Source organism: Oncorhynchus gorbuscha, linkage group LG06, assembly GCF_021184085.1.
Source record: "Oncorhynchus gorbuscha isolate QuinsamMale2020 ecotype Even-year linkage group LG06, OgorEven_v1.0, whole genome shotgun sequence".
NCBI lineage: Eukaryota > Metazoa > Chordata > Actinopteri > Salmoniformes > Salmonidae > Oncorhynchus > Oncorhynchus gorbuscha.
In genome coordinates, this window is record NC_060178.1 from 31,642,672 (window position 1) to 31,760,171 (window position 117,500).

General features: G+C 44.5%; 2 protein-coding genes across 4 annotated transcripts in view; both read right to left on the minus strand.

Annotated features, from left to right (window-relative positions):
- Positions 1 to 8,992: 8,992 nt before the first annotated feature.
- On the minus strand, positions 8,993 to 86,303 carry LOC124037832 (PR domain zinc finger protein 5-like). The gene is made up of 16 exons (XM_046352946.1): positions 86,067 to 86,303; positions 85,206 to 85,289; positions 81,833 to 81,955; positions 79,958 to 80,126; positions 79,655 to 79,832; positions 78,818 to 78,916; positions 78,554 to 78,675; positions 77,112 to 77,191; positions 74,692 to 74,776; positions 74,438 to 74,595; positions 66,215 to 66,308; positions 47,299 to 47,459; positions 42,836 to 42,929; positions 20,774 to 20,859; positions 13,801 to 13,905; positions 8,993 to 10,833 (listed from the first exon to the last, which is right to left on the minus strand). Exons 1-16 carry the CDS (start codon positions 86,163 to 86,165, stop codon positions 10,669 to 10,671), a joined length of 1,902 nt encoding a protein of 633 aa, XP_046208902.1. The 5' UTR covers positions 86,166 to 86,303; the 3' UTR covers positions 8,993 to 10,668.
- A 26,044-nt stretch (positions 86,304 to 112,347) lies between these two features.
- LOC124037096 (protein NDNF-like) overlaps positions 112,348 to 117,500 on the minus strand; it is a 12,001-nt gene continuing 6,848 nt past the window's right edge. For all 3 annotated transcript variants that reach the window (XM_046351739.1, XM_046351741.1, XM_046351738.1), the window contains 3 exons: positions 117,115 to 117,318; positions 116,553 to 116,677; positions 112,348 to 114,472 (listed from right to left, as the gene is read on the minus strand). In XM_046351739.1, the coding sequence (XP_046207695.1) occupies positions 113,079 to 114,472; positions 116,553 to 116,677; positions 117,115 to 117,314 (1,719 nt within the window). In that variant the 5' untranslated portion in view covers positions 117,315 to 117,318 and the 3' untranslated portion in view covers positions 112,348 to 113,078. The remainder of the gene's footprint in view (positions 114,473 to 116,552; positions 116,678 to 117,114; positions 117,319 to 117,500) is intronic.

Consider the following 117,500-nt stretch of genomic DNA (forward strand, 5'->3'; position numbering starts at 1 on the left):
GAGTGATTGTAGATGGGTTTAGGTTTAGATTGCAGATGGATTTAGGTTTAGATTGCAGATGGGTTTAGAGTGATTGCAGATGGGTTTAGGTTTAGATTGCAGATGGGTTTAGGTTTAGATTGCAGATGGGTTTAGGTTTAGATTGCAGATGGGTTTATGGGTTTAGGTTTAGATTGCAGATGGGTTTAGGTTTAGATTGCAGATGGGTTTAGGTTTTGCAGATGGGTTTAGGTTTAGATTGCAGATGGGTTTTAGGTTTAGATTGCAGATGGGTTTAGAGTGATTGCAGATGGGTTTGCAGATGGGTTTAGATTGCAGATGGGTTTAGTTTAGATTGCAGATAGGTTTAGATTGCAGATGGCTTTAGAGTGATTGCAGATGGGTTTAGGTTTAGATTGCAGATGGGTTTAGAGTAATTGCAGATGGGTTTAGAGTGATTGCAGATGGGTTTAGGTTTAGATTGCAGATGGGTTTAGAGTGATTGCAGATGGGTTTAGGTTTAGATTGCAGATGGGTTTAGGTTTAGATTGCAGATGGGTTTAGAGTGATTGCAGATGGATTTAGGTTTAGATTGCAGATGGGTTTAGAGTAATTGCAGATGGGTTTAGAGTAATTGCAGATGGGTTTAGGTTTAGATTGCAGATGGGTTTAGAGTAATTGCAGATGGGTTTAGAGTGATTGCAGATGGGTTTAGGTTTAGGTTGCAGATGGGTTTAGAGTGATTGTAGATGGGTTTAGAGTGATTGCAGATGGTTTTAGGTTTAGGTTGCAGATGGGTTTAGGTTTAGATTGCAGATGGGTTTAGGTTTAGATTGCAGATGGGTTTAGAGTGATTGCAAATGGTTTTAGGTTTAGATTGCAGATGGAGTTAGGTTTAGATTGCAGATGGGTTTAGGTTTAGATTGCCGATGGGTTTAGAGTGATTGCAGATGGGTTTAGAGTGATTGCAGATGGGTTTAGGTTTAGATTGCAGATGGGTTTAGGTTTAGATTGCAGATGGGTTTAGAGTGATTGCAGATGGGTTTAGAGTGATTGCAGATGGAGTTAGGTTTAGATTGCCGATGGGTTTAGAGTGATTGCAGATGGGTTTAGAGTGATTGCAGATGGGTTTAGGTTTAGATTGCAGATGGGTTTAGGTTTAGATTGCAGATGGGTTTAGAGTGATTGCAGATGGGTTTAGGTTTAGATTGCAGATGGGTTTAGAGTAATTGCAGATGGGTTTAGAGTGATTGCAGATGGGTTTAGGTTTAGATTGCAGATGGGTTTAGGTTTAGATTGCAGATGGGTTTAGAGTGATGTACGTCTGTTGATGGGAGTTACATGTGAGGTTACTAGAAAAGCGCCCCAAGCAAGTTAGATTGCGGGTGCTGATGTGCTTTGATATGCTTTTCTATTGCATCTTGTATCATCCATTTTACAGTAAACATCTTCAGCCCAACTGCTCCACATAGACTATAGGCCTTCAATCCTCGAGCCCTGAGGTCACAGTGAGGTCAGTGACCTGACCATTGGACCCTGCAGTGTTGTAGGCCTACTGTACAGCCCTGCCCCTAATACCTCTCCCCTCTGAGACCCCAGTGTTTGGTGGGTCGCCCGGCCGCCCCTGAAGCCCTGGTCTGTAGGTCAGACTGCACCTGTGGCCAGCGACGTTCAGAGCCGATAAATAACTCTGCCTCTGCTTAATGGAGCTTGGGAGGAGACGCTCACTGCTCATTGGCCGTGAAGAACACGGCGTTTGAAATGACTCGGAGCACAATGGTTCTTACAGAGTGGTAGAGCGCACTGCAGCGTGAGCGGTCCACAGTTGTGTTGTGCATGAGTAAACTGGTGATGGTATCAGTTTAAACTAACTGGCAGGATAAAGAGATGTGAGATCAGTGATTGTAAAGGTTTGCTGCAGAGGTTAAATATGCGGGTTGCCCACATTCACGGGGAGAAACAAGTGGAAAGTCCTACACACACCATTGTGTGTTATTGAAGCAGATCGAGAGAGGTTTGGAGTTTAGACACAGGGCCCTGGTCTACCCCACACATCAAAGACCATCTCAAGGACATAGAGGTAAACAGTCTCAGTCACACACAATGGAATCTGAGGATAGGATCAGGGTCTTTCATTCGTTTTCAGATTCAATGGTTGTTTAGATTCAATGTCCGGTTGTTGTCTATCTAGCCGATGAACACAAACAACAGTAGGGCATGTCATGTTTCTGTGCCTGTTTTTAATCCCATCGTTGTGGTCCGTTGTGTGCGATCACTTTCTTCCTTGCAAAGATGATGCACATGATGCTATCAGCTATTGACTGTGGCTTACAGTACACAGAAGCCTGGTTCCTCCAGTTGCAGAGTGTGGACAGCCAGGTTTTGTATTTATAACAAGGGAATAATGGATGGTTGGGTGAAGGGCCCGGCCACTCTGTCCCCAGGTCAGCCTCTCTCTGATTGTGTTTCATCCTTCAGGCTGACAGGGCTGTCCAGGGCTGGGCTACTTGAGTTATGGGATCAAGGCTGATGGCTCCCAGACCACCGCTCGCTCCGGGAGCAGGTATCTAATACACTTCCTTATTTTAGCAGCTTACCAACAAGTGAACATGCACGCATGCCTCCGTAAATCACCGGGCAGCACAGAGGCAGTGAGGGAGAGCACTATCTGACCTCATACAGATGCACTATCTTAATTTGATCACTGTTGTCGCAGATCATTTTCCTGTGCAGCAGGAAATGCAAATTATAGCGTATTTGAGGTTTAAAAAGGCTTCCAAAATTGTAATTTCCACTTTAAAATGTCAGACCTGATTTGTCGTGAATAAAAATGCATCAACAAAAATGTGAATGAATTATAATCCACATAATAATTCACATGTTCTGTTGCTGCAGGATTATTTTCCTGCTGTAAGAAACTGGGCAAATGAAGATAGGACATCTGTACTGTACATGTGTGCTGCTTTTTATTACCATGGCAACGTACTGTTGCAGTGCTGTCTTTTGTAGTGCTGTTTTAGTCATCTTTAGTTTGAGTGCCAGGAAGTTGGTAGCACCTTCATTGAGGACAAGGGGATTGTGGTAATGGCTGGAGCGGAATTGTGGAATGGTATCAAATACATCAAATTTGAGCTGTCCTCCGCTCAGCAGCCTCCAGTGGTTGGAGTGTAATAGACAGGTGCCAGCCATTTACTGTTGAAAGTTTCTCAGTGGCTTTGGCATCTTGAGCTCATATCATTTGAAATATGTCCAGGGGCCACCATGGATATCACCAAATTCAATATGGCGTCCAAAGTAGAATATTAGGTATGGGCAATTCACATCTAATGTGAAAATACTACCAATATTTTCTGCCATCATAGCGTCATAATGTCACCCTTGATGTCCCCAGAAGAAACACCACTAAGTAAATACACGTGAGAGTATGTATGTGTTCAGAAAAGCCGCTCTCGGTGCAACAGAGGCAGTCTGGGTTTGCAAAGCACTGAAACCACAATGCATATGGGAGTGAGCCATTTTTTATGAAGCAGGACCTCCGCCTTGCTCTTCTGTCTCCACTCTACAGTAGCTGGGTGTGTCTATTGGGAAAGGGGACACCTAGTCAGTTGCGCAACTGAATACATTCAACTGAAATGTGTCTTCTGATTTTCCCCTTAACCGCTAGGCTACCTGTGTGTGTGTGTGTGTGTGTGTGTGTGTGTGTGTGTGTGTGTGTGTGTGTGTGTGTGTGTGTGTGTGTGTGTGTGTGTGTGTGTGTGTGTGTGTGTGTGTGTGTGTGTGTGTGTGTGTGTGTGTGTGTGTGTGTGTGTGTGTGTGTGTGTGTGTGTGTGTGTGTGTGTGTTTGAATCATGTGAACTGTGTTTGAGTGTGTGGACAGTGTGTATAGGGGTGTGTAAGAGTGTGTTTGAAAGATGCAGTCACGGTCAAATGGCTCAAACAAAAAAGACAGAAACACTGGATTAATTGCATTTGTTTGACCAATAACTTCCTGTGAAAGATAGATGTGTTTTGGCCCAGGCAGCTGTTCATTCTGACAGCAGAGTCACTCCCCTTGCATAATGTCCCTGTATGCTGGGGGAATTACCATTCAGTGCACATATGTGTGTGTGTCTGCCTGTGTGTGTGGTCTGGGAGTAGCAGGTTCAGCGTGTCTAATGTAAAGAGCTCAGACAGAGGCCCTGTCTCACCTCACATAGCTGTGAAAAGGACAGAGACACTGCATGTCATTCTCAGTGTCTAAGTCACAGCTCTGGGGGTGTGTGTGTGTGTGTGTGTGTGTGTGTGTGTGTGTGTGTGTGTGTGTGTGTGTGTGTGTGTGTGTGTGTGTGTGTGTGTGTGTGTGTGTGTGTGCGTGCGTGCGTGCGTGCGTGCGTGCGTGCGTGCGTGCGTGCGTGCGTGCGTGCGTGCGTGCGTGCGTGCGTGCGTGTGTGTGTGTTTTCAATGCAGGCTAAGTCAGCACATAAAAGGTGTGTATCCTAGGGTTGCTCCTCTCCCTGCTCTGACGGGAAACAGACCTTCAGTCTGGTGTTTGGTTTCTCCATCTCTCCCACAAGTGGGACTCTGTACAACCAGCTCACTTTCAAACACAAACACAAATCTAAAACAGAGCTTCATCCTACAAAGGGACAACTACAGCCTTATGTCCGTGTTAACATTCAACTCCCTGCTGTTTACTGATATTACATATCATTACATGTATTTACTTGTGGTTCTGCGCGCCTGTGTTGATAATGTATCAAAGCACAAATGGTGTGAGGCAGTCAATGGCTACATTTACCAGTGCTATTGTGCATGTCTGTGTGGGTGAGCCCTTGGGCCTCAGTGTATGTCTCTCTGTGTATTCTGGCGTTGAAACATTTCTTTGCGTGTCATTACACTTGGCATCTTGTCTTAACTGGTTCATGAGCTCCAGTGTGCTCTTGGGAGATTTGTGCTGGGCGTTTCAATGTAGCCGAACCCTGAAAGACGTGTTTCGGAGGACAGAGAAAAAGAAAGAGAGAGGGAAGACGGAAGGAGAGGGAGGAGGCAGGTAAAGAGATGAGTAGAAAATGCGAAAGAGAAGAAATAGGGTGGAACTCTCATCACATTTGCACAAATGTTTAGACTAGACCAATTAAGACTTCTCTGTCATCGCCAATCACCTAATTCCCAGAACAGCTATCAGTGAACATTGTGGGAAGGAAATGGGATTTTGTAAAGATGGCTCTGGTTTGGGGAGAGGAGAGACAGCCATTACACAGCAACAGCCTTCCCAAACATTCCCAAACTAATAAGAAATGATGTGTTGAATAAGATTATGTGGTGGCTCTTGACATTTGTTTCTAGTTTCGTGAGCTACATTGAACCTTGGCAATCGCTCAGAATTTGATAGGGTTTTCTGTTAAAGTGAGTTTTTGTCAAGAACATTTTGGATGGAGAAAAGTTCAACCCTCTTAGGGGCGATTCCACGACAGCGGAAAATGTTTTTTTTTGGTATCTCAGATTGTTCTGCCAATTCTCACATAGAAACTTCATTGGGAGGAAGAATGTTTGACATGTTTTTACATTTGCATCACTTACCATTTTTTTGGAAAACCATGATGAAAGTTGCCATTTTAGGCCTTTCTAGACCTACTGGATACATTCCTACTGTAAGACCCTATGATGTGTGAACCGTACATGACACAGACAACAACACAGTGTCAAAGCATTTCAAACACAAATCTTTTCAATGAAGTTTCCATGTGAGAATTGGCAGAACATTCTGAGATACCGCAAACATTTTCTGCTCCTGCTGCCGTGGAATCGCCCTCAGTGTGGTCCTTCTGTAGCTCAGTTGGTAGAGCATGGCGCTTGTAACGCCAGGGTCGTGGGTTCGATCCCCGGGACCACCCATACGTAGAATGTATGCACACATGACTGTAAGTGGCTTTGGATAAAAGCGTCTGCTAAATGGCATATATTATTATTATTATTATTAGTTGTTATGTGAGGTGTGAAGTTGAACCCTGGTCATTTCATCTGTATACTCTACAAGCTCTCTACACAAGGTCTCATCGTGAAGAGCACACCTGATGTCTGTTTCAGTTTAAAATGAACAGGGCAGAGGAGATTCTCCTTTTCTTTAGGTATGATACTGTGCTCCACGACATTCCCCAAGTCTCTCCCGGTCGTGGCTTGTAAAGGTGCAGACGGGGCTGTGGTCACGAATGACACTGCAGAGTGAAGGCACACGCAATGCACCCGATGACAGGACTGAAGACCGCTGGGGCTATAGAGGTGGACTTACTGACTGATGCCTTTTGCTCTTCAGACATCCATTATCAACATCCATGTTTTCTGTGGTATTTTACTTTTCTCTCATCCTGCCTCTAGACCTCTGTCCAATTCTCCTCTTTCATCATCCCCCTCTCTCCGCCGAGAGAGAAAGAGGGGAAGAGTGTTTGTCGGATCAAGAGAAACCTCAACACATTCATCAGATATTGGTTAGAGCCTGTATTTCAGAGCCCAGGCCTGAAATGCAGTTACTGCTCAGGAGGAACAGCGTATTTGACAGAACTGGAAAAACAGTCATTATAAAAGAAGCTGACATTCTTGAACTGAACATTGTTTCCTGTCCAGCTTTGTTCTCTGTACATTGTTACATTCACGGCGTTTCTCACGAGCTTCAGCCTCAGCCTGGAGTCTGAGGCATCTTGTTCAAATCAAGTCCCACATCCTGGCATTTACAGTAAATCAATGAGAACACAATGTCTGAACTCCAAATCTGCATCTTCTCAAAACAATGTGAGAACACCACTGTTCCTTTCTCACTTTTCCCTGACTGTGAAAAGCCACCTGAGATTTGAGGTGTTGAACTGTTGCACCCTCTACAGCCACCATGGTTATAATCTGACCCTGCTGGTCATCTATGAATGGATGTCAAAAGGGCTTTATAAAATACATTTGATTGATAAATGCATCTTGCTTGTGATACTGGGCTGAATAATGTTAGAGGAGGATACCATTTTCTAAAATACATTTCTCATGTTTTGAATCTTCAGGAAGCGTTTATGTTGGTGCGTGTGTGAGGCTGGGAATTGGGGGATATGCCTTTCCCAATTTGCTACTAATTAAATAATCCCTGTCTACCTGACCTGATAGACCCCTCCTTTTCCATGCAGTCTGGGAGACTGGAGATGAGGTTAGACCGTCTCCTCATTTAAATACGCGCACACGCACACACACAGACAGAACAAGGACAGATACAATTGTGTTGAGTATTCCACTGCAGTGCTTTCTTTGACCAGCAGAGGCTTTGAGGTCAAACTAGAAATATTTCATCTTTCTCCACCTACAACACTCAATTATCTTTACTACACTTTTCTACGACTCTTTTTCCTGCTGGTGTTGTCTTACTGACTGTCAAGTTCTTGACATCTAAGTGGTTTTGGGCATCAGGGTTTTTTGGTACCCAGCTTTAAAGGAATGTCCAGGAATGTTGGTACAGAGGCCCAGAAGAGACCCACACACCCTCCCTACACAAAATGCACATGGATGGCACCCTGCACATGGGCACCCAACAACTCCGCATTCCCCTGGTCACGGAAGTGTTCCGGACTATCTGTTACCGCGGCAACGGCGACCAAACAGCGTGGCGAGACAACATTGTCCGTGTGATTCCCGACGTGATGGTGGTTTTGCTGTAAACCCCAGCTGGTGTGGTAATGACATTCCATGGCAGTGGGCGTAGCTGGCGTGGGGAGCTGTGGGTGGACGCTGGTCTGGTCTGGGCCCAGTCTGGTCACACTCACAGATGGGGAGGCAGAACAGGGAACTGGGGCTTCCAGTAAAAACATGTCATTAGAAACACATTGACTTGCTGGTGTGCCCCAGTGTGCATACTACAGCTCTGTATGTGGAGACAGGGGCTGTCCCATGAAAACACACACTGGTAAGGGAAAAGCCATCAACCCTCTAAACTTTGCGTTGAGGTGTGGAAAGGGTTATTCCACGGTTGAGAAAAGCCCCCATACTTTGTTTACAATATGAAAAAAAATGCCACTGTTTGAGAGCGTCAGCTCAGCCCTGAGGCCTGCCCACTAAGAGCAGACAGTGGGCACAGACAGCGAGCACAGCCGGCCCAGTGGGCAGAGTGTGTGCAGGGACCTGTGTGCTGGCTGAACCACGCCCGGCCCAGACAGCCATGTGGTGAACCCAGCTTCAGAGGGAGTGGAGGTTAACATGGCCACATCTGATCTGAGAATCGTGCAGAACAGCCAGCCGCCCAGTCCTCAGGAATACCGGGGCTTTGAATGGAGAGGCGCATGTACATGCCGCTTCCCATATCCACCATCTCCCATGTGTTTAGCACGCAAGAGTAGCATATGCCTAATCAGTCTCTGGGGGGGGATAGGTGTTACCAGTTTAATACATCTGATTTATTGATGGATTTTGCACAAAAACAACAACACAAACAAGCACCCAAACACAGAAAATAAATATGCCGAATGCATTGGTTTTATAAACCAGAGTATGTGTTTGCGGAGACTGACTGTCAAACATGACAGGATTTATATCCACTCTTAACAGACTATTTGATGACAAGCTTAGAGACTCCCAGCTCTGGGAGTCTGATCCAGCATCCAGCTGCCATTCAGGAAATTCTCACAGACTCGGTTAGCTCTTCAAAACAGACGCCTTTGAGCCTATCAGGAGCTTCAGCAGTGGGTGAGTGTGAGAAATGAGTCCCTTTATAGCGAGAGGAGAGAAGAGAGTAGAGCAACCATCGGATAGCCTCTTTAGTGGGTTGCTTTAGATCAGGCAAAGTGGGAACTGTAGAGATCAGGCAGCGGTGATCAGTGGTGACTGTGGCCACTGGGGGGGGGGGGAAACACTTCAATTAGGCTCCCGGCAGACCGCCAGCCAAACCAAGAATAAGGGTTCAATTAACAACAACAAAGCGAGCAAATTTAATCAACTCAAGTGTTTTCCGAAATACCCCAACGTCAACAGTTAATCGACACATACTTAGAATTAACAGAGTAAATGGCTGTTTGGTACATAATGAGGTTTTTATGAAGTACATTTCAAAACGGGAAAGTGTGATGTGAAATATTCACAGTTTGAGATGAATAGTAAAAGATAGTAAATGTGTAACAGTCTGTGGAACACAGGAAGGCTGTGGTCTGACCACATAAAAAGAACAGATAAACATACACAATTGCACCATCCATTAAATACATTATCCATTTAACATACAGGGTTGAAAAAACAGGAGTATAAACAGAGAGAAACGGCTTGGTCCCTCAATATATGAAATAACCATATAAAACAGTCTTAGCAGACAGGAAATACAGTATTATGAACAATTTGTTGCTCTTCTTTTGACAAACAGTAACAGTAACTTTGACAACAGTAATAAGGGATTTATTGCATTTCCAGACAATGCGTGGGCTGGAGGAAGGGAGTAGGCTGGCTGTGTTTGGTAAACATCTCTGTCTTTCAAACTCTTTGGGAAGTGTGTTACCTGGTCATATAGCTGTAACAGAGTAAGGCACGGTACGGTTGGCATAAGATGGGAACCTAGAAGCCGATAAGCAGGAAAGAGACTTTTGGACAGAGGCTAGTTATTGTATCGCGCTGAATTGTCTGGACATGCCACTCCCAAACTTTCCTATTAAAACTCAATTGAATGTAAAGTATAAACAGGAAGAGAAGAGCGGTTTGGAAGCAGATCAGAACAGTGTGGGTCTTGCGCCTCATCCAAACCCCCTGTGAATTGAATATGTACTCCATACTCCACAATTCCTATGTGCAGGATATGTTCCGATATTGAATTCTAATCTTTTCCATATTTTGCATTTGTATATATTTAATCGTAAAAAGAAAAGACTGCTTATTGCTACATCTGAAATGCATAGCAGGCCATCCTGTACGTTTAACACTGTAAATATACAGTGAACTCCAAAAGTGTTGGGACAGATAAATGTTTGGTTGCTTTGGCTCTGTACTCCAGCACGTTGGATTTGAAATAATATTATATGGGACAAATTAATGAATGGGACAATTAATGGGACAAATTCACTTGCATGTGTTTTAGAGTAGCCACAAGTTAAGTATTTGGTCCCATATTCATAGCACACAACAACTACATCAAGATTGTGAAGCTACAAACCTGTTGGATGCATTTGCTGTTTATTCTGGTTGTGTTTCAGATCATTTTGTGCCAAATAGAAATGAATGGTAAATAGTGTCATTTTGTAGTCACTTTTTATTGTAAATCAAAATAGAATATGTTTCTAATGCATTATTTACCATTCATTTCCATAGGGCACAAAATAATCTAAAACACAACCAAAACAAACAGAAAATGCATCTGACAAATTTGTAGTCACAAACTTCATGTAGTCATTATGCTCTATGAATATGGCACACAATACTTAACTGTTTACTACTTTAATACACATACTGTAAGTGGATTTGTGCCAATACGTTTGGTCCCCTAAAATGGGGGCACTATACAAAAAGTGCTGTAATTTTGACATGGATGAAAACACCTTCAAGGAAAAGCTGTCAGTCTTTGCACTTTAACCTCATGGTCATTGTATCATTTAATATCCAAAGAGCTGGAGTACAGAACCAAAACAACCACAACAGGTGTCACTGTGCCAATACCTTTGGAGTTCACTGTAGTTTATCTTCAGTAGTATCATATACAGTAGATGGGTCCTAGCCCTCTGTCTCCCCGTGAACATTCTCCATGTGCACTTTGAGGTAGTCGTTCCTGGTGAACTTCTTATGGCACAGCGAGCACTCTGCCATGGGCCTGTTGGGGTTGTGGGTCAGCTTGTGCCTGCTCAGCATCTTCTTCAGACTGAACGACAGATCACACACCTACAGAGAGCAGAGGAGAGAGAAGTGTGTTAGTTAGCTCTGTTAGAGATTAGAACGGATTAGACCTTAACTACAATACATACACATCTCTGTTATAGTAGCTCTCTGATGGATCTTACTGAATTAATTCAGCCCTAAACTAAACAAGTATGCTGCAGAGCAATATTAAGCTTTACAATCCCTATTATGGGTACAGCCAGCTGACTGAACCACATTTAATTGGTACTGGAAATCACACGAGAGAAGGCTTAGATAGAAATCCTATTTTCCCCGACATAAAGAGGGATTAAATTAAACATAAGATCCATCACAAATGATCACTTTCACACCCCCCAAAAAACGACTCCATTTCACACTACCAGTCATCTTAATCCTGCATTGGCATGGGTGCAGCAGTTCAACAACCGGACTCAGGCTTCCCAGCATGTCTTCTTCACACTTAAAAATCATCCATTCAAAATGCAAACAGTAGAGAAGTCCCCTAAAGTTCCTGTGACAGAGTGTGTGTTTCTGTGATCACATCACCAACCAGGTTTAATCACCATTTAGGATGCTCGTCACAACACACAAACGGCTGGAGATACAAAATACCAAAGGAATTGCACTCAAAGTCTTTAATAGTGAATCAACAACGCATTACATAAATTAAACTCAAACACATCCTTGAAATGATTAAAAATAAAGAGATGGCCTTAACTGATAACAGTACTGTCCTTCGTTTCCCGAACCCCCTAGTGCGAACCCAGCCAGTCTAGGCTTAAAAGACCCATCATGTCAGAGGGTTCTGAGGGTTAAGGAAACAGCCAATTTGATTGGCTTTGAGATGTAAAACTACAGTCATTTAAAAAAGACACCGTTGTGAGTCTTCCATAAAACAGAATAAAAACAGTGGAAGGAAAGATGTTTTCAATTTCCAGACATGTTAAGAGGAAAGTGATGGGGATCCAGAGACTTTAACAGGTCTTAAAAGATCCTTCCAGAGCATCAGCAGGACCCGTGGTCGTGTGTTTCTCTCTGAGAATCATTATTACTCCTGCGGTATTATAAACAGAGGGTAATTTCTCCCTCTGATCTTCTCAATGTGTTTACGTGAGATCAGTCGACTAGACCTCTCCAGAGGAGAGAGATCTTTATCTTCCTCATATTGAGTTTTAGCCCACATCTGGCCCCGTGCCACAGTCTGGCTGAGCTGAGTACATGCACACACAAGCACACATACATAAGCGTGGACACAAAAGCACGGACACACACATATGTACACATACAATCAGTGCCAGTCAAAAGTTTGGACACACCCACTCATTCCAGGGTTTTTCTTTATTTGTACCATTTTCGACATTGTAGAATTATAGTGAAGACATCAAAACTATGAAATAACACATATAGAATCATGTAGTAACCAAAAAAGTGTTAAACAAATCTAAATATATTTGAGATTTGAGATTGTGCAAAAATGCCACCCTTTGCCTTGACAGCTTTGCACACTCTTGGCATTCTCTCAACCAGCTTCACGAGATAGTCACCTGGAATGCATTTAAATTAACAGGTGTGCCTTGTTAAAAGTTAGTTTGTGGAATGTCTTTCCTTCTTAATGTATTTGAGCCAATCAGTTGCGTTGAGACAAGGTAGGGGTGGTATACAGAAGATAGCCCTATTTGGTAAAAGACCAAGTCCATATTATGGCAAGAACAGCTGAAATAAGCAAAGAGAAGCAACAATCCATTATTACTTGAGTACATGAAAGTCAGTCAATACAGAACATTTCAAGAACTTTGAAAGTTTCTTCAAGTGCATACGATAAGTTCATTAGAGTTAACAGCACCTCAGATTGCAGCCCAAATAAATGCTTCACATAGTTCAAGTAACCGATATCTCAACACCAACTGTACAAAGGAATCAGGCCTTCATGGTCGAATTGCCGCAAAGAAACCACTACTAAAGGACACCAATAAGAATAAGAGACTTGCTTGGGCCAAGAAAAAAAAGCTATGTACTTTAGACCGGTGGAAATCTGTCCTTTGGCCTGATGAGTCCAAATTTGAGATTTTTGTTTGCAACCGCCGTGTCTTTGTGAGACACAGAGTAGGTGAACAGATTTCCGCATGTGTGGTTCCCCCCGTAAAGCATGGAGGATGAGGTGTGATGGTGCTTTACTTGTGACACTGTATATGATTTATTTAGAAGGCACACAACCAGCATGGCTAACACAGCATTATACAGCGATACACCATCTCATCTGGTTTGCACTTAGTGGGACTATCATTTGTTTTTCAACAGGACAATGACCCAACACACCTTCAGGTTGTGGAAGGGCTATTTGACCAAGAAGGAGAGTGAAGGAGTGCTGCATCAGAAGACCTGGTCTCCACAATCACCCGATCTCAACCAAATTGAGATGGTTTGGGATGAGTTGGACCGCAGAGTGAAGGAAAAGCAGCCAACAAGTGCTCAGCATATGTGGGAACTCCTTCAAGACTGTTGGAAAAGCATTCCAGGTGAAGCTGGTTGAGAGAATGCCAAGAGTGTGCAAAGCTGTCATCAAGGCAAAGAGTGGCTACTTTGAAGAATCTCATTATATCTCTCAATATATTTTGATTTGTTTAACACTTTTTTGGCTAATACATGATTCCATATGTATTTCACAGTTTTGATGTCTCCACTATTATCCTACAATGTAGAAAATAGTAAAAAATAAAAAAAAAAATAAATTAAATTGACTGGTACTGTATCCCCACACCATTTGGAGTTATGGTTAAAGTGGAAATATGTCACTTTTGGTGCCACCTGACCAAATTCACATTGAAATGTGATTTATAGATCTATAATTCTACTTGAAAGCAAGTCTAAGAAGTGGTAGATCTGTTCTATGTGCGCTATTTCTATGCTTCCCTTTCTTAAGTTTTGGTTATGCGTCTTTCACTTAGCAATCAGGAAACGGCGGAGCAACTTCAAAGGCCCAGAACTTACATCACACTGGAAGGGTTTCTCTCCGGTGTGGGTCCTCATGTGTTCGTCCAGACCTCTCTTCTGACTGAAGGCCTTGTTACATTCACTGCATTTATATGGCTTCTCCTGCAGGGACACACAAACAAACACACACTTACAGACAGATCACCTCTCAACACACAGCCAACCCGTATACTATACACAAATACTGTACTCAAACAGAGACATGGACTCTTACACAATAATGGACACCCACAATCACACACACACCCTCATATCCTCTCACTTCAAACCCCACCGCCCCCCTAGTGAGTTTATGAAGATATGAAATGAGAGATTGTACAGCCCCTGCAGTAGGGAGGAAATGGCAAGCGTATGGGGCCATAAGGAACACATGGATCCCTCTAAAGCGTAAGAAAACACGGCACAGAAAAGCCCTTTGAACATGTACCAGTGCGCCGGCTCACTGGGGCTGTAGAATATCACCCTCTTCTCCACACCTCATCAGTTTACCAAAGAACATTTCCTCTGTGCCTTTCAGAGGCCTGTCTGGGTGTCACTCAAAAGCTCCTATCGCTCTGTGGGGGTGTGTGTTTTGTGTGTGTGTGTGTGTGTGCGTGATTTTCTGGGTGGACAGTCACTCTGTGGCTCTTTTTGACAAGACTCACTGATAGCAAAGTCTCTACCCATTTAGTGCACAGTTGTCATGGGAACCAGGTGAATACAGGAAGTAAGGGTCCTGGGAAAAGAGCTATCATGTGGGCGGGACAAGGAGTGGCCAATGACACAGGATACAACCGGAGATAAAGATCAGGTTCAATGCATATGTCTGTGAGTGTGTGTATATGAGTGAGTGTGTATGAGTGTGTGTGTGAGTGTGAGTGAGAAAGAAAACGAGAGACGCCTAACAGTGTGTGTGTGGGTGTGTGAGTAACTTGAGTGTGGAGACCAAACCAGAACAGAAGTGACGGTTTGTGTATTGTAAACCGCCAGATAAACCTGCTAGTTTAATTGGTATCACTTTTTTTAATAAAGCATCACTTTCACACTCAGGGGAAAACTTCCCCCTGAATGACGTACAGAAAACCAAACATTTTTCAAATTCAGAGGTCAAGAAAACACACAGATGTATAGGGGTGATGTAGAGGACCCAGAATGCATCACTGTGACCCCAGTAACATCTGCATCTGCTCTTCGGCAGATGTTCACCCTTGTGACATTCAACCTGACCCTCTGATTGGCTCATCTCTGAATCTGTCCAGCGGGGTTATAAATGGAGGGATAAAGCTCTGTTTATGTACTCTAAAAGATCCAGTAGGATCACATTTCATATCAAACATGGTCAATGGCCATCTCTAAACCAACATCCTCTGTAATCCAATACAAAATCAAACCCATATACCCCTAGGCACTTCTTATGGCTTTGAAAGAATTGGGAGGTAATTAGCAATATGGTGATGCTTCCGTCTAGCCTACTAGAGGGCAAGGTGGAGCAACTGCCGTATTGCTAATACCCATCTAAACTGGTCCGTTCACTTAATGCTGTGATGAACCAATCAGAGACTGCTATATTGGACCAATAGGGACCAGCTATAACTGACCAATGAAAAAGTGTTACAGTAAAACCCGTTCAGAGGTTTCCAAACTGAAAACAGAGGAGCTTGGAAGATTCTGATGGAACTTCAGAACTCTGGGCCAAAGTCAAACAAAATCAAACAGGCACCCCCACAGAGGGAACCAGTGGAATTTTAATCAGTGTGTTTACAGTCAGATCACTCTTGTCACCATCAGAGAAACTTAAAGAGATTAATAAAAAATCTCTGACCAGGCAACATGTCAGACGCTTTATACGAATCACATGTGTTCTATTGTAGTTGCCGATGGTTTGCTATGTGGGATAAACACACAACTCTAAACAGATCCATCTCTAAACTATACATTAACACTGAGCTGGAGCTCCTTCAGCCAAATGGCATTTGTTCTGCTGAGGGGTGACTTCATCGTCCAGCTCTCTGCTGTGTGTCAGCTCAGCCCATATTTCACTACTGCAGTCACGGTGCTCTGAGCAAAGACAGAGCCGGGGACACACAAAGCCATGTCTCAATTCAAACATGAATGTTTCATCAAGTCCTCGCTAGAGAATAGGAGCTGATAGGAGTGTCCCTGTGCTGCCAGCTGCCTGTTTCCACTGTACTATTTTAGGTCAGAAGGCTTTATACTGTACCTGCAGTCCAGGTTCATAGAGTGCAACGTACTGATGTGTGCTTGAGCAAACAGGAAATGTACTTGAAACGTGTCAACAAAACCGACAGGGCATACTCGTATGAATTAACGATCATGTAAAAAGTCAGAAATAAATACTTGTACATAAATATACAGTACCATGGCCACACACACACACACACACACACACACACACACACACACACACACACACACACACACACACACACACACACACACACACACACACACACACACACACACACACACACACACACACACACCTCATGGAAAGTGGTGATTAGGTGGAGAACTTCAGTGGGTAGAGAAGTCGTGCAGAGGCACGGGCAGGAAATTACCTCATGAGAGAGCAGGGTGACCATGCTCTTCCTCTCCCCACCCTGAGCAGCTTGGTCCAAGCTCTGAGTCAGTGTACATTTACATGCTCATCTTATCAACACTAACGACACCTGTCATGTCCTCACAATATACAGTCAGGAACCCAATCACAGTCTTTCAAACTTTCAAAACTTCTCAGAATGTGCTCAGTGTCTGCTGTGAGATTGCTATTACATGTGGATGTATTCTAGTCCACCATATACAGCTCTAAGTAGTAATCATTATCCTCCCCAGACTTTAAAAAGAAATAACTGTGGGAGAAGCCTACGTGAGTGTCCTGGAATCTCCTCATGGAAAAAAAAGTCCTTCAGCTTTCATGTTTGCAGAGCGAGACACTGACTGGCAAGACAGGACTCCTCTCTATTCCTGGCTGCCTGGCAGAGGTGTGTGAACCTCTATTCCTGGGTGTTAGGTTCTACAGCTTGGCTGAGCATGGAGCAGATCAACTAAAGCGTAGCGCTGGAGATGGGTAGATAAGCATTTATGGACACCTGGGACTGGTACACCATATATACACAAAAGTATATGGACATCCCTTCAAATGAGTGGAATTGGCTATTTCAGCCACACCCATTGCAGACAAGTGTATAAAATTGAGCGCACAGCCATGCAATCTCCATAGACAAACATTGGCAGTAGAGCTCAGTGACTTTCAACGTGGCATGCCACCTTTCCAACAAGTCAGTTCGTCAAATGTCAACCCTGCTAAAGCTGCCCCGGTCAACTGTAAGTGCTGTTATTGTGAAGTGGAACAGTCTAGGAGCAACAACGGCTCAAGGGGGAAAGTGGTAAGCCACACAAGCTTACAGAACACAAAACGCCCGAGTGCTGAAGCGCGTAGCGCATAAAAATAATCTGTCCTCGGTTGCAACACTCACTACCAAGTTTCAAACTGAGTCTGGAAGCAACGTCAGCACAAGGACTGTTCATCGGGAGCTTCAGGAAATGGGTTTCCATGGCCGAGCAGCCGCACACAAGCCTAAGATCAACACATCAATGTCCAGCGTCGGCTGGAGTGGTGTAAAACTTGCCGTCATTGGACTCTGGAGCAGTGAAAATGCGTTCTCTGGAGTGATGAATCACGCTTCACCATCTGGAAGCCTGACGGACTAATCTGTGTTTGGCCAATGCCAGGACAATGCAACCTGCCCGAATGCATAGTGCCAACAGTAAAGTTTGGTGGTGGAGGAATAACGGTCTGGGGCTGTTTTTCATGGTTCAGGCTAGGCCTCTTAGTTCTAGTGAAGGGAAATATTAACGCTACAGCATACAGTTGAAGACAGAAGTTTAAATACACCTTAGCCAAATAAATTTAAACTCAGTTTTTCACAATTCCTGACATTTAATCCTAGCAAATATTCCCTGTCATAGGTCAGTTAGGATCACCACTTTATTTTAAGAATGTGAAATGTTAGAATAATAGTAGAGAGAATGATTTATTTCAGCTTTTATTTATTTCATCACATTCCCAGTGGGTCAAAAGTTTACATACTGTACACTCAATTAGTATTTGGTAGTACTGCCTTTATATTGTTTAATTAGGGTCAAACGTTTCAGGTAGCCTTCCACAAGCTTTCCACAATAAGTTGGGTGAATTTTGTCACATTCCACCTGACAGAGCTGGTGTAACAGAGTCAGATTTGTAGGGCTCCTTGCTCGCACACGCTTTTTCAGTTCTGCACATACATTTTCTATAGGATTGAGGTCAGGGCTTTGTGATGGCCACTCCAGTACCTTGACTTTGTTGTCCTTAAGCCATTTTGCCACAACTTTGGAAGTATGCTTGGGGTCATTGTCCATTTGGACAAACCATTTGCAACCAAGCTTTAACTTCCTGACCGATGTCTTGAGATGTTGCTTCAATATATCCATATAATTTTCCTACCTCATGTTGCCATCTATTTTGTGAAGTGCACCAGTCCCTCCTGCAGCAAAGCACCCCCACAACATGATGCTGCCACCCCGTGCTTCACAGTTGGGATGGTGTTCTTTGGCTTGCAAGCCTCCCACTTTTCCTCCAAACATAACAATGGTCATTATGGTCAAACAGTTTTATTAGTTTTTCATCAGACCAGAGGACATTTCTCCAAAACGTACGATCTTTGTCCCCATGTGCAGTTGCAAACCGTAGTCTGGATTTTTATGGTGGTCTTGGAGCAGTGGCTTCTTCCTTGCTGAGTGGCCTTTCAGGTTATGTTTATATAGGACTTGTTTTAATGTGGATATAGATACTTTTGTACCGGTTTCCTCCAGCATCTTCACAAGATCCTTTGCTGTTGTTCTGGGATTCATTTGCACTTTTCACACCAAAGTACGTTAATCCCTAGGAGACAGAACGCATCTCCTTCCTGAGCGGTGTGGCAGCTGCCTGGTCCCATGGTGTTTATACTTGCGTACTATTGTTTGTACAGATGAATGTGGTACCTTCAGGCGTTTGGAAATTGCTCCCAAGGATGAACCAGACTTGTGGAGGTCTACAATTTTTATTCTGAGGTCTTTGCTAATTTCTTTAGATTTTCCCATGATGTCAAGCAGAGGCACTGAGTTTGAAGGTAGGTCTTGAAATACAGCCACAGGTACACCTCCAATTGACTCAAATGATGTCAATTAGCCTATCAGAAGCTTCTACAGGCATGACATAATTTTCTAGAATTTTCCAAGCTGTTTAAAAGGCACAGTCAACTCAGTGTATGTAAACTTCTGACCCAGTGGAATTGTGATACAGTGAATTATAATCTGTCTAAACAATTGTTGGAAAAATTACTTGTGTCATGCACAAAGTAGATGTTCTAACCGACTTGCCAAAACGTTATTTTGTTAAAAAGACATTTGTGGAGTGGTTGAAAAACTAGTTTTAATGACTTCCGACTTCAACTGTACATTCAAGACGATTCTGTGCTTCCAAATCAGTGGTCAATGCCTGATTTTGTGGCTGAATGGAAGAAAGTCCTCACAGCAATGTTCCAACATCTCATGGAAATCCTTTCCAGAAGAGTGGAGGCTGTTATAGCAGCAAATGGTTGACCAACTCCATATTAATGCCCATGATTTTGGAATGAGATGTTTGACAAGCAGGTGTCCGCACACTTTAGGTCATGTAGTGTATCTTAGACACACACAATTGCAAATATAAACACAGTAGCATGTGTAGATGTTCCTACATAAAAACAGAAAAGTAGGCTTAAGGATATTTCATGTGACTTATGGAATACACCAAAAGTCATGTCATAGTAAGAAGTTATTTCCGAGCTCATTTGGTGGTTAAAAACATCCAGCAGCAAAAACAGCTCTCAACGAAAACAGATCCAGAATGTTACTGTTATTCCTTGGTAGGGTTGGGAATTGCCAGGGACCTCACAATATGAAATTATCACGATACGATATGTATTGTGATTCGTTTAGGGCTGTCACATACCCCTCAAAAAAATATTAGTCAATCGAGTCATTTTTTCTTTCAACCAATCTATTGGTCAAAATGTTTAAATATCTATTTTTCCATATATAGACACACTCTGTGTTTTTATCAAATCAACTATACGTACTAAACTTGTCTGATGTTTTAAGCACGCTGTTTGATTAAATAACTAAGACACACAAATGACTCAAGAGGGAGCCAGAGATCAAGATAGCCTAACCAGAAAATATATATATTCCCGACCCCCCTCCTCCAGCTGCTGCTGGCCTTCGCAGATTTTGCCATTACACTCCTGAAGTTGCTGGTAATAGGCTACACCAGCTTTGTAGGTTACCCCAATATATCTTACCATTTCTACCGACCAGTCAACTAAATGGGATCAGCCCTAGATTCTATACTGCAATTTCTTTGCGATTTGATGTTCCAAACATATTGCTCACAATGTCTACTACAGAGAGACAAGAGAGAGCAATGAATAAATGAGTTTTGATCAGTCATTAAATAAAAGCGCTGAAAACATGTTGGCTCACTATTTAAAAAGATGATGGAGAACAAGCTATAGAATGAAAAATATCAGAGTTTTGGTTCAGGTACAACCGAATAGCGCTAGATAACTACCTGCAGTAGCAAAAAAGAAACTGGGGACTTGGGAGTCAAATATTGATATAATATTGTACAAACCTGATATTGTGATATGTAACTGTATACATTTCCATCACTATCACCATCACTATTCCTTGGCTTTCATGACTGGTTTTTACACTCAAATACATACAGAGACATACATGTGTGAATACACACATGCGTAGGGGTGTGAGGATGGAAAGAGGAGGAGAAGGAGGTAAAGGGAAATCTAACCAATTCCATGTGGCAGAGAAACACCAACACCTCAAACTGTTCCTGGAACAAAGAGAGGAGAGAGTGTGTGGTAGAAGTGGGTGTGGAAAAGAGACTTACCCGAGTGTGTGTGCGAATGTGCATCTTCAGTCCATCATTCTTGCTGAATGCTTTGTCACAGTAAGGACACTGGTATGGCCGCTCACCTAGAGAGAAGCATCAACAGAAGGATCGACACACATCAGCGAGAAGGACACATCAAAATCAATACAGAGCGGATTAAAAATAGTGTGCAGATGCTCTTAAGTAGTTTAGATAAGCACACATTTGTCTACACATAGGCAGTATGCAAAAAAACTCTTTGAAACACAAAATACTACACAATGATCAAACACTAGACATATATACACACACATCCACCCAAAACTACTATGAAAAATCTTCAAACAGAGCAGATCTAAGCTCAGAGGAATTGGAGGCATGAAATAAATGTAGGGGGAAAATCCAAATTTTTGCGCTGCGGCTGGCCACATGCAGACCCTGATCAAAGTTATCTGTTTCCTGCCGGCCGGGCCTCCAGCTCTGATGCAGTGCCGCAGAGAGACGGGAGGGGAGATCTTCATGTTTATGCCACCCCTGCCCCTAAACTAGAGCTGCTGGTGCTGCCATGCACCGATGCACTACACTGCACTCTGACACTGATGGGGGCCACAAAAAAATCGGAACTCATCATGAGGGCCGCAGTGGCTCATGGGTCTGCGTACCCACATCCATACCCACATGCAGTCAGAGCCGGTCCTAGCCTTTTGGGGGCCCTTGGGAGCAAAACATTTGAACAGCCCCCTTCTTGATAGCTAAGAAAAACACGTTTTATACACTTAATTTCCTGCAATTCTACACATTTTGCCATGGGGCGTAGACAGTGCTTAATTTGAGCCGGATCCTGCCGGAACAGTTTCCTTCCAGGAACCCATTTGCCAGGATCTGGTACCCCTCATGGCATAATTCTTTTTTTCACTGTTTGCAATGTAAAAAATGCAATAAAAGCAATCAGGGTTAATTCGAGTTGCCTCCTCTGTAATTCTCCTTCCCCCTAAAAAACATTGTGAAAACGTGCCTGATAAGAATTGATTTGAGTTAGTCCGGCCCAGGTTTTTGGATTGCACAACATTGTAGCCTATAGACAAATGCATGTCCATTGCTGTGGGGAGAGAGAGAAGCATGCCTGTATCTCTCACAGAACTAGAATGCCATTTACTTTCTATGATCGCTCTCCCTCTCTCTGCTCTGATAGACATTAGCCTGCAACTCATCTCTCCAACGTTGTACTTATGTACTCATAGCCACGGGAAGGGTTCTGGAGGTTCTGGCAGCAGCCCTGATGAATTGAAATACATTTGCCAAGAAGTTATAGAATTACTGCTGTCTGTTCAGAAAGAAATGCAATAATTCAGAAGACTACACCTGGAGTAAACCTATAATTTAGATCAATAGCTTATTTTTTATATTATTTTTTTAAAATGTGTCTAGCTGTGGATTGTGTGTAGCCCAATAACAGGCCATGCCTACAGTTGGGAACATGTGGCAAATCTGTCAGTGAATAGCATGCAGCCAAAACAGGGCTTTTGCAATATTACAAATACAATCGTGGGAAAACACAGATTGGAAAGCAAATGGCTCCTGCTGAAAAGAGAAGACTAATCTGCCTTTAGGCTACCAAATATGTTCCCAACTTCCAAATAGGCTTATTGAGCAAACAGCATTGTTTTGCAAAGGAAAACAAGAGAGAGGCTTTTGACACAAGGGCATCAGCCATCGCTGATGAGTGAGCTGCGCATCATTGGATGATTCAGTTAAACTGGAAAGCTGGTTTAGGACTATCATTTCCTCCTCGTATTGTACAATATGTGTGTCTCCACACATCCTCGGCCTAGGCTATTGATGGATTCAAGACGTTTTTAATGATCTCAGTTTCAGTGTCAAAGTGGCCTGTCATTTCAATACATTTTTCGGCATTGAAAAAGATTCTGCCAAAGTCTGCAGTCGTGTAGAATGATGTATAAACACATAAAAAAGGTCTTCCCGGACCCTAGGCTACAAACCTTTTGTTCCGGCACCTGACAATTTACAAATGAAGCACTGGGCATAGAAAATACGTTGCAGTATTAACTCATTTCATACAATACTACTCATTTTGCCATGGGGGAAGAGAGAAATGCAGTTTTTAATAGGATATCTGAGTGAGAATGACTAACAAAATCAAAGGGGTCCCGCAGTTGGTCATTTGACCATGATTACAAGTTTAGATAGGTGGCTAGACTAATTTACCAATCTAAACAATGTTAGGTGACATGAGTGAGTGAATGTCGGTAAGTGACATAAGAGAAAAACTGCTGGTGCACAGGCACATTTTTTAATTGCATCTTGTGTATTCATTCTACTATTCTAACTCTCAATAGTAAGTTGGTCCGTGGACCTGTTCTGTGCATAAATCTGGTTCTTCTCAAGGCCCTTTTCTCCCTCTAGCCATGCTGCCTCTGGTTGTGCTCTGATACTTTTCTATGCAGGGAAACCCTTCTCCAGGCTGTAGGTCCTCACAGGAACTACAATTATGAAGGGATTCTATGGCTGTTAGGTTCGGGTAGAGGTTATTATAATGTAGATGTGTTCTGAGAAGATCCGCACTGGGCACCCACAAACCTTCTCAGATCAGATAAAGTCAAATATCCTTTTATCCAGCGTTTCCCAAACTTGGACCTCAGGACCCCAAAGGGTGCACTGTTTGGTTTTTGCCCTAACACTACACAGCTGATTCAAATGATCAGCTGTGTAGTGCTAGGGTGAAAAACTAAATGTGCACCCCTTGGGGTCTCGAGGCCCGAGTTTAGAAAACCCTGCTTTTATCTTATTTGAATCAAATAAAATGGTACACACTCACAAATCTGCCTATAGTTTTATGTGAGGAAATAATGATTGATTAGTTGTCACACTAATCCATGTGTTCTTTCTAGTGAGAGAAAAGGCCTCACAATCAGTAGTACCGCTTGTCTCATGAAAATACATAGCTCCAAAGTAAGAACACACTACAACAACTCATCGTCAGGCTGGCCCGGCTGAGCTGAGCCCGGGCCCAGTGGATCAAAGACAGGCCAGCCTAACTCCCAGAGATCCTATCTGAGCACGCTCTGTACGATGGCAAAGAGGATGTGACAGGCTGTCAGTCAAACAGCCAGCAGACACGTGGATCTATTTACCCCAGAGCTGATCCGCAGCCCAGATAGCACAACCAGCACTGATTACCAACCTATATATGGAATATGAGGTAACTCATATAACCGCAGTGAAAATAGCCCTTCCAAAGGAAAATACAATGCAATACTTGTAAGGTAGTATTTTGGGGTTCCACCATGGTTGCGGTGCCTTCAGAAAGTATTAAGTAAAGCCTGAATTCAAAATCTACACACAATACATCAGAATGACAAAGTGAAAACATGTTTTAACAAATGTTCAAACATTTACTGAAAATTAAACACAGAAATATTTAATTCACGTAAGTGTTCACGATGCTGAGTCAATACTTTGTTAAAGCACCTTTGGCAGCGATTACAGCTGTGAGGCTTTCTGGGTAAGTCTCTAAGAGCTTTCCACACCTGGATTGAGTAACATTTGCCCATTATTCTTTTCAAAATTCCTGAAGCTCTGTCAAATTGGTTGTTGATCATTGCTAGACAAACATTTTCAGGTCTTGCCAAAGATTTTCAAGTAGATTTAAGTCAAAACTGTAACTCGGCTATTCAGGAACATTCACTGTCTTCTTGGTAAGCAACTCCAGCGTAGATTTGGTCTTGTTATTTTCCTGCTGAAATGTGAATTAATCTCCCGGTGTCTGGTGGAAAGCAGACTGAACCAGGTTTTCCTCTAGGATGTTGTCTGTGCTTAGCTCCATTCTGTTTCTTGTTTTATCTTATGAAAAACTCCCCAGTCCTTAATGATTACAAGTATACCCATAACATGATGCAGCCACCACTATGCTTAAAAATACAGAGAGGGTACAACTGTAGTAATGTGTTGTATTTGCCCCAAACCTAACATTTTGCATTCAGGACATTGCTCTGCCACATTTTCTGCAGTATTACTTTAGTGGCTCGTTGCAAACAGGATGCATGTTTTAGAATATTTTTTCTATTCTGTACAGGCTTCATCCTTTTCACTCTGTCAATTAGGTTAGTATTGTGGAGTAACCACAATGTCGTTGATCAGTTTTCTCCTATCACAGCCATTAAACTCTGTAACTGATTTAAAGTTACCATTGGCCTCATGGTGAAATCCCTGAGAGGTTTCCTTCCTCTCCGGCAACTGTGTTAGGAAGGACGCCTGTATCCTTGTAGTGGCTGGGTGTATTGATACACCATCCAAAGTGTAATTCATAACTTCACCATGCCCAAAGGGATATTCAATGTCTGCTTTTTAAAAATCCATTTAACAATAGATGTCCTTCTTTGCGAGGCATTGGAAAACCTTCCTGATCTTTGTGGTTGAATCTGTGTTTGATATGCACTGCTAGACTGAGGGACCTTACAGATAATTGTATGCGTGGGGTACAGAGATGAGGTAGTCATTCAAAAATCATGTTAATCACCATTATTCACACAGAGTAAGTCCATGCACCTTATTATGCGACTTGTTAAATAAATGTTTACTCCTGAACTTATTTAGGCTTGCCATAACAAAGGGGTTGAAAACGTATTGACATTTCAGCTTTTCATCTTTAATTAATTTGTAAAAATGTCAAAAAACATACTTCCACCTTGACATTATGGTGTATTGTGTGTAGGCCAGATACCAAAAAAACATCTACATTCAGGCTGTAAACACAACAAAATGAAGAGAAAGTCAAGGGGTGTGAACGCTTTCTGAAGGCACTGTATTTTACTGCTTCTGAACAACTGAAGTCAGGAGAATGAAATTCCTTTCACAGAGAATCACAGTAAATTATAGTTAACTAGACCACAACAGTCACGACCAGGTAACACCAATGTATGAAACTAAAGACAAGACTATTTTGGCTCATTTCTGGGTTAATAGAATCAGGGTATTTTGGACCAAATTAGTCCCCTTAGAATAAGAGCTGTTCCTGCCAGTGTAAATAGAACAGTACCAGGGGGAGAAGTGAGACAGCAAAATGGTAACTTAATAAAACACCGCCTTAAGAGATACTGATGACTGTGTGTGTGTGTGTGTGTATGTGTGTGTGTGTGTGTGTGTCCTTGTGGGTACCACAATCTAATTCCTCCTACACTTTGTTGTAGTCTAATACCTCTTCACTGACTCAAATTTGAAGAGGAAAAAGCGAGAGTGTTTTAATTAGATAGAGGAGGAATTGATGGAGGAGATGTTTTGCTCCTGTATGTAATAAGGTTAATAAGCTGAGTGTCCCGGGGAGACAGGGAGTTAACATGCAGAGATGCCTATTCAATCATAGGAACCACAACCACCCAGAGAGAGAGAGAACATCAGCAGAGAAATAATCACCCATAATAAACATTTAGCTCTGTTTGGGGCTAATTCCCCACTGACACCAACTCAACTCAAATCCATCATGTACTGTACGGGATTATGTGGTTTTAGGTTAAACACTACATTATTGTAGGGCATTGTCTATTACCAGACTTTTTTGAAGGTGAACAATCAGCGAGGGTGCATCCTTTACATATTCACTCATTTTCAGGGGAGAAAAAAAAGCCCAATCTGTTTAAGTCCTCTGTAACTCAAGGATGGGATTCTATTGATTTGTTTTCAATTGTGTCTGACCATTTCTTCCAACCCAGTACATTTTTGCCAGTCAAAGTTAGGCTAGCCATCACTTTGCTGTCCTCATAAACCAGCAGTGGCCACAAGGGAGCTAACCAGGACCAGTGAGGGACAGAGCAGTACTGTCCTGTTTCATCCATCCAACACATGGCTTGTAAAGGGATAACAACAGGCCCCGTACAGTACAGAATGATCACGCATTCAGAAACGTGCAGAGACGGCAGCTCAAAACCCCAAACCCCAAAAATCCTCCTGCTCAATTTCAGTCTCTAGAAGGCCTTTGTTGACAAACAGGAAAATCTGAATCCCAGATGTGCATAGAGGCAGAGGAGAGAGAATCTGTCTGTTATGTAGCATGCCAGGGTATCAGGTTAAGGCCTGGGAGAAGGCATTAGTGTGTTCTAATATGGTCGGCACAGTGTGCTCTGTGGCTTAGAGCGCATCCCTCTGGGTAAGAGCAGAGGACGAGGCTGATATACTGATACGCTGTACAGACACCCACACCCTGCAAATAGAGAGCTCGGGCAGTAGTCCTCACCATTGTAGCAGCAATACAATGTGTTCGCTACAATCAAACGTACATGTTCAGTAACATTATGCTTCATCCACAGCTGACTGACACACAACCCCAACTCTTTGGCACCGCTCACATCAAACCAGACCAGCTCTCTCTAACACACGCCTGACATCCAGAATAGTCTGAAAAGGTCAGCTCAATCCTTTACAGGATACAAACATGGACCAGAAATAGCAATCATTTCAGGAATCATTTCCTTGAGCTGGTATGGTTCATATGAGAGGCGCTATCAACTTTCAGTTGAACACTACCGTAATTGGAAACCATCCACTTATTATCTAGATTGAGTGAGATGGTTTGTGGATTGTGTGAGGAGGCTGGGCTTTGTGTGGTGGAGATGGTAACTGATTTAGCATGTGCTGAAATGGGACACCATCTCCCTGTGACCCTGAGTCTTCCTGCCACCCACCCCCCCACTGTGCTCCTCACACCCCTTGCCTGCTAATCGATCCGTTTGGCACCTCTGACAGTGTGCCTGTGTGTGTGCTTGTGTGTGCGTGAGTGTCTGGTAAACAGATGGTCTTGCTCGTCGCATGCCTGCCACACAGCATTCGTGTTACGGAGAACGCTTTGTAGCTCCAGGCCCTGGTCTGAAAGACATTAGCGCTGTCCATCAGAAATTAATTCCTGGCTTCCTCCAGTCCAGCCAGACATTGGCCCTCCTCGGCCCCTCTCGCTCTCTGCATGCCGACAGGGGCCACTGTGGTAATGTGATATTGATCCATTTGAGCCGATAAGCGATTTGACTTTGATCAGCCCCAGAAATGCCCAACAACTTTACACTTGACCTTTCTATTATGACCTGGGCCTCCAAAGATTGATTTACTTCCTCAAACGGTTCTCTTAAAACTGGCCGATGTGAGACAACCTGTATCAGAGAACTTCACACCCTGCCCTCTATCTACCACACACCCAATAATGACCCACACTTTTGAAACAACCCTCACCACACACCTTGTTCAGTGGAAACTACCACTCAGTGGGGGGGGGGAGAGGGTTGTACTAGGCATGGGCGGTATCCAGATTTTCAAACCGTCATACCGTTCTTCTGCCACCCCGGGATTTACATTATTACCGGCATAGCACACAAGGTAAAAGTAATAGAGAATTCTCATGGATGCTTTTAGCTAAATGCTAACGAGCGCAAACAAACAAATTGCAAAGACAGGAAAATCCAGCTCCTAACGTTAACTAGTAGCTAGTATAGCTACTCGCTAAGTGGTCCGTCAGTGTTCCCAGAGGTCTGCCAGATGTACATTTGGATTCCATCTGAATCCCGTTGTGCCCGGAGAGACTACTGCATACTTAACAACTGTGAAGACACTGGTCTCCAGCAGAGTACATGTCCCTTAGAATTACCGATCCTCTTCAGTCCATTAGACACACCACTACTCAGTCTTTTCTGGCCGTTTTCGAGGGAAACTAAAGACATCTGCTTCACTGTCTTTATAACGACATGCAGTACAATATCTTTACACATATCATGCAGAGTGATGGGTCAAAGGTGGAATGACTCAACCGTTTTACTCAACTCATGTCTTACATGGAGGACACAGGGTTTTTAAACCAAACTGCCAATTTATCTCGATGTCAATGACGCCTGTTTGAACAATAACTGCAAAGTTCACTGTTTTACTGTACGTAATATGAGCCAGTCATACATTAGGAACCCTAAATGTTACATTTCCATAAACTGAATCAAAATATCACACAAAGAACTTCTCTGTTTAGAGACACTAAATAGTTGAACTGGGTGATTCCATAATAGTGACAATTTGTGAGCGACAAACTATGACATGTGCTATGATGTCAGTGACACTCAGTGGGCACTGGGTTCTGTGAACACATCCTTGGGCGTAAGCACCTTGGTCAACCCCAGGACTGTCATACAACATCACTGCACGCTGTAGAAAACTGTCACACTGACCTATGATCTATTTATGGCCATTTGCATTTACACCAGTCTTATTGTCATGTTTTGTCATTAATTATCATGTCTTGTCCCTGTGCTTCCCCTTCTATTCGTTTCCCTCTGCTGGTCTTATTAGGTTCTTTCCCTCTTTCTATCCCTCTCTCTCCCCCTCCCTCTCTCACTCTCTCGCTCTCTCTTCTCTCTATCGTTCCGTTCCTGCTCCCAGCTGTTCCTATTCCCCTAATCAATCATTTAGTCTTCCCACACCTGTTCCCGATCCTTTTCCCTGATTAGAGTCCCTATTTCTCTCCTTGTTTTCCGTACCTGCCCTGTCGGATCCCTGTCTATATTCACCGTGCTGTGTCTATGTTTTGCCCTGTCGTGTCGTGTTTCCCTCAGATGCTGCGTGGTGAGCAGGTGTCTGAGTCTGCTAGGTTCAAGTGCCTTCCCGAGGCAACCTGCAGTTCTTGATCATGTCTCCAGTCTGTTCTCGTCTTTACGAGTAGTATTATGCCTTTTGTTTTGTTAAGTATCTTACTGGATTAAAAACTCTGTTTTCGCCAAGTCGCTTTTGGGTCCTCATTCACCTGCATGACAGAAGGATCCGACCAAGGAATGGACCCAGCGACTACAGACGCTCGTAACACTGCCGTCGAGATCCAAGGAGCCATGCTCGGCAGACACGAGCAGGAATTGTCTGCTGCTCGCCATGCCGTGGAGAACCTGGCCGCTCAGGTTTCCGACCTCTCTGGACAGTTCCAGAGTCTTCGTCTCGTGCCACCTGTTACTTCCTGGCCTGCCGAGCCTCCAGAACCTAGGGTTAATAACCCACCTTGCTACTCCGGGCAGCCCACTGAGTGCCGCTCCTTTCTCACCCAGTGTGAGATTGTGTTCTCTCTCCAACCCAACACATACTCTAGAGAGAGAGCTCGGGTTGCTTACGTCATTTCACTCCTTACTGGCCGGGCTCGAGAGTGGGGCACAGCTATCTGGGAGGCAAGGGCTGATTGCTCTAACAAATACCAGAACTTTAAAGAGGAGATGATTCGGGTTTTTGACCGTTCAGTTTTTGGTAGGGAGGCTTCTAGGGCCCTGGCTTCCCTATGCCAAGGTGATCGATCCATAACGGATTACTCTATTGAGTTTCGCACTCTTGCTGCCTCTAGTGAGTGGAACGAGCCGGCGCTGCTCGCTCGTTTTCTGGAGGGACTCCACGCAGTGGTTAAGGATGAGATTCTCTCCCGGGAGGTTCCTTCAGATGTGGACTCTTTGATTGCTCTCGCCATCCGCATAGAACGACGGGTAGATCTTCGTCACCAGGCTCGTGGAAGAGAGCTCGCATCAACGGTGTTTCCCTGCTCCGCATCGCAACCATCTCCCTCCTCTGGCGCAGAGACTGAGCCCATGCAGCTGGGAGGGATTCGCATCTCGACTAAGGAGAGGGAATGGAGGATCACCAACCGCCTGTGCCTCTATTGCGGATTTGATGGACATTTTGTCAATTCATGTCCAGTAAAAGGCCAGAGCTCATCAGTAAGCGGAGGGGTACTGGTGAGCGCTACTACTCAGGTCTCTTCATCTAGATCATGTACTACTATGTCGGTCCATCTACGCTGGACCGGTTCGGGTGCTACATGCAGTGCCTTGATTGACTCTGGGGCTGAGGGTTGTTTCATGGACGAAGCATGGGCTCGGAAACATGACATTCCTTTCAGACAGTTAGACAAGCCTACGCCCATGTTTGCCTTAGATGGTAGTCATCTTCCCAGTATCAGATTTGAGACACTACCTTTAACTCTCACAGTATCTGGTAACCACAGTGAGACTATTTCTTTTTTGATTTTTCGTTCACCTTTTACACCTGTTGTTTTGGGTCATCCCTGGCTAGTATGTCATAATCCTTCTATTAATTGGTCTAGTAATTCTATCCTATCCTGGAACGTTTCTTGTCATGTGAAGTGTTTAATGTCTGCCATCCCTCCCATTTCTTCTGTCCCCACTTCTCAGGAGGAACCTGGCGATTTGACAGGAGTGCCGGAGGAATATCATGATCTGCGCACGGTCTTCAGTCGGTCCCGAGCCAACTCCCTTCCTCCTCACCGGTCGTATGATTGTAGTATTGATCTCCTTCCGGGGACCACTCCTCCTCGGGGTAGACTATACTCTCTGTCGGCTCCCGAACGTAAGGCTCTCGAGGATTATTTATCTGTGTCTCTTGACGCCGGTACCATAGTGCCTTCTTCCTCTCCGGCCGGGGCGGGGTTCTTTTTGTTAAGAAGAAGGACGGTACTCTGCGCCCCTGCGTGGATTATCGAGGGCTGAATGACATAACGGTTAAGAATCGTTATCCGCTTCCCCTTATGTCATCAGCCTTCGAGATTCTGCAGGGAGCCAGGTGCTTTACTAAATTGGACCTTCGTAACGCTTACCATCTCGTGCGCATCAGAGAGGGGGACGAGTGGAAAACGGCGTTTAACACTCCGTTAGGGCATTTTGAGTACCGGGTTCTGCCGTTTGGTCTCGCCAATGCGCCAGCTGTTTTTCAGGCATTAGGTAATGATGTTCTGAGAGACATGCTGAACATCTTTGTTTTTGTCTATCTTGACGATATCCTGATTTTTTCACCGTCACTCGAGATTCATGTTCAGCACGTTCGACGTGTTCTACAGCGCCTTTTAGAGAATTGTCTCTACGTAAAGGCTGAGAAGTGCTCTTTTCATGTCTCCTCCGTTACTTTTCTCGGTTCCGTTATTTCCGCTGAAGGCATTCAGATGGATTCCGCTAAGGTCCAAGCTGTCAGTGATTGGCCCGTTCCAAGGTCACGTGTCGAGTTGCAGCGCTTTTTTAGGTTTCGCTAATTTCTATCGGCGTTTCATTCGTAATTTCGGTCAAGTTGCTGCCCCTCTCACAGCTCTTACTTCTGTCAAGACGTGTTTTAAGTGGTCCGGTTCCGCCCAGGGAGCTTTTGATCTTCTAAAAGAACGTTTTACGTCCGCTCCTATCCTCGTTACTCCTGACGTCACTAGACAATTCATTGTCGAGGTTGACGCTTCAGAGGTAGGCGTGGGAGCCATTCTATCCCAGCGCTTCCAGTCTGACGATAAGGTCCATCCTTGCGCTTATTTTTCTCATCGCCTGTCGCCATCTGAGCGCAACTATGATGTGGGTAACCGTGAATTGCTCGCCATCCGCTTAGCCCTAGGCGAATGGCGACAGTGGTTGGAGGGGGCGACCGTTCCTTTTGTCGTTTGGACAGACCATAAGAACCTTGAGTACATCCGTTCTGCCAAACGACTTAATGCCCGTCAAGCTCGTTGGGCGTTGTTTTTCGCTCGTTTCGAGTTTGTGATTTCTTACCGTCCGGGTAGCAAAAACACCAAGCCTGATGCCTTATCCCGTCTGTTTAGTTCTTCTGTGGCTTCTACTGATCCCGAGGGGATTCTTCCTTATGGGCGTGTTGTCGGGTTGACAGTCTGGGGAATTGAAAGACAGGTTAAGCAAGCACTCACGCACACTGCGTCGCCGCGCGCTTGTCCTAGTAACCTCCTTTTCGTTCCTGTTTCCACTCGTCTGGCTGTTCTTCAGTGGGCTCACTCTGCCAAGTTAGCTGGTCATCCCGGTGTTCGAGGCACTCTTGCGTCTATTCGCCAGCGCTTTTGGTGGCCGACTCAGGAGCGTGACACGCGCCGTTTCGTGGCTGCTTGTTCGGACTGCGCGCAGACTAAGTCGGGTAACTCTCCTCCTGCCGGTCGTCTCAGACCGCTCCCCATTCCTTCTCGACCATGGTCTCACATCGCCCTAGACTTCATTACCGGTCTGCCTTTGTCTGCGGGGAAGACTGTGATTCTTACGGTTGTCGATAGGTTCTCTAAGGCGGCACATTTCATTCCCTCGCTAAACTTCCTTCCGCTAAGGAGACGGCACAAATCATTATCGAGAATGTGTTCAGAATTCATGGCCTCCCGTTAGACGCCGTTTCAGACAGAGGTCCGCAATTCACGTCACAGTTTTGGAGGGAGTTCTGTCGTTTGATTGGTGCGTCCGTCAGTCTCTCTTCCGGGTTTCATCCCCAGTCTAACGGTCAAGCAGAGAGGGCCAATCAGACGATTGGTCGCATACTACGCAGCCTTTCTTTCAGAAACCCTGCGTCTTGGGCAGAACAGCTCCCCTGGGCAGAATACGCTCACAACTCGCTTCCTTCGTCTGCTACCGGGTTATCTCCGTTTCAGAGTAGTCTGGGTTACCAGCCTCCTCTGTTCTCATCCCAGCTTGCCGAGTCCAGCGTTCCCTCCGCTCAAGCGTTTGTCCAACGTTGTGAGCGCACCTGGAGGAGGGTGAGGTCTGCACTTTGCCGTTACAGGGCACAGACTGTGAGAGCCGCCAATAAACGCAGGATTAAGAGTCCAAGGTATTGTTGCGGCCAGAGAGTGTGGCTTTCCACTCGCAACCTTCCTCTTACGACAGCTTCTCGTAAGTTGACTCCGCGGTTCATTGGTCCGTTCCGTGTCTCCCAGGTCGTCAATCCTGTCGCTGTGCGACTGCTTCTTCCGCGACATCTTCGTCGCGTCCATCCTGTCTTCCATGTCTCCTGTGTCAAGCCCTTTCTTCGCACCCCGTTCGTCTTCCCTCCCCCCTCCCGTCCTTGTCGAGAGCGCACCTATTTACAAGGTACGTAAGATCATGGACATACGTTCTCGGGGACGGGGTCACCAATACTTAGTGGATTGGGAGGGTTACGGTCCTGAGGAGAGGAGTTGGGTTCCGTCTCGGGACGTGCTGGACCGTTCGCTTATTGATGATTTCCTCCGTTGCCGCCAGGGTTCCTCCTCGAGTGCGCCAGGAGGCGCTCGGTGAGTGGGGGGTACTGTCATGTTTTGTCATTAATTATCATGTCTTGTCCCTGTGCTTCCCCTTCTATTCGTTTCCCTCTGCTGGTCTTATTAGGTTCTTTCCCTCTTTCTATCCCTCTCTCTCCCCTCCCTCTCTCACTCTCTCGCTCTCTCTTCTCTCTATCGTTCCGTTCCTGCTCCCAGCTGTTCCTATTCCCCTAATCAATCATTTAGTCTTCCCACACCTGTTCCCGATCCTTTTCCCTGATTAGAGTCCCTATTTCTCTCCTTGTTTTCCGTACCTGCCCTGTCGGATCCCTGTCTATATTCACCGTGCTGTGTCTATGTTTTGCCCTGTCGTGTCGTGTTTCCCTCAGATGCTGCGTGGTGAGCAGGTGTCTGAGTCTGCTAGGTTCAAGTGCCTTCCCGAGGCAACCTGCAGTTCTTGATCATGTCTCCAGTCTGTTCTCGTCTTTACGAGTAGTATTATGCCTTTTGTTTTGTTAAGTATCTTACTGGATTAAAAACTCTGTTTTCGCCAAGTCGCTTTTGGGTCCTCATTCACCTGCATGACACTTATACCAACATTAATCATCAAATAAGGGACGGACTCTCTGGAAGAGTCATACTCTCTGGAATCACTTGCTAATGAGAATATGAGGGAGTCCCCCTCTTTGCTTTAGTTTAGAATTAAATAAGTTATAATTGGAGTTCCAGACATGGAGTTTGATTGTGAGTGGCAGGGAAGGTTCCCTCCTCTCTAAGGTGAATGATGTTGCCACTCGCCAGGATGCCTTGACATCGTCGGCAGTACACTCTCTCGGGAGAAGTCCCACCCTGTCCGTCTGGCTGGTAGAAGGTGTGGGAATCAATCTGCTAAATCCCATGAAACCACGTGTTCTCCAAACCACATCCAAAATGAATGTGATGGCCAAACACATAGACAATTTCACCATGACCAGTGAAACATTGATGACCAGAGTGTTGTGTTGAGTGACCGCTCACGGAAAATCGCTGTGAGGAAAAACCTTACAAAGCATCCTGTGTGATTAGTGTCTACCAGGTAAATAAGTGAAGCTGTGCTGTTCCTGTGTGGGGAAAATGTAAAAACAAACAATACCAGGCGTTTAACTTTGTACCATCCAGAGAGACTTTCGTCACACGGGCCTTTAACCTCAGCTGGAGGCTTCCTTTAAAAGAGATTATTGACAGGAAGAGGAGCCACGTTAAAGGTTTATTTACAGAACTAGCAGCCACATGGACAAAACCATACCTAGTGGAGTACTGAGACAACACTAGTCTTTCAGCACCTCACTTTTTAACTGTACTTAACAAAGCCAACCAGACATCTAGCAATTTATTAGTCACTCCTCCATCTTCCTCCCTGCAGGGAAGTCAAACAACTAGAAGAGAGACTCTACCAGTGGGGGCTCCTCATGGGAGGAAGAGGAGGACCATCCTCCTCAGGGAATTTGAGAAAAATGTAAGATAGTTTTAGATAAAACTATACTTCATATATTCACGTCACCAAATAATTGATTAAAACACACTGTTTTGCAAAGAAGGTCTACAGTAGCCTCAACAGCACTCTGTAGGACAGCACCACGGTGTAGCTGTTGAACAGCTAGTTTCTTTCCTGCTCAGGTTACATTGACTTCAATACAAAACCTAGGAGGCTTGTGGTTCTCACCTCCTTCCATAGACTTACACAGTAATTATGACAACTTCCGGAGGACGTCCTTCAACATGTCAGAGCTCTTACAGCATGAACTGACATGTTGTCCACCCAATCAAATGATCAGAAAATTAATCTAGTACTGAAAGCATAAGCTACAGCTAGGTAGCACTGCAGTGCATAAAATGTGATGAGAAGTTGACTCAAAGAGAGACCACTTTTGAACAGTTTTGAACAAATTAATTTCTTCAAAAATGAAGGAGAAGCGAGAGATGGAGAAAGCTAGCTCTATTTCATAGTTGTTTTTGTTTTTTTACTTTCACATACTTAGCAAGGGAATGCAGCTAGCTTGTTAAGCCTACTCAAACACTTGGCTCAAACAGAGAGGGATGCTATGTTGGCTCGCTGGTTATCCAACACTGGAACTCTTCCAAGTCACGGTAAGCGTTTGGTTTTATAGATGTATTGCCAACGGGGCCCGCCGGTGCAACTGCGAAAATGCCTTTGTGACTGTACTGCATGATTGTAGCGGGTTTATTAATGCATTAGTTCTAGTAGCTATGTTTGCTATGAAATTATATGGTGACAATGATGAAGGCTGTGTGTAGCGGTTAGCGGTTATGATATGAAGGTTTGGCTTGGAAAGGTTTTTTCGCCTGGTCTCAGACAACTGATGTATTGTGCACTGAATTCCACAAGTGAAGGGAAAAGATGAGGAGCGTGCATAGATGCAAGAAGAAATTATACAACGATCATTCTGTATTGTATGCATGTGTCTGCTATGAAAGTGAACTGTATTTGCGTGAGATCAGGGGTGTATTCATTCCGACGATTCTGCATATAATCTTTTCCTAAACAGAAGCACACGGAACAAAAACGGGGATAAAAATACCTACATTTGTCCAATAGACACTCTCGTTATCAACTGTTGTGACTTATAATTACACCCTAGATCAGCTAGATGCAGGCAAGAGTGTGCACGGTGGTATTGAATGTGTCAATGTTTGTCACCTAGATTACTCAAATTTCTCTCGACCTGTGCACCTACGTAGTAAACATTCATTCATAGGCTAGGTTGTAGCAACCTCGTGATGGGTACAGGGAACATTTGAGTATCATGTAGTAGCCTAAATCTATCGCTGTTACATTGAACTGGGTGAATGGAATATGAATGATAGTCATCCAATATGTTATAATAGAAATAAGGCCATGCTCATGAAAAAACATTTGCGTCCTCCCTCATCTTAAATGGCACCGACCGCCACTGGACTCTACCCCAATTAAAATACCCCCACCACCGATTCAGTTCATACAGAATCCTTTGTAAGCCCATACTAAGCATCCAATGTATATTCAATGTATTATGCTACAATAACTAACACTTCAAATTACTCTGGAAAGAACTGTATGCCCAACCAATTACTCATCAATGTGAGAGCACAAAATGAGCATTGTCAAGGTTTTTTATGGGAACTACTCACACTTTTCCTCAATCTTATTTTTCTTTACTCAAGAAACAACAAAAGCTTGGGCGAGTGAGTTCTGGGCTATAGAATGAGAGGACAGATTTACAGCCAGTCAGGGTCAAGGGTCATCCTGCTGGATGCTTTCTTTGGAGTGGTCTTTTCTCTCCTTCCTCCTTTCTTTCTTTGAGGTGTCCCCTCCGCTCCCACCCTTCCCCCTGCATTCCCCCATGGCCCGCTCTTTTGTTTAGATATAAATACAAACCAGACTCAGCCATGTCCCACACTGCCACACACACAAGCACATACAGTGCACTTGGAAAGTATTCATTTCCACATTTTGTTACGTTATAGCCTTATTCTAAAATTGATTCATTTGTTTTATAACCCTCATCAATCTACACACAATGACAAAGCCAAAACTGTTTTTTAGATGTTTTGCTAATAAAAAAAACGAACTGAAAAACCTTATTTACATAAGTATTCAGACCTTTTGCCATGAGACTCGAAATTGACCTCAGGTGCATCCTGTTTCAATTGATCATCCCTGAGATGTTTCCACAACTTGACTGGTGTTCACCTGTGGTAAATTCAATTGATTTGACATGATTTGGAAAGGCACACACCTGTCTATATAAAAACAAAACTGGCCGCTCAGCCAAACTGAGCAATCAGGGGAAAGGACCTTGGCCAGGGAGTTGACCAAGAACCCGATGATCACTGACAAAGTGCTAGAGTTCCTCTGTGGAGATGGGAGAACCTTCCAGAAGGACAACCATCTCTGCAGCACTCCACCAATCAGGCCTTTATGGTACAGTGGCCAGACGGAAGCCACTCCTCAATAAAAGGCACATGAAAGGCACCTAAAGTCTCTCAGAACATGAGAAACAAGATTCTCTGGAATGATGAAACCAAGATTGAACTCTTTGGCCTAAATGCCAAGCGTCACGTCTGTAGAAAACCTGGCACCATCCCTATGGTGAAGCATGGTGGTGGCAGCATCATGCTGTGGGGATTTATTTCAGCAGCAGCGACTGGGAGACTAGTCAGGATCGAGAGAAAGATGAATAGAGCAAAGTACAGAGAGGTCCTTGATGAAAACCTGCTCCAGAGCGCTCAGGACCTCAGACTGGGGTGAAGGTTCAACTTCTATCAGGACAATGACCTTAAGCACACAGCCAAGACACTGCAGGAGTGGCTTCGGGACAAGTCTCTGAATGTCCTTGAGTGGCCCAGCCAGAACCCGGATTTGAACCCGATCGAACATTTCTGGAGAGACCTGAAAATAGCTGTGCAGCAACTCTCCCCATCCAACCTGACAGAGCTTGAGAGGATGGGAAGAATGGGAGACACTCCTCTAATACAGGTGTGTCAAGCTTGTAGCATCATACCCAAGAAGACTCGAGGCTGTAATCGCTACCAAAGGTGCTTCAACAAAATACTGAGTCTGAATACTTATGTTAATGTGACATTTCCGTTTTTTATTTATAAAAAACGGTTTTTACTTTGTCATTATGAGGTATTGTGTGTAGATTGATGAGGAAAAGGTCAAGGAGTCTTAATACTTTCTTGAAGGCACTGTACATATGTATACACTTTTGCAGACACCCCCCCCCCAACACTCTTTATTTTATGCTTTTGGAAACTAGAGGTTGAGTTGATCTGAGCTGGCAATAAAATGGTGTTAGACTTAACAAAATAGGCATGAATAGGTATTAGAAATCTGCTCCTTTTATTCTTTGTCCCCAAAGCTCCCCAAAGCTCTAGGTGACCAGTTTTGATATCCTTTAGCCGTACCCTCATCCTACTCCTCCTCTGTTCCTCGGGTGATGTGGAGGTAAACCCAGGACCTGCGTGTCCCCAGGCGCCCTCATTTGTTGACTTCTGTGATCGAAAAAGCCTTGGTTTCATGCATGTCAACATCAGAAGCCTCCTCCCTAAGTTTGCTTAACTCACTGCTTAATCACACTCCGCCAACCCTGATGTCCTTGTTGTGTATGAATCGTGGCTTAGGAAGGCCACCAACAATTCTGAGATTTCCATCCCCAACTACAACATTTTCCGTCAAGATAGAACTACCAAAGGGGGAGGAGTTGCAATCTACTGCAGAGATAGCCTGCAAAGTTCTGTCATACTTTCCAGGTCTATACCCAAACAGTTTGAACTTCTAATTTTAAAAATGAACCTCTCCAGAAATAAGTCTCTCACTGTTGCCGCCTGCTATCGACCCCCCTCCACTCCCAGCTGTGCCCTGGGCACCATTTGTGAATTGATCGCCCCCCATCTAGCTTCAGAGTTCGTTCTGTTAGGTGTCCTAAACTGGGATATGCTTAACACCCCGGCAGTCCTACAATCTAAGCTAGATGCCCTCAATCTCACACAAATCATAAAGCAACCCACCAGGTACAACCCTAAATCCGTAAACATGGGCACCCTCATAGACATTATCCTGACCAACTTGCCCTCCAAATACACCTCCACTGTTTTCAATCAGGATCTCAGCGATCACTGCCTCATTGCCTGTATCCGCTATGGGTCCACGGTCAAACGACCACCCCTCATCACTGTCAAACGCTCCCTAAAACACTTCTGCGAGTAGGCCTTTCTAATTCACCTGGCCCGGGTATCGTGGAAGGATATTGACCTCATCCCGTCAGTCGAGGATTCCTGGTCATTCTTTAAAAGTAATTTCCTCACCACCTTAGATAAGCATGCACCTTTCAAAAAATGCAGAACTAAGAACAGATATAGCCCTTGGTTCACTCCAGACCTGACTGCCCTTGACCAGCACAAAAACATCCTATGGCAGACTGCAATAGCATCGAATAGTCCCCACGATATGCAACTGTTCAGGGAAGTCAGGAACCAATACACGCAGTCAGTCAGGAAAGCAAAGGCTAGCTTTTTCAAGCAGAAACTTTCATCCTGTAGTTCTAACTCCAAAATGTTTTGGGACACAGTAAAGTCCATGGAAAACAAGAGCACTCCTCCCAGCTGCCCACTGCACTGAGGCTAGGTAACACGGTCACCACTGATAAATCCATGATAATCAAACATTTCAATAAGCATTTCTCAACAGCTGGCCATGCCTTCCTCCTGGCTACTCCACACCCACCCCGCCGCAGCTACTCAACCAAGCCTCCCCAGCTTCTCCTTCACCCAAATCCAGACAGCAGATGTTCTAAAAGAGCTGCAAAACCTGGACCCGTATAAATCAGCTGGGCTTGAGAATCTGGACCCTCTCTTTCTAAAACTATCGGCTGCCATTGTTGAAACCCCTATTACCAGCCTGTTCAACCTCTCTTTCGTCTCGTCCGAGATCCCTAAAGTTTGGAAAGCTGCCGCGGTCATCCCCCGCTTCAAAGGGGGTGACACCCTAGACCCAAACTGTTACAGAACTATATCCATCCTGCCCTGCATATCTAAAGTATTTGAAAGGCAAGTTAATAAACAGATCACTGACCATTTCGAATCCCACCGTACCTTCTCTGTGCAATCTGGTTTCCGAGCCGGTCACGGGTGCACCTCAGCCACGCTCAAGATACTAAATGATATCATAACCGCCATCGATAAAAGACAGTACTGTGCAGCCGTCTTCATCAACCTGGCCAAGGCTGTCAATCACCGTATTCTTATCGGCAGACTCAATAGCTTTGGTTTTTCTAATGACTGCCGCGCCTGGTTCACCAACCACTTTGCAGACAGAGTTCAGTGTGTCTAATCGGAGGGCATGATTGTCCGGACCTCTGGCAGTCTCTATAGGGCAACCACAGGGTTCAATTCTCAGGCAGACTATTTTCTCTGTATATATCAATGATGTTGCTGCGGGCAATTCCCTGATCCACCTCTACGCAGGCGACACCATTCTGTATACTTCTGGCCCTTCCTTGGACACTGTGCTAACTAACCTCCAAACGAGCTTCAATGCCATACAACACTCCTTCCGTGGCCTCCAACTGCTCTTAAACACTAGTAAAACTAAATGCATGCTTTTCAACCGTTCGCTGCCTGCACCTGCCCGCCCGACTAGCATCACCACCCTGGATGGTTCCGACCTAGAATATGTGGACAACTATAAATACCTAGGTGTCTGGCTAGACTGTACTCTCCTTCCAGAATCATATTAAACATCTCCAATTCAAAATCAAATCTAGAAATCTGCTTTCTATTTCGCAAAACAAAGCCTTCTTCACTCACGCCGCCAAACTTACCCTAGTAAAAGTGACTATCCTACCGATCCTCGACTTCGGAGATGTCATCTACAAAATAGCTTCCAATACTCTACTCAGCAAACTGGATGCAGTCTATCACAGTGCCATCCGTTTTTTTTACCAAATCACCTTATACCACTCACCACTGCGACCTGTATGCTCTTGTTGGCTGGCACTCACTACATATTCATCGCCAGACCCACCTGCCCCAGGTCATCTATAAGTCTATGCTAGGTAAAGCTCCACCTTATCTCAGTTCACTGGTCACGATAACAACACCCACCCGTAGCACACGTTCCAGCAGGTATATCTCACTGATCATCCCCAAAGCCAACACCTCATTTGGCTGCCTTTCCTTCCAGTTCTCTGCTGCCAGTGACTGGAATGAATTGCAAAAATCGCTGAAGTTGGAGACTTATTTCCCTCACCAACTTTAAACATCAACTATCTGAGCAGCTAACCAATCGCTGCAGCTGTACATAGTCCATCTGTAAATAGCCCACCCAATCTACCTACCTCATCCCCATGCTGTTTTTATTTTATTTACTTTTCTGCTCTTTTGCACACCAGTATCTCTACTTGCACATCATCATCTGCTCATTTATCACTCCAGTGTTAATCTGCTAAATTGCAATTATTCGCTCCTATGGCCTATTTATTGCCTAACTCCTCATGCCTTTTGCACACAATGTATATAGACTTTCTTTTTTCTATTGTGTCATTGACTTGTTTATTGTATTATTGTCTTGTTTATTGTTTACTCCATGTGTAACTCCGTGTTGTTGTCTGTGTCACACTGCTTTGCTTTATCTTGGCCAGGTCGCAGTTGCAACTGAGAACTTGTTCTCAACTAGCCTACCTGGTTAAATAAAGGTGAAATAAAAAATAAAAAGATTAGGCTAATAAATATATGAGCAAGCTCATTAAAACTGTCAAAAGGCAGTTTGATTGCTTAATCATAGTCTAGAGCCCTGATTGGGTAGCTATGATTGGAAGATGAGACATAGTTAATTAAATGGGATGGTGGTCAGTGATAGCAGTGATGGTTGTGATAGTGATAGATGCCCTAGTGAGGATGTGATAGCACTGATTGTGTCCTTTGGATCTCAATGGCAGAAAAGCCTGGGGAAAATCGTTAGTACTAAAGCTGCAAACACATTCCCGAGATGAAGGGAATTGGGAAAGAAAACAACCATTGTTTGTTGGGAGCAACTTAGTTTGAGATGATTTCAGCTGATGTATCTGTGGCATGAAAACAAGATGAGTGGACTGGAGTGAGGATTCAATCTCAAATACAGGGAGGGCAAGAGGAGGATAGGGAGAGAGCGGGAAAGATAGGTAGGGGAGAGTCTCTAAGTGGGAGAAAGACAAGAGCCAAACAGACAAGTAGATGTAGAGAAACAGAAAGAAAAGGAGGGAGGGAGAAGGGGGTAGATGGAGTGTGTGTAACTGTGCCAGGTTTCTGCGCTAGTCTGTTGGTAAGGAAACAGACGGGAATGTGTGGCTCTCCAGTTAAAGGCAATTTAATGAACATCCACTCTGGGATACTGTTACCACTGGGATCTGGGGGAGCAGACTGGCCTTGTGTGGATCTGGTAGACTGGTGTTTATCTTACACCGTTTTATGTGACGTTCAATGACAGTTGATGAATTTAACTAAACAATAATGATAATATATTGTCTTATTATGGCAGGGCCACTGACCTGTATGGCTGCGGATGTGGACCCTCAACGTGCCGTTGCTGGCGAACTTCTGTCCGCAGTATGGGCAGATCTTCTCCTTTTCCCCTGTGTGCGTCTGGTACAGCAAAGATCAGAAAACATATTGTCGGTATTTAGGAAAGACAATTGTAACATTCAGTGGTACATCTTTCCCTTGTTACAAAGCACATGATGATCACTGCTGGAGCATACCAACCACTTGGATACTATTAGCTCTGCTAAAACTCTTGGATACTAAACAGAGAAACTTTGAACGGTTCCATTCCAGTTAAATGCCCTATGGTTATATGCCATTTACAACGTCTTTTTAAATAAAGTGTTGGATAAGCTGTCAAAGTTGTTTAATATATATTGTCACTCAAAAGCGACAAAGCCTCAAAGCCGACCCCCTTTCAGGGTGTATTCAAGGGTGGTCTTCTGACAAATATTTGATGTCAGTCATTTAACCAGAGATCTGTTCAGCACTGGGAGTGCCCATTGAGACACCAGACCTCCCTGGTGCTAGACAGGAATCTGCATGGCGCAGATAGAGCTAGACACTGTTACTAACACTGGTGTTGATATGAACTGTACAGCTCTCCAATTGGAACTCTACGGGCTCTGAATTCTACAGCTCGCCAATGGAAACTCTACAGGCTCTGAACTCCACTGCTCTCTAGTGAGAACTCTGTGAGCTCTGAACTCTACAGCTCTCCAGTGGGAACTCTCCAGCTCTCCAATTGGAACTCTACAGGCTGACATTAGGGTGGTTTCAGTCTCTCTGCGGAAAGCTGGATTAAAGAATCGAAACGATTCAGCAGGCCTATCATTAGAGTCAAAGAGCCAGGAGGTTGAGGGTGAGGAGCAGGGTGGAGACCAGAAGGGATCTGCTCTGCCTGCATTCCTCTTCCCCTCCTCGACCTGCCCTCTCCCTCCTCCTGTCCTCGCTTCGAAAAACACACTCAGGTCAGTCTTTTCTCCGAGGTCCAGATTGACGGGCACTGTATGTATACACAGCAGAAAATGTGTGCAAAAAGAGGAGCGTGCTGCACCCCTCAGCAAGGCCAAATGTCTCTCACCCTCCCTCATTCTCCTTGACTTCCTCTCTCTCATTAGTTCTTTCTTTCTCTTTCTTCCTGCTGAAAGGTAAGTAATGATGTGAATTCTGCTGCTGGCCTGATGTAAATTCCCCAGAATAAACACAACTATTAGAAGCTCAAATTCTGTGTGACAGTTTAAACAGCAATACAACAATACAGACAGGAATACCACCTTTCCTTTCCACCATCCTTTTCTCTCCACCCCCCCCCCATCACCCCCACGCTATCGGCATTAGGTTACATAAACCCTTTCCTTTACTCTCCCTCTCTGAGACACACAAACACGGACAGATGTCTCCCAGATGCCTCAATGTACAGTTGTTTGGTTTGTTGTTTGCATTGTTACTTCATAAAAGGCTTCATTTTTTTCACTGGGGAACATTATGTTCCAAAACAGACCTTGGGAAAGTATTGGGGTTATACATAAACATTACACCATCCTTTTAATACGAATAGTGCGGAGGTGACATTAATAACTTGGCTAACACCTCCATCATTTTTTCACACACAAAACATAAACACAAACAAATGCAGTGCAGAATAATCAATGTACAGGTACTGTACAGGTAGTGCACACACACCGCACAAATGCTCCATGTACACAAATCTCTGCCTTTAAGAATGATTACGGCAATTTAAGGGTGTTCTGAGAGGAAGACTAAACTGGGTCTGCCAGGGAAACACATCATTACTGTTCATTTTCAGATCAACCTGGCAGCTGAGAGGACACCCAGACAGCACACTGACAAATACACCTGGAGGAAAACAAACACAGATGACAGGAACAAGACGATCCATAGTCTCTTGCCACGAGTGGAATAGGAAATGGAGGATAAAGACTGTCCTCTGTATAGTATACTACGGCACATAGAGCACTATGTACTCCATGTTTTCCTCAGATCCCCAGTCAGAGTTCTGCGTTGTGTCCCAGATGGCACCATTTTCCATATTTAGTGCACTACTTTTAACCAGAGGTTTGGGCTCTTTTGACCAGGGCCCTGGGTTAAAAGTAGTGCACTACAAAGGAAATAGGGTGCCATTTGGGACCCGGACCTGGTGTTCAGTCCCAGCCAGGTTTCTGAGGTCAGCTACCTGTCTTTAATTTAACCGAGCACTCTCTCAGCAGTCTCCAGTCTCTGAACACCGACCGACCGAGAGACAACTCATGTGCCTGTCTGTTTTCAGTCCTACTGTGCTAAGGCCATGTTATGTTTGATTTGTTTCTTTTGCCATGAGCCAAGAAACTGTTTGGTCTCAATCTGATCCATAAACCAAGCGGGCAATGTCAGATTGAGGCTGGTAATCTGCTCTGGGATCTGTCCTGTGCTTTGAAACCCTGTGGAGCTAATGTACTAAATGCCATGTGTAATTTACAAACAGAGACCGGATGATTCCTGGGCTGCATTGGGAACAATGGTGGAGGATGACTATACACTGTAGCCTAGTTCCGGTCCAGCATACAAGAGAGATCACAAGAAAACATCAAATGTAAATATTCTCTACTTTTCTTTAAAGGAAAAATCCACCCAAAACCACTCATTCCTTTCATTTACAGTGTTAACACTAATATGTGAGAACAACATTTGTTGTGAACAAATGTTTCCTTTTGGCGTTATAAATAAGGTTGGTAGCAACATGGAAATTCATCGTGGAAATCTGTTGCAGCTCAAGTCGACTACAAAATCCACAATGCAACTATGAAAATCAGGACCACTTTTAAAGAAAAGTGGCAATGCATCTCTCTAGTGGGTTGATCCCGGGCTGGCTTGCACGCATGACTAGTTAGTTAAATGGCATATATTATATTATTATTATATTATTATATTATTATTATTATTATTATATTATTATTATTATTATTACTAGTTAGTTAGCAAACGTAGCTACACACAATAAAACCAAAGACAATATCAGCATGTGACGTAGTTAGCTGTACAATCGCCTAAACAAACTGCACTATCAGTTTAGGAGTCTACAACCTCACCATGTTCAATCTGCAGATCGATGTGCCTCAGAGTGGAGTCTAACATTTGCAGCGGCAGATAGAATTTTGAGGAGATGGGAATGTTGCCCGTGCTAAAGTCATTGGGGGCACCGGTGCATTCTGGACAATCCTGGGACAAGGAGCGCTCTCCTTCAAAGAGTGAATGAGAGTCTATTGGGCGCTAGCTCAAAAACTCAACATTAGCATGAATTTCATAAACAAGAAGTATAACATGACAAATCTTTTCCGAGATTGGAGATAATTAACTCGCCATTTGTAGTATCGTATAGCTTTGGAATCGTGACAACAGGCACCTTCCTCAACATATACACTGACTTTGAGAATGCATTGTGTGACGGTAAGTTTAGCAACCGCGTCACGCAGCATGACAACGTGAACGCGATTGGCCGACAGTCTGCTGGTTTGGGAGTTATACGTTCCTTGATTTATGGAATTGTTCAATTCAATTTCAGGTGTTTTATTGGCATGGGAAACATGTTTACAATGCCAAACCAAGTAAAATAGATAATAAACTAAAGTGAAATAAACCATTAAAAAATGTATAGTAAACACAAATGTTCCAAAAGAATAAAGACATTTCAAATGTCATATGTCCATATACAGTTTTGTATATAATATTTAGAATGGTGTTTGTTCTTCACTGGTTGTCCTTTTCTTGTGGTAACAGGTCATAAATCTTGTGATTCAACACTGGTATTTCACCCAATAGATATGGGAGTTTATCAAAATTTGATTTGTTTCTCCTTTCTATCTCCAGGGCGGCAGGTAGCCTAGTGGTTAGAGCGTTGGACTTGTAACCGAGCTGACAAGGTAAAAATCTGTGCATCTGAACAAGCCGTTAACCCACTTTTCCTTGGGCATCATTGAAAATAAGAATTTGTTCTTTACTGACTTGCCTAGTTAAATAAAAGGTAAAAATATCATATCTAAAAAAGTACGTTCAATGGCTCATTTGAGAGAAGACATCGACCAGTATTGAAATCTGACATGTATGATAGATGTTTTTCGCTATCTAAAAGTCCTATTCTTATTAACTTCCAGTGTAGTGATAAGAGACTTTACTATGGTGGTATGTAATACTGGCCATATTTCTACCTGCTTGAACCCCTATAACTCAGATACACATGAAAACATTAAATGACCCACGGAATCGACAGAACATCACTCAGAGATACACAAAAACAATATAACGTTCAAAATGGATGAACCTATCCTTTAACATTTGAAGGACATTCTTACATAGGAAATGTAGGAAGAAACACAAACATACAGGATCATTATTTTGAAAGAGGATTTGCTTCTAGGAGAGACTGACAATGTCTGGACTGGGCTCTACAGTACGTCAGACTGGCTGAACTCACCTTCTTGTGGCTCTTGAGAACAGAGGGGGTGACGAAAGCCTTCTCACACAGGTCACATTTGTACTTCTTGTGTCCGTCGTGCACCACCTGGATGTGCACGTTGAGCGTGTCTTTCCTCTTGAAGGTGGCGTCACACTGGTCACACTTGAATGTCCTCTCACCTTCAGAAATGACAAAAGACCACCACAACACAGTAAAGAAAGAGCAACTTTCTGTCACTTATTTCTGCACCCTCTTATTTTCTGGGGAGAATGACAAGAAAGACAGGGATCCATTGTTGTATCTGTGAAAGCATAACCATCACTCACAGTAGGCCTGAAAACAATTTCTCCAGGCCAATTGTATGGGCTAAAGAACATTGTGTCTTACATTACTGTTCCCTGCAATTTTCTTTACAAATTATCTGGACTGTACTTATTTTTATACCTTTACCTTGTACCCTTTCTCAAAAATGATGCTCATCTTGCATCCATAGCAACCCAGACTGAAGGAGAGGACAGAAACAGACCGACGCTGATCATACAGAGCTGCTTGCTCTTTGAATACGTCTCTTATTTCACAGCAATAAAAACACCAACCAACACTTACATTTTTCATTCACTTAAAAACATTAAAAACACCAGACATCACTCTGACATTAAACAAAAGCACATTGTCAGCTGTTCCCAAACCAGAGCCATATAGACTATAGCATGGTGTTATTCTTTACGCCTTAACTCAGTGACTCCATACAACAGAGGCTTTTGTTGAAAAGTGCCTTTTTCCATTATAGAGGGATCAGTGGGTTGGTTTCCATCAAGTGGTTTGGAGAGCGTGTATGCTTGGCAGAGTGAGCCTTGGCCCCAAACGTGTGTTCATTCTCCCATTACGAAGAATGAACATGATGGTCAGCACAATAAAGTAGGACACAAGTAGAGGCCTGTGTCCTTTAATGCTCTAGTAGTCAAATAAAACCATTCCCTCCATTAATATTAAAGTCAGGTACTCAACCAGACACAGACTTCATTAATGCTGAGGTTTTAAGACATTCACAAACATGACTGATTATGAGATGAAGGGTTATTCTGTGGAGGGCTTAACACAGAGAGTGACATTTGACCCTACTTTAAAGGTCAAATCAAAGCGTATTGGTCATATGCACACCGTCAGTGGCGTGTGTTCATGGATGCCAAGGGAAGCCAGGTTTCCTCAAAAAATGTTTACCAAGAAATGTTGTCTCTGTGTTGTCATAATTGTCCTTCAATTCGCAAGAGGCTGAATGTATCTCACTGGAGAAAGCATCCGAGCGAGCGAAACAGAGCCCCTCTGTCTCTGTATGTGTAGGCCATCTATCTGATGCGGTCTGGTCATAAAGAGTATGACATTGTTGCCGCCCGCAGCATTGAATGCAAGGGAAGCCAGTGAGTATTTGGCCTCCCATGATAAAAAAGTATTAAATAATAGCCAATTACTGTTGAGCTAAACTGAGTGAGTTCAACTGTTAATGGTCCTGCCGCACCAACAAAAAGTGTCAAGACATGCCAGCTGGGATTTGGCTTCACTCCTATCACAGAGAAATATTTAATCGACAGAAACAACTTGAATTGTTGCGTCTCGTTGTGTTGTCCTCCGGTGGCTGGCCCAGCTAGCTAAAATTGGCCCTTTCTTAAATTTGCCATGGATGGGGATCGGGATTTGAACTTGTGTTTTTACTTTATTCTCCATACTGGCCAATGATTATAACAGCAATTCTGATCCTACCATAAAATACATTGTGCCCCTGGACTGAGAGGATGAAAGCTAGATGTAGAAGGCTAATGTTAACTAGCTAACGTTGCTCATGAAATGAAGTTAGGCTAGCGAGCAAGCATTTTAGCAAGGTAGGCTAGAACAACAACAAAAATAAAAGACTGTACTGTAATAACAGTCATAGACTGTTTCGTCAACATGAAAGGATGGAGGATGGCATTGGCGTTTCTCTACAAGTAGGGTGAGTCAACATGTTTTGTCTACTTGTACAAACGCGCACACAAACACACACACACACACACACACACACACACACACACACACACACACACACACACACACACACACACACACACACACACACACACACACACACACACACACACACACACACACACACACGACAAATCAGAACCATGGACAGCCACATCATATTTAGCTTACGTTGATTGGACTAAATTGTTTTTGGTATCTTTTAGTTGTCACTGTATTAAACTAAGCAGAGGTGTTTTGATGATGTTGAAATGGTGCTGAAATAGTGGAGGCAGCTCCTGTTTCCTTTGTGACTTTCAGTAACTCGACGTGGTTCTAAATCAATAGAAGTGTAGTAATCTGAAAATGTAGGAAACATGAACTTTCTTGACCATGCTGTAGGTTATGTAACTGTTTGTTACATGCTATATGCTTTGTGGACTTCACCGAATAAATGTTGCTCTCCGGTTTTGTGATGAAACAAAGGTGTGGTTGAATTCATTCTGCCACTGTGTCTTCTTATTTCGAGCTTCGGAGTGGTGCAGCGGTCTAAGACACTGCATCTAAGTGCAAGAGGCTTCACTGAAGTTTCTGGTTTGAATACAGGCTACATCACATCTGGCCGTGACTGTGAGTCCCATAGGGCGGCGCACAATTGGCCAGCGTCGTCTGGGTTTGGCCATCATTGTAAATAAGAATTTGTTCTTAACTGACTTGCCTAGTTAAATAAAGGTAAAATATATAGTGGGGCAAAAAGTATTTAGTCAGCCACCAATTGTGTAAGTTCTCCCACTTAAAAAGATGAGATGCCTGTAATTTTCATCATAGGTACACTTCAACTATAAAAACAGCCCCAAAGCATGATGTTTCCACCCCCATGCTTCACAGAAGGTATGGTGTTCTTTGGATGCAACTCAGCATTCTTTGTCCTCCAAACACGACAAGTTGAGTTTTTACCAAAAAGTTATATTTTGTTTTCATCTGACCATATGACATTCTCCCAATCTTCTTCTGGATCATCCAAATGCTCTCTAGCAAACTTCAGACGGGCCTGGACATGTACTGGCTTAAGCAGGGGGACACATCTGGCACTGCAGGATTTGAGTCCATGGCGGCGTAGTGTGTTACTGATGGTAGGCTTTGTTACTTTGGTCCCAGCTCTCTGCAGGTCATTCACTAGGTCATTCACTAGGTCCCCCCGTGTGGTTCTGGGATTTTTGCTCACCGTACTTGTGATCAATTTGACCCCACGTTGTGAGATCTTGCGTGCAGCCCCAGATCGAGGGAGATTATCAGTGGTCTTGTATGTCTTCCATTTACTAATAATTGCTCCCACAGTTGATTTCTTCAAACCAAGCTGCTTACCGATTGCAGATTCAGTCTTCCCAGCCTGGTGCAGGTCTACAATTTTGTTTCTGGTGTCCTTTGACAGCTCTTTGGTCTTGGCCATAGTGGAGTTTGGAGTGTGACTGTTTGAGGTTGTGGACAGGTGTCTTTTATACTGATAACAAGTTCAAACAGGTGCCATTAATACAGGTAACGAGTGGAGGACAGAGGAGCCTCTTAAAGAAGAAGTTACAGGTCTGTGAGAGCCAGAAATCTTGCTTATTTGTAGGTGACCAAATACTTATTTTCCACTATAATTTGCAAATAAATTCATTAAAAATCCTACAATGTGATTTTCTGGATTTTTTTTCTCATTTTGTCTGTCATAGTTGAAGTGTACCTATGATGAAAATTACAGGCCTCTCTCATCTCTTTAAGTGGGAGAACTTGCACAATTGGTGGCTGGCTAAATACGTTTTTTGCCCCACTGTATATTATTGTCTCTGCCTTTAGGCCTATTTACAGTATCACGGTCGCAAGGCATATGAAATAACAGGTTATAGAGAAAAAACACAATTATCACAACACATAGGTTGTAATATCACTTTTTTTCTGGCCTGGCTTCACCAGTGATTTTACCCATGCACCGCTACTGCACACACGCGTTGCAAAAAATAAAGATTTCCCTAATAATGCTGTTTATTTACATGGACACATCTGAAAATCAGGCCACCTGATTGGACTTTGATAAATGCAGAAAATCAAAATAAAAGTTCCACCACCGTGACCATGTTATGTTTGGGAAGCCTATTTGATTCTTTTGAGTTCGAAACTATACAATTTGTTCAGTTCTTCCCAAATTCACTTCACTCATGCAAAATAGGGAAGGTAGCGCTGCTGGTGCTAGCACATGTGCAGATCAAATACACCTCTGCAACTCTGATTAAGGTGTCTACATGCCCTAACAACTCGAAAGAATGTTTAGAAACCCAGGTGTTTTAATCAGCATATGCTTACTTCGATTATGACCTTACAGCGTTTAAGATAAGCAGAGTAAGGTGTTTAAGTGAGTAATGCCATACTCGGCCTACTGCCATAATCAGTTTACTATCAAATTATGAGTGTGCATGTAAATGTACTCCATGTCTGTGTCATTTAATCTCAGTATTCACTTATTTCAGCAATTTTGCGGGTTTATTTTTGTGAAGAATGATTTATTTGTTTTACTTGCATGTCCTAGATAATTACAGTATCAAGATACAATACAAATATGTAAAGTTCAATAGGAAGAAAACAAACTGTAAATGTAGAAAAATAAAAATAAAACATACAAATAAAAAATATTCTAAACAGATTAAAAGACAAATATGTTTCAGTATTTCCAAATACAAATCGATCTATTCAAATTTAATTCTCAAAGGCTACCAACCCAGAGCCACATAGGAAAATAGATTAAAGACTGAGCATGGCAATGCTATCTCCCATCCGCACGACCAAACATTGTTGTTAAGGACATGAATATCTTGAGGATAATGGGAAACATCCGAGAATTAGTCTCTCCACCTTACAATGCCCCAAAAGGTTTGGAGGGTTCTCTCCCCCTTTTAAACTCTACTATGGGGCATTTCAGCTGAGGTCACTGAGTATTTGGCTTGACTCTCCATCTGATGTGCCTTGGTGGAAAATAGAGGAGTCCAAGTCTCATGTAATTAGAATTCAGCACCTTCCTTGTTCTGGGTTAAAGCATATAAATGCCCATAAATGTATTCATTATCAATTTACTGACAGGTTTTATTTTACCCCAGAGCAAAAGTTCAAGATGAAGCCTATGGATAGTGATTTATGTAATAAATGTACCCAATCTGAGCTGGGCAATAATATGTTTATGTTTTGGAGCTGTGTACCAGTGAAGTATCTTTGGGTTCATTTAGTTAATATTTGAATTGTTATTCTTGGCAGGAGCCTACCTGTTTGCCCATCCCTGCTCCTGCTGGGTTGCAGCCCTAGCATTTAGTTATCTTATGAAGAGAGGCGGATTGTTATGGCTGCCATAACAGCAGGAAGAAAAACGATTCTAAGGAGTAGGTTTGAACCGGGTATTGCCCTTTGCAGATGTTGGTTGCTTATGAACTTGGACATTGCACAGCTGGAAAGATTCACTGCCAGACTGTGGGGCCAAGCCCGAAACTCTGGTCAATTGGTCACATGGTATCTCCCACTTGCAAGAGCTAATTTAAAGAATGAAGATGGGGGAGGAAGGGGAAGCATTGGAAACAGGACATTTATACATGGGAGGACATTCATTTTTATAACCAAAACCTTTTTTTCCCAATATCATTACTTTTTCTTCTCATTCATCATGAGTTGCAAATTGGATCGAATTTGAATGCCCAGGTATGTAAATCCCTTATATTCTAAAGTGATAGGTAAAGAGGGTACCGTAATTTCCGGACTATAAGCCGCTACTTTATTCCCACACTTTGAACCTCGCGGTTTATACAATGACGCGGCTAATTTATGGATTTTTCCCGCTTTCACAAGATTCATGCCGCCAAAAAACTGAGCACCGTCACATAATGTGACGTAAATCGAGCGCACTCAAACTTCCCATCATTCTGATTACGGTAGTAATTTTGTCACCCTCATCATGGCAAAGACACGGAGAAATGCATATGATGCAGCTTTCAAGTTAAAGGCGATCGATCTGGCTGTTGGAAAAGGAAATAGAGCTGCTGCATGGGAGCTTGGCCTTAATGAGCCGATGATAAGACGTTGGAAACAGCAGCGTGAGGAAGTGACTCAGTGCAGAAAGACAACAAAAGCTTTCAGAGAGAAGAAAAGCAGATGGCCCAAAGTATTTACAGCCACTCAACATCAGTGTAAATCGTGCATTTAAGGTGGCGCTCCTTGTTCAGTGGGAGGCTTGGATGACAAGTGGGGAGAAATCCTTCACTAAAACAGGCCGCAGGCGAAGAGCATCTTATGGTCAAGTCTGCCAGTGGGTCCTGACAGCGTGGAGCATTGTCAAAAAATCCACTATCATCAACGGGTTTCGAAAGGCTGGACTGCTGCGTGTTGAAGGGGCAACATGAGCTCAGCGGAGTATTTGCCTCCGGATGAAAGTGACGAGAGCGACAATGAAAACGATCCAACATCGGACGAAGCAATTCTGAGGCTATTCAACTCCGACACCGAAGGAGATGACTTCAGTGGTTTCAGTGCACAGGAGGAGGAAGAGATAGTGACCAATGACTTTCTTGGTAGGCTACTGTTTTAATTTTTGTTACAAGCCGTGTTTCGTTAAAGCCTATTTATTTGTGTTACAAGCCGTGTTTCGTTAAAGCCTATTTATTTGTGTTACAACGCCGTGTTTCGTTTAAAGGCTATTTATTTGTGTTACAACGCCGTGTTTCGTTTAAAGGCTGTGTAAAGTTAATTTGTTTCAATGTACCGGTAGGCACCTGCGGCTTATAGACATGTGCGGCTTATTTAAGTACAAAATACATATTTTTTAATAATTCAGTGGGTGCGGTTTATATTCAGGTGCGCTTAGTAGTCCAGCAATTACGGTAATGTCACTTGTTTGGCTGTGGGGTTTAGAGGCATTAAGATACACTTGGACCAGTTCATCTTATAGCCGTAGAAAAAGCCGAATCCTTAAAGTGGTCAAGTACGTGTGGTATGGAATTAAAGACATCGGACAAATATAGTAAGATGTCATCAGCGTACAGGGAGATATGGTGGACTGTTTCTTTGATCTTAATAGGCAAGATGTTAATATTTTACCTAATGGCCTGGGCTAGCGGTTCTAATGAAAGGGAAAATAGGCCAGGACTCAGAGGACAACCCTGTTGTGTGGATATTTTTAGGACAAACTCTGGGGCGGCGGAATGGCCAGTTTGGATACGGCCAGTGGGGTCGATGTATAGGGTGCGGATCACACTAATAAATGATCAACCAAACCCAAAACGTTCCAAAACAGTTCATGAATACCCCTATTCCACACCATCAAATGCCTTCTCTATATCTAATCAGGACAGCAGAGTTTACAATATGGAATAGGCGGAGTATGTTGTCCGAGGCCAACCAACCCTTTATGAATCCTGATTGGTCAGGATTAACCAATGATGATGATATGCAAGTCTCTAATCTTTTTGACAAGACCTTCACAAAGAGTTTAAATCACAGTTCAAAATTGATAAGGGCCTGTAGCTTGAACAATCAAGCAGGTCCTTTCCACCTTTCAATAGCAAGGAAATAAGAGATGTCTTTGGTCCAATCCCAATCTCCAGTGAGTGGCAGATTGAGTCCAGTAATACAGACCAGACTAAATCCCACACAGGGATACCATCCAACCCTGGCGACTTGGATTTTGACATTGAATCTAAGGCGGTCTTCAGTTCTGCCAAGGAGATGGGGGCATCTAATAGACTGATTTGATTAACAGAAAGGGAAGGAAGATCCAAGGAACTTAAAAGAGATAACATCTTCCTAGAGTCTTCAGGAAACTCCAAGGTATACAGATTGGAATACAAAGTAGTTAAAGTATGATTACTATGGGAGGGAAGGTACAAAATTCACCGTTATTGTTCCTAATCACATCAATACATTAAAAACATTTCAGTTTGCTTCAGTTTCACTGTGCCTACTTAGTCTATCCACATTCTCATAGTCACATTATCACGATCTCATAGACTTGTTTAAAAAAAAATACATTCAGCCCTAGAACTAGTCACCATCTTCGGCTCAATTTTAAATGTGGTTCTATCTTTCCATTTTTGTACCTTTGTTTAATTAGGCAAGTCAGTTAAGAACAAATTCTTATTTTCAATGACAATCTAGGAACAGTGGGTTAACTGCCTTGTTCAGGTACAGAACGTCAGAATTTTACCTTGTCAGCGCATGGATTTGATCTTGGAACCTCTCGGTTACTAGTCCAATGCTCTAACCACTAGGCTACCTGCCTTCCCATCTTCAGTATAGTTAGACTTTTGCATCAACTCTAGACGGGCTATTTCACTCTAATGGAGAAATATGAAGGTTGTGTGTTTTAATCTGATGTGATGAGAAGGAATTACAAATATTTCTCTAATGCAACACTTAGCAACTTCCCATAATGTAGGTGGGTCTACCCCTGGTTGTGCATTAACCTGTAAGAAATCCTTATTGCCAGTCAAAAGTCTAAAAAGCTTCACGTCTTAAAAAAGGATTCATCAAAAGAATATGGTGCATAAATGGAGGACAAAAAAAACCATGATTTAGTGCCATTAATAGCAACAGAGGCATTATAATACCATATTTCAGTGTATCCCCCAGAGACCCCCACCTTCATAGGAAGTTTCCTGTTAATTACAATCATAACACCCTTTGTCTTTTGGGGGGGGGGCACAAGAGTACGCTATTATCTTATTTTTTTAAAATCTGAAATCTATTGATATCATTGGCTGTCAAATGGGTCTCTTGTAGGGAGGCGAAATCAATATTCTACATCACAACTACTCTAAACACCAAATTATCTTGACAGGGCTGTTCAAGTCTCAAACACTTCAAGTTAAAAGGCTAAACAAACATCTGTCTCTGAATGGGTCCGATAATAGCTAGTGCAGTCGAAGTGTGGAGACAGGCCAATAGACATCTCATGATGTCATGATCTCATTCCCTTTTCACAGCCATTCTCCATGATGGAACAATAACCTAATCTTATCAGGCTCAAACCCTTTGTTTTTCCTCATTGGTCTAATAGAAATATTTTCACCCTCAGTGACATCTTTGATCATTTCGGTATTGGAACGATTCAAGACCTCAAAGAATCATATAATCTCCCAGTGACTTCATTTTTTGTTGTTGCTCAGTCTCCGCTCGGATCTAAAAGCATACGCAGTACCCTGGGATTCCCTTGATGCCACCCATCCCATGGTTGAATACTCCCAAATCTGTTGGACTGGTCTCCACTCTCTACTCCAAACTGAGCTCGTCCGACACCTGTGGTCACTTCCATCTGTAACAGAACTCCTAGGTTTTGGAGAACAGTTGAACTGGAAGGTGACATAGAACAATGTTTTCTCATCATAAAAAAAATTCTCACCAGTTAATTAACTTATTAATTAATTCCAAAATTGTATTATACACCATATCGCCGCTTCCATAATCTCGATAATCAGTTCAGTCTTGGTTCAGTTGGGACCATTAGCCAGTTTATTACGTACACCACCCCATTCATTGAAATGGTTCACTGCTATGGCCGGTTTCCTGAGCTTTTCACGCACTACAGTGTCCAGGGTTTACAGAGGATGGTGCGACAAACAAAAAACATCCAGACAGCAGCAGTCCTGTTGGCGAAAACAGCTTGTTGATGAGAAGTTGAAGGAGAATGGCAACAATTGTGCAAGCTAACAGGTGGGCAACAAGCAGGCAAAAAAACATAGCAAAACAACTGACGTGCAGAACGGCATCTCGGAACGCACAACTCGTTGGTCCTTGTCACGTCAGGATTTGGCATAAGCAGCATGAGTCCATGGTCCCGTGCTGCCTGGAGAAACTGGGGAATTTAGGAGGAACCAGGTTGGACAAGCCCCCACCCTCATCAACGGGCCCACTGTGGAAACAGTCAACAACTTCAAATTCCTCTGCACACACATCTCAGAGAAGCTGAAATAGTCCAACCATATCACACCGCGGTGAAGAAAGCACGACAGCAACTCTTCAACCTCAGGATGCTGAAGAAATTCGGCCTGTGTCAGAGGACCCTCACAGTGTTCTACAGGAGCACCATCGAGAGCATACTGTCGGGCTGCATCACAGCCTGGTAAGGAAACCAAACGCACTGTTGGGTGTACACTACCTCCCCTACAGGACACCTAAAACACCAGGTGTTGCAGGAGGGCCAAGAAGATCATCAGGGACCCCAGCCACCCAATCCATGCCCTGTTCTCCCTGCTTTAATCACTCAGACACATCATGCCAAAAACTGAATGACTGGCCAATATTTTCTACCCTCAGACCATCAGGCTGCTGAATAGCCACCACCAGTCAGCTACCTTCTCCCTTCAGAAGGACAACCACTCTGCAACACTCCACCAATCAGGCCTTTATGGTAGAGTGGCCAGACGGAAACCACTCTTCAGTAAAAGGCACATAACATCCCGCTTGGAGTTTGACAAAAGGCACCCGAAGGACTCTCAGACCATGAAAAACAAGATTCTCTGTATTTCCCTAGAACTGTTAACAGGGTAGCTCGTCTAGGTGAGAGGCACCGGGGTTCGCCATGCAGCTGGTTTTCCCTTTATAAACCATAATCGTTAGTAGTCCTTGCCACATGCGTCTGGCGTCAGTCATTGAATCGTGATTCGAATTTGTCCCTGTACTGCCTTTTCTGTTTGGGATTTGTACCATTGTCACTATTGGGCCAACATCTTCTATGAATTTCCTAATTAACCACGTGACTGAGTCTGTGTACTCGTTGACGTTATTGTCGGAGGCGACCCGGAACATTTCCCATTTTTCTAAACAGTTCTGTAGCATTAATTCTGATTGGCCAGAACAGCTTTGTACAGTCATTACCACGGATATTTCCTGCTTTAATTTCTGCCTACAGGCGGAGAAGTAGAATGGCAGCATGATCTGATTTGCTGAAGGGGTGGGGAGGGAGGGCCTTGTAACCGCCCCAGCTAGGCAAATAACATCAGGTCTCTTTTCTACCATCGGGCCATCGGACTGTTGAACAGCTAGAACCTAGCTGTCTACTCGCCTGCATTGACTCTCCAAACGCGCACATTCACCACTGCTGTTACTATCTATTATTATGTGAGCCACTGATTTTAAATCAACAACTTTATTTCATGTCAAAATGCTATGACAGCTGTGGTTCATTTTCTCACTGTGAGGGGCACACATAAATCTCATAAACACACAGAACACATACACTGATATTTACTCTCTCTCTGTATACAGTATCAGTCAAAAGTTTGGACACACCTACTCATTCAAGGGTTTTTCTTTCTTTTTACTATTTTCTACATTGTAGAATAATTGTGAAGACATCAAAACTATGAAATAACACATATGGAATCATGTAGTAACCAAAAAAAGTGTTAAACCAATTAAAATATAATTTATTTAAGATTCTTCAAAGCAGCCACCCTTGCCATGATGACAGCTTTGCACACTCTTGGCATTCTTTCAACCAGCTTCATGAGGTAGTCACCTGGAATGCATTTCAATTAACAGGTGTGCCTTGTTACAAGTTCATTTGTGGAATTTCTTTCCTTCTTAATGCATTTGAGCCGATCAGTTGTGTTGTGACAAGGTGGGGGTGGTATAAAAAAGATAGCCCTATTTGGTAAAATACCAAGTCCATATTATGGCAAGAACAGCTCAAATAAGCAAAGAGAAACGACAGTCCATCATTACGTTAAGACCTGAAGGTCAGTCAATTTTCAAGAACTTTGAACTTTGAAACTGGCTCTCATGAGGACCACCACAGGAAAGGAAGAGCCAGAGTGTAACGCTCGTCGGTGGAAGAAGGTGAGGACCAATGCGCAGCGTGGTAATTTTTAATAACGTAATAGAACACTGAACAAAAACAACAAAGTGAACGAACAAAACCGAAACAGTTCTGTCTGGTGCAGATACAAACACTCAACAGAAAATAATCACCCACGAAACAGGCTACCTAAGGCTACCGAAGTATGATTCTCAATCAGAGACAACTAACAACACCTGCCTCTGATTGAGAACCATACCAGGCCAAACTCAAAACACAACATAGAAAAACGAACATAGACAACACACCCAACTCACGCCCTGACCATACTAAAACAAAGACATAACAAAAGAACTAAGGTCAGAACGTGACAAAGAGTTACCTCTGCTGCAGAGGATACATTCATTAGAGTTACCAGCCTCAGAAATTGCAGCCCAAATAAATGCTAACAGATACATCAATATCAACTATTCAGAGGTCGAATAGCTGCAAAGAAACCACCACTAATGGATACCAAATATAAGAAGAGACTTGCTTTGGCCAAGAAACACGAGCAACGGACATTAAACCGTTGGAAATCGATTTGGTTCCAACCGCCGTGTCTTCATGAGACAGAGTAGGTGAACAGATGATCTCTGCATGTGTGGTTCCAACCGTGAAGCATGGAGGAGAAGGTGTGATGGTGTGGGGGTGCTTTGCTGGTGACACTGTCTGTTATTTATTTGAATTCAAGGCACGCTTAACCAGCATGGCTACCACAGCATTCTGCAGCAATTCACCATCCCATCTGGTTTGCGCTGAGTGGGACTATCATGTATGTGTCATGTTTTGTCTTATATTGTCTTGTCATTTTGCTTTTCCCTCTGTTCGTTTTCCCCCTGCTGGTCTTTTTAGGTTCGTTCCCCTTTTTCTCTCTCCCTTCCTCTCTCTCTTCTCTCTATCGTTCCGTTCCTGCTCCCAGCTGTTCCTATTCCCCTAATCAATCATTTAGTCTTCCCACACCTGTTCCCTATCTTTTTCCCTGATTAGAGTCCCTATTTCTCCCCTTGTTTTCCGTTTCTGCCCTGTCGGATCCTTGTCTATTGTTCACCGTGCTGTGTCTGTGTATCGCCCTGTCGTGTCGTGTTTCCCTCAGATGCTGCGTGGTGAGCAGGTGTCTGAGTCTGCTACGTTCAAGTGCCTTCCCGAGGCAACCTGCAGTTCATGATCGAGTCTCCAGTCTGTTCTCGTCATTACGAGTGGAATTGTGCTTTATGATTGTATTTTTACTTTACTGGATTAAAGACTCTGTTTTCGCCAAGTCGCTTTTGGGTCCTCATTCACCTGCATAACAGAAGGATCCGACCAAAGAATGGACCCAGCGACTACAGACGCTCGTAACACTGCCGTCGAGATCCAAGGAGCCATGCTCAGCAGACACGAGCAGGAATTGTCTGCTGCTCGCCATGCCGTGGAGAACCTGGCCGCTCAGGTTTCCGACCTCTCTGGACAGTTCCAGAGTCTTCGTCTCGTGCCACCTGTTACTTCCTGGCCTGCCGAGCCTCCGGAACCTAGGGTTAATAACCCACCTTGCTACTCCGGGCAGCCCACGGAGTGCCGCTCCTTTCTCACCCAGTGTGATATTGTGTTCTCTCTCCAACCCAACACATACTCTAGAGAGAGAGCTCGGGTTGGTTACGTCATTTCACTCCTTACTGGCCGGGCTCGAGAGTGGGGCACAGCTATCTGGGAGGCAAGGGCTGATTGCTCTAACAATTACCAGAACTTTAAAGAGGAGATGATTCGGGTTTTTGACCGTTCAGTTTTTGGTAGGGAGGCTTCTAGGGCCCTGGCTTCCCTATGCCAAGGTGATCGATCCATAACGGATTACTCTATTGAGTTTCGCACTCTTGCTGCCTCTAGTGAGTGGAACGAGCCGGCGCTGCTCGCTCGTTTTCTGGAGGGACTCCACGCAGTGGTTAAAGATGAGATTCTCTCCCGGGAGGTTCCTTCAAGTGTGGACTCTTTGATTGCTCTCGCCATCCGCATAGAACGACGGGTAGATCTTCGTCACCAGGCTCGTGGTAGAGAGCTCGCGTCAACGGTGTTTCCCTGCTCCGCATCGCAACCATCTCCCTCCTCTGGCTCAGAGACTGAGCCCATGCAGCTGGGAGGTATTCGCATCTCGACTAAGGAGAGGGAACGGAGGATCACCAACCGCCTGTGCCTCTATTGCGGACTTGCTGGACATTTTGTTAATTCATGTCCAGTAAAAGCCAGAGCTCATCAGTAAGCGGAGGGCTACTGGTGAGCGCTACTACTCAGGTCTCTCCATCTAGATCCTGTACTACTTTGTCGGTCCATCTACGCTGGACCGGTTCGGGTGCTACATGCAGTGCCTTGATAGACTCTGGGGCTGAGGGTTGTTTCATGGACGAAGCATGGGCTCGGAAACATGACATTCCTTTCAGAGAGTTAGACAAGCCTACGCCCATGTTCGCCTTAGATGGTAGTCATCTTCCCAGTATCAGATTTGAGACACTACCTTTAACCCTCACAGTATCTGGTAACCACAGTGAGACTATTTCTTTTTTGATTTTTCGTTCACCTTTTACACCTGTTGTTTTGGGTCATCCCTGGCTAGTATGTCATAATCCTTCTATTAATTGGTCTAGTAATTCTATCCTATCCTGGAACGTTTCTTGTCATGTGAAGTGTTTAATGTCTGCCATCCCTCCCGTTTCTTCTGTCCCCACTTCTCAGGAGGAACCTGGCGATTTGACAGGAGTGCCGGAGGAATATCATGATCTGCGCACGGTCTTCAGTCGGTCCCGAGCCAACTCCCTTCCTCCTCACCGGTCGTATGATTGTAGTATTGATCTCCTTCCGGGGACCACTCCTCCTCGGGGTAGACTATACTCTCTGTCGGCTCCCGAACGTAAGGCTCTCGAGGATTATTTGTCTGTGTCTCTTGACGCCGGTACCATAGTGCCTTCTTCCTCTCCGGCCGGGCGGGGTTTTTTTGTTAAGAAGAAGGACGGTACTCTGCGCCCCTGCGTGGATTATCGAGGGCTGAATGACATAACGGTTAAGAATCGTTATCCGCTTCCCCTTATGTCATCAGCCTTCGAGATTCTGCAGGGAGCCAGGTGCTTTACTAAGTTGGACCTTCGTAACGCTTACCATCTCGTGCGCATCAGAGAGGGGACGAGTGGAAAACGGCGTTTAACACTCCGTTAGGGCATTTTGAGTACCGGGTTCTGCCGTTTGGTCTCGCCAATGCGCCAGCTGTTTTTCAGGCATTAGTTAATGATGTTCTGAGAGACATGCTGAACATCTTTGTTTTTGTCTATCTTGACGATATCCTGATTTTTTCACCGTCACTCGAGATTCATGTTCAGCACGTTCGACGTGTTCTACAGCGCCTTTTAGAGAATTGTCTCTACGTGAAGGCTGAGAAGTGCTCTTTTCATGTCTCCTCCGTTACTTTTCTCGGTTCCGTTATTTCCGCTGAAGGCATTCAGATGGATTCCGCTAAGGTCCAAGCTGTCAGTGATTGGCCCGTTCCAAGGTCACGTGTCGAGTTGCAGCGCTTTCTAGGTTTCGCTAATTTCTATCGGCGTTTCATTCGTAATTTCGGTCAAGTTGCTGCCCCTCTCACAGCTCTTACTTCTGTCAAGACGTGTTTTAAGTGGTCCGGTTCCGCCCAGGGAGCTTTTGATCTTCTAAAAGAACGTTTTACGTCCGCTCCTATCCTCGTTACTCCTGACGTCACTAGACAATTCATTGTCGAGGTTGACGCTTCAGAGGTGGGCGTGGGAGCCATTCTATCCCAGCGCTTCCAGTCTGACGATAAGGTTCATCCTTGCGCTTATTTTTCTCATCGCCTGTCGCCATCTGAACGCAACTATGATGTGGGTAACCGCGAACTGCTCGCCATCCGCTTAGCCCTAGGCAAATGGCGACAGTGGTTGGAGGGGGCGACCGTTCTTTTGTCGTTTGGACAGACCATAAGAACCTTGAGTACATCCGTTCTGCCAAACGACTTAATGCTCGTCAAGCTCGTTGGGCATTGTTTTTCGCTCGTTTCGAGTTTGTGATTTCTTACCGTCCGGGTAGCAAGAACACCAAGCCTGATGCCTTATCCCGTCTTTTTAGTTCTTCTGTGGCTTCTACTGATCCCGAGGGGATTCTTCCTTATGGGCGTGTTGTCGGGTTGACAGTCTGGGGAATTGAAAGACAGGTTAAGCAAGCACTCACGCACACTGCGTCGCCGCGCGCTTGTCCTAGTAACCTTCTTTTCGTTCCTGTTTCCACTCGTTTGGCTGTTCTTCAGTGGGCTCACTCTGCCAAGTTAGCTGGTCATCCCGGTGTTCGAGGCACTCTTGCGTCTATTCGCCAGCGCTTTTGGTGGCCCACTCAGGAGCGTGATACGCGCCGTTTCGTGGCTGCTTGTTCGGACTGCGCGCAGACTAAGTCAGGTAACTCTCCCCCTGCCGGTCGTCTCAGACCGCTCCCCATTCCTTCTCGACCATGGTCTCACATCGCCCTAGACTTCATTACCGGTCTGCCTTTGTCTGCGGGGAAGACTGTGATTCTTACGGTTGTCGATAGGTTCTCTAAGGCGGCACATTTCATTCCCCTCGCTAAACTTCCTTCCGCTAAGGAGACGGCACAAATCATCATCGAGAATGTGTTCAGAATTCATGGCCTCCCGTTAGACGCCGTTTCAGACAGAGGCCCGCAATTCACGTCACAGTTTTGGAGGGAGTTCTGTCGTTTGATTGGTGCGTCTCTCTTCTGGGTTTCATCCCCAGTCTAACGGTCAAGCAGAAAGGGCCAATCAGACGATTGGTCGCATATTACGCAGCCTTTCTTTCAGAAACCCTGCGTCTTGGGCAGAACAGCTCCCCTGGGCAGAATACGCTCACAACTCGCTTCCTTCGTCTGCTACCGGGTTATCTCCGTTTCAGAGTAGTCTGGGTTACCAGCCTCCTCTGTTCTCATCCCAGCTTGCCGAGTCCAGCGTTCCCTCCGCTCAAGCGTTTGTCCAACGTTGTGAGCGCACCTGGAGGAGGGTGAGGTCTGCACTTTGCCGTTACAGGGCACAGACTGTGAGAGCCGCCAATAAACGTAGGATTAAGAGTCCAAGGTATTGTTGCGGCCAGAGAGTGTGGCTTTCCACTCGCAACCTTCCTCTTACGACAGCTTCTCGTAAGTTGACTCCGCGGTTCATTGGTCCGTTCCGTGTTTCCCAGGTCGTCAATCCTGTCGCTGTGCGACTGCTTCTTCCGCGACATCTTCGTCGCGTCCATCCTGTCTTCCATGTCTCCTGTGTCAAGCCCTTTCTTCGCACCCCGTTCGTCTTCCCTCCCCCCTCCCGTCCTTGTCGAGAGCGCACCTATTTACAAGGTACGTAGGATCATGGACATGCGTTCTCGGGGACGGGGTCACCAATACTTAGTGGATTGGGAGGGTTACGGTCCTGAGGAGAGGAGTTGGGTTCCGTCTCGGGACGTGCTGGACCGTTCACTTATTGATGATTTCCTCCGTTGCCGCCAGGATTCCTCCTCGAGTGCGCCAGGAGGCGCTCGGTGAGTGGGGGGTACTGTCATGTTTTGTCTTATATTGTCTTGTCGTTTTGCTTTTCCCTCTGTTCGTTTTCCCCCTGCTGGTCTTTTTAGGTTCGTTCCCCTTTTTCTCTCTCCCTTCCTCTCTCTCTTCTCTCTATCGTTCCGTTCCTGCTCCCAGCTGTTCCTATTCCCCTAATCAATCATTTAGTCTTCCCACACCTGTTCCCTATCTTTTTCCCTGATTAGAGTCCCTATTTCTCCCCTTGTTTTCCGTTTCTGCCCTGTCGGATCCTTGTCTATTGTTCACCGTGCTGTGTCTGTGTATCGCCCTGTCGTGTCGTGTTTCCCTCAGATGCTGCGTGGTGAGCAGGTGTCTGAGTCTGCTACGTTCAAGTGCCTTCCCGAGGCAACCTGCAGTTCATGATCGAGTCTCCAGTCTGTTCTCGTCATTACGAGTGGAATTGTGCTTTATGATTGTATTTTTACTTTACTGGATTAAAGACTCTGTTTTCGCCAAGTCGCTTTTGGGTCCTCATTCACCTGCATAACAGTATGTTTCATCAGGACAATGACCCAACACCTCCAGGCTGTGGAAGGGCTATTTTACCAAGAAGGAGAGTGATGGAGTGCTGTATCAGATGACCTGGCCTCCATAATCACCCAACCTCAACCCAATTGAGATGGTTTGGGATGAGTTGGACCGCAGAGTGTGGGAAAAGCAGCCAACAAGTGCTCAGCATATGTAGGAACTCCTTCAAACTGTTGGAAAAGCATTCCAGGTGAAGCTGGTTGAGAGAATACCAGGAGTGTGCAAAGCTGTCATCGAGGAAAAGGGATAGCTACTTTGAAGAATATAAAATAAAATAAATATTTAGATTTGTTTAACATTTTTGTTGGTTACTACATGTTTCCATATGTGTTATTTTATAGTTTTGATGTCTTCACTATTATTCTGCAATGTAGAAAATAGTAAAAATAAAGGAAAATCCTTGAATGAGTAGGTGTGTCCAAACTTTTGACTGGTACTGTACAGTATATATACGGACTTTCACGCACTTTCTTCCCACATGCTATTTCTCTCATTCTCCTTTTTCCCCATACACACGTACACACACACTTAAGCACCTGATTCATAATACCAGCCCCCATGGTCCAGTATCCCACTGATTTGTGTGAATAGTGATCTGTATCCAGAGACACAGGAAGGAAATGCCTTGAGCTTCACAATCTCTGTGTCATCTGTCTCGACTCGGAGACCATTCAGGACTCCATCCTGCTAAGACCAACTGTCTGCAGGGCTCCTCAGTCCTCAAGGACCACTGTCTCTGTCTGCAGGACTATGACACTCGGAGCTAGGAGGACCACAAAAGACCAGAAGGAGGCTGTGGAAGCCCTCAGTATCTGCTGGTAAAGAGAGGTTTGAACTAAGGGCTATAGCATCTATAGGGATTTGGGAACCGTAAGCGTATGTGTTGGTAGGGGCCTTGAATGTAGGTACTAGTGGCCACAGTCAGTTAAGGTAGTATGAACCCACTCTTACACTCAGAGATACACACACAAACACACTTATACTTACTGTTGTGGATGAGTAGGTGGCGCTGTAAAGAGAAGGGGGTGCGGAACAGGGCTTTGCACTCCTCACACTGGAAGGGCCTTTCCTCTGAGTGAGTCTGGAGAAAGAACAGGAAAGCATTCATGGTTAAAGGGATACTTCAGGATTTTAGCAAATGAGACCCTTTATCAACTTCCCCAGAGTCAGATGAACTCGTGGATAAAATTTTTAGGTTTCTGTGTCTAGTGTATGAAAGAAGTTTGAGGTAGTTTCATGAGCCAATTCTAACTAGTGTTAGCGCAATGACTGCATGCTAGCTAACTCTAGTTAGCATATTGGGCTATGGAGGCTGATGTGTGTGTACGGAGGGAGGGGGAGAATAGTCATTGCTAAAATCCAGAGGTATGCCTTTAAAAACTTCTTATGGCTTAGATCCCGCTACCGGGATCGATGTGACAACAGCCAGTGAAAGTGCAGGGAGCCATATTCAAACAACAGAAATCTCAAAATTAAAATTCCTCAAACATACAAGTATTTTACACCATTTTAAAGACAAACTTGTTGTTAATCCCACCACAGTGACCGATTTCAAAAAGGCTTTACGACGAAAACACACCAAACGATTATGTTAGGTCAGTACCTAGTCACAGAAAAACACAGCCATTTTTCCAGCCAAAGAGAGGAGTCACAAAAAGCAGAAATAGAGATAAAATGAATCACTAACCTTTGATGATCTTCATCAGATGACACTCATAGGAGCTCATGTTACACAATACATGTATGTTTTGTTCGATAAAGTTCATATTTATATCCAAAAATCTCAGTTTACATTGGCGCATTACGTTCAGTAATGTTTTGTTTCCAAAACATCCAGGGATTTTGCAGAGAGCCACATCAATTTACAGAAATACTCATCATAAATGTTGATGAAAATACAAGTGTTATGCATGGAACTTTAGATAAACTTCTCCTTAATGAAACCACTGTGTCAGATTTCAAAAAAGCCGGAAAAGCACACCATGCAATAATCTGAGTACGGCGCTCAGACACAAAAACAAGCCATACAGATATCCGCCATGTTGTGGAGTCAGTAAAAGTCAGAAATAGCATTATAATTATTCACTTACCTTTGATGATCTTCATCAGAATGCACTCCCAGGAATCCCAGTTCCACAATAAATTATTGTTTTGTTCGATAAAGTCCATCATTTATGTTCCAAATACCTCCATTTTGTTCGCGCCTTGAGTTCACAAATCCAAATTCACGACGCGCAGGTCAGACGAAAAGTCAAAAGATTCCATTACAGTTCGTAGAAACATGTCAAACGATGTATAGAATCAATCTTTAGGATGTTCTTAACATAAATCTTCAATAATGTTTCAACCGGAGAATTCCTTTGTCTTTAGAAATGCAATGGAACGCATGTCGCTCTCACGGGAGCGCGCATGATCAGCTCATGCCAGACACCTGATTGAAAGAACTCTCATTCACACCTCCTTCATAGTAGAAGTCTGAAACAAGGTTCTACAGACTGTTGGCATCTAGTGGAAGCCTTAGGAAAGGCTATGACCCCATAGACAATGTATATTCGATAGGCAATGACTTGAAAAACTACAAACCTCAGATTTCCCACTTCCTGGATAGATTTTGTCCCAGGTTGGATTTTGCCTGCCATATGAGTTCTGCTATACTCACAGACATCATTAAAACATTTTTACTAACTTCAGAGTGTTTTCTATCCAAATCTACTAATAATATGCATATCTTAGTTTCTGGGCCTGAGTATCAGGCAGTTTACTCTGGGCACCTTATTCATCCAAGCTACTCAATACTGCCCCCAGCCATAAGAAGTTTTAAGGTACACGGCATTACTGAACACTACTCCTCTTTACCAGTGGAGGCTGCTGAGAGCTCTTAATAATAGCTGGAACAGAGCTAATGTAATGGCATCAAACCATGTGTTTGATGTATTTGATACCATTTCACATATTCAGCTCAGCCATTACTACGAACCAGTCCTCCCAAATTAAGGTGCCACCTACCTCCTGTTGTCTCTACATCTTGGTATATACAGTGGGGAGATCAGGTATTTGATACAGTGTGTCATGTTTTGTCATTGATTATCATGCCTTGTCCCTGTTCTTCTCCTTCTATTCGTTTCCCTCTGCTGGTCTTATTAGGTTCTTTCCCTCTTTCTATCCCTCTCTCTCCCCCTCCCTCTCTCACTCTCCCGCTCTCTCTTCTCTCTATCGTTCCGTTCCTGCTCCCAGCTGTTCCTATTCCCCTAATCAATCATTTAGTCTTCCCACACCTGTTCCCGATCCTTTTCCCTGATTAGAGTCCCTATTTCTCTCCTTGTTATTCGTTTCTGCCCTGTCGGTTCCTTGTCAAGAATTCACCGTGCTGTGTTTGTGTATCGCCCTGTCGTGTCGTGTTTTCCTCAGATGCTGCGTGGTGAGCAGGTGTCTGAGTCTGTTTGGTTCAAGTGCCTTCCCGAGGCAACCTGCTGTTCACCTGCTGTTCAAGATCGAGTCTCCAGTTTGTCCTCGTCTTTTCGAGTGAAAGTTGTGTTTTTTTGATTGTATTTACTTTACTGGATTAAAGACTCTGTTTTCGCCAAGTCGCTTTTGGGTCCTCTTTCACCTGCATGACACAGTGCCGATTTTGCAGGTTTTCCTACTTACAAAGCATGTAGAGGTCTGTAATTTTTATCATAAGTACACTTCAACTGTGAGACGGAATCTAAAACAAAAATCCAGAAAACCACATTGTATGATTTTTAAGTAATTAATTTGCATTTTATTGCATGACATAAGTATTTGATACATCAGAAAAGCAGAACGTAATATTTGGTACAGAAACCTGTTTTCAATTACAGATTACAATTACATTGTCATGCTGGAAGACCCAGCCACGACCCATCTTCAATGCTCTTACTGAGGGAAGCAGGTTGTTGGACAAGATCTCGCGATACATGGCCCCATCCATCCTCCCCTCAATACGGTATAGTCATCCTGTCCCCTTTGCAGAAAAGCATCCCCAAAGAATGATGTTTCCACCTCCATGCTTCACAGTTGGGATGGTATTTATGGGGTTGACTCATCCTTCTTCTTCCTCCAAACACGGCAAGTGGAGTTTAGACCAAAAAGCTCTATTTTTGTCAGAACATATGACCTTCTCCCATTCCTCCTCTGGATCATCCAGATGGTCATTGGCAAACTTCAGACTTGGCCTGGACATGGGCTGGCTTGAGCAGGGGGACCTTGCATGCGCTGCAGGATTTTAATCCATGACGGCGTAGTGCGTTACTAATGGTTTTCTTTGGGACTGTGCTCCCAGCTCTCTTCAGGTCATTGACCAGGTCCTGCCATGTAGTTCTGGGCTGATCCCTCACCTTCCTCATGATCATTGATGCCCCACGAGGTGAGATCTTGCATGGAGCCCCAGACCGAGGGTGATTGACCGTCATCTTGAAATTCTTCCATTTTCGAATAATTGCGCCAACAGTTGTTGCCTTCTCACCAAGCTGCTTGCCTGTTGTCCTGTAGCCCATCCCAGCCTTGTGCAGGTCTACAATTTTATCCCTGATGTCCTTACACAGCTCCTTGGTCTTGGCCATTGTGGAGAGGTTGGAGTCTGTTTGATTGAGTGTGTGGACAGGTGTCTTTTATACGGGTAATGAGTTCATACAGGTGCAGTTAATACAGGTAATGAGTGGAGAACAGGAGGGATTCTTAAAGAAAAACTAACAGATCTGTGAGAGTCGGAATTCTTACTGGGTTGGTAGGTGATCAAATACTTATGTCATGCAATAAAATTCAAATGAAATTACTTAAAAATCATACAATGTGATTTTCTGGATTTTTGTTTTAGATTCCGTCTCTCACAGTTCAAGTGTACCTATGATTTAAAAAATTACAGACCTCTACATGCTTTGTAAGTAGGAAAACCTGCAAAATCGGCAGTGTATCAAATACTTGTTCTCCCCACTGTACATAATGTACCAGTTTCCTTCTTTTCTATTTACATGTATTGATATAGAGTGAATAATTATCTAATGTTTGCGGTCGGTTCATGAGAACAGCTAGCAGAGCTAACAGTCCTGACACCCGCTAAATATATCTAAACAGTTCTCTAAACTTCTCATCTTAGTTCAATCTGAGCGCTGTCTCCAGTCTGTGTTGATGTGGGATCAGATGTGTGACCATTGGTGTTGTCGATAGAGCTTGGGTTAGGCTCCATGGCTGATTTGGTTTGTTGACTTGATGAAGACAAGTAGCTTGAGGGGCTTAGGTTCAAAGTGCTTGTGTTTATCTGTTCCCCCGCTCTGACCTGTGTTTGAGTGACACCCCATTCCCTTAGGTAAACATGGGAGTCTTCAGGTGGGGGAGACAGGCCACTGACCCTACAGAACCCCAAAGACAACTGAAGAGACCTCTGGTTTTAGGCTACCAATAATAATATTAGCTCTGAACCAGTCAGAGTATGCTTGTGTGTTTGCTTATGTGTATGTACAGAGCATTCGGAAAGTATTCAGACCCCATTACATTTTCCACAGTCTGTTACGTTACAGCCTAATTCTAAAATGTATTAAATTGTGTTTTTCCTCATCAATCTACACACAATACCCCATAATGACAAACCAAAAACAGGGTTTTGGAAATGTATAAACTGAAAAAAACTCAGTACTTTGTTGAAGCACCTTTGGCAATGATTACAGCCTCGAGTTTTCTTGGGTATGACGCTATACGCCTGGCAAACCTGTATTTGGGGAGTGTCTCCCATTCTTCTTTGCAGATCCTCTCAAGCTCTGTCAGGTTGGATGGGGAGCGTCGCCGCACAGCTATTTAATGGTCACTCAAGAAATGTTCAATTGGATTCAAGTCCAGGCTCTGGCTGGGCCACTCAAGGACATTCAGAGACTTGTTCTGAAGCCACTCCTGCGTAGTATTGGCCTTGTGCTTAAGATCGTTGTCCTGTTGGAAGGTGAACCTTCACACCAGTCTCTGGTCCTGAGCGTAATGGAGCATAAGGTTTTCATCAAGGATCTCGCTGTACTTTGCTCCGTTCATCTTTCCCTCGATCCTAACGAGTCTCCCAGTCCCTGCCACTGAAAAACATCTCCACAGCATGATGCTGCTACCACCATGCTTCACAGTAGGGATGGTGCCAGGTTTCCTCCAAACGTGACGCTTGGCTTTCATAAGTTCAATATTGGTTTCTTCAAATCAGAGAATCTTGTTTCTCATGGTCTGAGAGTCTTTAGGTGCCTTTTGGTAAACTCCAAGCAGGCTGTCGTGTGCCTTTTACTGTGGTGTGGCTTAAATCTGGCCACTCTACCATAAAGGCCTGATTGCTGGAGTGCTGCATAGATGGTTGTCCTTCTGGAAGGTTCTCCCATCTCCACATAGGAACTCTGGAGCTCTGTCAGAGTGACCATTGGGTTCTTGGTCACCTCCCTGACCAAGGCCCTTCTCTCCTGATTGCACAGTTTGGCCTGGGCGGCAAGCTCTAGGAAAAGTCTTGGTGGTTCCAAACATTTAAGAATGGAGACCACTGTGTTCTTGGGCACGCTGCATATATTTTTTTTTACACTTCCCCAGATCTGTGCCTCGACACAATCCTGTCTCTAAGGACAATTCTTTCGACCTCCTGACTTGGTTTCTGCTCTGACGTGCACTGTCAACTGTGGGGCCTTATATAGACAGGTGTGTGCCTTTCCAAATCATGTCCAATCAATTGAATTTACCACAGGTGGCCTCCAATCAAGTTGTAGAAACATCTCATGGATGATCAATGGAAACAGGATGCACCTGAGCTCAATTTCGAGTCTCACAGCAAAGGGTCTGAATACTTATGTAAATAAGGTATTTCTGCTTTTTATTTGTAATAACTTTGCAAAAAAAATGTCAAACCTGTTTTCGCTTTGTCATTATGGGGTATTATGTTTAGATTGTAAGAACGATCATACATTTTAGAATGATTATGTAAGATAACAAAATGTGGAAAAAGGGATATTTATTTAACCTTTATTTAACTCGGCAAGTTAGTTAATAACAAATTCGTTCCCAATGTCAGCCTACCAAAAGGCCTCCTGAGGGGACAGGGGCGAGGATGAAACAAAAAGGACAAAACACACATCACGACAAGAGGGACACCACAACACTACATAAAGAGAGACCTAAGATAACATAGCATGGTATCAACACCACCTGACAACAACATTAAGCAAAAACATGGCAGCAGCACAAAACATGGTACAAACATTATTTTGCACAGACAACAGCAAAAAAGGCAAGGAGGTAGTGACAGCAATGCATTACACTGTGTTAACAACCCTCCAGGCAAGCTTCAATGCCATACAACCCTCCTTCCGTGGCCTCCAATTGCTCTTAAATACAAGTAAAACTAAATGCATGCTCTTCAACCGATCGCTGCCTGCACCTGCCCGCCTGTCCAACATCACTACTCTGGACGGCTCTGACTTAGAATACGTGGACAACTACAAATACTTAGGTGTCTGGTTAGACTGTAAACTCTCCTTCCAGACCCACATCAAACATCTCCAATCCAAAGTTAAATCTAGAATTGGCTTCCTATTTCGCAACAAAGCATCCTTCACTCATGCTGCCAAACATACCCTTGTAAAACTGACCATCCTACCAATCCTCGACTTCGGCAATGTCATTTACAAAATAGCCTCCAATACCCTACTCAACAAATTGGATGCAGTCTATCATAGTGCCATCCGTTTTGTCAAAAAAGTCCCATATACTACCCACCATTGCGACCTGTACGCTCTCATTGGCTGGCCCTCGCTTCATACTCGTCACCAAACCCACTGGCTCCATGTCATCTACAAGACCCTGCTAGGTAAAGTCCCTCCTTATCTCAGCTCGCTGGTCACCATAGCATCACCCACCTGTAGCACGCGCTCCAGCAGGTATATCTCTCTGGTCACCCCCAAAACCAATTCTTTCTTTGGCTGCCTCTCCTTCCAGTTCTCTGCTGCCAATGACTGGAACGAACTACAAAAATCTCTGAAACTGGAAACCCTTACATGTATCTCCCTCACTAGCTTTAAGCACCAACTGTCAGAGCAGCTCACAGATTACTGCACCTGTACATAGCCCACCTATAATTTAGCCCAAACAACTACCTCTTTCCCTACCAAATTTATTTTATTTATTTATTTTGCTCCTTTGCACCCCATTATTTTTATTTCTACTTTGCACATTCTTCCACTGCAAATCTACCATTCCAGGGTTTTACTTGCTATATTGAATTTACTTTGCCACTATGGCCTTTTTTTGCCTTTACCTCCCTTATCTCATCTCATTTGCTCACATCGTATATTGACTTTCTACTGTATTATTGACTGTATGTTTGACTGTATGTTTGTTTTACTCCATGTGTAACTCTGTGTTGTTGTATGTGTCGAACTGCTTTGCTTTATTTTGGCCAGGTCGCAATTGTAAATGGGAACTTGTTCTCAACTTGCCTACCTGGTTAAGTAAAGGTGAAATAAAAATAAATAAATAAATAATTACGCAAAGCTGCCACAACAGTCAGTAAGAGTGTCCATGATTGAGTCTTTGAATGAAGAGATGGAGATAAAACCGTCCAGTTTGAGTGTTTGTTGCAGCTCGTTCCAGTCACTAGCTGCAGCGAACTGAAAAGACGAATAACCCAGTGTGCGCTTTGGGGACCTTTAACAGAATGTGACTGGCAGAACGGGTGTTTGTGGAGGATGAGGGCTGCAGTTGGTATCTCAGATAGGGGGGAGTGAGGCCTAAGAGGGTTTTTATAAATTAGCATCAACCAGTGGGTCTTGCGACGGGTATACAGAGATGCACAGTTTACAGAGGAGTATAGAGTGCATTGATGTGTCCTGTAAGGAGCATTGGTGGGAAATCTGATGGCCAAATGGTAAAGACCATCTAGCCGCTCGAGAGAACCCTTACCTGCCCATCTATAAATTATGTCTCCGTAATCTAGCATGGATAGGATGGTCATCTGAATCAGGGTTACTTTGGCAGCTGGGTTTAAAAAGGAGCGATTACGATAGAGGAAACCAAGTAAAGGGGTCTGAGTACTTTCCGAATGCACTGTATGTGCTTGTTGATACTAGGCTAAACATGTCATCACTTAAAAATCTTGCCTCAGTTTCAGCATTATAGAACTTGCATATTAATAACCACCCATTTAAATCTGGAGCTTTCAGACCCCTCCTGTTCACTGCTCACCTTCTTGTGGTTCTTGTAGACATTCCGGTGGGCAAACTCCTTCCCACACAGCTTACACTTGTAGGGCTTGTCTTCGCTGTGGATGATCTTATGGGCCGTCACCTGGTCCAGACGCTTGAACGAACGACTGCAGATCTCACAGGTGTACGGACGTTTCTCTAACCAGAGACAGACAGACAATCAGAGAGAGCGAGGGAGAGATAGTGAGATAGTATACAATGTCTGAGTGTATCTCTGAGTGTACAGAGTCTTACCTGAGTGAGTGATCATGTGGCGCTTGAGCTGATTGGTAGAGATGAATTTCTTATCGCAGGCAGTACAGTCAAATATCTCGTGTACCTAGAGATACATACAGTACCCAAAAGACCAGACACACGGGGTGGTTAAGTAAGAGTTAGAGATCGTGGTGTGAAGTGATCAGTGTTGAGGTCAATTCTGAATTGCTCTTTAATTCCAAGGAAGCAGAATTGTAATTCAACTTCAATGAAAGGAGGTAGAATTTAATTCAATGAAATTCAAATGGCTTATTTATTCTACACATCGCCATAAGACATTTTTATTTTGACATTATGTATGGTTACCAAAACCATGCAGCATAAGGTTGAACCATTTGCTTTTTAAAACTCATTCTTCTAGAAAAAATATATAGAATAATTAAATTGGTAAGGAAATATTCTAACATCATGTTGTGGGTTGTCTATAATAATAATAATTCCCTTAATGTTTTTAAATATCAGAAAAAATAAATTTATCAGAATGCATTAGATCAAACACTGCAGTATGGAAGTGAACAATCTTAACATCTCATTACAACAACAACAAAAATGTGTTTGGCATCTTTGAGTTATAATCAAACGCATATTTGAAATGGTATGTTTTGGACCCCAACCCTGGAGGTGACACAGAAAGAGAGCATTTCTGGGCTCGCTGTGTTCTGTACATGACACTGTGTGACCTTTTCCACACTTGCAGGTAGGAGAGTACATTCAGAGACACACAGTCACACTTTTACTCCTTACACAACTACGTCTGCACACAGAAATATAATTAAACTGCTGAAAAGTTTGAATCCCTCGTCTGCTCTGAGCATGGTTGTAACAATAGCACATTTGATAGCTCTTCTGCCTAATGCTACAAAATGCTAAGACTGAATAGCTCCTCTGCTCAGAGCTTCTATAATAAAACTAAGATTGAGCAGTTCAGGCAAATTATCACAATAGCTGGTTTAAGAAGCTTTTGTGCAAACTTGTCTTTATGTAAAGTTTGATCACTCTTGTGCTACGTTCTAAAGTGTCTTTGTCTGAAGTTCAGCAGTAATATGTCTTCTGTTCCATAGAACTTCGCTCCAACAATTCTTTCCTCTTTCTTTGCGTAATGCTTTTTAAACCTCCGAAAATGATTCTTCCAATGACTTTTAAAACCTTTCTGAATAACCTGTCGTACAAGAGAAGAATGAAGCACTCATTGAATTCAAGTTTGTGACTGACCCACATCTCCCTATAAAATCACATTTTTCTGTGACTACTGTCAATGAGGAAAGAGCCTCTCACAAAGACAAAGACATTAACACAGCAAATACCGCTAAAAACGTCTTCAAGTTCACATGTACCACATATAGAATTTATAGAACTGACTTTTGACAGCATGAAAAAGGTCCGAATATGGCAACGCACTCAAATACATACGGTGAAAGTTTAGAAACACAATATGAAAACTGATTGACTGACTGGCAGGTTGATTGGTTGGTTGGTTGATAGTTCTACAACAGATCAATCCACCTATCTAAACATTTCTTAATGATTAACAGCTGCTGATAAAGTGTGTTCGTGATGAATCCCTTCTGACCCTGTTCAGTTCATTAGAGTGGAGTAATAGTAATGTCTTCTGACTAATCTATTGGATGGATGTTGACAGGGAAAATGAAGCCTTACCCAAACACCAGCTGAGTTCACTGGTCATAAATATCAAACCCTCATTTGGATGGGAAGCCAAACCAATCACAAACCAATCAAATAACTCACTGCAAACATATTTCATTTCATGCCGATGAAAATGCCTCACTGTGAGATAGTTTGTGATGGGAATACCTTACCTCCATTAATCTCTAAAAGTAATGTAATATAATGGTTTTGTGGTCCTGTCATTTTTCCGTTTGATTTTTTTTCCTAAAGAGGTCAATCTCTGAGAGGAAGAATCCTGACGCCAGGGTTAGCCTTGTTGTCTACTCGCCATGCCTCTTAAGTTTCATGAGAGTCTGTGGGGATGAGCTTGTGAAATAAAAACCAACCTTTCTCTACTGTCTCACGGTCAGAAAATGTAACAAATTTAGCATAAAGCCAAACTCCTACTGAGAGAGAAGAAGAGTGAGACAGGAGCAGATGGTGAGCATGGGATTAGGAAAGGGATAGGGACACAAAGGAATTGAACAAAAAAAGATGGATGGATATGAAGGAAATAGACCTTAAATGAAGAGACATGGCCAGTGTGAAATCAGCACTAGCCCCGGACCCTAATACCAGAGGGATAGGTGGGGCCAATAAAACATATCCAGTCCTTCCAGATCTCTGAAGGACCAAACTGTGTCTAGGAATACAGGCTAAGGGTTGGCCAGAGACAGTGTAACAGTGAGACAGTTAGGAAGGTGAGACAGTGATGTTGTAGGTAGGAGCCAGACCTTACGATGTTCCTGGAGATTCAGTAAGGAGGAGCATTTCCTGTTGCAGATGGTGCACATAAGCTTCCGCCTGGAACTTCCTGAAACACAATGATTGGACAAGCAGAGTGACCAATCCTGCTCTACATGTCTCAATTTACAGTGTGATAATGTGGTGGCTAGCAATGACAACAATGGTCAGGGCATTCCACATGTTAGTGAACAGCATCATCGCTCACCTGATAGAAAAGCCACTTCCATCTGAAGCACAGCCAGACAAAAACACATATTGAATCAGATAATCACTTGAGGTCAAAGTTGAACTACCAGATGTACAGTCAGGTCCAACATTATTGGCACCCTTGACTGTATGTTAAAAATTATATTATTTTATACTAATACAATATCTCAGAGAAAGAGATTTTGTTTTGACAACCTTTAAAAAGATAGAGGTCAAAATGATTGCCAATCTTAAGACCATTCCTCCATACAGAAACATACAGATCCTTGATATCCTTCCGCCTGCTAATATGGACTGCCCTCTTCAATTCAGACCACAGGTTTTCAATGGGGTTCAAGTCCGGAGACTGAGCTGGCCATTGAAAAATGCTGATAGTGTGATTAATTAACTATTTATTTGCGGATATTGATGGGTGCTTAGGGTTATTGTGTTGCTTGAAGGCCAAGTGTCAGCCTCCTGGCAAGGCAACAAGGTTTTTAGCTCAAATGTCCTGGTACATGGTAAAGTTCAAAATGCCATTGACCTTAATAAGGGACACAAAATAGCCTGATAACATTGAAGATATATTTGACAGAAGATCCCCCCCAATGTGTTCTCCAATCTCATGAAACATTTGAGAAAAAGGCTCAGTGTCATCCTCACAAGGGGAGGGTGCTGGAGTATTATTGGAAACAGTGGTGCCAATCACTATGAACACCATCTGTATTTTATTTGGTATTACTTGTTAAACAAAATCGGTTTCTCTGAGCAATTGTATTAGTATAAAATAACATTATTTAGCCATTTGTTTTAGCACACAACGTAGCTCAGTATTTGTATTATTTATTTCATGCAGTCTTTTTTGCTCATCTTTATCAAGGGTGCCATTCATTTTGGACCTGACTGTGTTCTCTTCCGACTGTCGGGGCAACCAAGACGTAGCATAAACAAGACACTAATAAAAGCCGTCTGCCACCACTGGGCTCATCCACAAAATGTACTGGACAATTAAAGCTCAATTCAGTATAGTGACGAAACCTGAACTCCCCCATTCTCAACATTTATTTATGAGTCACGTGTGCCACATCTGTAGAGTTAAACCACATCCCCCCTCGCCTACACACTCCTGATACTGACCAGACCGGTTAAAAGATCAAGGCAGATACGTATTTCTACTCATCATCATTGTTGGCTGCGTCTGTATATACTGACTACCTGCGTATGTGTGAGAACTGAAACCGACCTGTGTGGACGTTCCCTTTGTGTTTCTTCAGAGCGTCTTTGCTCTTGAACCTCTTCCCACAGCTCTCAGCCTTACAGATGAACCTGGCGTCTCCTCTACACGCCTCCTTGTGCTGGTCATAACTACACGCACAGGGAATACAGACAAGTCACACACACACACACACACACACACAGGAACTCATACAACAACTCAGACAGATAGCAGCCCCTGTGTGCATGTTATGCTACTATGTGGGTTTGTGTTCTAGTTATGTAGGCCTACCTGGACTCTGAGCTGAAGGTGATGTGGCAGAGGGAACACTGGTGGTGGCCTCTGGAGGAGTCTCCTGAATGACCCAGGGTCTCAGCACAGTGCAGAACACTGAGGGGAAGATAAAGGAGGTGTAGAGTCAGACAGGGGTAATAAAGATATTAACAGAAATGCTGTAGAAGAAAATACTATACAAAAAAAATATCCAAGTGGCCTACATTCAAAGATTCAATCATGGACACTCTTACTGACAGATGTGGCTGCTTCGCGTGGTGTATTGTTGTCTCTACCTTCTTGCCCATTGTGCTGTTGTCTGTGCCCAATAATGTTTGTACCATGTTTTGTTCTGCTACCATGTTGTGCTGCTACCATGTTGTGGTGCTACCATGCTGTGTTGTCATGTGTTGCTACCATGCTGTGTCGTCATGTGTTGCTACCATGCTGTGTCGTCATGTGTTGCTACCATGCTGTGTCGTCATGTGTTGCTACCATGCTATGTTGTTGTCGTCTTAGGTCTCTCTTTATGTAGTGTTCTGGTGTCTCGCTTGTCGTGATGTGTGTTTTGTCCTATATTTCAAAAATGTATTTTTAATCCCAGCCCTCTTCCCCGCAGGAGGCGTGTTTTGCCTAAAGAAGCATTTGTTCTTAACTGACTTGCCTAGTTAAATCAAAAGTTAGATCTTTTTTATAACAGGAAACTAATAGAGTTGATGAATCGGGTGGATACATTTTTTACTGGAGTGTGTGCAAATCTGTCAGTTCCACTATATGATCCATTTGGTAGCATACTTCTGTGTAACTCAAAGAATGTCAGGTAAGTATTGTACTGAGATGATGTAGGCTACACACTGGCGCTGCAAGGCTTGTTTGATGGGGAACTTCTTGCCACAGTTCCTGCACTTGTACTCTTTTTCCTCTGTGATTGGTCTCTGGTGCAGGCTCTGGAGGTGGGCTGCTAGGATCTCCTCGCTAGGGAAGCTGCTCTCACACAGCAGGCACGGGTGGTCCTCCTTCTTGATCACCAGTTCTATACACACAAACATTACACACACACGGATACGCGCGCACATATTACACACTTCAAGCAAACTGTTGGACTGACAAAACAGGGTTTATAAACATGGTTGCTGTAAAACTTTGATAGGCATGTACCCATTTCAATGAGATGTTTGGCCTCTTTGCTGTCTTCATCTTCCTCTTTGATGATTTCCTCTTCCTCATCCTCTTCCTCTTCCTCCATATCACTGTCCAGGTAGCCTATCAGCATTTCTGTGTCTGTCTCAATGTCGTCCACTGCCAAGTAGAAGATATTCTCTCCATCCTGAGAGATCAGAACACACACACACACACACAGAGGAAGAAAGGGGTTAGCTGAAGGTTGAACTCATTGAACCTAGACACTCGTCTGCTAAGGCTTGATTAAGGTCAGAGGTCAAGCACTCAAAATCCTAAACATGTCGTCATTAACATCCATATACCTAAAGGTCATGCTCTAACGAAATCAAAGCGTAATTTTATTTTGGCTAAGGGATTTATAAATAGACATAGATATTAATTTAACAGGGTAAAACACAATAAATGTCACTTTTGATGTAACACAGAGCTCTAACACACATGAATGACCTTTGAATAAGTAATCACTTTTAGCACTCTGGAATTAATGACAGAACCTCAGCCAGACGACCACAGGTCCTGTTCTTCTTCCCTTCCTTCTACAGTTGTTTTCCCTTCTTCCTCTAGTGAACCATTACGTTCTTAGAGAGCTGACATTTCCCAGGCCAAACCGTGTGTGTGTGTGTGTGTGTGTGTGTGTGTGTGTGTGTGTGTGTGTGTGTGTGTGTGTGTGTGTGTGTGTGTGTGTGTGTGTGTGTGTGTGTGTGTGTGTGTGTGTGTGTGTGTGTGTGTGTGTGTGTGTGTGTGTGTGTGTGTGTGTGTGTGTGTGTGTGTGTGTGTGTGTGTGCGTGCGTGCGTGCGTGCGTGTGTGTGTGAGAGGGAGTGTGTTAGGCTGAACTATCCTTGAAGTTCTCACAAGGATAGTAAAACAAAGGAGAATTCGACAAGTGGGGACATTTTGCTGGTCCCCACAAGGAAAACTTATATTTTAGGCTTAGGGTTTAGGTTTAAGGTTACAATTAGGCTCAGGGTTAGGAGTTAGGGTTAGGGGTTTAAATTAGGGGAAATAGGATTTTGAATGGGAAAATCCTATATTTGTGGGATTATGGATGTAATAAATCTGATCTTAATCACAGTGACTGACATGGTTTGTTCTATTTAGAAGGGATATTTGGTCCCCACAAGGACAGTAAAAGAAAGGTGTTAGTGAGTTTAAGCTAAGGCCAGGGACACATTTTCTTACCTTAATTAATGATGGCCTAGGAACAGTGGGTTAATTGCCTTGTTCAGGGGAAGAATGACAGATGTTTACCTTGTCAGCTGCTCAGGGATTCGATCTTGCAACCTCTCGGTTACAAGTCCAACGATCTAACCACTAGGCTACCTGCCTCCCACACACACGATGTGTGTGTTCATGACTTTGGCTAATAGATCTGATTGCGTATGGGTTGTCTATGTTTGTGGGATTATGGATGTAATGAATCTGATCTTAATCACAGTGACGGACATGGTTTGTTCTATTTAGAAGAGATGTTCATCTGTTGGAATGTAAGCGATGCACAAGGTACTAGAGAAGATTTTCATCGGAATTTCAGACAGTTACTTACAGCTAGGAAAGACACCTCATGTTATTGTCATCAAGCAAAACCACCTTCATATCTCCTTCTGATATGGCAGGCTTGATCAGCAGCACATGGTGCGATCTGCACAGGCAGACGAAACGAGAAAATCCATATTCTCCATCTTCACTCCCACTATCTATCTCAACTCACTAACATTCCCTCTTCTCTTCTATCGTTTCTCTCCGATGTCCATCTTCTCTCTCTGAGATGTGTGCTCACACAGAGCTCTTCCTGTGCCTGTCCCTGTGGAGATAGGTCTGAAGGTGTTACTATCTTCAGAGTGGGGCTGTACCTGGATGGCTGCCAGGTTCTTCTCTTCTTGCGATGGCGCCTGGTGGACAAACCGCAGCCAATTGGCATGGCGAGGGTTACTGGCATCCAACACATAGAGCACATCGCCTTTACTACCTCGGACCTGCAACAGAGAACAAACATGCCTGTCAAGGACATGAAATACTGTTGACATGTCTTATTTCCATACAGGTTTAGCATCTTGATCTAGCTTTCTGTTCATCTGGACATGCAGTTTTAACAAACTAAATCACAGTTGCTATGGGAAAAAACCTGTGATATAAAACTATGTGGTCCTATCCAATATAACATGACAGTTAAAGGCTGCTAGATGATTATACTGTAATTTCAGATGTAACCACACCTGAATTCTTTATTGCTTACAGATACACATAATCTCACTGATCAGAAATGTTATTAAGCATGTCACTTATATCAATTCAATTCAAAAACTCATGATGGGGATAAAACAGAATTGTACTTTGATTAACAGAGGCACAACATATGGGTGGAGTTTGCCAAGCCAAGACTCTACAGTCAAGAAGAGTATGTGCATCAAACTAGCTGCTCCGATTAGGCATCACCTGTGCTGTATCTGAACTGCCACAGAATTCAAGAGAGTGCATTTATTCAACTATTTATCCTTTCATTTTAACGGTAGGCCTACACTGAAAATAAATATAATGCATTGTATTATACACTGAGTGTATAATTGAGTAGCCCTCAGAACAGCCTCAATTTGTCAGGGCATGGACTCTACAAGGTGTTGAAAGCCTTCCACAGGGATGCTGGCCCATGTTGACTCCAATGCTTCCCACAGTTGTGTCAAGTTGGCTGGATGTTGGATGGTGGACCATTCTTGATACACATGGAAAACTGTTGTGCTTGAAAAACCCAGCAGCGTTGCAATTCTTGACACACTCAAACCGGTGCGCCTGGCACCTACTACCATGCCCCGTTCAAAGGCACTTAAATCTTGTTTCTTGCCCGTTCACCCTCTGAATGGCACACATACACAATCCATAGCTCAATCTTCTCAAGGCTTAAAAATCTTTGAGAAGATCTTACCAAGAAAAACATCAAAAAGGACTAATTCAAGGCAAAAAGGAGTTGGAGCACCCAACCAAAAAAAGGCAGAGATTGATTTATTTTTGCTCACTTTAATCCATTGTACAGGACGCGATCAGGTGACTGACGTTTGGACATCTTCCTCAGTGACCTGACCCCTGCACGTAGCTCCTATTTATATCCCATTAATCCATTGAGACACAACCATGTAAAACAAGTATAATGATAATATGTTTCAAGGTAAATGGCAAAAATAATAACACAAAATAATAAGAGAAAGGGTGTGTCTCGTTAATTAAAATGCCATGTCAAAATAAACATAGGTGATTCTGGCACTTCTCCTTAGACACTGTTGATTGACCCTTAAGGTGCTAAACACTGCCTTTTTTTTGGTTGAGTGCTCCAACTCCTTTTTTACCTCAAATTAGTCCTTTTGGGAGTTGTTCTTGGTAAGCTCTTCTCATGGTAGCTGTCATTATTGTTGAACCTCCCACCTTTCCTTTGTTTGCTGAAGCGCGAAGGCCCATCTGAATGCTTAAAAATCCTTCTTTAACTTGTCTCCTCCTCTTCATCTACACGGTTTGACATGGATTTAACAGGAGACATCAATAACTTCTAGGTTAGACTACTGCAATGCTCTACTTTCCGGCTACCTGGATAAAGCACTAAATAAACTTCAGTTAGTGCTAAATACGGCTGCTAGAATCCTGACTAGAACCAAATAATTTGATCATGTTACTCCAGTGCTAGCCTCCCTACACTGGCTTTCTGTTAAGGCAAGGGCTGATTTCAAGGTTTTACTGCTAACCTACAAAGCATTATGTGGGCTTGCTCCTACCTATCTCTCTGATTTGGTCCTGCCGTACATACCTACACGTACACTACAGTCACAAGACGCAGGCCTCCTAATTGTCCCTAGAATTTCTAAGCAAACAGCTGGAGGCAGGGCTTTCTCCTATAGAGCTCAATTATTATGGAATGGTCTGCCCACCCATGTGAGAGACGCAGACTCGGTCTCAACCTTTAAGTCTTTACTGAAGACTCATCTCTTCAGTGGGTCATATGATTGAGTGTAGTCTGGCCCAGGAGTGTGAAGGTGAACGGAAAGGCTCTGGAGCAACGAACCGCCCTTGCTGTCTCTGCCTGGCCGGTTCCCCTCTTTCCACTGGGATTCTCTGCCTCTAACCCTATTACAGGGCTGAGTCACTAGCTTACTGGTGCTCTTTCATGCCGTCCCTAGGAGGGGTGCGTCACTTGAGTAGGTTGAGTCACTGATGTGATCTTCCTGTCTGGGTTGGCACCCCCCCCTTGGGTTGTGCCGTGGCGGAGATCTTTGAGGGCTATACTCGGCCTTGTCTCAGGATGGTAAGTTGGTGGTTGAAGATATCCCTCTAGTGGTGTGGGGGCTGTGCTTTGCCACAGTGTCTCCAGACCCCTCCTGTCTCAGCCTCCGGTATTTATGCTGCAGTAGTTTAGGTGTCGGGGGGTTAGGGTCAGTTTGTTATATCTGGAGTACTTCTCCTGTCTTATCCGGTGTCCTGTGTGAATTTAAGTATGCTCTCTCTAATTCTCCATTTCTTTCTCTCTCTCGGAGGAACTGAGCCCTAGGACCATGCATCAGGACTACCTGGCATGATGACTCCTTGCTGTCCCCAGTCCACCTGGCCGTGCTGCTGCTCCAGTTTCAACTGTTCTGCATGCGGCTATGGAATCCTGACCTGTTCAACGGATGTGCTACCTGTCCCAGACCTGCTGTTTTCAACTCTTTAGAGACAGCAGGAGTGGTAGAGATACTCTTAATGATCGGCTATGAAAAGCCAACTGACATTTACTCCTGAGGTGCTCACTTGCTGCACCCTCGACAACTACTGTGATTATTATTTGACCATGATGGTCATTTATGAACATTTGAACATCTTGGCCATGTTCTGTTAGAATCTCCACCAGTCACAGCCAGAAGAGGACTGGCCACCCCTCATAGCCTGGTTCCTCTCTAGGTTTCTTCCTAGGTTTTGGCCTTTCTAGGGAGTTTTTCCTAGCCACCGTGCTTCTACACCTGCATTGCTGTTTGGGGTTTTAGGCTGGGTTTCTGTACAGCACTTTGAGATATCAGCTGATGTACGAAGGGCTATATAAATACATTTGATTTGAATAAGGGATCGTACAGTAGCTTTCACCTAGTCAGTGTTTGTCATGGAAAGAGCAAGAGTTCCTAATGTGTTGTACACTCAGTGTATATAGTATATTTATCATCTCTCTATTGTGCCTATGAAGAGAAATATGTGCTGTGACTGCAGTGCTATCACCTCCCACATCAGTCTGGTGTCCGTGCTCTCATCCAGCTCACTCTGCAGTTTCTTTTCTCCAGCGAAAGGGCCAAACTTTTCCCCCTTGGAAAAAACACACATTGTCAGGAATAGGGTTCAGGATATTCACTTTCTTTTTTTACTAGAGGTCTTGTCCAGAACTGTCAGGGGCTATGTGAAGGTAACCATATATAAATTGTGCGATGTAATAAAGGCCCCCAAAGAAATGCGCAGTTGTACAACAGTATAGGATTATATTGTATTATAATAAATACTATTGTCCTTGAATCCATCCTATGCATTTCACGTTGGACCCACTAGTAGTAGTAGACTAGTTAAAACACGCGACAGGGGGAGGGGGGGGGGTCAATGTGTTCCAAATGAATGAAGCTTTCACGTTTAAGTTTTGAACAATGTGAGATTACATAATGAATTAACTTCAAGTTAAAAAAAAATTAAATGGTTTGCACCATTGTCAACTTTGCTACAATATTGTGGAATAGCCTATAAAACACGATTAATGTTGAGTATGAAAGTTAAATGACGGCAATATGCAATGAAGCAATGTTATAATGTATCAACAAATGTGTTAAAGTGTAACATACGAGAGTCCTGACTGGACATGGTGGAATGAGCTACAGTAGTGCTGAAATCACAGTTACAGTATCTAGCTACGTGGCACTTTACGTCAGAGCAGCTTTCGTGTAGGCTACGGCTTTAGGTTTTGGAAGCGACTCGCAAAAGAACACAAAATGCGAACAGAAAACTGCCTATTTCTCTATTTCACCGAATTAGTTTTGCACGTTGGTAAATGTATTCATACCCAAAACATACAAAGTTGTCCTGGCCAAAAGAACAAACCTTTTTCACTCGTCTCGCCGTGTAAAGCCCGATTCCATCCTGGACCTTAGATGACTTCAAAGAAAATCTATCTGGCACATACATACCCAACATTGTCATTACTCTAAACGAATCCCTAAAGTGATCATTCGAAACAATGCCGACGGAAAAAGTAATGAATATTGTCTGTTTTCGCACAGAGCAGAGAGTTTTCAGCGGGTTGTTTTTCCGTAATTTGGTCCAGGTTCAACTTCCACTCTTGCTGTAAGACTGTAGCGGAGCGTCCTGATTGGTTGAAAGTTTGTTACCAGGAGCTACATATTTAGTGAAGGATGCTCGTGCACTTTGAAGTCCCTCTGTCCCCTACCTTTAGATGACAAACGGTAACCACAAATACGTGCCAAAACTAACGTTAAGCAGGTCATCACGGTTACTCTGTATATAAAGTTGAAGTCGGAAGTTCACACACACCTGAGCCAAATACATTTAAAATCAGTTTTTCACAATTCCTGACATTTAATCCTAGTAAATTAGGATCACCACTTTATTTTAAGAATGTGAAATGTCAGAATAATAGTGGAGAGAATGATTTATTTCAGTTTTTATTTCTTTCATCACATTCCCAGTGGGTCAGAAGTTTACATACACTCAATTAGTATTTGATAGCATTTCCTTTAAATTATTTAACTTGGGTCTAACGTTTTGGGTAGCCTTCCACAAGCTTCCCATAAAAAGTTGGGTGAATTTTGGCCCATTTCTCCTGACAAAACTGGTGTAACTGGTTCAGGTTTGTAGGCCTCGTTGTTCGCACACGCTTTTTCAGTTCTGCCCCAAAATTTTCTACAGGATGGAGGTCAGGGCTTTGTGATGGCTACTCCAATACCTTGACTTTGTTGTCCTTAAGTCACTTTGACACAACTCAGGTAGTATTCTTGGGGTCATTGACCATTTGGAAGACCCATTTGCGACCAAGCTTTAACTTCCTGATGTCTTGAGATGTTGCTTCAATATATCCACATAATTTTCCTACCTCATGATGCCATCTATTTTGTGAAGTGCACCAGTCCCTCCTGCAGCAAAGCACCCCCACAACATGAATCTGCCACCCCCATGCTTCACGGTTGGGATGGTGTTCTTCGGCTTGCAAGCCTCCACCTTTTACCTCCAAACATAATGATGGTCATTATGGCCAAAACAGTTCTATTTTTGTATCATCAGACCAGAAGACATTTCCCCAAAATGTACGATCTTTGTCCCCATGTGCAGTTGCAAACCATAGTCTGGCTTTTTTTATGGTGGTTTTGAAGCCGTGGCTTCTTCCTCGCTGAGCGGCCTTTCAGGTTATTTCGATATAGGACTCGTTTTACTGTAGATATAGATAATTTTGTACATGTTTCCTCCAGCATCTTCACAAGGTCCTTTGCTGTTGTTCTGGGATGGATTTGCACTTTTCACACCAAAGTACGTTCATCTCTAGGAGACAGAACACGTCTCCTTCCTGAGTGGTATGATGGCTGCGTGGTCCCATGGTGATTATATTTGCGTTCTATTGTTTGTACAGATGAACTTGGTACCTTCGGGCATTTGGAAATTTATCCCAAGGATGAACCAGACTTGTGGAGGTCTACAATTTGTTTTCTGTGGTCTTGGCTGTTTTCTTTAGATTTTTCCATGATGTCAAGCAAGGAGGCACTGAGTTTGAAGGTAGGCCTTTAAATACATCCACAGGTACCTCCAATTGACTTAAATTATGACAATTAGCCTATCAGAAGCTTCTAAAGCCATGACTTCATTTTCTGGACTTTTCCAAGCTGTTAAAAGGCACAGTCAACTTAGTGTATGTAAACTTCTGACCCACTGGAATTGTGATACACTGAATGATAAGTGAAATAATCTGTAAACAATTGTTGGAAAAATGACTTGTGTCATGTACAAAGTAAATGTCTTAACCGAGACCGTCAGTGAGTGGATGGAGATATTGGAGGAGAAAGAATGGAGAGAGTTGTTGAGTTGGTGGAGGATGCACGACATTTGCCCCTAAGGAGCGTGTTATCAGTTTAATGCCACCTGAGTCAGCTCTCCGTACTTGTCCTGAGGAGCGTGCTATCAGTCTGGTCAATCTGTGCCGGCTCCACGCACCAAATCAAATCAAATGTTATTTGTCACATACACATGGTTAGCAGTTGTTAATGCGAGTGTAGCGAAATGCTTGTGCTTCTAGTTCCGACAATGCAGTAATAACCAACAAGTAATTTAGCTAACAATTCCAAAACGATTACCTTATAGACACAAGTGTAAGGGGATAAAGAATATGTACATAAGATATATGAATGAGTGATGGTACAGAGCGGCATAGGCAAGATACAGTAGATGGTATTGAGTGCAGTATATACATATGAGATGAGTATGTAAACAAAGTGGCATAGTTAAAGTGGCTAGTGATACATGTATTACATAAGGATGCAGTAGATGATATAGAGTACAGTATATACGTATACATATGAGATGAATAATGTAGGGTATGTAAACATTATATTAGGTAGCATTGTTTAAAGTGGCTAGTGACATATTTTACATCATTTCCCATCAATTCCCAAAATTAAAGTGGCTGGAGTTGAGTCAGTGTGTTGGCAGCAGCCACTCAATTGTGATAGAAGCTGTTTTTCAGTCTCTCGGTCCCAGCTTTGATGCACCTGTACTGACCTCGCCTTCTGGATGATAGCGGGGTGAACAGGCAGTGGCTCGGGTGGTTGTTGTCCTGGATGATCTTTATGGCCTTCCTGTGACATCGGGTGGTGTAGGTGTCCTCGAGGGCAGGTAGTTTGCCCCCGGTGATGCGTTGTACAGACCTCTCACTACCCTCTGGAGAGCCTTACAGTTGTGGGCAGAGCAGTTGCCGTACCAGGCGGTGATACAGCCCGACAGGATGCTCTCGATTGTGCATCTGTAGAAGTTTGTGAGTGCTTTTGGTGACAAGCCAAATTTCTTCAGCCTCCTGAGGTTGAAGAGGCGCTGCTGCGCCTTCTTCACGATGCTGTCTGTGTGGGTGGACCAATTCAGTTTGTCTGTATGAGGTTATTTTCCTGATGTGTACGCAAACTTGATGATTGAGTTGGAGTCGAGGAACTTAAAACTTACTACCCTCTCCACTACTGTTCCATCGATGTGGATAGGGGGGTGTTCCCTCTGCTGTTTCCTGAAGTCCACAATGATCTCCTTATTTTTGTTGACGTATGAGGTTATTTTCCTGACACCACACTCCGAGGGCCCTCACCTCCTCCCTGTAGGCCGTCTCGTCGTTGTTGGTAATCAAGCCTACCACTGTTGTGTCGTCCTCAAACTTGATGATTGAGTTGGAGTCGTGCGTGGCCACGCAGTCGTGGGTGAACAGGGAGTACAGGAGAGGGCTATCATCCAGAAGGCGAGGTCGCACCGAGAGACTGTGGGGCCCCCAGTGTTGAGGATCAGTGGGGTGGAGATGTCCAGCCATTTTAATTGCCTACCCTCACCACCTAAACAATGCTACCTTATATAATGTTACTTACCCTACATTATTCATCCCGTCAGGAAGTCCAGTACCCAGTTGCACAGGGCGGGGTTGAGACCCAGGGTCTCGAGCTTGATGACGAGCTTGGAGGGGACTATGGTGTTAAATGCCGATGACGAGCTTGGAGGGGACTATGGTGTTAAATGCCGAGCTGTAGTCGATGAACAGCATTCTCGCATAGGTATTCCTCTTGTCCAGATGGGTTAGGGCAGTGTGCAGTGTGGTTGAGATTGCATCGTCTGTGGACCTATTTGGGCGGTAAGCAAATTGGAGTGGGTCTAGGGTGTCAGGTAGGGTGGAGGTGATATGGTCCTTGACTAGTCTCTCAAAGCACTTCATGATGACGGAAGTGAGTGCTACGGGGCGGTAGCCATTTAGCTCAGTTACCTTAGCTTTCTTGGGAACAGGAACAATGGTGGCCCTCTTGAAGCATGTGGGAACAACAGACTGGGATAGGGATTGATTGAATATGTCCGTAAACACACCAGCCAGCTGGTCTGCGCATGCTCTGAGGGCGCAGCTGGGGATGCCGTCTGGGCCTGCAGCCTTGCGAGGTTTGACACGTTTAAATGTTTTCCTCACGTCGTCTGCAGTGAAGGAGAGTCCGCATGTTTTAGTTGCGGGCCGTGTCAGTGGCACTGTATTGTCCTCAAAGCGGGCAAAAAAGTTATTTAGTCTGCCTGGGAGCAAGACATCCTGGTCCGTGACGGGGCTGGTTTTCTTTTTGTAATCCATGATTGACTGTAGACCCTGCCACATACCTCTTGTGTCTGAGACGTTGAATTGAGATTCTACTTTGTCTCTATACTGACGCTTAGCTTGTTTGATTGCCTTGCGGAGGGAATAGTTACACTGTTTGTATTCGGTCATGTTTCCATGTTTCCACCAGGTCTCCAGTACGCCTTCCCAGCCCTGTACGTCCTGTGCCAGCTCTCCAAACTTTCCTTGAGGAGCGTGTAAATTGTCCGGTACAATTGATGCCGGCTATACGCACCAGGTCTCCAGTGTGCCTTCAAAGCCCAGTATGTCCTGTGCCTTCTCCTCGCACTCGCCCTGAAGAGCGTGTCACCAGTCGGGTGCCACCTGTGCCAAATCCACAAATCAGGACTCCAGTGCGCTTCCCCAGTCTGGTACGTCCTGTCCTCCTCGCACTTGCCCTGAAGTGTGTGTTACCAGTCCGGTACCACCTGTGCCGGCTCCACGCACTAGGCCTCCAGTGCGCCTACCCAGTCCGGTACGTCCTGTGTCTCCTCATCGCACTCGCCCTGAAGTGCGTGTCCTCAGTCAGGTACATCCTGTGCCTGCTCCACGCAAACGCCCTGAAGAGCGTGTCACCAGTCCGGTGCAACCTATGCCGGCTCCACACATCAGGCCTCCAGTGCACCTCCCCAGTCCGGTACGTCCTGTATCAACTCCCCGCACTCTCCCTGAAGTGCGTGTCACCAATCCGGTGCCACCTGTGCCGGCTCCACGCATCAGGCCTCCAGTGCGCCTCCCCAGTCCGGTACGTCTTGTGCCAGTTCCACGCACTCACCCTGAAGTGTGTGTCACCAGTCCGGCTCCACGCACTAGGCCTCCAGTGTGTATTCACAGTCCAGAGCCACCAACGAGGGTTCGGAGTCCAGAGCCTCCAGCGACGTTTAACAGTCCAGAGCCGCCAGCGAGGATTCACAGTCCAGAGCCGCCAGCGAGGTTTCACAGTCCAGAGCCGCCACCAAGGGTTCGCAGTCCAGAGCCGCCAGCGAGGGTTCGCAGTCCAGAGCCTCCAGCGAGGGTTCGCAGTCCAGAGCCTCCAGCGAGGGTTCGCAGTCCAGAGCCGCCAGCGAGGGTTCGCAGTCCAGAGCCGCCAGCGAGGGTTCGCAGTCCAGAGCCTCCAGTGACGGTTCCAAGTCCAGAGCTTCCGGAGACGGTTCCCAGTCCAGAGCTTCCGGCGACGGTTCCAAGTCCAGAGCTTCCAGCGACGGTTCCCAGGCCAGAGCTTCCGGCGACGGTTCCCAGTCCAGAGCTTCCGGCGACAGTTCCCTGTCCAGAGCTTCCGGCGATGGTCCACGGTCCAGAACTTCCTACGACGGTCCACGGTCCAGAACCTCCTACGACAGTCCACGGTCCAGAACCTCCTGCGACGGTCCACAGTCAGGAACCTCCAGCTGCGGTCGACGGCCCAAAGCTTCCAGGCAAGGTGTCCAGTCCGACTCCAGGGCAGGAGTCTTCCTCTGCACCGATGTCCAGTCAAGGCACGGTGCTCAGTCCTGCTCCGAGGTCGGAGTCTTCCTCTGCGACGGTGTCCAGTCCAAGCACGGCATCCAGTCCAGCTCCATGGCAGGAGCCCTCCTCTGCGCCGGTGTCCAGTCCAGACACGCCATGTAGTCTCGCTCTTAGGCCTGAGCCTTCCTCAGCGCCGGTGACCAGTCCAGGCACGGCTACCAGCCCAGCTCCAAGGCACAATCCTTCCTCTGCGCCGATGCCCATTCCTGGCACGTCGTTCAGCCCGGCGCCATGGTCGGTTCTGGGGTCTGGGGGGGGTTATGACCCGCACCGGAGCCGCCACCAACACTAATCACCCACCCTAAACTCCCCATTTGGTTTCAGGTTTTGTGGCCGGAGTCCGCACCTTTGGGGGGGGTACTGTCATGCCCTGGCCATAGAGAGCCCTTGTTTCTCTATGGTGTAGTAGGTCAGAGCATGACTGGGGGTATTCCAGGTTATTATTTCTAGGTGGTGTTGTAGTTTATTTTTCTATGTTGGTGGTTTGTATGATTCCCAATTAGAGGCAGCTGGTAATCGTTGTCTCTAATTTGGGATCATATTTAGGTAGCATTTTTCCCACTTGTGTTTGTGGGATATTATTTTGTGTTTTGGCATGTGCACCACATAGTCACGTTTCGTTGTTAGTTTATTGATTTATTTGTTTTGTTCTTGCTAAGTTTGACTTTATAATAAATATGTGGAGCTCAACATCCGCTGTGCCTTGGTCCGTCTCTCCTCACGTACGTGACAGCCTATTAAACCAGACTAATTGAAAGCTTGATGACAATAATTGCATTTCCACCATGACATTGCTTTTATCTGTGATTAATACAGATGTAACATAATGGCATAAACAGTCATGGCAGCTGTTTCATGCTAATTGACTTGGCCTTCCTCTACCAAACTAGCTTACCTGGAGTTTTATGAACCCCTTATGATAGAAGGTAAAAGTGTTGGTCTAACAGTAGGAACCCAATCACAGTGGGTGTACAGGATAATATCAGTTACTGCTCTAGGGCCAACACTGAGACAAAATCAGCATTTTGTTTCCAGTGCTTTAAAATAACCTTTTCAAAGAACTATGGTACTCTGATCCAATTGCTGTCCCAATATTGTCTGTATATTCTCTTTATGGCTTCTGGTGTGTGTGTGTGTGTGTGTGTGTGTGTGTGTGTGTGTGTGTGTGTGTGTGTGTGTGTGTGTGTGTGTGTGTGTGTGTGTGTGTGTGTGTGTGTGTGTGTGTGTGTGTGTGTGTGTGTGTGTGTGTGTGTGTGTGTGTGTGTGTGTGTGTGTGTGTGTGTGTGTGTGTGTGTGTGTGTGTGTGTGTGTGTGTGCATGTTAATATGGTGGATTTGCTATCCTTAGATAAACATCTTGCACTTTTTCTATGTTGTAGACCTCATGTACCTCCTAATCTGCCTATCTAGGTCAGAGTATGATACTACGGCCAACTTACTAGAAAATATACCTTTCTGTATTTAGAAACCATCTGTGCAAGCGGACATCACACTGTCTAAGTGACTTCACATGTGGAAGGTGGATGAGAGACTATACACAAATACATTAGGTCTCAGTTCAAACTCAATCTCAGACCATTAGTCAGGGAGAAATACATCACCCACCTTGATTTGTTGACTTTTACCCCGCAGGACAGAGATTAGTGTCATCAAGTACACATATACTCTGGTTCTGTTGGTGTGTTTGTCTGTCTGAAGAACTGTATATGTTGTTGGATGCACATCTTCAACAAATCTCCTTTCTCTCTAATCAGTGTTGTGTCAGCATTGTGATAGTGTTGTTTACAGTGTTTGTAGCTCTTGTTTATCTTAATGACTTCCTGTTGCACTATGGGTCTGTGTTCCGCACTGCCATGATTGATTCACATGATCAGTGTGAGTTGACTAGGTTACCACAGTGCCTTTGCGTCATGATGTTCTTGTTTACTGGAGAGTCAATGAACTGGCATACATCTTTGCTCTGTTTCTTTGAAAGAGGATGAGTTTTCCATGGGTAGGAACATTTGTTTAAGACTCAGTACTCTGGACTCCGTCGTCCAAATCCTAGTTAAGCTGGTGATTGTTTGTTTCCCTTTCAGTGTTAAATTTAAACTGTGTCTATTTTGTGTATATTTCTCCTTTCAAAGACACAAAAACAAAACATTTCTTTACTACCAATTTTTTTTCTCACATAGTATATGGGCAATTCATTGGTAACGGAATGACACTGAAGTGACCATTTCTTTCACTTTAAAAACAAAACCATTGATTGCAAAGCTAAACAAGCCATTCAACTACTATTACGGCTTCTAGGAGTAGTGGGTGGAGGAGTCAGATGCAGAGAGCAGGTAGTTCAGAACGTGGATCTTTATTCCAAAGACAGTGAAAACGGACACAAGGGCGCATAAAATACCCAGTCCAAACAAACAGACTAAACTGTCCGGAAAAATAGAATCCACAAATAATCCAACACCATGAACAGAAAACAAGCCCGGCGGGTCTAGTGCCCTTAAACAGCCCACAAACAAAACTAAACTCAAAACAGGTGTAACCAATCAGACTTAACTAACAGAAACAAAAATGGGAATCGATGGCAGCTAGTAGGCCGGCGACAAGACCGCCGAGCGCCGCCCGAACAGGAAGAGGCACCATCTTCGGCGGGATTCGTGACAACTACGCACACTACTTTTAAAGAATTCCACTGAAAAGTTTACAAAAACACAAATACTTGAAGAACAGTGCAGATGTCAATTTTCTACTCTGAATTAAGATTCCAAGATGTCTTCAGAAAAAAATACGGAAGGGAGCTATGATAGGACACCTGGAGATTGAAAAACCTTTTAATTGAACAACAGTAAATGAAGTGGATTAACATCTGATAACGTAGTGACAGTAACAGAATGACTTCGTGGGTCCCTGATCTGTACTATACTGTACATACAGAGCCTTCAGAATGTATTCTAAACACTTGATTAATTCAACATTTTGTTAGGTTACAGTCTTATTCTAAAATTAATTCAATATTTTGTTAGGTTACAGTCTTATTCTAAAATTAATTAAACATTTTGTTGGGTTACAGTCTTATTCTAAAATTAATTCAATATTTTGTTAGGTTACAGTCTTATTCTAAAATTAATTCAACATTTTGTTGGGTTACAGTCTTATTCTAAAATTAATTCAATATTTTGTTAGGTTACAGTCTTATTCTAAAATTAATTCAACATTTTGTTAGGTTACAGTCTTATTCTAAAATTAATTCAATATTTTTTTCTTCATCAATCTACACACATTACCCCATAATGACAAAGCAATAACAGGTTTTTAGATATGTTTTGCTCATATTATTATTTTTTTTAAACGGAAATATAACATTTATATAAATATATTCAGACCCTTTACTCAGTACTTTTTTGAAGCCCCTTTGGCAGCGATTACAGCCTCAAGTCTTCTTGGGTATAACGCTACAAGCTTGGCACACCTGGATTTGCGGAGTTTCTCCAATTCTTCTCTGCAGATCCTCTCAAACTCTGACTGGTTGGATGGGGAGCATTGCTGCACAGCTATTTTTGGTTTCGGTTTTAAGTCCGGGCTCTGGTTGGGACACTCAAGGACATTCAGAGACTTGTCCCGAAGCCACTCCTGCATTGTTTTGACTGTGTGCTTAGGGTCATTGTCCTGTTGGGAGGTGGAGCTTCACCCCGGTCTGAGGTCCTGAGTGCTCTGGAGAAGGTTTTCATCAAGGATCTCTCTGTACTTTTCTCTGTTTATCTTTGTCTCGATCCTACCTAGTCTCCCAGTCCCTGCCACTGAGAAATATCCCCACAGCATGATGCTGCCACCACCATGCTTCACAGTAGGAATGGTGCCAAGTTTCCTCCAGACGTGACACTTGGCATTCAGGCCAAAGAGTTCGATCTTGGTTTCATCAGGCCAGAGAATCTTGTTTTTCATAGTCTGAGAGTCCTTTAGGTGCCTTTTGGTAAACTCCAAGCGGGCTGTCATGTGCCTTTTACTGAGGAGTGGCTTCTGTCTGGACACTCTACCATACAGGCCTGATTGATTGTGTGCTGCAGAGATGGGTGTCCTTCTGGAAGGTTCTCCCATCTCCACAGAGGAACTCTAAAGCTCCGTCAGAGTGACCATCGGGTTCTTGGTCACCTCCATGACCAAGGCCCTTCTCCCCGATTGCTTAGTTCGACCGGGCGGTCAGCTCTAGGAAGAGTTTTCGTGGTTCCAAACTTCTTCCATTTAAAAACGATGGAGGCCACTGTGTTCTTGGGGACCTTCAACGCTGCAGATATTTTTTGGTACACTTCCCCAGATCTTTGCCTCGACACAATCCTGTCTCGGAGCTCTATGGACAATTCCTTCGACCTCATGGCTTGTTTTTTTGCTCTGACATGAAATGTCAACTGTGGGACCTTATACAGACAGGCCTTTCCTGTCTATATAGACAGGCCTTTCCAAATCATGTCCAATCAATAGAATTTACCACAGGTGGACTCCAATCAAGTTGTCGAAACATCTCAAGGATGATCAATGGAATCAGGACAATTTCGAGTCTCATAGCAAAGGGTCTGAATACTTATGTAAATAAGGTATTTCTTTTTTTTGTATATAAATTTGCAAACATTTCTAAAAACAGCTTTCCCTTTCTCATTGTGGGTTATTGTGTGTAGATTGCTGAGGATTTTTGTTTTTTAATCCGTTTTAGAATAAGGCTGTAACGTAATAAAATGTGGAGTCAAGGGGTCTGAATACTTTCCGAAGGCACTGTAAATGCGTAAGTATAGATATGTGATGTATTCATTGAGATGTATCCCGACTAGTCATACAAATGTAGAAAAATGCAATTATCCTCCATTGCATTTTGGTGTATTATTCTGTTGTTATTCTTCACTCATGAGGGAGGGAAATTTGAAAATATCTTAACGATTTGCATTTTTTTTGTCACAAAATGACATGATACGTACAATGAAATATTTCTTAAACTTACAGAAGGAAAATCATTTCTGAAAAATTAAATATAAATGTTGAAATTAGCTGGCAGGGGTCTTAACTTCAACATGAATGTATTTTGATGTATTTCTAATACATGGTAGATGTGGTCTAAGACTCATTTTTCATCTGTTTGACCAGAAATCAAACATTTTGCTTATTCCGATTTTTAGGATGGAAAATGAACTTCACATGTTGGTGCTCATTTGTGTTTAATGCAACATTCATGTGCTAGTTGGAACTAGGAACCTCTGGAATTTCCAACTTGCTAATTGGTTGTAGATATACATGTGCCACATTCAACCAGTTAGCGAGTCAGAAATTTTAGAGGTTCCTAGTTCCGATTATTACGTGAACGTGGCATGCTGGCGGGAACCGGGTTACCACGATTTACCAAGATTACCTGCCAAAGCCCACTCCTCTTTCCAGAAATGAATAATTGTGAGAAACATTCTTTCTATCAACAGTGTGATGTGAAATGGAACTGTTCAATTATATGCAAAGTCTAAATCTGTCTTAATACAGCCATTTCTGCTCTGCTCTCTGCATGATCAATAATCAATGCTCTGCGTGTGTGTCTGTTTGTGTGCGGTAGCCTACCATATTTACTAACACAAAATCGCCATGAATTCAAAGCGGACACACTGTTCATGCTGAAACTGTACATGCCACCTTGAAATGCAGTTGATACGGTAACAAAATTGGCTCCAACTTGTCCCTTACTTTATATCAGGCGAGACCTGAAGGAACTAATCGTATTCTTTAAAATTCTTGTCTGTTTCTCCTCATCTGTTTGTGTATTGTCTCAGTTCACCTTTGTATTTGAGGTTGTCTAACCGCTAGCCGGTGTTCCAGGTGTGCTATAAGACCCCACTGACATTATAGAAGAGCAGTAGGGGGGGAAGTCTAGGTGGATCTATTGGATGACAGGAGTGACCAGTGGACTGAGAGGCTCTTTCTGTGCCCCCAGCCCCCCTTCCCCTCCTGTCCCCTTCTGACATCCCTGTCAGTGCCACGGTCGGGAGGGTCAGGACCAAGACGATTGAAGGCCATGAACTCTTTCTCCTTCTTTAGACCCCTGTAGAACCCCCCTACCCATAAACTTTCACTCAGCTTTCATGACTACCCCTAGGTGATCCAGACCAACCCTGGTCATCTACTGTTGACCAGTAACCATACACACACACACACACACATTCAGATACACAGTCAGACACACAGTCAGACAGACACACTATCATAACATGGCCACCGGTTTCCCTGGGCTTTTCATCAGGTCTTGTGTTAAAAAAGCTGGATGTACCCGGACTGCTAAATTCAGGTTAGATCAGCAACAGGGTCCTATCATAACATCTATCAGACCATTATACTGAATCAAAAAAGGCCAGAAGATCACTAACACAACAGGACTAGGACTTAGAACACAAAGAGCAATGAGCCATGGAACCTAGGATCCAGTCATCCTCTCTCTGTACTGTCAATGACGAGAGGGCCACAGAGCACAGAAATCACATTTAGGGCATGGCAGAAGATTGACCTGAAATAAACACTTTCAGTTTCTTTTTTTCTAAATATTTTCACTGCAGGGAAACCTCAGTTTGGCAAACACACAAATGGTTCCATATAGGATTTTCCAAATGTATGAGTGCATTTTTGTTGAAATACTCAAACCTGATACTGTAGGTTTAGAGGCCAGACCACCTTTTCAGGTTTCACAAACCCCCTCAGTCCCCTACCACCCCAACCTCCTATTTCAAGGCTATTGTAAAACAGCCAGCAAACCATTTCCTGCAGCTCCGAGGTCACTGGATAAATTATGTTTTCGTTTGTCAACCCCTGGTCCCCGGCGGACCCTGTTAAAGAAGGTTCTTCAGAGGGCGTCTACAGAGATTACAGTACTGATGAAGGGTGAGAAATTACAGGCACTTAGGAGTGAGCAGAGAACCGAGGGACCACCCCAACGAGGGTCCTCCTAGGCATTCATACTGTAATAAGTGTACACAAACACGTTTCCTTTCATGTTCATGTATAACACTCATGAACACACACACACACACACACACACACACACACACACACACACACACACACACACACACACACACACACACACACACACACACACACACACACACACACACACACACACACACACACACACACACACACACACACACACACACACACACACACACACACACACACACTCACACGCGCTCCATACATATACATAAAACGTAAATAGACTTAGTACACATTGCACACATGCATAGACACACTGAAACACACACACACTCCTAGATGGTAAACGACCGGCAGTTTAAACAGTGAATTCAGTGTTAGTGTATTATCACTGCAGCCATACATTGGTTGAGTCCTTCAGCTGGGGTTTGCAGATGGAGGTTGTTTGAAGACAGGGGTTCACAGGTCTCTCTCTCCCTGCCCTGGGACAGGACACTGAGGGCTAGGGATGGCTCTGGGCATCAGCCCCAGACTTCAACGCCTGCCTGACCTTATGCTGGTTTGTAGCAGAACCCCAACGATGATCTATACCCTGAGACGCAAAAGTAGAATCATGTTCATCATAGTCTACCCCTCTGTCCTGCCAGGACTCAGTATGCGTGTGTGTGTTCGTGCGCATGTGCATGTGCATGTGTATATGATTTGTATTACACTCATTTGGAAAATCGCAATGCCCACGTTTTGGTGTTGAGATCCTAGACAAAGATTAAGTTGGCCCCAGTGTGGAGCTGAAATGTCTGACTAAACCCATACTCAGTCCACATCTTATTTTCCCATAGTAGCCTAGGTGCCTTGGATAGTAGCCTAGGTGCCTTGGATAGTAGCCTAGATGCCTTGGATAGTAGCCTAGGTGCCTTGGATAGTAGCCTCGGTGCCTTGGATAGTAGCCTAGGTGCCTTGGATAGTAGCCTCGGTGCCTTGGATAGTAGCCTAGGTGCCTTGGATAGTAGCCTAGATGCCTTGGATAGTAGCCTCGGTGCCTTGGATAGTAGCCTAGGTGCCTTGGATAGTAGCCTAGGTGCCTTGGATAGTAGCCTAGGTGCCTTGGATAGTAGCCTAGGTGCCTTGGATAGTAGCCTAGGTGCCTTGGATAGTAGCCTAGGTGCCTTGGATAGTAGCCTCGGTGCCTTGCATAGTAGCCTAGATGCCTTGGATAGTAGCCTAGATGCCTTGGATAGTAGCCTCGGTGCCTTGGATAGTAGCCTAGGTGCCTTGGATAGTAGCCTAGGTGCCTTGGATAGTAGCCTCGGTGCCTTGCATAGTAGCCTAGATGCCTTGGATAGTAGCCTAGATGCCTTGGATAGTAGCCTCGGTGCCTTGGATAGTAGCCTAGGTGCCTTGGATAGTAGCCTAGGTGCCTTGGATAGTAGCCTAGGTGCCTTGGATAGTAGCCTCGGTGCCTTGCATAGTAGCCTAGATGCCTTGGATAGTAGCCTAGATGCCTTGGATAGTAGCCTCGGTGCCTTGGATAGTAGCCTAGGTGCCTTGGATAGTAGCCTAGGTGCCTTGGATAGTAGCCTCGGTGCCTTGCATAGTAGCCTAGATGCCTTGGATAGTAGCCTAGATGCCTTGGATAGTAGCCTAGATGCCTTGGATAGTAGCTTAGGTGCCTTGGGTAGTAGCCTCGGTGCCTTGGATAGTAGCCTAGGTGCCTTGCATAGTAGCCTAGGTGCCTTGGATAGTAGCCTAGGTGCCTTGGATAGTAGCCTAGGTGCCTTGGATAGTAGCCTAGGTGCCTTGGCCTCATTCTGCTCCACAAAGCTTATAACAGTCATCAAAGAGTCTACAGTTTCACTGCTTTCTCTGCCAAAGGGATAATCATCTCTGAGAAGCGTTCCATGCTATTCTTTAGTTTCAAATCACATGAGAGTGTCATGAACAGAGGGTGTGTGTTAGTGTGTGTGTGTGTGTGGGTGTGGGTGTGGGTGTGGGTGCGGGTGCGTGCGCGTGCGCGTGCGCGTGCGCGTGCGCGTGCGTGTGCGTGTGTGTGTGTGTGTGTGTGTGTGTGTGTGTGTGTGTGTGTGTGTGTGTGTGTGTGTGTGTGTGTGTGTGTGTGTGTGTGTGTGTGTGTGTGTGTGTGTGTGTGTGTGTGTATGGCTGTCTGTCTCTGTGGGTCTGTATGCATACCTGCCACTCTCCTTCACAAACTCGACAAAATTGTACATTAACGATTACCGGGATCCCTGGAGTGTCCAATCTTTACATTTCCAGAAAAAACAAAATCACAAGACAAAATGTGTCCCCCAATGTCGAATTTATGCAATTCCACAAAATACACAACATGCCTGCTGCAGATTTTCAAAAAAGAAAAAAGCACATTTTCCAAACAGGTTGTTGTTGCTTGGAAGCCTTTAGCCTAGCTGATTTACTGGCCCAGGCCTGGTTCTACATCACATCAATGAAATGCTCCCAAACCCGATAAAAATACAGATTTTTAGAAAACACTACAGTAGGCTACATTGATTTAAACTGGGTTTGCGAACAAAGCTCCCGAGGTGGGCTGTAGAGGAGTGAGGAAATGAGAAAACAGCCATTAGACATAGAAAAAGCGCAGAAAGCAGAAAACTCACCTTGGTGATGATCAACTGAATGGAAATACTGGAATAAAGTAGGCTAATACAATTGAAGGCATTTATCAAATTCGTACTTATGCTAAAACTCCCCAAATCGTATCCAATCGTTATACTAATATAAAGCAATAGTTGTAGGTGGGCACCTAGATTGTTTCAGCAACGTTTAGACACAAGCATGGGCCGACTAGAAAAATCAGAAATGATCAGATCAATTAGTGTCAGATTTTTGTTTTCACTGAATCTCCCTTTGGATATTTGGTAACAATTAGCACGGGGAAATGTTAGCTAAATTGAGATGAGTGCGAATGATTTTCTTTACTCTAGTTTGCTCATATATTAGCTGATCAGAAATGTTTTCTAGCATGTTATACAATTGGATGTTGATCTTCAACTCCCGAACAAAAGCCCGTGACTTGTCTGAAAATAAATCAATGTGATTTTGTTGAACTGAATCTCTGTCTGTATATTTGGAAGATCTCTGGCTGGACAAGTGGAAGATCTCTGGCTGGACAAGTGGAAGATCTCTGGCTGGACAAGTGGAAGATCTCTGGCTGGACAAGTGGAAGATTTCTGGCTGGACAAGTGGAAGATCTCTGGCTGGACAAGTGGAAGATCTCTGGCTGGACAAGTGGAAGATCTCTGGCTGGACAAGTGGAAGATCTCTGGCTGGACAAGTGGAAGATCTCTGGCTGGACAAGTGGAAGATCTCTGGCTGGACAAGTGGAAGATCTCTGGCTGGACAAGTGGAAGATCTCTGGCTGGACAAGTGGAAGATCTCTGGCTGGACAAGTGGAAGATCTCTGGCTGGACAAGTGGAAGATCTCTGGCTGGACAAGTGGAAGATCTCTGGCTGGACAAGTGGAAGATCTCTGGCTGGACAAGTGGAAGATCTCTGGCTGGACAAGTGGAAGTGGTAGCTCATGTATTCGTTTGCTCATCTATCAATGATCAAAATAATTTTGCATGAAATAATGTAGCCTAAATCAAGTGAATTATCAATGTAGTGACTCATGTAGTAGCCTTATATTGTCATGTTTTGTCATTTATTATCTTGTCTTGTCCCTGTGCTTCCCATTCTATTCGTTTCCCTCTGCTGGTCTTATTAGGTTCTCTCCCTCTTTCTATCCCTCTCTCTCCCCCTCCCTCTCTCACTCTCTCGCTCTCTCTTCTCTCTATCGTTCCGTTCCTGCTCCCAGCTGTTCCTATTCCCCTAATCAATCATTTAGTCTTCCCACACCTGTTCCCGATCCTTTCCCCTGATTAGAGTCCCTATTTCTTCCTTTGTGTTCCGTTCCTGTCCTGTCGGTTCCTTGTTTAGAATTCACCGTGCTGTGATTGTGTATCGCCCTGTCGTGTCGTGTTTTCCTCAGATGCTGCGTGGTGAGCAGGTGTCTGAGTCTGTCTGGTTCGAGTGCCTTCCCGAGGCAACCTGCTGTTCACCTGCTGTTCAAGATCGAGTCTCCAGTTTGTCCTCGTCATTTCGAGTGAAAGTTGTGTTTTTTTGTTTGTATTCACTTTACTGGATTAAAGACTCTGTTTTCGCCAAGTCGCTTTTGGGTCCTCTTTCACCTGCATGACAGAAGGAACCGACCAAGGAATGGACCCAGCGACTTCAGACGCTCGTTACACTGCCGTCGAGATCCAAGGAGCCATGCTCGGCAGACACGAGCAGGAATTGTCTGCTGCTCGCCATGCCGTGGAGAACCTGGCCGCTCAGGTTTCCGACCTCTCTGGACAGTTCCAGAGTCTACGTCTCGTGCCACCTGTTACTTCCTGGCCTGCCGAGCCTCCAGAACCTAGGGTTAATAACCCACCTTGCTACTCCGGGCAGCCCACTGAGTGCCGCTCCTTTCTCACGCAGTGTGAGATTGTGTTCTCTCTCCAACCCAACACATACTCTAGAGAGAGAGCTCGGGTTGCTTACGTCATTTCACTCCTTACTGGCCGGGCTCGAGAATGGGGCACAGCTATCTGGGAGGCAAGGGCTGATTGCTCTAACAAGTTCCAGAACTTTAAAGAGGAGATGATTCGGGTTTTTGACCGTTCAGTTTTTGGTAGGGAGGCTTCTAGGGCCCTGGCTTCCTTATGCCAAGGTGAACGGTCCATAACGGATTATTCTATTGAGTTTCGCACTCTTGCTGCCTCTAGTGAGTGGAACGAGCCGGCGCTGCTCGCTCGTTTTCTGGAGGGACTCCACGCAGTGGTTAAGGATGAGATTCTCTCCCGGGAGGTTCCTTCAGATGTGGACTCTTTGATTGCTCTCGCCATCCGCATAGAACGACGGGTAGATCTTCGTCACCGGGCTCGTGGAAGAGAGCTCGCATCAACGGTGTTTCCCTGCTCCGCATCGCAACCATCTCCCTCCTCTGGCTCAGAGACTGAGCCCATGCAGCTGGGAGGGATTCGCATCTCGACTAAGGAGAGGGAACGGAGGATCACCAACCGCCTGTGCCTCTATTGCGGAGTTGCTGGACATTTTGTTAATTCATGTCCAGTAAAAGCCAGAGCTCATCTGTAAGCGGAGGGCTACAGGTGAGCGCAACTACTCAAGTCTCTCCATCAAAATCCTGTACTACTTTGTCGGTCCATCTACGCTGGACCGGTTCGGGTGCTACATGTAGTGCCTTGATAGACTCTGGGGCTGAGGGTTGTTTCATGGACGAAGCATGGGTTCGGAAACATGACATTCCTTTCAGAGAGTTAGAGAAGCCTACGCCCATGTTCGCCTTAGATGGTAGTCATCTTCCCAGTATCAGATTTGAGACACTACCTTTAACCCTCACAGTATCTGGTAACCACAGTGAGACTATTTCTTTTTTGATTTTCCGTTCACCGTTTACACCTGTTGTTTTGGGTCATCCCTGGCTAGTATGTCATAATCCTTCTATTAATTGGTCTAGTAATTCTATCCTATCCTGGAACGTTTCTTGTCATGTGAAGTGTTTAATGTCTGCCATCCCTCCCGTTTCTTCTGTCCCTACTTCTCAGGAGGAACCTGGCGATTTGACAGGAGTGCCGGAGGAATATCATGATCTGCGCACGGTCTTCAGTCGGTCCCGAGCCAACTCCCTTCCTCCTCACCGGTCGTATGATTGTAGTATTGATCTCCTTCCGGGGACCACTCCTCCTCGGGGTAGACTATACTCTCTGTCGGCTCCCGAACGTAAGGCTCTCGAGGATTATTTGTCTGTGTCTCTTGACGCCGGTACCATAGTGCCTTCTTCCTCTCCGGCCGGGGCGGGGTTCTTTTGTTAAGAAGAAGGACGGTACTCTGCGCCCCTGCGTGGATTATCGAGGGCTGAATGACATAACGGTTAAGAATCGTTATCCGCTTCCCCTTATGTCATCAGCCTTCGAGATTCTGCAGGGAGCCAGGTGCTTTACTAAGTTGGACCTTCGTAACGCTTACCATCTCGTGCGCATCAGAGAGGGGGACGAGTGGAAAACGGCGTTTAACACTCCGTTAGGGCATTTTGAGTACCGGGTTCTGCCGTTCGGTCTCGCCAATGCGCCAGCTGTTTTTCAGGCATTAGTTAATGATGTTCTGAGAGACATGCTGAACATCTTTGTTTTTGTCTATCTTGACGATATCCTGATTTTTTCTCCGTCACTCGAGATTCATGTTCAGCACGTTCGACGTGTTCTACAGCGCCTTTTAGAGAATTGTCTCTACGTAAAGGCTGAGAAGTGCTCTTTTCATGTCTCCTCCGTTACTTTTCTCGGTTCCGTTATTTCCGCTGAAGGCATTCAGATGGATTCCGCTAAGGTCCAAGCTGTCAGTGATTGGCCCGTTCCAAGGTCACGTGTCGAGTTGCAGCGCTTTTAGGTTTCGCTAATTTCTATCGGCGTTTCATTCGTAATTTCGGTCAAGTTGCTGCCCCTCTCACAGCTCTTACTTCTGTCAAGACGTGTTTTAAGTGGTCCGGTTCCGCCCAGGGAGCTTTTGATCTTCTAAAAGAACGTTTTACGTCCGCTCCTATCCTCGTTACTCCTGACGTCACTAGACAATTCATTGTCGAGGTTGACGCTTCAGAGGTAGGCGTGGGAGCCATTCTATCCCAGCTTCCAGTCTGACGATAAGGTTCATCCTTGCGCTTATTTTTCTCATCGCCTGTCGCCATCTGAGCGCAACTATGATGTGGGTAACCGTGAACTGCTCGCCATCCGCTTAGCCCTAGGCGAATGGCGACAGTGGTTGGAGGGGGCGACCGTTCCTTTTGTCGTTTGGACAGACCATAAGAACCTTGAGTACATCCGTTCTGCCAAACGACTTAATGCCCGTCAAGCTCGTTGGGCGTTGTTTTTCGCTCGTTTCGAGTTTGTGATTTCTTACCGTCCGGGTAGCAAGAACACCAAGCCTGATGCCTTATCCCGTCTGTTTAGTTCTTCTGTGGCTTCTACTGATCCCGAGGGGATTCTTCCTTATGGGCGTGTTGTCGGGTTAACAGTCTGGGGAATTGAGAGACAGGTTAAGCAAGCACTCACGCACACTGCGTCGCCGCGCGCTTGTCCTAGTAACCTCCTTTTCGTTCCTGTTTCCACTCGTCTGGCTGTTCTTCAGTGGGCTCACTCTGCCAAGTTAGCTGGTCATCCCGGTGTTCGAGGCACTCTTGCGTCTATTCGCCAGCGCTTTTGGTGGCCGACTCAGGAGCGTGACACGCGCCGTTTCGTGGCTGCTTGTTCGGACTGCGCGCAGACTAAGTCGGGTAACTCTCCTCCTGCCGGTCGTCTCAGACCGCTCCCCATTCCTTCTCGACCATGGTCTCACATCGCCCTAGACTTCATTACCGGTCTGCCTTTGTCTGCGGGGAAGACTGTGATTCTTACGGTTGTTGATAGGTTCTCTAAGGCGGCACATTTCATTCCCCTCGCTAAACTTCCTTCCGCTAAGGAGACGGCACAAATCATTATCGAGAATGTATTCAGAATTCATGGCCTCCCGTTAGACGCCGTTTCAGACAGAGGCCCGCAATTCACGTCACAGTTTTGGAGGGAGTTCTGTCGTTTGATTGGTGCGTCCGTCAGTCTCTCTTCCGGGTTTCATCCCCAGTCTAACGGTCAAGCAGAGAGGGCCAATCAGACGATTGGTCGCATACTACGCAGCCTTTCTTTCAGAAACCCTGCGTCTTGGGCAGAACAGCTCCCCTGGGCAGAATACGCTCACAATTCGCTTCCTTCGTCTGCTACCGGGTTATCTCCGTTTCAGAGTAGTCTGGGTTACCAGCCTCCTCTGTTCTCATCCCAGCTTGCCGAGTCCAGCGTTCCCTCCGCTCAAGCGTTTGTCCAACGTTGTGAGCGCACCTGGAGGAGGGTGAGGTCTGCACTTTGCCGTTACAGGGCACAGACTGTGAGAGCCGCCAATAAACGCAGGATTAAGAGTCCAAGGTATTGTTGCGGCCAGAGAGTGTGGCTTTCCACTCGCAACCTTCCTCTTACGACAGCTTCTCGTAAGTTGACTCCGCGGTTCATTGGTCCGTTCCGTGTTTCCCAGGTCGTCAATCCTGTCGCTGTGCGACTGCTTCTTCCGCGACATCTTCGTCGCGTCCATCCTGTCTTCCATGTCTCCTGTGTTAAGCCCTTTCTTCGCACCCCGTTCGTCTTCCCTCCCCCTCCCGTCCTTGTCGAGAGCGCACCTATTTACAAGGTACATAAGATCATGGACATGCGTTCTCGGGGACGGGGTCACCAATACTTAGTGGATTGGGAGGGTTACGGTCCTGAGGAGAGGAGTTGGGTTCCGTCTCGGGACGTGCTGGACCGTTCACTCATTGATGATTTCCTCCGTTGCCGCCAGGATTCCTCCTCGAGTGCGCCAGGAGGCGCTCGGTGAGTGGGGGGGTACTGTCATGTTTTGTCATTTATTATCTTGTCTTGTCCCTGTGCTTCCCATTCTATTCGTTTCCCTCTGCTGGTCTTATTAGGTTCTCTCCCTCTTTCTATCCCTCTCTCTCCCCCTCCCTCTCTCACTCTCTCGCTCTCTCTTCTCTCTATCGTTCCGTTCCTGCTCCCAGCTGTTCCTATTCCCCTAATCAATCATTTAGTCTTCCCACACCTGTTCCCGATCCTTTCCCCTGATTAGAGTCCCTATTTCTTCCTTTGTGTTCCGTTCCTGTCCTGTCGGTTCCTTGTTTAGAATTCACCGTGCTGTGATTGTGTATCGCCCTGTCGTGTCGTGTTTTCCTCAGATGCTGCGTGGTGAGCAGGTGTCTGAGTCTGTCTGGTTCGAGTGCCTTCCCGAGGCAACCTGCTGTTCACCTGCTGTTCAAGATCGAGTCTCCAGTTTGTCCTCGTCATTTCGAGTGAAAGTTGTGTTTTTTTGTTTGTATTCACTTTACTGGATTAAAGACTCTGTTTTCGCCAAGTCGCTTTTGGGTCCTCTTTCACCTGCATGACATATATAGAGCCTAGGCTATTTTCCCAATCCCACTGAAACCCAAAATCCTGACTCATGAAAATTCCTAACTTTATTCTGTAATCCATAGGTTGCATTATCAAAGCACGTCTCGCCTATGCATGTCAAAATACCGCTATAACATTTCCCCTGCTATCTCGTTTTGCTGCCCTTATGAGAGTTCCGTAGACAATGTGTGATCAACTAACGATACGAGAGTAGGTAGATATGGGCTTAAAAAAAGAAGAGTTGGTCCCGTTAAAATACCTTGACATTAAACAAGTTCCTCTATTCATCTCCCAGTTATTCATGAGCTGATCTTCTATCCGTATAATCATCAACTCCATTTAGCCAAATAGAAGATATTCTGTAGTTCGTTGGAGGTTATGTAGCAAGTTTAGCGACTTTAGTCAATTGACTTGTGTTTGACTGCAATTAGAAAGTTTGTATGATTCGAAAACGCTATAGCCTACTCCGGGTGCACGCTCCGAGTCCTGAGCACGCTCTGTCTCTAGGGCCTACTGCTGAAATGCGCTGAAATTATTGAGGAACAAGATAACGCTCGGAATTTATGAAAGGCCTGTTTCGCAATTCACAACGATGTCATTAGCGATCAGTTACTCTATGATTACTTAATAGCTGTGAAATCTTGACATAGTGGAGCAGCCAAGCCTGTAATGTTGCGCAGGGACAATCTAATTTTGGGAGAACCCTGGCATAGTGACCATATCTTGATTGTAAACGCTTTAAAATAGGCACTTCCGATTTATGAGGTACATTCCGAGACTCTTGGGATAAATATAAATACAATTATAAATTATTCCCGGTATTTTTTAGGCAAAAAATGACTGTATATGCTCACACACTGCCATGTATCTTTTGTAATTATACTTCTAACATAATAATATATTGTTTCTCTGACAATATATTCATGTCTATCTGCTGCGTTCGTGCTCAACTAGCAGTCCTGTGATTGTTAAACTGGACCTTACCTCAGAGCGGTCTGCCATGCCTCACACTGGCCTAGGTAACTTCCCGACACCAGCATAGTGAATTTGAGGGGCAGGCAAGTCATGCTAACTCTGGCCAAGGGTCAAAGTTGGGTCTCCGGAGCACAAGTCTCGCCATTTTACCATACCTGTAGTGTTATGGATGTCTCCACTCTTCATTCAGCTGCATATACAGTATACATAACTCACAGATCAAAGCATTACCATGTTCAAAAACAAATATACACAGCCCACCAGACTGAATTACACTTGGACTCTGATGTTCTAATAAAATGTGTATGCCAAACAAACAAAAAAGTTTTATATTTAAAAGTTTAACAAACCAAACAACTCTATGCAGAAGGAGTACTTTGAACAATTTACACAGAAAATGTCACAAAAAACACATTTACTGGAATAGTTTACATTTACTGGAATAATAACTGCAAAGTTGGGTGATTTTTTGTTTAACGAGTCAATGACGGCAGACACCAGAAAAACCTTAACCCAGACAACGCTGGACCAGTTGTTCTCCGCCCTATGGGAATCCCAATCACAGCCAGTCGTGATGCAACCTGGAATTGAACCAGGGTCTGTAGTAGTGACACCTCCAGCACTGAGATGTAGTGCCTTAGACTGCTGCACCACTCAGGAGCCCAGTGATAGAGTTAGGGTACAATCTCCATCTGTCTTTTAGGCAACCACGTTTTCCAAAAACGAATATAATATCAAACTAAACTAATATATTAAATATCGGCTCTGTATTGAGATTCAAAGATGTCTGCAGAAAGAATGGTGTGTCAGCTATGACATGACACCTTGAGTTTGAAACATTTATTTTGGTTACTGAACTACAGTGTGGTAGGTGAATTGGATGTACATCTGGTAAAGTAATTAAGCAACAGAATTACATCGTGGGTCCCTGATCTGAACTATACAAAAGTGCATAATTATGGAAATTAATATCATTCTCTTCCTGGGTATTATTGGGTGGTATTCTACACACTGGCTATAATTGTAATAAGCTCTGCCCCCAAACAAGACCATATTTGTGTGGTTCAGACCTAATTTCAACTACTTTTCAAGGTCCATGGATGTCCGGTGTTGGTCTGTGCTCAGTGGGAGCGGATGCTTATTACAGGTGGCAGGTAGCCTGGTGGTTAGCGTGTTGGACTAGTAAGCGAAAGGTTGCAAGATCAAGTCCCTGAGCTGACAAGGTACACATCTGTTGTTCTGCCCCTGAACAGCCAGTTAACCCACTGCTCCTAGGCTGTTGATTGAAAATAAGAATTTGTTCTTAAGTGACTTGCCTAGTTAAATTAATGTAAAACACAGTAAATGGAAGAGGGTGGGTGTCAGTATGATTGGGGAGAGGTGACAATAACTAGAGAGAGAGAAAGCCACATCTCCTGTCTGTGAGCTCCAGAAAACAGGCTTTTCTGTGTGGCTTACTCTGTTGTCTGTGTGGATATCAAGAAGTGTGAGTTTTTTATTTATTAAGTGTATACCTCCTAAGTGACTAGTATAGAGAGAACGAAGGGGGGCCTTGGCTTCATTAAAACTCACTCTACCTCCATTCAGACCTTATTCATGAGTATATTGACCCCCAGAGCATATCACTAGCATTCCCTACTTACTGGCTTTATCAGTAGGAGTTTACAGGCCTGTCCATGACATTCCCGACTTACTGGCTTTATCAGTAGGAGTTTACAGACCTGTCCATGACATTCCCGACTTACTGGCTTTATCAGTAGGTGTTTACAGACCTGTCCATGACATTCCCGACTTACTGGCTTTATCAGTAGGAGTTTACAGGCCTGTCCATGACATTCCCTACTTACTGGCTTTATCAGTAGGAGTTTACAGGCCTGTCCATGACATTCCCTACTTACTGGCTTTATCAGTAGGAGTTTACAGACCTGTCCATGACATTCCCTACTTACTGGCTTTATCAGTAGGAGTTTACAGACCTGTCCATGACATTCCCTACTTACTGGCTTTATCAGTAGGAGTTTACAGGCCTGTCCATGACATTCCCTACTTACTGGCTTTATCAGTAGGAGTTTACAGTCCATGACATTCTCTACTTACTGGCGTTATCAGTAGGAGTTTACAGGCCTGTCCATGACATTCCCTACTTACTGGCTTTATCAGTAGGAGTTTACAGACCTGTCCATGACATTCCCTACTTACTGGCTTTATCAGTAGGAGTTTACAGGCCTGTCCATGACATTCCTTACTTACTGGCTTTATCAGTAGGAGTTTACAGGCCTGTCCATGACATTCCCTACTTACTGGCTTTATCAGTAGGAGTTTACAGTCCATGACATTCCCTACTTACTGGCTTTATCAGTAGGAGTTTACAGACCTGTCCATGACATTCCCTACTTACTGGCTTTATCAGTAGGAGTTTACAGTCCATGACATTCCCTACTTACTGGCTTTATCAGTAGGAGTTTACAGACCTGTCCATGACATTCCCTACTTACTGGCTTCATCAGTAGGAGTTTACAGACCTGTCCATGACATTCCCTACTTACTGGCTTTATCAGTAGGAGTTTACAGGCCTGTCCATGACATTCCCACAGCTCTCTGGGAGCTCCACATTATTCCAGGGCAACAGCAGGTTAATGTAAGCCAGATGGAGCCTTCTCTACGCTTCCTCTGAACGGGCTTGTTTGATTGACAGGGAGCTGTGGTGGAGAATAAGAGCGTTACTGCTCAGAATCGAGTTGTGATGGAAACATGGAGAGTCACAAGGAACAGCTGTTTGCCTTAGCCACAACAGTCAGGACTTCTCCACTCAACTGTGACCACTCTTAATTACAACGTGTGGATGTGTGTGTGGTCGTGTCTATGTCGGTGTGTGTCAGTGCATGCTGAACTCCTCTTCTCTTATATGTGGTAAGTGTACTGTATGTGTGGTTAAAACTGTTACCCTACATCCTAAAACACATGTAAACACAAAACGATCGCAGACACTGATGTGACATTAGTTCTACATTGTTCTGGTGTAGAGAGTACTTTTGGCAACTTTTGACACTTGGCATATGACAACATTTACCAACATTCAAATACGTTCATCCAAATAATTCACTCTGGCAGTCCCATTCACTCTGGCAGTCCCATTCACTCTGGCAGTCCCATTCACTCTGGCAGTCCCATTCACTCTGGCAGTCCCATTCACTCTGGCAGTCCCATTCACTCTGGCAGTCTCATTCACTCTGGTAGTCCCATTCACTCTGGCAGTCCCATTCACTCTGGCAGTCCCATTCACTCTGGTAGTCCCATTCACTCTGGCAGTCCCATTCACTCTGGTACTGTATGTCCATGGGAAATTGTTCTTATGTCAGTAATCATTTATGTCAAGGATCATGTTATGCGTCCGTGGACTTAATGTAAAATCTATTAACACTCCTATTCTCCTTTCTGCTGATACACTGGTGCAGTGCTGCCTGACACCCTCCATATATCGACAGTATGTGATGTTAACTAGCCCACAGAAGAACATGACACCCAGGGTGACACGGGGATTACTTGTTCTATATTTACTGTTTATGTACATGAATATTGGCAGGACAACTCTGTACATGTGACACACACAGCGATACAGTGGTAACACACAGACCTCCAGCACAGAACACATTTACAGACAGGCTTAGAGCGCACACTGGCTGAGTTACACAACGGAATGTCTCCACAATGACAATTTCCTCATAGAACTTGAATGATTTCTTCATAACAGTAATAGTCATCATGATCAATAAAAACAAACAATCCAATCAAAAGAGGCAAAGTATAAAATAATTTAAATCTCTCCTAAATGTAAATGATGCACTGAGAGAACTATACACGGCTGTTATCTATTTTATCTCTGCAGGTCAACTTAAATTCAAACTGAAGTAACAAACCATTTTGACAGAGGAACGCAAGAGTCATGCAGCGACAGAGAGATGCACAAGATGAAACAGTCTCTTCTCTGAAGCTGTGAAGTCTCCCTGTTGGCAACGAGATTCTGGGACCCCAAGCACAAGGCGATCCATAGGTGAGCACCTCTCACTTATGGATCGCCCAAAAACATGCCAACAATGAAATGTAAACATAAATATACAGGTTGATATCTCCCTCTGCAAACAGTTAAGTCTCTGCCACAGGCTCATCAGCTGTGTGAGTGGTCAGTCTGTATACACTCCTTAGTAGAATATCACTTAGAGTTAAATAAAACTTTTTTAATATATATATATATAATAGATTTATTCTGTGCAGTCTTTTAGCAGTACTTCCTCGTTTTCACCAGTTTGCTCTGATATTTGACTGAGTGACCACTGTGGCCCACAACATAAACGTCCAGCAGATAGGTCTTGCCCGGCTCCAGCCCTGTGATGGTTTCCGTGGTAACGGCCTTCTGCAGGTTTGGGCTGTGGAAGTACTTGCAGAGGACCTTCTCTGACTTCCTGCGCGTCTCGGGCCCGGCACACTGGTTCTGCTCACGTCGCCGCTGCTCCTCGCCGTAGCTCTCGGACACCTCTTTTTTGTAGACACAGAACTTGTTGCGGTCCTGCGTTCCCAGCCAGGCCACAGTAGCAGAGGAGCAGGTACGCAGCTTGTCGAAGGCCTTGATGCGTGTGTCCTCGGGTAGCGATGGGAAGGGCTGCTTGCTGCTGGGTTTTGTGGTGGCCAGCACCTTCAGGGTGGACGCTCCTTTCCTGCTGCCTCGCAGACGGATCAGGTACTTGGCCTTGGGCTTCCCTCGCAGCTGGAACTGCCGTACACCCTCCACATTCTGGGAGAGCAGCAGCTTGCCATCACGCCTAACCTGCACCTGAACAGAGTCCAGACAGGCATGTACAAACAGAGTGACCCTCTGGTGGGAGGAGACAGGGGCGAAGCGCAGGAACTTACTGCCCTTCCTCTTGATGAAGACGTCGGACACTTTGCCATCCTTCAGTTCCACCGTCTTCTGCCGAGCCTCCTCTTTGGTGCGGGCGAAGGTGCCCACATAGGCGGTGCTGGTGTTGGTGGCAGAGTTCACAGCGAACACGTCAAAGTAGTACTGAGTGTCCGGCTTCAGGTCCGACACGGTGAAGATGTTCTTGTTGCCGATGCAGACTTTCTGAATGTCAGAGGCCTTGGGTTTGGCTGTGTAGGAGCGGGAGATCTTGTTGCTGGTGAGACCTCGGTTTAAGTTATTGTCTGAGTGGACAAAGCCAAAGTGAGCAAAGTCGAAGGGGCTGAAGTCCCGGCCTGGCTTTGGAGCGGCCATGAAGGCATCGTCAGCGCTGATCTTAGCCTCGGCAGCACACAGGCTCTTGAAATTGTGCTCCTTGTTGATGACCACACAATACTGGACGGGCTGGCCCATCAGAACGCCTGTAGGGGTGGTCTTCCAGGCCAGGGTGACGGTGGTCCGGCCCAGCGCGGTGATGTCCACCCGGGGATCGTAGGGCAGCTCGGGGTAGGGCTGGTCAGACGCTGGGGTGGTGGTAGCGTACACCTTGAAGTTGCTGTCCTTCTCTGTGGAGAGCATCTCCAGCTGATAGAGGCCGGAGGGAGAGCTGGTGGCCATGTAGGACTCCACATCGTTTCCCTTGTAGGAGAAGAGTTCTGTGCCCTCATCTACTGTCACCTGCTGCTGCTTCTGCTGGTCCAGGGGCTCTGGCTCACCTGGAAAACACACAAACTTAACATGAGTTCCTTTCATATCACAGCATCCCCATCACCTCCTGAGATATTTTTTGCTAACCTCCCCTAATGTGTATTTAATTTTTATCGGGCTCTGAAGTAAAATAACTTCCACAGGTGGCTAAAAATGACCCATTTAATGTGTTGATCCTGATGAGGTCATGGTGAAGCCCTCTCTGAGCCGTACGGACGATTAGCCCCTCATGAGCCAGCGACCATGTTTTCACTCTAAACATCCCCAAAAAAATCCCAGGCTGGTATTCACTTGGCCCTTCCTGGGAACTTGTGAAGCTATGCTACAAAGAGGAACCTTGTAGCCTATCTATGAGGGAGTCAGTCACAGGCCTTATTTCAGCTGAGCAAGGAAACATAATATTATGCTTGTCAACCAGAGAGTGTGCTCAACGGAGTTCTAAATTAATGCTGAAAGATCCGATCCGAGGCCGAGACATTCAGCAAAGAGAGGAGCAAACATAGGAACAGACAGAGAGGTTGTGCATTTGTGTATTTACACTGGAAACTAATGCAATCCTGACGGCTAGTGCTCCACTCAGCCTATGTGAATAGCTGCTCGGTCTATGTTAAGCTGCCATGTGTAGCACATATTGGAGATGAACTGTGTTGCAGTATTTAGTCTCTATTCTACTGTATAATCTATTAGGACAGTGAGTGAACATCAAAAAAGCAGGTGGTATCAGGCAAGGAGCCCATTTATTCATTGGCACAGACACATGCATACCCATATAGTCCTACACGTGCATACACGTGTACTTTCACACCCTCACATTATGCACACTCTAAAACCACCGCTGCAGTCCATGTCTGTGCTCTAATGGGACTGGGCTTGAGGGAGTTGATTGATTTCTTGTGTTTCTCAGACAATGTCCAGATGGAGAGAGAGTGACTGAGTGTGTGAGAATGAGAGGGTTGAGAAAGAGCGAGCGAGCGAGCGAGCGAGAGACAGAGAGAGAGAGAGAGAGAGAGAGAGAGAGAGAGAGAGAGAGAGAGAGAGAGAGAGAGAGAGAGAGAGAGAGAGAGAGAGAGAGAGAGAGAGAGAGAGAGAGAGAGAGAGAGAGAGAGAGAGAGAGAGAGAGAGAGAGAGAGAGAGAGAGAGAGAGAGAGAGAGAGAGAGAGAGAGAGAGAGAGAGAGAGAGAGAGAGAGAGAGAGAGAGAGAGCGAGAGAGAGAGAGAGAGAGAGAGAGAGAGAGAGAGAGAGAGAGAGAGAGAGAGAGAGAGAGAGAGAGAGAGAGAGAGAGAGAGAGAGAGAGAGAGAGAGAGACAGAGAGAGAGAGAGAGAGAGAGAGAGAGAGAGAGAGAGAGAGAGAGAGAGAGAGAGAGAGAGAGAGAGAGAGAGAGAGAGAGAGAGAGAGAGAGAGAGAGAGAGAGAGAGAGAGAGAGAGAGAGAGAGAGAGAGAGAGAGAGAGAGAGAGAGAGAGAGAGAGAGAGAGAGAGAGAGAGAAGAGAGAGAGAGAGAGAGAGAGAGAGAGAGAGAGAGAGAGAGAGAGAGAGAGAGTCTTCCCTTTGGAGGACAAAGGGAGTGTACGTTAGGAATGGACAAGGGGGGTTATTGTACCTAGCTATATAAAAATGTTTATGGGGGAGGAACGAGGAAGGCTTAATCACATTCTAAACTCTTTACTCATACACTGTGTTTGTCTGCCAGCCAACCAACCAGCCAGCCAAGGGCAGTCTGTTCTACTCAGAGCTCTGTGCCCTTTTCACAGACTACAGAGGTGTGGTCAATTCAGACTTCAGTGTGGTCAGTTCAGACATTGTGTCACTAGTTAGTTAATAACCATATCACAACCACACCAAAAAAGCCCACCAGCAACGCGGCCCAACCACGACAAAATGTACCAAGTCTTTCTCATTTTATTCAAAACTATATCAATCAAATGTTTATGTTGCTGTTAGTTTATGTTCATCCTGATAAATTAGTGGGATGATTGTTTATGTACTTGTTGCACATCAAACATATATTACACAAGTTTTACAATGTAATTAGTGTAATAGCCCAATTTACATTAGCTATCAGTTCTATAAATCATGTTTATGTAAATACCTGATCCCTCTCCACTGGCCTCCTCAGGCAGCTCCTGCAGAGTTAGCTTCCACTCCAGAGGAGCATCACATGGTGTCACCGTCACAGACAGTGGGGTGTTGTCCTCCTCCACCACAAAGTAGTACCTTCAGAAACAAGAAGTATTGCCCAGGTAAATGACAGGGATCAAACAGAATGCAGGGTTAACTACTGAAATCACTCTACACACTAAGTCTATGGTCACTCTATGGAATGCTAATGACAGGGGCCTCTATCAGCAGACATGACCTAAATCACATGAACATCTCTTTCTCATCTATAATGCATTTCCTCATCCTAGTATACATTACAATGCATTCCATATTCCCCATTCATCCATTTGCCATAAGTCATCATACAGAGCCTACAGTGCTATTTAGTGGGGGAAGGCTACGACACTGTTTTTGAGCGATACACAACCTGGCCTCATGCATTTGGTAAGATAAGACACACAGTACATGTACATGTTTGGAGCAGTACACCTACATGTTGGTAATGGTTGTTGATAGTGACGGTTGTCTTTACATAGACCTAAACTCATTACCTTTTGGGCGTGTCCCTGAACAAGTATCCACTGATCTCGGCTCCGTCTGGGATGATGGAGGTATCATGGAACAGGGTTTTGTCTCTGATCTGCATCTGGAACAGGCCCTCGTCTCGCGTGGGCAGCTTCTGGCCCACTACAACCCCCAGCAGTAGAGCCAGGGCCAGAGGCCAGCCCTGAGGTCCAAAATCCAGCCTCATCCTCCTGCAACACATAAATCAGACATGCAGGACCGTCAGAAACAAGTAGAATTCACGTTAGAAAAGCAAAAGTAGTGAATATTGGACATCTTTCAATCAATGCTTGGAAGAGGATCTTGAAAATGTACTTCCAGTTGTGCCTGTTAAGTCTATCAGAATGGAAGGGAAACCAGTAACTCGCTGCCG

Bases quoted from the DNA above. Each gene is read 5' to 3' on its own strand.
- LOC124037832 (XM_046352946.1), bottom strand. From the start codon at position 86,165: ATGACAATGTTGGGTATGTATGTGCCAGATAGATTTTCTTTGAAGTCA. The intron at 77,192-78,553 runs GTCGGTTTCAGT...ATTGTGTTTCAG, and splicing joins CAAAGGGAACGTCCACACAG to GAAGTTCCAGGCGGAAGCTT. The intron at 66,309-74,437 runs GTGAGCAGTGAA...TTCTTTCTCCAG, and splicing joins TCTACAAGAACCACAAGAAG to ACTCACTCAGAGGAAAGGCC.